At 37.7% G+C, this 144,179-nt stretch overlaps 3 protein-coding genes and 1 pseudogene across 3 annotated transcripts in view; all 4 read left to right on the forward strand.

Moving 5' to 3' along the window:
• The first annotated feature begins 8,364 nt into the window (after positions 1-8,364).
• Positions 8,365-13,979, forward strand: LOC149831132 (laccase-14-like). Its single transcript, XM_090012937.1, has 4 exons — positions 8,365-8,554; positions 9,134-9,256; positions 10,107-11,057; positions 13,798-13,979. The coding sequence occupies exons 1-4, from the start codon at positions 8,365-8,367 to the stop codon at positions 13,977-13,979; spliced, it is 1,446 nt and encodes a 481-aa protein (XP_089869063.1).
• A 546-nt stretch (positions 13,980-14,525) lies between these two features.
• LOC149831133 (laccase-14-like) lies at positions 14,526-61,677 on the forward strand. The gene is made up of 9 exons (XM_090012939.1): positions 14,526-14,585; positions 17,329-17,387; positions 31,175-31,270; positions 31,567-31,686; positions 49,863-50,107; positions 50,964-51,092; positions 52,391-53,338; positions 58,719-58,844; positions 61,568-61,677. Exons 1-9 carry the CDS (start codon positions 14,526-14,528, stop codon positions 61,675-61,677), a joined length of 1,893 nt encoding a protein of 630 aa, XP_089869065.1.
• A 64,592-nt stretch (positions 61,678-126,269) lies between these two features.
• Positions 126,270-128,717, forward strand: LOC149831134 (laccase-14 pseudogene; annotated as a pseudogene).
• A 12,048-nt stretch (positions 128,718-140,765) lies between these two features.
• LOC149831135 (laccase-14-like) overlaps positions 140,766-144,179 on the forward strand; it is a 7,839-nt gene continuing 4,425 nt past the window's right edge. The window contains exon 1 of the mRNA XM_090012940.1: positions 140,766-140,880. Coding sequence (XP_089869066.1) covers positions 140,766-140,880 — 115 coding nt within the window. The remainder of the gene's footprint in view (positions 140,881-144,179) is intronic.

The following is a 144,179-nucleotide window of genomic DNA, read 5'->3' on the forward strand; positions in this document are numbered from 1 at the left end:
TATAATAACATATAGAGTTTTTTAACTGCCTTAGAACACATATGAACATGTTATATATCATTTATGATAGAATCACATATAAAATTTTTGGCTTTGCCTGCCTTAGAGCACATATGAGCATGCTATATTCACATATTCAATTTTTTTACTGCCTTAGCACACATACGAGCATGATCGAATCACATATATAGTTTTTTGCTTGCCTTAAAGCACATCTGAGCATGGTAGAATCACATATAGAGTTTTTTTATATGCCTTAGAACACATATGAACATGCTATAATCACATATTCAATTTTTTGACTGCCTTAGCACACATATGAGCATGATAGAATCACATATAGAGTTTTTTTATTGCCTTAGATCACACATGAGCACATGATAGAATCACATATAGTGTGTAATTTATTTCATTATATTTTGTTTATCAATACTGACTGTTCTTTTCTTGTGTAGGCTGCTAGCGATAATCAGGGTAGTGGAGCTGAAGGGACAGATAAAGACAATGAACAAGAAGACGCACAAAATCTTGGCGATGATTAGAGGACTGTGTTGAAGAAGTTCTATTTTTTTTATTTTTCCTAATTGTAATTGTTGAATTGTAAATAATTAAACTTCTTAGTTTTAAGGTGGAATGATTAATTATTATAGATACTTGTTATATGAATTTTTTTGTGTGGTTTGTTTTTTATTTACAGGAAATATAAATTGTACAGGAAATATAAATTGTACAGTTCTCCGTAATTAATTTTTAAATAATTTTTTTTTGAATTTTTTTCGTTTTTGCGACGGATTAGCGACGGATGATTCCGTCGCTATTCATATTAATCTAGCGATGGCTTAGCGACGGAATTAAATCTGTCGCCACGCCGTGGTCGCCGTTTAGTACCGGCGGATTGGCGACGGAATATAGCGCTCATTATTCCGTCGCAATTAGCGACGGACTTGGCGACGGAATTATTCCGTCGCCAGTTAGCGTCGAAATATTCGCGACGTAAGCATACTGTCGCCGCGTTGTCGCTAATCCGTCGCTAACATGGTTAGCGACGGATTAGCGACGGAAGGTGGTCGTCGCTAATCTACTGCTCTGTTGTAGTGCCCGACCCCATTGCCACCCCTACTTATGGATGTGATCTACATGGTTTGTTTAGTAAAAAAATGAGCTTTGAATTACGTGACTGTGACATGTAAGAAGGGTTGCATGTAAAATATATGAAAAACAAACAAACAAATAAATAAATAAATAAATATAAAAAATATATATATATATATATATATCAAGAAAATAAGTATATATATATATGTGTGTGGATTTTATTAGAAAATACCTCATATGTTCAAATTTCTCAAAAAAATATACTATCATTCGTTCCTAGAGAAATATGTTTAGTGTGTGCTTGTGTTCTTTCGCTATGCATAGAATAAATAAGTTATTTGCGTACCTTGGTTTACGTGTATTATTGCATATACTTCACAATGCATAAAATAATAGCTTATTCGCATGACTTGTATTACAAGCTTTCAAACCTGTATTATAAAATTTTAAACCTATATTATGGGTTTTCAACCTATATTATGAGCTTCTAAACTTGTATTATGAGTTTTTAATATATATTATAGGCTTTCAACCTGTATTATGAGTTTTTAAACTGTATTATGAGCTTTCAAAATACATTATGAGTTTCTGACTTGTATTACAAGCTTTAAACATTATTATGAGCTTTTAATCTGTATTATGGGCTTTCAACATGTATTATAAACTTTCAACCTGTATTATAAGCTTTTAAGATGTATTATGGGCTTTCAACTTGTATTATAAGCTTTCAACCTATATTACGGGTTTTCAACCTATATTACGAGCTTTTAACCTATATTGTGAACTTTGAACATGTATTACGAACTTTCGACCTGGATTACATACTTTCAACTAGTATTATGAGCTTTCAACATGTATTATGAACTTTCAACCTATATTATAAGCTTTCAACATGTATTATAAACTTTTGATATGTACTACAAGTTTTTACTTGTGTGTACAAGCTTTTACATATGTTTATGAGTTTTTTTATAATACATGTATACATTATGTATGTATAACTTAAAATGCATAAGAAGTATGTATGCTCAAGGTTTAGGTGATTTGTATTATGAAATACGTATATTTTGAATTATATGATATAATTGATGTATCGAATGCACATGCATGGAATTACTGATTTTATATATGCATGCTTTGATGTTCAATTTATGAACATATGAAATGCAATGATAACTGATGTGATGCATGTGGATTAATACATATATGAAATGATTGAATTACACCGTGATAGAAATAAATTATACAATAATTATTTTGAATATGTGATCCATTGAATATTTGAGCCTAGACATGCAGCTCATAACCTTGTGATTGGTCATCTGAATTAATATGTGTTGGTGCCCAAAGAGGTGACCGATAATCTTGTGTTAATTGAATTAGTGCATGCTTGTGCCTAAATAGTGACATTTGACATTGTGAGCGGTCCACTATGTTTATTCTTGTACGCCACCAGAATTCACTCAATGAATTTTTCTAAGAGCAGGTAACTCATCGAGAAACAATTCCCTAGAGGATGATCTCTATGAGAATAAGTCTAATACCAGGCGATGCGGCCAGTCTGATCTCTATGATGATGTACACATCCAAGACCAGAGGATGTAGCTAGCCCGACCTCTGTGAGGGTGTATATGTTAAAAATCAGGTAATTTAATGGAAAACTTGTTTGGAGATACAATAAAAACCTGTAACGATGAACAAGTTAAATAAGATTGTTCTGATGGATTGTGTGAATTACATGAGTTTATTGTGATAACTCAGTTAGGAAAACTATGGATTTGACTATCCTTCTATTGTGGTAGCATGATTATATGCGTAATTTTGATTGACTATAGATCACAGTATGATTTAAATAAACATGTTGATGCATTAGGTGAATGACACTTTATGCCTATAAACAAATATATGGACTTATTAAGTGAATAAATATTATGCCTACTTAAACGTGATTATTGTAAAGCATGCACTTTCCTGTAGAATAAATATATGTGAAACTGTTAACGTATTATGATATGTGAGTTGCACAAATAGATATAAATTATGGTACTTGAATATGCTTTTAATATCCCGAGTTACTTAAAATTGGTATATACCTACTAGATTGTCACAAGTCTAACCCTTTTTATGGGTAGATGATTACAGGTGAAGAAATATGATATAGCTATGAAGCAAATGCGGGATGCTACGATGTTGTCGATCGATCCAATCATTTTTTTTCTTCGGGCACTGAATTCAAACACATGACATTGTATTGGTTTTGTAATATTTTAAAAGATGCACCACTCTTTTGAATGAAAGTGTTTTATTTGTATCATGTTATTCTCTTTTGAATTCAGTATAATTGTTTTGAGTGAAACGTAATCCGCATGAGGTTTTGAACCTCTATTTGAAAATATTTTCACTGATGATTTTAAATATAAAAAAAAGTTTTAAACTTTCACATATTTTTTCAAGAGTTGAAAGTCTCGAGGGTGTTACAGTACATAATCATTAAGTTAAAAAATGTAGGTTTAAGCTTTATAGACTCAATCTGGCCATATAGATGTGCTCAACATAATTTGTTTGCTAAAAGTCATACTTGGATGGTGTTATTTAGATTGAAAAATATGATTTTATAAGCCATAAATTTTTAGTACATTGTGGGTAGTTGGTTTTTTAAGCTTTAACAAACATGCCTAGAAGCACAACCACATAATTTAAAACTCATTGTCTATTTTGATAAAAACTTCCCAACAAAATAAATGAAAAGAACGATTTATAATCATGGTTCTATGATTTCAAGAATACCAATTATTAACCCTATATATTGACAACCCAAAACCCTAGGGAGCACCTCCTGCATTGCACCGAAGCAGATCAGGTCATGCTGAAGATGAGCTTTTTGCTCATGCCAACATAGTGGCAGTCTGTTTGCATTTTGGATGAATGCCACGTAGCATATAACTGTTCTGTTGACTTTTCAACTTTTCGAAATACAAAACGGCACGATGTTGGCATGAGCAAAAAAGCTCATGTTCAGCATGACCTGATCTGCTTCCGCAGTGCACTACCTTAACGTCCAGTGCAACCAACTATCAAACTAAAGAACATGTGCTTGCGTTGAATGGTAAATACTCAAATAATTTTACATATGATGGACAAAAGACATAAAGACACTCCAATCCCTTTGCTGCCTAGAAAAACCTCATAGGAGGAATGGTTGTTGAGGCCTACTACACAAAGTGACTGACAGGACATGTGTCAAATTAAATGACAGTAAACATTTCATTAATTCCGATTTTCCTTTCGGAAAAGTAAAAATATGGTAGAGCATATGGTATGGTAGATTTTGTTCAGAAGCTATGAAGCTAAAAAGAATGGCAGATGGAACCATGTCATAATGACAATGACAATGTGTGCCGTACGCACGAGTGTTTAGCATGTGACTGATCGTCCATTGTTTATATGTATATAACAGAACCTATGCATGCTATGGAAGCAGCATTGGCAACCCGAGATGGACAAGGAACTCCAAAAGGCCCTCTTGCTGGTGCAGATTGTAGTGTTTCTTCTGTCATCCTCGCTACCACTGCAGGCATTCTCAAAGACTCACTACCATGACTTTGTTGTAAGCCCTCACATCCCATCCACTATCTCAATACAATACTTGGATGCTACTGAATGCTAGCCTTGGAATCGCAGCTCGCGGAATTAGGGGCACTTGTGTCGCTGCCATGCCTTTAAGCATTCCACACTCTTTTTTCTTTTTCTTTTATTTTTCATTTAGTTGATGAAGAAGGAAATCACCCTTCTACTGCTCATGGGGAAAATCTCCCCATTGATTTTGCCTTGCAGCAAATGACGTATACCCTGAGTATCAAACTCGTGATGTCCTTCAACGACTTAAGCTGACCCAACCAGCCAGGTGTGGGGAACCCTTGTGAGTAGAAGGGCACCCTGTTTAGTCAATAGAAATATTGAATCTATATTTGTTTGAATCTTTGATGACCACATTGAGGGGTGCAAGCCAATCGATTTTTCGGTCATGTTTTGCGCCGTTGATGGTTACCGTGTTTTTTTTTTTTGAGAGAGGAAAGCGATTCATATATAGAGAAAAGTTACCATGTTCGAGCACTGCAGTGTAATTATCTGCTATCCATGAACATGGCCATGTTTCACATCATAGCAACCTATGGGAGTAATCACAAACAGGAGGACTTGGATCAATTACACCAACCTCTCCAGTTGTTCTCCAATTCACTGAGCCTTCATGTTGAGCATTGCATGTACACGCCTTGACATCATAGTCTCTCTTTTGCAGGTGACTCCAACCTCATACACAAGATTGTGTGAAACGAAGGACATCTTGACAGTTAACGGACAGTTCCCCGGACCAACATTATACGTAAATAGAGGGGACAGATTGATTGTCACTGTCCACAACAATGCTTCTTACCCGATTACTATTCACTGGTATATTACCTACCTTTACTCTTTCATCCTTTCACTATAATATATATACCACTACCCAAGTTAGGAAAAAAGTGGTAGCTGCCCAATCCTTAGGTGCACAACAATCATCAGAACTCTGTTGGCCGTCCATCCCAGCCTTGATGGACGGCCAGCGCAAAAACATGAAAAACTCATGTTTTTTGCCTTTTTTTGGCTTTGGGCGGTTTTTGACCATCACTAAAGGTTTCAGTTACCATCACTAAAGAATGGTCAGAAACCTTTCACTAAAAGCCCACAGTTTTCACTGGGGCATTTAGTGACATATTTCTGTCCGCTAGAGGTCCCAGTTTCTGCTGGAACCTTTAGCGGTGGTCAGAAGCCACTAAAGCCAAAAAAGGCAGTATGGTTTGCACAGCTACCACTCACTCCCCAAGTTAGGATGTAACGAAATAGAGCATATTATTTCTTTTAATATTATATCTCTATTTTTTTTTAAAGAATTGTGTTTTATAAATCACATTTGAAATTAAAAACTATGTTCTCTCTCTCTCTCTCTCTCTATATATATATATATATATATAGTGAAATGGGTAGGTGTCTAACTTCATGGATGTGTGCTGAGTATCCATCGTGTGTGTGTGATGGATGCTCAGGGAGCGTCACGTTAAAAAATAGCCTTTACTGGCACTTTTGAAGCACCACTAAGGACTATTTTTGGGATTAGACATTTAGTGGCGCTTTGAAGCACCGTAAATGTCTCCTAACATGTGTAAATCACTTTTAGCAGTGCTTTTGAAGCCTAAAAGTGTATTTTCCGCCCAAACTTTTAGCGGCGTCGTTAAAAGTTTTTTTAAACCCGAACGTGCGCTGAGCGTGGTGGGTCAGACAACTATGTCATTAGGCATCTACTTGTTATATATATATATATAAAGTATTTGTTGAGAGCGTACATATGGTATCGATGAGTTGAAATTCTACGTTCTAGTTGTTTTTACTCAGATGTGTTCAGCACAGTCAATTTGTTAGGATCGATCCTTGTATCATGATTTTTGGATAAAAAAATACATTTTTTAGGATCTAAAAAATTAACATATTATGACCGTTGAGTTCTGAATCAAGAAGAAAACCTGTACACACTGGATTCCAGTGGTTCAAAAGTAGATACCCAGCAAACAAGCTAAGACTGGAAGGTTAGATTCACTTAAAAGAACATGAGCAATAAAATATTACTCAATAATTTGAACTCATTGAAACCGTATGCACACCATCACCATAGACTTATCCTCTCTCTCTCTCTCTCTCTCTCTCTCTCTATATATATATATATATATATATATATATATATATATATATATATATATATATATATATATATATATATATGGTTAATATTGGCTACTAATGAATGTATGATACTAGTGAGCTAGAAATTAGGTGCAAGTTGTATTGATTCAATCTAACTGTGACCTACATGGCTTATTTAGTAAAAAAACTTGTTTTGAATCATATAATTATGACAAGTAATTAAGTTTTTAAAGAGGTCAAAATATCAACAGCCCACAATGCACCAAAATTTCATAACTCAAAAGATCACATTTTTACATCAGAAAAACATGATCCAAGGCTTGATCCTTAGCAAACAAATCATGATGAACACATCTATGTGGTTATATTGAGTCGATACAACTTGCACAGATGATTTCTAGCTCATTAGTACCGTACCTTTATTAGTAATCAATATTAACCACACACACACACACACACACACATATATATATATATATATATATATATATATATATATATATAGAGAGAGAGAGAGAGAGAGAGAGAGAGAGAGAGAGAGAGAGAGAGAGAGAGAGAGAGTCTTTTGTACAGATGGATGCACCAAAAATTTAGTATGAATAAACATCTTATTACTCATGCATTATCAAGGGAATATGAATATACGGATTGATTTTTCATAATTCATTTACTTTCAAAACTTCCTAGAACAATCACATTTAACTGTAACGTGAAAAACACTTTCACCACAAGGAAAATGCTCATTACCGGTGAAGCCCATGCGGTAATGCTCAATTTTTTTGGTAGTGTTTATATCTAGATTGTACTACGTTGGTTGATAAAAAATATAATTCATGCTAAATAAATTACACTAAACCCCTCTCTGCCGGTGCCGGTGTGATCTACGTGAAAATTCATTAGCAGGTAAGAATGAACTCATAAATACAATTAAAACATCCAAAGTGAAAACTATGCCATATATTCACTAGAACATGAGAACTGAAAATATGATAACTAATGTGTGAACCACGATTTTCATGATTTTTTTTGTTTTTTTCTCTTGAATCTATCCTTATGGATGTGATCTACATGGTTGGTTTTATAAGAAGCTGCTCTTGAATCATTTGAATTTGATGCATAAAATAATTTTTTTGGAGGTTTTAAAATCAATGACTCATAATCTTCATAAATATTCAGGCATTCAAAAATCACGATCCAATGGTTGATTCCTTCACCATGCCAAGCACATCAACATGGTTGAATTTGCAAAACAAGTTTTGGAAATGGCCATATTTCTAGTTCTCATATTCTATTTATCATATTTCAATTCTCATATTTTAGTGACTATATATATATATATATATATATATATATATATATATATATATATATATATATATATATATATATAGAGAGAGAGAGAGAGAGAGAGAGAGAGAGAGAGAGAGAGAGAGAGAGAGAGAGAGATTTTATAATCACAATTTTTTTTTTAAATACAGGCATGGGCTATTGAACCCTGGGAATCCCTGGTCAGATGGGCCAGAGTACATCACCATGTGTGGCATTCAAACTGGAGGGAATTTCACCCACGATCTGTTTTTCAGCACAGAAGAAGGGACCATTTGGTATCATGCTCATAGCGACTGGACGCGCGTGTCTGTCCATGGTGCTGTGGTCATCTATCCAAGGAATGGAACCAACTATCCATTCCCTATGCCATACAAGGAGTATGTTGTGGTTATAAGTAAGCTCTCCTGGCTTATGATCTCTTCTTTCTTCTTTTTTTTTGAAAGAAAACAATCATTCATTGGCAAAAATATATTCAAGTACATTGCATATTTTGGGGATGGGGTGTCCCCCAATAGCCAATTACGAAGAGAAATCACAAAACAAATCAGAAATCAAATTGCAGATGTATTCTTCTCATATCATGGAAAGACATTCGATTCTTTGAGAGCCAATCCATATTAATTTCGACTCGGGCAATTTAAGCTTACACCTCTGCCTGAGGTCTCATTGAATCGTATCAAGAATGATTCTCCATTGCTTAAAGCTTCCAGTAAAGGTTCTGTTATTCCTTTCCATCCAAATCGCCTTCCAAGCAAGCATGAGCCAGCATCGTCTCACATAAACCCATTTAGAACCCTTGCTATGAAAGCTCACGATCTCTTCTTTCACACAATAGAAATAATATATTTGTTTTCAAGATCCCACTTAAAAAACGCACAATATCTCAATAATTCTTATAAGAACAAATAAAAGAAAACCATTATGTATGTTTAATAAAATTATCATGTTCATCTTTTCTTCTAAATTGCCTTAGGTGAATGGTGGAAACGAGATGTCATGGAGATGCTGAAAGAAGAAATGCACACAGGTTCAGAATTTCAGGTCTCTGATGCGTACACAATAAACGGCCAACCCGGTGATCATTACCCATGCTCAGGTAAGAAATTCGTATTACCCCAATTTGTTGAGTAACTTGAAGAAACGTTTTGTTGTATAGCTGCGGACGTATTTTGACACCTTTTGCTGCTAGAAAGAAGATAAGAGCCTGTAGTCTCAATAAATTTCACACACATACACATGCATGATCTTAGCCTGAAAGGCAAACTGTCTCTAATTAGCGCGTGCACACGCCCGCCCGCACACACACACACACACACACACACACAGGAGGATCTGACGTGAGTATGAGTCCCATGCCAATATCCTTCTCAAACAAGGCATCTCAGATCGAGGATCTAAGATCCCTAAGATTGTGGATCCAAACACCCAAATGAATTTTCTTTTATGATGAAGAACCCTCACCAAAAACTGGGTCACTTAATGGGCTCGTCCTCATGCAAGATAAACCCCAGGTGGGGTCATTGACTCCCAAGCGCTTACCGAGCCCACCAGTTAAAGACACCCACACACCCGGTGAGAGTGGAACCTGGGATGAAGGGGTCAACACCCAAATGAATTCAAACGAACCTTTTCTTTCTTTAAAAGTAAAAATTGCCCATGTGCTTTATGATTTGTGCTATTAGTCTTAAAATATTAAGAATGGATTGACAATTATTGTATGGATCCATGTTAGGTCCATTTTCATAAGCTTAAGAGTATGAATTACACTAATACACAACTTCCTATCCCATTTCATGACATGCATTATCCCACAGCCCAATTGTTTATATATGAAGTATAGGTCTTTAGTAGTTATCTCTACTATGGCCAATAATAGCAAATTGATGCAAGTTTGGTTTCTAACTTACCTAACATGCACCCTGACCTGATCCTCTTATTCTTTGCAGATACAAGCCGATTTCTGTTTGAGAAAGGCAAAACTTACCTTCTTCGTCTTGTCGGTGCTACAATGACCAATGGACACTTCTTTGCCATAGCAAATCATACACTCACAGTTGTTGGTAGAGATGGATCCTATCTTAAGCCTTTCGACACAGATTTTGCCCTAATAAATCCAGGACAAACAATGGACGTTCTTGTAGAAGCCAACCAACAACCACAAAGTGTTTATTACATGGCATTTGGCGCCTTCATTGCTAGTAATGACACAGGCCCTTTTGATGTTAATGTGACCACAGCTATAGTTGAATATCAAGGCCACAACACTTCCCAAGCCTCTCCCATATTTCCAACTCTTCCATTATTTAATAATACCATTGCAGGATATGAATTTACTTTGAAAGAGAGAAGTCTAGCATCCGAGGATCACCCCATTGATGTTCCACTGGAAGTTGACTCAAGGTTTGTCTTTACAGTATCAATGAATGAACTTTGTCCAAGTAACAACTGCACCAAAAGTCTAACTGGGACAAGGCTTGGTTCCAGTATGAACAATGTATCATTTGTTAATCCACCAATTGACATACTAGAAGCCTATTATTGGAACATCAAAGGTGTCTACACATCTAATTTTCCAAGCTTTCCACCATACATATTTGATTTTACAGCGGACAGTTATCCACATGAACTTGTGTTTCCTGAGTCCGGGACAAGAGTGAAGGTGTTGAATTACAATGAAACAGTTGAGATTGTGTATCAAGGAACCTCAATACTATATGGAGATAATCATCCCATGCATCTACATGGTTATGATTTCTATGTGATGGCGCGAGGCTTTGGAAACTTCGATCCCGAGACGGACCCATTGAAATACAATTTGGTTGATCCTCCAAGGGAAAACACAGTAGGAGTTCCACACAATGGATGGGCAGCTGTGAGATTTAGGGCAGATAACCCAGGTATTGCCCTACTTCTCTTTTCATTCATTTATTTTGTATTCACAATATAATTAAACATATTGTCATACAATAGCATGGCAGAATAAACTCTTAACGTTAGGGGTGAAAATGGGTCGGATCTGGTTCGGACATAGGTAGATCTGAAACTGGATCTGACTTTGAGTTGTGGGTACCAGGTCTGGACTCGGGTCTGGTATGGTCCACCATATGGAAAACCATACCCAGGACCTATAAAGATTACATGAACGAACCCGGTCCATACCCTATAAAATAACAAATTTTTTATCGCTTTTACATTAAAAAATCACGGATCTTAATCGAAATTTGTGTCAGACTCGGGTCTGGTATGAAATTTCACAAATCATACCCATCTCCATATACTAATCGCGGGTCTGACCCAGATTCTAATAGGGCAGCTTATTTATCACCAAACCCTGAACCTAGAGGGTTTGATACTGGTTGGGTCCGGGTCAAGCACAACCCATTGACACCCCTACTTGCCATGCTATGTTTACAGGTATATTATGATGTTGAACTTTTTTAGCTCTACACATCAAAAAAATATTGTGTGATAACCATTTTAGGTCTCAATTATATAGGCATGTACATATAATTCCTTTTTACTGCTGTATATCTCATGATATGACTATGTCCAACTTGAATGAAAGCAGCTACATTAGGGTATGTTTGATGCACCCTTCTCAACGGGATTCGGATGAGAGATTCCAACAAATGTTGGACTCGGCGGACGCATTTCGCGCGTCCACCGCATCCAAAAAAACATGTAATTTTCGTAACACCCCATCCCCTGTTACAAAAAGAACTGAACGCGGAAAATGAGGGTGTTACGAAAAAAAGCCAGGGCTATCTCTCTCTCGTGTGCAAGCCGGGCGAGGCCACCAACGGCCTGCGAGGCCACCGGCGACAGGGCATAATTCTCTCTCTCTCTCTCTCTCTCTCTCTCTCTCTCTCTCTCTCTCTCTTTCCCCCTTTTCTTCTTTCTTCCCTTTCTTCTTCTTCGTTCTTCTTCTTTTTCATTTTTCTTCCCCTTCTTCGTTCTTCTCTCTCTGTCACTCCCCTTTTTCTTCTTCGTTCTTCTTTTTTTTCTTCATTTTTCTTTTTCTTTTTCTTCTTCTTGATTCTCATTATTTAGGGTTTTCATTGATTAGGTTAGTTCCGGTTAAAATCTGATTAGGGTCTCTCTCCCTTTTTGATTAGGTTAGATTTGATTAGGGTCTCTCCCCTTTTTTTGATTTTCTTTGATCTTCTTCTTCTTGATTAAAATCTTTATTAGGGTATTCTTCTTCTTTCCCTTTTTGATTTTTTATTTTCTTTGATCTTTTTCTTCTTGATTAAAATCTTGACTAGGGTATTCTTATTCTTTCCCTTTTTGATTTTTTTTTTATTTTCTTTGATTTTCTTTATTTTTTTTTTTAGTGTGATGACTTGTCCATGATGTCCGTAACAAATGATGGAGTTTGGAACATAGACGGAGGGAACGGTTGAAACAAACATTGAACTTGGAACAATTGTTACAGAACAAACATACCAATGTTCTGTTCCGTTCTTTTTGTTCATTTCGTCCAACCCTGGACAAGTGATCAAACATACCCTTAGAATGACATGTAAACTGTTTTTCTATATTAGTTCACACTGCCAATGCCTCTCCCTCGTTCATTTGACTGGCATTTATCCCAATGAAATCTTGTTCATATCAGTTAAACTTCTAAGGAAATTGCAAATCCACTAAATAAAAGGACATAAAAGAGAAGTAATAGCATTGTCAATGCCTTAATTTGGGGTTGGACTCTAACAGTGTCGCCGGCGATTCCTCGGCCAAATTGCCGACGAATCTTGATCGAACTCAGGAATGAGTGGACGACTATGATTTTATAGGAAAATCGTTGTATCGACAACTCGCCGGAAAACTGGGGGCTTGGAGCAGTGTATTAGGGTCGGTGCTTTGTGCAATGACATTGAGAGAGAGAGAGAGAGAGGCATTAAAGGGGAGAAAGAGTATTAATTGGTGCAGTGTGTTTTAAAGAATTCGAATTCCAATCCGTTCAGCCAATATCTAATCAGTCGGATATGGTATTGGCCGCAGCTGATCCAAATCCGAACAGTTTACACCCCTAATAGTCATCTTCTGATTGGGTCTAAACATGAATAGGTATAAGTGTTTTCTCAATCCTAAATGTCTTAGAAAAAGTATATGTATAAGTGTTTGCTCAATCTTAACTTACAAGTATATAGTTGACTTGGTAGAAATTATGCAATAGATAAGGTAACTTTTATCTTCAAATGTTTTTCTAGAGCAGTCAGGAACCAACGATCATTATGCACTAAAACTTGATGTTTTTTAGTAAATCATTTTTTCTAGTTAAATTGATGATTTTTAGTAAATAAGAAATGGTAAACACATCTAATAATTTCGATTAAGTAAAAATACTTGTAATAAAGGGGTTTCCTGTTCAAATTTCCATAGACTAACCCCAGCTTACCTATATAAAAAAGAGTAAAAAATACCTGCAATTATGCTTTTTTTCTAAGTTATTGTTCCATTTACGTTGTCCTGGAAGTCCGACTTATCTCTAGTTCTAGAGAAAATGATTACATCCTATTATGTGGTCCTTGCTCAATTTATATTTGAAAAATTTGCAATTAATCACCATTAATTTTCACTAGTGTATTATTAAATACTGTTCTGTGTATCTTATGCATATACATATATTTTCAACAGGCGTTTGGCTGCTGCATTGCCATATTGACCGGCATTTTACTTGGGGAATGACGACAGTTTTCATAGTGAAGGATGGTCCAACAAGTGAAACAAGTATCATACCTCCACCACCGCACATGCCCAAGTGTAATGGTACAGAACTTATTGAAACAAGTGGGCCCTATGATCCGTCCGATCATTGAAATTAAGCCAAGAAATGGTAGTACAATAATAAGTGGTTTTCACCAGAGGGGGCTCCGCTTGTGTGGCAGGAGCAGTTAGTTCCCGTCACCTTGTGTTGTTGTGTTGGGACGTTGCAAGCTGGAATCCCAATGGTATAATTGCATAACTGGTAACCCACAGCTTTCTCCGTCAAAAAATAGAGTGGTATGTGTTATTATGTTAGACTATTTACTTTCATTTCTTATCAGCTGTAATCATTATATTTTAGTTGTAGTCTCTCTCTCTATATATCATTATATTTTAGTTATAGTCTCTCCATGTATTGTTGGATTCGCTGGGTGTATATTTTTTTCTGTTTTTTTACCTTTAGTGCCGTCCTGGACCAACTCTAAAAGTTGAAACAATGAAAAAAAAAAGTGCACCGCTGATCAGGCATAATTATTTGCTACTTGAATCGGAATCGGTTAGTTGGATGTGGATGTGAGGTAGTTAATGAAAAAAGGATTTGGTCTCTCTCTCTCTCTCTCTCCGTGCCCAAGTCCAACGAGGGTTTATGGACCTTGGGCATGTCTGAAAACGTCATGTGCGTCAATCATGCACCAGAGGTTGTGTTGATCAGCCGCTTGGTAAACACACAAACACGGAAACTGAAGCAGGACACATGTGAATGTATGCATGTTCAGAGGTTGATAAATGATCAGCACTTGTGCTTTTGTATGCAAACTGGCAAGAATTGCTAAAGACGATCTGGATGAAGGGGAAGAGTCAAAGACTGTTGCACTCCAAAAAATTGAGTCAATTATTATTTATTTTATTTTTTTAAAATAATGCACACAACGAAAAATCAAATATTTATTTATTTATTTTAAATCTTGTAGAATCTTTTGTAAACAATTTCTAATACAACGGAAGGAAAAACTTTTTATCAAAACAATCAATCTATTGATATATACATTAATTGTTTACAAAATTAAGAGGTGAACTCTCAATGATTCTTTACAAAATTTACATCAAATAATAGATCTTATAAAAACTTCAAAACACAAAATATCCACAGAAAAAGAAGGGTCCTTGATTCAGCTCTAAAAATATTACAGTTTACCGCATCTGTCTCCATCATGCCTCGTGGGTACTTGAAAAAGTTAAAAATAAACAGCGATGAGACAAATCACAAGTTTCAGCAGGAAATTCAACCACTCACTATGTAAGGCTAACCTTGACTCTCAAATCCTGACTTCCTGCAAGATTTGATTCGACAAAACCACTAATTTAAGAGGTGACTCAAACAACTATGCAAAACCTAAATGCATATATATATATATATATTCCTTTTCATTTAGATTCATCTTTTGCTATCTACCAATTCTTACAACAATGAACTTAAGTTTCAATAACATTATTATCTCCACGAGGGCACCACTGTCGCGGGTCGCTATAGACTTGCTGGTTTACATGGGGGTGTATATTCAACCATGAGTAATTTAGTTATTTTGTTTTAAACCCCACAAGAACTCGGTTTGCCAGCACCAAGGTCTAGAATCCTTCGTCAAGGAGTTCCTTACTTTGAAAAAAGTCATAATGCACTACTGCTAGCGTACATAGCTGGACCTCTACTAAAAGAGTCTTCGTCTCCTAAACCATCGTGGTGGGGGAATGGTCCACCCTAGTAACCAAAGAGGGGCCCACAACAAAAATATGTCACCGCCAACTGAGAAAAAGTCTGTCGGCAAGTCAGCACAATCTTACGGGGTTGATGCATGCTCACTTTCAAGGTAAGTAAAGAGTGACTCAAGGTGATAAGTTGCCCCATCTTGACCTTGCCCAACAAGACACACTGAAATTTCTAATTTAAGAGATAATCCATCTCTCAAGGCTAATGCAAACACCTCATTCGACTATCAACGAGCCCTTACTGCACCTAACAATAAGGTCTTACTTGGGAAAATCATTTTCCAAGGTCCTCTCTACGGGAAAAGAAACTGGGAGCATTCATAAATCTCAAGTTTACAAGTTTCAAACCTCATACATGACCACTATGCCCCATGTATATAGTTAAACAACCACTTTCCTAGATCAACTAATATCATTATTTTTTTGTCTAGGTTAAATCCATCTTTCATGATTACATAAAAACTAAATATATAATTTTTTTTTCAATAAAGCACATGATGTTCATACCAATTTTCCCAAACCAAAAAGGTGGACAACCAGCATGATGAATTGTGTCAAATCGGTATGCATAGCTCATAAATATACATAAACATAATATATATATATTAAACAAATCGAAAAGCCATGTGATTCATAGCTGAAGTATATGTATATATATTTCAACATATAGGACATCCATGTGATTCATAGTTGAAGTATATATATATATATATATATATATATATATATATATATATATATATATATATATATATATATATATATATATATATATATATTATTTTCTTTCACTATATCAACATACAGGTCAGCATTAGGCATCATAAATAGTTTTTTTTTCATGTAAATATGTGTTTTAAGGCTATCAAAAAAATTTCTAAGTGATTCAATATGCATGTACGTGTTTCAATACTGTCAAAATTTTTTTTGTAGTGTTTCTAATATGCACATATATGTTTCAATGCTGTCAAAAAATTTCTGTAGTGTTTCTAATATGCATACATGTGTTCTAATGTTGTCAAAATAGTAATGCATATATGTGTTCTAATGTTCTAAAAAAAAATACTCAGGTGAAACTAGATTCATATCAGATTTTTGGGTACGGTATTGGGTATGAACTCGAATCTAATCGGGTCTACCGTAATATAAACCATACTCGAACCCGTTAAGAACTACATGAACTAGACCCGGACCATGCCCATTAAATAATATTTTTTATTAATTTTACATTAACAAATAGCGGGTCTTAATTGGAACTTGGGTTGGGCCTAGGTTGGTATAAAATTTCACATACTATACCCAAGTACATGTATTAATCGGACCTTCAGGTCCAAACTCGAGTCTTCTTATTTGTCAGCATACCCGAACCCTATAGGATTTGGTTCGGGTTGGGTTCAGGGTAAACTCGACCCGTTGACACCCGTAGAGGTAGAAGATGCAGGTGTCTCTCAAATAAAGAATTTTTTGTTATTGCTGTTGAGAACAAATGTGTGTGTTTAATTAGGTGTTTTTGGAATTAATGTGTGTAAAGGCCGGCAACTGCATGAGGCTATTGAAATAATTTGAGATCCAAATCTTTGAAGGGTTCCATCGAGTGGTCATGAAGAGGCAAGGTCAAACATGAGTTCAGGGTCATGATCAAGAGGGCAAGTCCAAGTTATACGTGTCCATCCTTAAGAAGAATGTTCTTTTTGGTAGGTGGTTGGCTCAGGCCAAGCTAAATGTCAGCAAGCCATGGCTGAGTATATAAGTTCAAGGTAAGGTCCCAGATCCAAATGCATTGTTATGTTCTTTTGCCCGATGTATATGGGTCGGAAGCAGATCAGATCATGCTGAACATGAGCGTTTTTGCTCATGTCGACATTGTGGCCATCATATTTGCATTTTAAAAAGCTCAAAAGTCAACAAAACGATGTGGCATTCATCCAAAATGCAAATAGACGGCCTTGATGTCAGCATGAGCAAAAACTCTCATGTTCAACATGACCTGATCTACTTCCATATGGGTCTATTTCGCAAAAATCTGTTCCATAGGATACCCATCCGCAAACCAAGCCCTAATTCTTCTCTGCAAGCTGTATTGAATTAATTTAACCAGTTTTGGACAAGTGATAAAAAAGGTTCTTATTTGACTGTTTTCAAGAAAAATATAGTCCATATCTTAAACTGCAGAAAAGTGAGAATAATAATTTTTTGGTTATTGTAAGGAGTTAATCATAGTTATATGGCATAAAAAATAAGTTAGGCGGTCATGAAAGAGAGAGGGTCAATAGCAACGATTTTTTTTTGCCACTATTGTTCTATTTCTGCCCCTATTGGCCTATAACAGTGAGAATTCTTTTTGATAAGTCACCATAAAAAAATGGCCTTTGATGATCAATAACGATGACATTTATAGGTCATCGTTAAAGGTGACCCAATACTAGTGAGATTACTCGCTGAAACTAGGAACACTAATAGTGGCGAGGTAGCCTATAACGATGAAGTTGTATTAACAATGAGATACCTTATACCGACAAGATCTCTGGCTCACTATTATAAGCTACCTATATGTTATAACATTGTTATCTCGCTGTTGTAGCCTATAACAATGAGTTATAGGCTATAATAGAAAGAATTAACTCACCGTTATAGGATGACTATAACGGCGAGACAAGGATCTCGCCTATAACGGCGAGACAAGGATCTCACCTATAACGACAAGACATGAATGTCGCTATTATAGGCTATAAACCTGTAAATTTAAAACTAAAAATTAGTTTTAAATTTTTTTACATTTACATTTACTCTTCAAATACATACACTTTCAATACATTTCAACAAAAGCTTTAAATATACTGAAATTAGCAACTGAAACATACATTGAACAAAAACTTCAAATATATATTTCAAACATACATCATCAACATTCAACTTCAAACCCACTACATTCTCTCTGAACCTTCAACAAACACACTTTAAATATAAACTCCTTACAATTCCTACATCCTCTTTAAGCCTGCAACAAACATATACACTTATACAATTCACATAAATCAAAATTTAATTATACCAATTGTAGCAAAGAGTTTAGAAATAAAAACTTAGAGAATAAGAAACTTAACCTCATTCATAAAACACACTCATCGTCGGTTCTTACCCATCTAATTCAGTCTGCAAATAACAAATTAAGAATCTATTAGATGAAATATATTTAGCACTATATTATAATAAAAAAATAAACTTAGAGAATAAAAAACTTGCCTTTGTTTGATACCTCTAGAAGTATGAAGACGATCCATTGGTTTGTTGAACTGTTTGTTTTGCTCTATTCGCCAAATTTTTCTACACTTCAGAGTCGACTCCCTCGGGAGGATGTTGTTTTGTTGCATCGAGTCATATAGTCAACCTTTATCTTTCACAAAATTACGCATCAAAATATTTATCAATCATCATCTGAATCATCTTGGTGTAACAACATGGGATCTTAGTCGATGGTATGGGGGTAATGAATCAACCCCTCTACAATCAGCCTCCTGATATATATCATTGTCCTGTTCAACTGAAGATGGTAGAATCTTGTATACATTTTTTGGTATTATCCTATGCGCTATATGGATTTTGCTATTTGTGAGATCTCTAATATAAAATACTTGCATAGCTTGAGAGACTAATCTAAAAGGGATCCTCCTGGTATGCTCGATGAGACATATTGATACATGTAAATATTCGTCCTTACATATATTCTCATTATCAAACCAATTACATCTAAACGTATACATCCAATGTTGTCCTATATATTTAAATTTAATAATATCCTTTAAAACATTGTAATAGTCTATATTAGGCTCCCCTATATTGCCTTTACACGTAACCATTATCGCACTATTCTGAGAACTATGATCTTGACTCGAGACTGTATATGAAGCCTAATTTTATTCATATCACAAGTTTGATAGAACTATGATTCACACTTATTTTCTCTTACTAGACTTCATAATTCTAGAGAAGCATCCTCATGATTCTATAAAAACTAATAAATGAACTTCTGGGCATATCATATTATAACTTCTTGAACATTGTTGCACAAGTTGTAGATTATTTGTCTGTGTTCTCTTAGATATGAATCACATTCAACACAGTTATCCAGTATATATTGATTAGCTCTCGCATATTTTGAATATGAAAGTATAACTAATTAACCACCTTCGACTTTCATGTGAATGCCATGTAAGAATATAGACAAACCGGGTGTCCTTGCCATGCTGAGCCTATTATCATGCCGATGGTTAAAATCTTGTATCAATATCACTAAGATACTTTGAGTAAAAGGTCACACATTTTGTTAAAATATATGCCTCAACAATGAAAGCTTTCAGCCATGCTTTATTCCTCACAGTTCGCTTTAATCTACCAAAGAATCTTTCGATCAGATACATCAAATGATATTGTATTGGTCTAGCAAGTTTTACCTCACATGGTAGATAAATGACTAGGTGCACCATGATTATAAAAAGTGTAGGTAAAAATATCTTTTTAAGCATCTCTTCTCAGTGTCCTTGCATACAACAATATGAACATGTTTCTCAAACGGATTAAAGGCATGCCGATTGTCTTCTTTAGATATCCATGAACTGTAATAGAAATTAGGCACTGAAATAAGATGTGGCAGTTATGACTCTTTATTCCTTCAAATTTAGCATCATTTATGTTTATGCATCGCCCAATGTTAAATACATAGCCGTTGAGAAACTTCACATCCTTCAACTAATTAAAAAACTTTTTCTTATGCTTACTCAGAAATGTATATTGTGCATGTGGTTCCCTTAGTGTTGCACTACTTTTGTCTAAGTACAGGTGGTGATGTATCTTTCTGAGTCTTAAATCTTCCTATGCATTTTCGTTGTCCTTTATTTTTTTCTTTACATCGAGTAGTGTATATAAGATATTGTCACATGTATATGTTCTTCTCAATATGCATCACATCTAAGTTATGTCTTAATTTCAGTGATGATCAATATGGTAGTAAAAAATATATATATATTTTTGTCCAATTGAAATAACGTTAGTTGTCAGTACATTTTTTTTCACCAACACATACTTTTTCCAAATCAACAGTAATGTTACTTAACTGTACCTCTAATTCACCTTCAGATAATTCATTTGGTGGCCCTCTGAGCTCCACTTTACTGTCAAACTTCTTTTGACGATACCATGGGTGACCGTCTAGTAAGAATCGATGTGTGTCATGTAACACGTTTTCTTGACAAACCTCAAGCTATAAAAAATTGTATCAACATTGCAAATTAAACAGACAAGCTTCCCCTTCATAGACCACCCTGATAAGTTGGCATATACTGAAAAATTATTGATAGTCCACATTACCACTGCTCGCATATGAAATATCTCTTTAGCTGATGCATCATATGTGCTACTGCCTTCATCGCATAACTCTTATAAATCTTTGTTTAACAGTTGCATGTAAACTTCTATTTCATTTCCAGTTGCCTTTGGTTCATGGATGAGTAGAGAAAGCTGTATGAAGGGATATTTTATACATATCCATGGAGCAAATTATATGATAATAATACTACGAGCTACATGCTATATGATTGTTTCATATTTTTGAATAGATTGAAATCATTGCTTGACAAGCTGAGACAAACATTGCGAGGTTTCGCTGCAAATGATATATGTTCTTTGTCAAATTCCTTCCACATTAGAGAATCTGATGGATGAATTAGTATGTTCACATTGCTTGCATGTCGAGTTTTGTGTTGCCTTATATTTGATGTTATTTCATTGTCATGAACAAGTGCTGCAACCTCGGCTTTACAAAAAAATATCGTAACACCTTTTGAAAAACTTTTATTCTTTTCCTTTGTATGGTTTTCATCTTGAAGCATTGCACTTTGTGCTCGTTACATTCTTCTCATGCTCCTTCCAGAAAAACATGCAATCATTCATGGATATATCTATCTTCACATAATAAAAGTTGGTGTGATTCACAAATTTATTCATTTCGTAGTAAAAGTTTGATAATCTTTTTCACTTGGGCAATATCTTCTTGTTCATTGTTTTGATATATAACAACTTGAGAATAAAAGCTAGTTTTGTTAATTTTGTACAACCTGGATATACATCGCTTCGGGCATCACCCATTAAGTCTTGAAGGGGCCTATGTTCGCCATCTATAGTTATATCCAATGTTGTCCCCATAAGGTTGTCCAATATTTTTTCTACCCGATCATAAACCTTTGTTGTATCCTCGCTTTCATCATGATGTACATGCACTGCATCTACATGGGTTTGGGCCACACTCATATGAGACTTAATATATTCTGTGGTAAAATCATGTTCAATCAAGTGTAGTTTGATCAGTGGTGGAACTTTATATTTTTTATTCTTGCAGTCTCGACATGGGCATCACATCCTACCAATAGAATCAACATGAGCACGTGACGCTTCAAGAAATCAATAAACCTAAATCTTAAAAAATATCAATATTCTTACAAAATCAATAACCTAAATCTTAAAAAATATCAATATTCTTACAAAATCAAACAATCATTATTCATGAATTCATGCCAAGTGATAATTGAAAAAAAAATGTAGACAAAACTTAAAACCATAACTAAACATTTATGCCATTTATAAAAAAAAAACATTTCAAAGCTTATAATCAGTGTTTTGTATGTGTTTCACAAGCAAATATATTTCAAAGCTTATAATTGGTGTTTTTTATGTGTTTCACCAGCCTCGCAATACAATCATATGGTATGGCAGGGATATTATTCCAGTCTCATAGATGAGTTCATCACACAGGCCATTATGTTCCAAGTACACAAAATGAACATATAAATGCAACTTGATTAATGAATGTCATCAATATGGCACAACCTAAGCAACATTAGAGGAACAAACAATGCTATTATGCATATCGACAATTTTATAGTGTATTTGGTGTCAATTCATTACCCCATAGGAAGCTCCTTTGACCCTTCCTGTTGATTGGTAAGACAGCATGTAAGTATACAAACCACTTTGTTTTACTAAGAAGGAGGCGACATGGAGAAAGAGACAAAGGCAGTCTTGCTTGAGACATTTTGTCTGAGACAATTCATATGGTCTTGTCTTCTAAATTGTGGCAAATGACTTCAAAAGAGAAGTTTAAAATTTATGAAAGAAGCTTTTCAAACTCCAAAGCACCTTTGTGGTTTTGAGAAGCTTAGGAGAGTTTCCACTCATCCCCGAAGTCATCCCTATCTTCATACCCCTCTTTGGGATTTCATTGATGCAAGTTATTTTAATCAAATTGGACTACATAGATGTGATCTATATCGTTCATCTAGTGAAGATCAACAATTGAATCACCAAAATCCAACTTGTTTGCATGATTTTTTGGCAATTCAAAAATCAATGGTTGAGAAAGAACAAGATTTTGTGATTTAAAAATTAAACATTTTTTCATAAAAATACAATCCAAGCGTAGATTCTTATTAATCAACCATGCTGAATCCATTTCAGATTTGATCAAAACAACTTGCATCAATAAGACTAGATGGGTATGGGTATGAAGATTTGATGGTATGCCTTTCTCTACAATGCTTTGCTAGCAATGTACTTGAAAAAGAATCGAGTTAGTACTGTAAACGAGGAATTGAACAAGGCAACAATATGTGTATGGTAATTTATTATTAATAATCTTTTTCAATGAAGTTATTATAATCAATAATTTACTCTTATAAACACACACTTAGTTTACTATTTAATGCAAGAGTTGATGATTTTTTCTTGCAAGTTGATAGGATATATGTACTGCTCCATTCTTTCTCCACGTTCTCATGGTTGAAGACCAGAAGTTAGAAGATTCTACCCTTGTAATAAATTGGTAGTAGAAATATAGTTGATCTTTCTATTAGGTGTGTTTTTTTCACTTATACACCCTTTTAATTTGTTGATGGCATCATCTTTAATGCACTGCAGCTGTTACAGAAAGCTATATGTTCTTAGAAATTGACATGATCTGCAAAATGAATGGCATACCTAGGACTTGGAGTCAATAATTATTTCTTCTATGTCCACCAAGAAACTTGAATTTCTGGAACCACTAGATCCATTTATATTTCTAAAGTTGTCCATGCTTTTGGTTTGTTCCATTTGGAGGGAGATTCAAATGTTCGTTGATATTTCTTTTGTAGTATTATGTTCGACTCTCAAAAAGAAAAATGTTATATTATTGACAATATGTTCACAACCCTACATTATGGGAATGTATGACATATGTCTGGGGTTCATCAATCCTATTGATTCATTATTAGGTGCATTTCCCTGCATGTTAAAACGATTAAATGGATATAGAGAATACAGGGAAGACTGGAATAAAGATCAATATTGTTTCTCTGGGTAAAGGCCTGGACTTTATAACATCCTGATTAATGATAGAGGAATAAAGGTCATTAATGGCCTATAAATTTTCTGCCTCTGCTACCAAACAACCCTTATCAGGGGTTAGGTCTTCACCACTGTCACTTCCCTCAAGTCCATCTCTGCTCGGGTCTTGGCCTGCGTGGGTGTTCCCAACCTCGCCTTCCTCACCATCCCTGAAGAAGAAGAAGAAGATTTTGTGAGTTCCTTAGAATCTTTTCATTCTAATTTAAGCCAATTAAATCATGCTTAATGCAAGCTTATAAATACCTATGTGTAACTTGTTCATGCAACACATTGAGTTTAAATAAAAAATCATTCGAGTGAAATAGCAATGAACCCTAAAAACCCCAAAACCCCAAAACCAGAAACACATATCATTGAGAAAAATCATTCTTTCAACCATTTAAATCGTGGTGTGGAAAAGAAGTAGAGAGAAGCAAAGACATACTTGCAACTGAGATCTCAACCGGTGGTGGGGATGATCTCCGGCAGGGTTGCAGTGGAGGCTCGGGCCTAGACAAAGGACTGAATAAGAATAAGACAAGAGGGCCTAGAGACCCAAGGAGGTTGTCCAACGACATCACCAAGAGAGAGAGATAAATATAAAAAGGGCCCAAGCCTGTTGGGCCCTTTTTAAATACGATTCGATAACGGCGACATAAATGTCGCCATTATAGAGTAAAAACCCTATAACATGATATTATAAACAATGAGATCTTTTGCCCATTAAATATAGGTAATAAAGTGTTTTAACAACAATATTTAATGTCCAAATAATCTCGCTATTATAAACATATCTTTAACAACTACATCTAGAGATCGTCATTATAGTTTTGTCTTTAATGGCGAGATGTGTGTTGAGACAAGGCCCGGTTAAGCAATAATGACGAGATTCATGACCGTAGTAGAGTAATAATGACACAATATTTGTGTTGTTGCTATTACCTATCATTTAGCGGGGACAAAACTCTTGCCGTTATTGCACGATGAATAGAAGCGAGTTTTTTTCTGGCTGTTAAATAGTCACAGCTATTGACCCTCATCTTTGTAGTGAGAAAGACTCACCCAACCCATCACCTATCAGGGACCAAACGTGCAGGAGGACTTGCCAAAATAACACGTACTTGGTTCAAATTATGTTGGGTTAAACATATGAGAGCTTAAACCCAATTCCCTGAGCATTTAGACTATACAATTTCTACTCAAATACACACCAATTACTCAGTTCAGGTCAGGTATCCATAAAAATTATGCTTTAACCTGACTTTAGGTCGGTTCAGGTCAACCCAGATAATCTTCGAGTCAAAGCCTTAAACCCGTACCCAGGAGTTCGGGTTAAGCAAATTATTCGGGTTGGGTTGTGGTCAACCCGAATGATATTCAAGTCAAAGCCCTCCACCTTTATCCATGAATCGGATTCAGTTAGAAGCAGAGATGGCTACAGATGTAACAGATCTATTAATCCATTGGCAACTCTTTTTATGGGCGTACAGAGAGATCCAAAGTTAAAACATGTAAAGAATAATAGTTTTGATTTAGAAGAAGTGCTTAAAGCAAATAACGACCATGCCAAAGCGATGCACATCACAAAGACATCCAACATAATTAAATTTGGTACTCAACCTGCCATAGTGACAAAAAATTATCTTGCGTTTTCTCGGCAGTAAAAAACTCTGGAGTTTTTTTTTTTATATTTTTTGAAAATATCGTGTTTTTTTGGCAAAATCTCGGTAATAAAAAATAAATAAAAAATATAAAAAAACAAATTTTATAAGAAAATATAAATAAATAAAATTTAAAAGTAAAAAACACGAGATTTTTTCACAATAAGTAGCCATTTAAAACATAAATATCGTGTTTAAATCATGATATTTACGTTTTGCCGGAAAATTTGTGATCTTTTGAAAATCTTGCGATAAATTGCCCTTCTAAACTTTCAGGCAAATTCTCGCGAGAATTTTCATAAATTCGCGATATTTGTCACAAAGCAACATGCATCCATCCAATATCTCATTGAAAAGAATATGGTATGACCTTAAATACCACGCTGATTGAATATCATCCTGTTCAAGAATCTGGGTCAGGTACTTCAAGAACCAACAATCAACAATGTACATCAACAACGAATATGACGACGACAACAACAACAACAACAACTACGCCTTCATCCCAAAACAATTGGGATCGGCGATATGAACCAACAAAGAAAATCATTATGGGTCTTCCACATGAATCCTTCTCCTCCATTCATTTATATCCAATGCCATGTCCTCGGTGAGGTTCAAAGCATTCATATCCTTTCTTAACAACGAATATGACGGAGTTCAGAAAAAGAATTGAAGATATTATTTGACATAAAGGTTAGACTAATACATGAAATCCAAGACGATTAACAGATTCCATGTAAACTCGCAAGTTAAAATGCAAACTAAGCAGTATCAGAGAATGGCTATACACCAATGCAAACTGTCACCACAGAGGGAATATGTTCTCAAAACAAACATGATATGAAGTTGAAACTTGCATGGAAACAACCATCAAGAGATCTCTATATATTTTCACGAACTCTGAAGCACCTCTATCCCTCTCTCTATGTCCTGCTGGCTGTTTCGTATAATGCACTCCATTCAAATCTTTCAGCCTCCTCCCCTTTTTATAGCTACAACCATCAGAACACATGCAACCCTCCATTTTAGACCCATGCTTTCAGTATGTGTCAACTCCATAGCTGCCGGACAAAAAGAAAATCGGTTTCTGTCCCGTTCCAAATGAAGATCTGTAAAAGAATAACGGAGTGTTATCGGCTGACCCCGAATCCCCCCACACTTCTTGCTGTATGCCTCTCACAAATTTACAGTCATTAAACAAATGGTTTGTCGATTCCTCACAAGAGTCGCACATTCTGCAGTTACACGCTAGGTGAAAATCCCTTGATTTAAAAAACTAATATGATTTAACCTTGTCCATCAAAATCAGCCATGCAAAAGTTGATCCTCTTTGCGGGAGGCTGTCACTCTAAAGAGCCACCTTGGTGTGGATCTCAAATTTTGAAAAGAAACAAGATAAGGTTTTTCAAAAGAAAAAGTTTTGAAATGGACCGAAAACCGGATCCTAATATGAAAGTTATGGGGTTTGCTCTTCAAGCAGCACTTTTTTTATTCTTCCGTTGAGCAGGGATCGACAACACCATGAGTTCAAAATCTTCAATTATGGGTTTTTAGCTTGTGAGTGCACGTACCTTTTACGTAGATCCTAAGAAAAAACAAGCTTGGTGGCGTGAGCCACTAAAACTAAAAAAAAAGGTAGGAACACACACAATATAAGAAGGATATGGAGTTTTATACTTATGAAATAAAGAATAAAAAGTAATCCAAATAGTACATTGGGCTAAGGTAGATCTTTCCAATGTTGATGATGAGCACGGCCGAACTCGAATAACTCTTCGGTTAGGCACGAGCTCTGTAGGCTAGATAAGATAGGGGATTTGGGTCTTAGGCTAGGCTACATAGCCTCAGCTTGGCTAGGTCTGTTGGGTCTAATCGTGCAAAATTTTTGCCAGAGTGTAGGTGCAATCAAGACTCAAACTTCAAATTTGAAAATATGGGGGCTGAACCCTTATTTATAGTTTTTCTAGTGAATTTTAACAAGGTTCTTATGAACTTAGGATTCACAGATCCAGATCCACCCATGGAATGAAATGGTGAAATTCTATTGGTTGGGTTTCAAATCGATGATCCTGATTGACTAGGGATACTTTTAGCATGATTTTAGGGGTTAGATAGGTCTTAGGTGGTTTACGATTTAGAATAATTTGGTTATGGGAGGGATAGGATAGATAGGTTTCTCCATACGACACACATTTTTTAAGTTCAAAAAAGTCGGTTGACAACAAAAAATGCTGACGACAATCAAGGATAGTTGTTAAAATAAATGCTAATCACAAACCCAAAATCGGTTGATGAGTCATGACAATAACATGTGTCGTTAGGCAAATCCTAACGACAATCATGAGATTGATCAACTGGTGACGACAAACACATTTTTTGTTAGCCGATTCCTGACGACAAATTCGAAAAAGGCTAACAACTAATGACAAATAAGGAAAGATATTAACAACAAACAAAATTATTGTTAGAATATGTCAAAACATTTTGGTTATAACTTTGGATTCTGATGTTAGATTGACCTAATTTTGGCTTGTTGAAAAGCTGAGATCTTTTAGTTTAATTTTTTTGGTGGAAAGCCTTGAAAAATCTATATTAAAAACCAAAAATAAGGTTGAAGTTAACCTTATTTTGGAATAAGCTGACAATATGATATTTTCGATGTATAAAATGCTTCGATAAAAAATGGGCTGTCTAAAGATGTTTCTCTTTATTGCCAGTTGCAAGAAAACTTGCTAGTAACATATAAAAAAATACATATGACATGACATGCTAATGTATGATGAAATGCTCTGATTTGATCAATTTTGATCAAGATGATTAGGAAGCAAGTTCTTAAGATAAAATTTTTGATACATGAAAGATAAACTTTTTGATAGAACAATACGAAAGATACTTGACCTTAACTTGCTTGAGGTTGATATTATCATATTTGATGAAAAATGATTATGTTGACAAAATGCACTCCCTAGCTTAATGATCAACGGTTCAAGGTAGGAGGGTTTTGCTTATGATCAACCATCGATATCAAGACATGGCAGTAAGGGTCTCTCCGGTGTAATGAGTAATCATGCAAAGTAGGAGGTCTTGCTGATGACCAACCATCAATCTCAAGACGAAATAAGCAGAAAAAGGTAATAAGACAAAATAAGTTGCCGTGTAAAGTGGGAGGGTCTATTTTCTCGTGGACGTAGGTCATAAGGCCAAACAACGCAAAACTTTGCTTTTCCCCCTGTTTTACTCATTTTGTTTTGTGTGATGCCCTCTCACAATTTTAGTGATCCTCAACTGATACATTAATACCATCGTGCATGCAATGAACGCTTTGTGCATGCAGTTTTTATAAAATGACCTTCAAGGCTTTCTGCCTATTGCTAAATGCATTTATCTGTACATGAAAAGCAATGCTAAAGGCCCAGGAGCCTTTAGTTGTGCTTCTGCACACTCCTAAGGGTCTTTGAACCCTTTAGCACGCGTGCACCACACATTGCATGTGCATCCACTGATGGTTAGCCAAAAATGTGGTACACATTCATCATATACATATATACTTATATATATAAGTATTTGGTGTAGATGTGCATATAACATCAATGAGTTGAAATTCATAGGTGCAAGAGGTTTTGATTCAACTGACCGTATAGTCAATTTGTTATGTGTAATGGTTTTTGAGAAAAAAATATTATTTTTTCTGTCATAAAAAAATGATGCATTTTATGACGGTTGATTTTTGAATGGCCAAAGAAACATATACACTCAATGGATCATGGTGGTTCAAAAGTTGATCCCCACCAAAACAGACCATGTAGATTCAATTAAAATAACACGAACATGAAGATATTGTTCGTTTCAACCCATTGATATATATATATATATATATATATATATATATATATAACAAGTGGTAGCTTCACAATGGAACAGCGTTGACCGAAAATCACAGGGCGAGACGGATGACCAACGCCCACAAAACACAAAAAAAATGACAAAAACACAAATTTGTGCATTTTTTCCTTTAGCGGCGGTTTTGACCCTGCGTAAGGATGAGAGCGTCATTACTAAAACTGTATTCAATGGTGGTTTCGCTAAAGGTCCCAATGGTGGTTGAAAACTACAGTTAAAGGGGCAAAAATATGCAAATTTGTGTTTTTACCTTTGTTTCACATTTTTTAGACTGTGGCTGCCCTGTGATAGACGGCCACACGCATCCCATCGGTAGCTGCGCATCTAAGGGTTGTGCCGCTACTGCTCGCTATATATATTGAAAAAAACTCACCATATATAACAGCTTTTATGGTGGTCTTTTACCACCACAGCTTGTGGTGATCTAAGCTTCAAAAGCAAAATCTAGGTGTTGGATCATGTTTAACATATTCTATTTAGTACTTTCATGAGTAGATGACTTAAATGTAATGTTTTATACCATTTTAAAACCACCCTTATTTTTTTATAAATTTTGAACTGTTGATTTTTGCCTGCTCAAAAATAGAATCTTTTGGTGTATTTAATATGGTAAAACTCCAACCATTCAAACCAAAGATCTTGCACATGACGTTGATCTGTAAAGTCACAAATAGCATACCACATAAGACACGGCCAGTCATTTGCTACCTAACAGCCATTTGACACAGCTGTGGGGCCCAAGCAACTTGGGATGATCACTAAAAAGTGTTCCAATTAAATTGCAGCTAATCCTCCCTCCCAAGAAACCTCAACTGTGGGAATGGTTGTTGAGGCCTCTGACATAAAGTGTTAGTCCCCACCATAGTGACAAACGTTTTTATCGGCAATTTCTCATTTTTAAAAAACTCATGAGAAATTGAAAAAAAATCATAAATCTCACATTTTTTTGGCAATAAAAAAATATTTTTTATAAGAAAATATTAATAAAAATGATTTAAAAATAAAAAATACATGATTTTTTCGTGATAAATAGCCGTTTAAAACGTAAATATCACGTTTAAATCATGGTATTTATGTTTTTTCATAAATCTCACGATATTTTGTAAATCTCATGAGAAATTAACGTTTTAAACTTTCAGGCAATTTCTCGTGATATTATCACGAGATTTTCATAAATCTTGCGATATTTGTCATACTGGTCCCACAGCCTCTTCTTGTTTATGAGGGAGGGTTACTAAAAAAAGAACATTACATTTTTTTTCCTAGAGTTCTTTACCCATGAGGGCATCAAACATTATATATATATATACATGTATGTGTGTGTGTGTTGACATCAATGAGTGAAAACTTATAGGTTAGTTATTTGGACTCAAGCTGACATCCTCACTTGACAAACCGTGTAGAACACATCTATAATGCTAGATTGGGTCAAAACAACTTTCAAGGTTGCACCTATAAGTTTCGACTCATTGATATCGAAAGGACATCTGCACCAACGACTTTCCCATGTATACTTTTGTAGGAAAAAAGCATCACAAGTCTTAACCAAGTGTGGTGTGGTGAATCAGGATAGTGGAGTACTACAGGTCTGTTGATCAAGTCAGTGACATGCTGTCATTGCTCTCTCGCCATGTCAAGGACCGTGTGCACATCTGGATATTCAGGTAAAATCCCAAAGCCAATACTGTCACCAACAAATAATGCTTCCACTGTTTGATCTCCATGATGCTTTTGGTCTTCAACTAATCTTGGTAATCCATGAAATTGGTTTTTTCTTCTCATCGATAATTAAAACCAAGCACAGGAGTCGAGAGTTTTGTCCCGTATTTCCAATATGACAGTAGGAAACTGTAATGTATGACAGTAGGAAGGATGTAATGTATTGATTGTTGGGCACCAAACTGTTTACTTTCTGTGAGAGTTTATGATGGTTCCAAATCTGAGTCTGTGAAAAGTGCAGTGGGGACCAAGATGCTTGTGGTGCTTCTCACGGGGACGCGGTTGCAGATGACAAGGCTGGCGCAGCAGCTTCATTTGAGAAAGTATGGTACCATACTCTCCGTGGTACCCAAATGAGCAGGTATAGATACTCTTGATTCTTCATAATCTAATCATTTAACCCTTAGTTAGATACCGACCTTGGCCCAATTTGGTTCATTAAGTAGTGATTATCTAGTAATCTTTGGGCCCTCAAGTGCATTGCAAATAGGGATGTAAAGGGTTCGGATTCGGGTCGGACCTAGCTAGGCATTACCAAGTCCCCAAATAATAGAGTTTGACCTAATCACGTTGAAGGCGCCTTGGACATCCCCACCGTTCATTGTTTCAATGGAGAGCGGGCGGATCACGTTGAAGGCACCTTGGACAGGAAAAATGTCCAAGGCTCCCAACACCGCCTCATCCTTCAGATGAAACGACACCCATTTTCTCTAAAACACTTTGATTTTCTGGAGTGTTTATGACCATCCATTTTTCAGGCCGATGCCACTCATCTGGGCAACCAACGGCATTGCAAAACCTTATGGGGGGCCATTCTCTTGAGGGGGAGCTGAGTTGGTTTTGGATGCGGTACATCTTAAGGCTCCTTGGACATGATCTGCATTAGTTTCAATCTCATAGTATCCTGTCCAAGCTCTGGAGTCCACAAAAATGGTTTTGATGATATCATCATTGGCATTCATATTAGTGACCATTGATCATCATACCGGACGCTGAGAATGTCAGATCAGTATCCCAAAGTGATTTGACAGGTCACTTAATCTCTCTCATGTGCTTAAAAAATTATATTAACAGGGTGATCTTTTAGTCTTTTCTTTCTCAAATGACAAAGGAAATCACATGTGATTATAAAAAATGGATGGATGGTGATGATGATAATGGTTTTTTAAGGTGTCTCATAGATGTAGTCGTAATGTTGATATTTGTGTTTTTGTTGGTATGTCTTTATTTTATTTTTCATCGAAATGATGATGTCCCTTCCATCTCATTTGATCCCATTGTAATGGCTAATGTGCAAGTAGCAGGCATGGATTGGTGGTGTCAATGGTCACTTTAGGGATGCTATTTCTATGTAAATGGTAAAATTAATGATATAAAAATGAGTGTATGTAGCACCCTGATCTGGGATCCCTCGAATTCAAGTTTGTAGGTATTACTTTTCAGAGGAAAGAATCCAAAGTGAGCACAACCAAATCATGATATAATTTTTTTTCTTAAAACAACATCATAGTTTCATAATAAAAAAAACACCTTCACATACTACATCATCCATACATATATGAGTTCAATAAAATAAAAATATAAACTAGATGAAAGTTCAGTCTCCATCTGGCTGATTAAGAACACCTGCTGAAGTAGCGGCTATGCTAACCTGTCTTTGAAAGATCTTTTGAAATTTACAGTTGTAATTATTAAGGAGGGTGAGTTTAATTATAACTTAATAAGGACAATTACAAGCAATATAAAACTCTGATTTACAACTCTAGTGGGCTCTAAGCCCTTAATTTTAGTTTAGTTTTTCACCACATTGCACATATTTTGTCTCTTTTAACTCTCTACTAACCTTCTCATAACTCATAAGTTAGTACTTACTCAATGCTAACTATTTTTCTAGATTAGCTATACCGAAAATAGCCTACTATGAGCATAGCAACCCGTGTAGAATGCCATAATTCTATGATGTTGGCCAGACTATAAACCACACTATAAGCGGTCTTGACTGGGATCACTAGGCACTGCTATGAAAGATGACCCATCGATAGCTAGACGAAAAGTCAAACTGAGCAGTTATATCTGCCCCTAAGGTTCGTGGCACATGCTACATCTTGGTCTGCCTAAAGTCCCCAATAATTGTGTAAAACATAACCCATAGGATACATTATGCAACTCTTGCTTTTTCCATATGAACTCCCCCAAGTTCATTTTCTCTTTATCTCAAGTAAGTTTCTCAGGGTATTTTCAGGGTTCTGATATTCACAAAAATCTAAGCATATAAAAGATGTAGTGTCTCTATATCAATAAATTGCTAGTGACCCACAATTATAGCGTTGTCACTCTGACTGCCGTCAGATAGCTATTTTCATCCGTCACCTCTTTTAAAATTCACGGAGTTAAGTCTAACATGCTAAGATAACTCAAATTGCAGTAAATACAACTAAAAGAAGGGACTCAAGAAAATCAATTAAATACTCAATTCAGTTCACATGCATGCAGTTCTATATTCTCAAAAAGCATAGAAAATGGATTTTTATCTAAAATCGCACAATTTTCTCATATGCATAGAAAACTCAAGGATACATTAAACCATTTTTGATATTGTAGCTAAGTCTCTTAAACATGCATACAAATCATTTCTAGAATACAACTACATTATCTGCAAAGTAACTGCTACATTCTCAAGCATATATGATTTCATGCAAACTATTTTGCACATGTAAACAAACACATTGTTTATTATTAACTAAAAAATGCTCATAATATCCCTTACCTCAAATGTAAGCGTTGAACTGTAACCTACAGTCGAGTCTTTCATAGTAGTAACAAGATTTGTTTAGAACATAAAGAGTCACTTAATTGCTAAGCAGACATCACTTATATTTCTAAATTGCCCCTCTCCAAGTTGGTTTGTCCAACCTCGATTTCTGTGCTATGTGTTTGGTCATGAAATCGGGACAGGCAGATTTTTTTTGCGCTTTGATTCCAATGAACCATGCCTCACTTTATTCGGAGTTTGGAGTGAGAAGTTATTGCCAAATTATCAAATCGGTAGAACAAGGGTAAAATGGTTATTTCTCCTCTCAAACGGGTTTGAATCCAACAAATCTAAACCTCTCACTAAACACAATCCCAAAACTAGCCTGGTCTAGGTTTAATTCAAACTGATCGTTCTTGGTTTTGTTCTTAATTCTCCAACTCAGATTCAAATCCAAATCTACTATATTTTGGGTCCCAAACTAGATAGAGATCTAGTCTTTGTTTTGTATACTGTATCCAAATCCAATATGACAGATCCAAATTTGGTTCACTTTGGGTTTGGTACAAAATGGAACCAGACCAATCCAAATTTGACCCAAATCTGCTCCATCCTGGTTTGGTTCTACTGGATCCAAATATGATAACTAGATCCAAATCCAGATCTTATTTAAGATAAGAAACTAAGACAATAAATGTCTTAGTTTTTTCTTATATATATATATATATATATATATATATATATCTTATATCATGAAACCATACTTGGTCTGAGTTTCACCCCGACCAAGCTGATCTGGGTTCGGACCTACCTGACCCGGTCTGGGTTGCACCCAAACCGAGGTCTTTGCCTGACTCGATCTAGTTAGAACCCGGACTGAGCTGGTTAATGACCTAAAAAAATCTAGGACAGAGAGCACTGCCATCTGTCTCACTCCCCCCGACCTCAATTTTTGTGCTATGTGTTTGGTCATGAAATCAGGATAGGCATATTTCTTTTTGCGCTTTGATTCCAATGAACCATACCTTACTTGATTCCAAGTTCAGAATAAAAAGTTGTGAACAAATTATCAAATTGGTAGAACAAGGGTAAAATCGTTATTTCTCTTAAAAAATAGGTCTGAATCCTCCAAATCTAAACTCCTAAGTAAAACCAATCCCAAAACTAGCCTAGTCTAGGTTTAATCCAAACTTATCCTTCCTGGTTTAGTTCTTAATTCTCCAACTCGGATCCAGATCCAAATTTACTCTATTGTGTGTCCCAAACTGGATAGAGATCCAGTCGCTGTTTTGTATACTGGATCCAAATTCAATATGATTGATCTGAATCCGGTTCACTTCGGGTTTGGTACAAAATGGAACCAGACCAATCCAGTCTGGGTTTGAGTCCGAACTGAACCCAAACCTTCTCTATTCTGGTTTGGTCCAAATAGATCCAAATATGATAATTGGATCCAAATTCAGATCTGATTCAAGATAGAAAATCGAGACAACCATAGTCTCTCTCTCTCTCTCTCTCTATATATATATATATATATATAATCTTATATCATGAAACCATACTTGGTTCGAGTTTCATCCAGACCAAGCTGATTTGGGTTCGGAGCCACCTGACCTAGTCTGCGCTGCACCCAATAAATTTCTCAGTTTTTTCCTATATATATGCTAATATATATATATATATATATATATATCTTATATCATGGAACCATACTTGGTTTGAGTTTCACCCAAACCAAGCTGATGTGGGTTCAGACATACCTGACCCGGTCTGGGTTGCACCCAAACTGAGGTCTTTGCCTGACTCGATCTAGTTAGAACCTAGATCGAGCTGGTTAATGACCTAAAAAAAATCTAGGACAGAGAGCACTGCCATCTGTCTCACTCCCCCCAGACCTTGATTTTTGTGCTATGTGTTTGGTCATGAAATCAGGATAGGCATATTTCTTTTTGCGCTTTGATTCCAATGAACCATACCTTACTTGATTCCAAGTTCAGAATAAGAAGTTGTGAACAAATTATCGAATTGGTAGAACAAGGGTAAAATGGTTATTTCTCTTAAAAAATGGGTTCGAATCCTCCAAATCTAAACTCCTAAGTAAAACCAATCCCAAAACAAGCCTGGTCTAGGTTTAATCCAAACCGATCCTTCCTGGTTTAGTTCGTAATTCTCCAACTCGAATTCAAATCCAAATTTACTCTATTATGGGTCCCAAACTGGATAGAGATCCAATCTTTGTTTTGTATATTGGATCCAAATTCAATATGATTGATCTGAATTCGGTTCACTTCGGGTTTGGTAAAAAATGAAATCAGACCAATCCAGTCTGGGTTTGGGTCCGAACTGAACCCAAACTTACTCCATTTTGGTTTGGTCTAAATAGATCCAAATATGATAATTGGATCCAAATTCAGATCTGATTCAAGATAGAAAATCGAGACAACCACAGTCTCTCTCTCTCTCTCTATATATATATATTATCTTATATCATGAAACCATACTTGGTTCAAGTTTCATCCAGACCAAGCTGATTTGGGTTTGGACCCACCTGACCCAGTCTGTGTTGCACCCAAACCGAGGTTTTTGGCCAATTCGATCTAGTCTAACTCAGACCGAGTTGGTCTACGACCTAAAAAAAATCTGGGATAGAGAGCACTGCCATCTGTCTCCCCCCCCCCCCGCCTCCAAACCCCAACCCCCAACCCTTTTATTGACCTGACTCGGACTCTTAACAACCGAAGAAATAGAGATAACAACTCTTTGTCTTGCCTCCTCTCCGACCGGACTTGGTCTGGCAAGTCTCTTTTTTTTTTCCTGGCCATACTTGGTTTGGGCCACACTTAGACCAAGTTCGTCTGGTGAAGACCCACCAGACCCGGTCTGGGTCGCACCTCGACCAAGACCGAGTTGGTCTTGGCAGGCTAAATCTAGTTCAAACAAGATCGAGTCAGTCTGAGTCCATTTTAAAACTCGCAACAAAGGGCCGCACCCCTGTATCGTCTCTCTCCTTTCAGGCAAACAACGCTGGCAACCACCCATTGTCGACGATAGTGGCAGGGGTGCCACCACCCCTTCATGTCTGCTCTCTTTCTACAATGACACCACATGCGACCCCTCTGGTCGTCGGTGGCTGAGCCCCCTGTCTCACGCCCTCTTCTTTCTGTCGACCAAAACCTCGCGTGTCCTACAGGAATGAAACATTCATGTAAGCCCATTTAAATTTACAACGAATAAGTTCTAAAAGCACAGCTTTAGCAATGAAAATGTAATGGTAGCTTCAGTCTGTATGCAACATATGATTCCAGCAGCAAGCCCCCATAACATATGTATTTTTTACGAGAGGGTGGTGTATGTTCTCCCCCGATGATTCATTGAATCCCACGTCTATGTTCGGGGGTCTGAATGAGCACCACGTATACAAGCACATGGGGCTCGTATTACCGTGTGTGTTGACATCACTTAGCATTGGAGTCTGGTGTGGTTGCAAAGACTTAAGTACCCTTTCTTGCTATTCTTCTCATAAAACGACAGTTTGAGAAAATGACAAAAATGCCCTTCATTCAAAAAAGAAAAAACAAACGGTTCAAAAAAAGGACAAACATGTCCTCCATCCAAAAAGTCGAGGATGATGTTGACTCTTCAAAGTCTACATAGCGAAATGAACCTTAATTGTTTCGTCGATGGTGATCCGATGAAACAATGGTGAGCCGGCGATCCGATGGTCATCCGACGAAACGAACCTGAGCCATCAAAAATGTATGTTTAAACTTTTCATCGTCATCTTCTTCTTCTTCCTTCTCCGTAAAACACTGTAAAACCCTCTCTCTCTCTAAAGAAGAAATCAAGGGAGGCAAAGAGTTCCCCCTAGAGAAGGCCATGAACATCAACCCTCTCACTCTCCCTCCCTTCTCTTTCTACTTCTGTGTACATCCAGCAGACGATCCTACAATTCTCCATCAAACCCCAACTGACATGCACACTGACTGTAGTATCGTTCAACTTGATGAGTTGTGGAGCCTGATTCATAGTTTTTGCCCTTACAGGAGGGGGTTTGGGGGCTCCTCCCAGTGTGGGTAGCATCATTCAACTTGATGAGTTGTGTAGCCTGATTTAAAGTTTTTGCCCTTACATGAGGGAAGTCCGGGGGCTCCCCCTTGGCGCAGGACCAAATTTTTTTGGGGCCGTATATAATTTTTTTATTTTTTTCCCTCTTTTAACTATCGAAAGAGTGTAATAAAGCATTTTGTTTAATCGTGGGGCTCATGTTTCCTTCGGTTGTTTCTTGCTCTAGGTTTTCGTAACACCCCTTCCCACGATTTTTCTATTTTTCTTTTTCTGTTTTTTTCCCACGATTTTTTCAATGACTACTCTACTGAGATTGTTAGTGTTGTCGGGTCTCCAATGAGCCCCACAACAATTTATAGTGTTGTTCGGTCTTCCAACAACGATTTGTAATATTGTCGGGCCTTCCTACAGCGATTTGTAGTGCTTTCGGATCTTCAACAAGCCCCATAACAATTTATAGTGTTATTCAGCCTTCCAACAACAATTTGTAGTATTGTCGGGCCTTTCTACAACGATTTGTAGTGTTTTTTTGTCTCCAACAAGCCCCACAGCGATTTATAGTGTTATCTGATCTTCCAACAACGATTTATAGTGTCTTTTACAAATCACTATAGCGATTTGTAGTGTTTTTGGGTCTCCATTGAGCCCCACAACGATTTATAGTGTTGTTGGATCTCACTATAGCGATTTGTAGTGTCTTCCGTAAATCACTATAGCGATTTTTAGTGTTATTCAGTAAGCAAATCACTATAAATCGCTACCCGAATTAGGACCAACTTGTCAGGGCCATATCTCCCTAAACAGAGGTCATATTCCAAATCCGTAAAAAATTGTCTTTGTTATTGAGTCTAATTTATTTTTGTAAATTTTCAATGATTTCTATAGTCATTTCATTCTCCATTTTAACTAAAAACCAGACCCCTATTATTCTGTGTTATGTAACCCAAAAACACTACAAATCGTTATAGTGATTTACGGAAAACACTACAAATCGTTGTTGGAAGATCGAATAACACTATAAATCATTGTGGGACTTGTTGAAGACCCGAAAATACTACAAATCATTGTAGAAAGGCCCGACAATACTACAAATCGCTGTTTAAAGGCCGGATAACACTATAAATCATTATGGAGCTCGTTGAAGACCCGAAAGCACTACAACTCATTGTAGGAAGGCTCAACAATACTACAAATCGCTGTTGGAAGACCGAACAACACTATAAATCATTGTGGGGCTCGTTGGAGACCCGACAACACTAACAATCGTTGTAGAGAAGTCATTGAAAAAATTGTGAGAAAGAAACAGAAAAAGAAAAATAAAAAAATCGTGGGAAAGGATGTTACGAAAACCTCGAGCAAGAAACAACTGAAGGAAACATGAGCCCCACGATTAAACAAAATGCTTTATTTCTCTTTTTCGATAGTTAAAAGAGGGAAAGAAAATAAAAAAATTATACAAGGCCCCCAAAAAAAATGGTGCCGCGTCAAGGGGAGCCCCCGGACCCCCCTCCTCTAAGGGCAAAAACTCTAAATCAGGCTCCACAACTCATCAAGTTCAATGATGCTACCCACGCTGAGAGGAGCCCCCAAACCCCCTCCTGTAAGGGCAAAAACTATGAATCAGGCTCCACAACTCATCAAGTTGAACGATGCTACCCACGCTGGGAGGAGCCCCCAAACCCCCGTCCTGTAAGGGCAAAAACTCTAAATCAGGCTCCACAACTCATCAAGTTGAATGATGCTATCCACGTTGGGAGGAGCCCCCAAACCCTCCTCCTGTAAGGGCAAAAACTCTGAATCAAGCTCCACAACTCATCAAGTTGAATGATGCTACCTACGCTTGGAGGAGCCCTCAAACCCTCCTCCTGTAAGGGCAAAAACTCTGAATCAAGCTCCACAACTCATCAAGTTGAATGATGCTACCTACGCTTGGAGGAGCCCTCAGACCCCTCTTCTGTAAGGGTAAAAACTCTGAATCAGGCTCCACAACTCTTCAAGTTGAATGATGCTACCCACGCTGGGATGAGCTCCCAGACCCCTCTCCTGTAAGAGTAAAAACTCTGAATCAAGATCCATAACTCATTTAGTTGAATGATGCTACCCACGCTGGGAGGAGCCCCCAAACCCTCCTCCTGTAAGGGTAAAAACTTTGAATCAGACTCCACAACAGTCAATGTGCAGGTCAGTCGGTGCTTGATGGAGCAATGTAGGATCTTCTGCTGGATGTGCACAGAAGCAAAACGAGAAGGGAGAGAGAGAGTGAGAGAGTTGATGTTCATGGCCTCCTCCAGGGAAGATTTCTTTCTCGGATAATCCTGCAGTGCGGAGACTGGGTCTTAAATAATCATCTTCGGGGCACTTAAGTCTTTACAACCACTCATTTTCTAGAATCGTCAATTTTTTTTGCACCAATGGAGGAGAGGGTACTTAAGTCTTTACAATCGCATCAAACTCCAACGCTAATTAATGCTGACAAACATGGGGATACGAGACGCACATGCTTAAATACGTAGTGCTTTTTGGGACCCCTGAGAGTGAGATCCTGTTCGGGGATGGAGGGGGGGGGGGGGGAAACATATTACCTGCTTCAATTTTTTACTGAGCCTAGTTCGAATCACTCATGCTCGGCTTCAATATTTAAAAATCAAACATCCCTGTCACATGGGCTGCTACTGGATCTGCTTTGCTGCCAGAATAGCGTAAGCAACGACGTAACAAAAACAAAAAAGCAAAAACACCTGAAAGTCAATGCACGAGAAAGGTTGGTGTTGGCGTTGTCTAAAGAAAAAAAGCAATATTTTCAGAACGAATATTGTCAGAAAGAATGAATGGATTGAATTGTCCGAGTCTAATCGATCGGCACCTAACCGATTTAATTGCAAATCGGTCTGATTCTGTGTTTCTTTCCAAAAAAAATCCGATAATTCTGATATTTACACACTACTATATGTTTAGGCATTAAATTCTTATTTTAGAATTAGATCGGACCCCGTAAGTTTACTTAATTTCTAAATTTTCCTCTTTTTTGACAGTTTTTTTGTTTTTCATTTCTTTTAGAGCAGTATTTAAAATTTCAAACCAATTCGGTTGCTCAATCCGATTCAGGCCAATTTCTTGAAGAAGATTAGGAGAGCTTTCGTAGTGTGTATGGTTTTTCTGTGCAAACCTCCACGTAACGCATGGTAAGAAAAAGCCACCTAAAGGTCTGATTAACAGGACAAGGGTTTCCTCTCTCCAGAATGTTACGTAACACTATATATATATATATATATATATAGGAATGTTACCTTGCTGTGCTACTGGAGATAGCAATTGCAAGCATATGAACATGGAGTACTTCCGCAGGGAACGCCTGCTGGTGCAGATTGTAGGGTGCCTTATCTTAGCCTCACTCCCATTGCAGGCTTTGTCGAAGACTCACTACCACGACTTCGTTGTAAGTTCTCCTAACCCATCTGGGACCTCATCATACCACTTTGGTTGGTCTCAAAAGATAGTCTTTTTGTTGTGTTTGATACACTGGACAAAACTCCGCGCGGACAGAAATGCACGCCGTTCATCCGATACTCATCAGTTGCACCGTTGCGACTCACTGCATCCCGCCCCGACGCGTTATAATGTGTTGCGCTGGACATAGTTTGTCCTGTCCTAAACAGTGTGTGACGCACATATCAAATGCGGGATGCATGCCTAGGGGCCTGCTTTGTCCCCGCAGCAGTGTGTGCTCCCCAAATTGACATGATGCAGCTAGGCTATATATATATATATATATATATATATATATATATATATATATATATATATATATATATATATATATATATATATATATATATATAGAGAGAGAGAGAGAGAGAGAGAGAGAGAGAGAGAGAGAGAGATGCTAAACCTATTTGGTTTTAAACTGCAAGTTAAATGGGTTTTACGGGCTTCTTCGGTGCTTTTTATGCGTCCGGCTCCATAAATGTGTTTGGCATAGTGGATTTACTAAGAATCCACACCTGGATCATGTGTTTTTGATGAAAAAAGTGATGTTTGGAGCCTGGAAAATTTACTGTCAGAATTTAAAAATATATGTGTGTGTGTTAGGCAACTCTTTTCAGTCCATGCTCCATAGCACTTAGAAATTTTCAGGGACTCAATGGGATGTTCAGTTTTGCAATTTATTTCAATACTGAATTTTTAAAATGTCAGAATTTAAAAATAAAATGAAAAATGCCTGATATATATATATATATATATATATATATATATATATGTGTGTGTGTGTGTGTGTGTGTGTGTGTGTGTGTGTTAGGCAACTCTTTTCAGTCCATGCTCCGTAGAGCTTAGAAATTTTCAGGGACTCAATGGGACATTCAGTTTTGCAATTTATTTCAATACTGATTTTTCAAAATATTCCCGAGGTGCATCTCATCTGTTATTTTAAAGGAGTAGCAGACTATACTGTAATTTTAACAGTACAATAAACTCACCCTCGTGAAAATATTCACCTTGATGCTCTTTTTAATAATTAATAACCTCAAAGGGGTTAATTGGAGCGTGCTTTAGCTGTCAGACAGGCAGTCGAGGTTCGACTCCTGTGGGCGCTATTCCCTTGCATAAGTGGAAGCCCAACACTTAAATATGGGAAAAAATGCACTTTTCAGTAGTTAAGTGAGGCACTAAACAAAAATGTTCAATTGTCAGATCATAACTACTAATTGGACATTTCAAGAAATTCAGAGGTACTAATTTGCATATTGGAAGCTACTAAAATTGGAATTTTAAGACAATATAACTACTATAATATAAAATAAATAAGCACCTAATAAAAAAGTTATAATGTTATGCATTTGGTAACTGACAGCTAGGATGGGAGTTTATGTGGCACATGGTTTGGTGGTGGGTGTTTGGAAACTGGCAGTTGGGATGAGAGTTTATTTTCTTGGCCAAAATGGGAAAAAGAAAATTAATGAAAAAAAGTTAGTAAAATAATTTTATTTTCTGGAAACCAAAATCGTTTGGGTACCCTATTTTTTCTGATAATCGGCCACCACCAAAATCTGTCACTAGAAAACTGTATTGGTGGTGTGATCTTACCGAATTGGATTGAATATACAAGTGTTGAGGCTGATAATACATGTGGATCAGAAACAAGCCTATCCAAAGGGTCAGACATTTGGTTAGTCCCTATTTAGTTAGTGACACCTTAATGGACTAAATTACATGTATTCACAATAGGTCCAGATGTATCCACCCTATTGAATTGGGTCAACTTTTGGATTTGACCAAATGAGACTAGATTAAAGCAAAATTGGTCAAGTGGACCTAGGTTACATCAGATCCAGTAAGATTAAGTTGGATCCATTTATCTTGTTCTAACCTCTATGGTTCAGGTTTGAATAATTCAATCAAATCTGTTGAGAGGAATGAATATGTTCAAAACTAGATTGAACCTATTTGGTTATGGATGAGTTATCCTAGATTAGAAGGATCCAAGGTATATCAGTTTATACTCTAATTGATTTTTTAGATCCAATCAAATAAGATTGGATCGAGTTGGAATGATCAAACTAGATTTGATCAATCAAACATATTGGACCTAGCAAGAATATAAGTCAAATCAAGTCAAGCATAAAGTTCAGTCTTAATTCTTGTTAATCCAATTTGGTTGAGTTAGTCCAAGGTTGGATTATCTTAGATCTAATAGACCTTGTTTGGAACCATATAGACCAAAATGGATCTAGATGAATCTATTTTGGACTTGTGGGCCTTTAGTCGATCCAGTTAAGGTAATTGACCAAGTTGGACCATATTGAATTCAATCATTGAAAACTAAATCTTCTTGGCGGGAATTTGTTGGACCAAAGTACATGCCAATTTCTCTTAACCATACATATTGGTTGGATAAATCAATGACAACTAATCTTAATTAATCTTGATTGAATGGGTTAGATCTCATGTGTTTGTTCATGTGAATTGAAAACAAAAAAATTAGCTCAAACTCATGCAATATATTTTTAGGATCCAACATGTAAGTTTAAAGATGAATACAAAGAAGCATAATGATAGTAAGGAATGTTTTTACTAACATATGTGTTTTGGATAACCTTGGTCCAAATTTTACATTGGATCAAAAGAGTATCATATTAGATATGAATCTATATTTAAAGAATGAGATCCAAGATTGTTGTATGTTTTGTTGAATATGCTTTATTCGTGATCCATACTTAGTGAATCTAGATAATATAAAATTGGATAAATTTTGAGACTAAGTATATATAAATTATGATTTGAACTATAGTCGAATCATAGTGAACCATAATTAAGCATATAAATGAACTTGATATATAATCAGTCTAAATCCATATAATTGCTTAAGTATGTGCTTATATCAAAACCTGTTTTGAATGTCTTGATGATAATATCTCAAGTTTATTTGGATATGTAAAATATATAATAGCATAATGAGATTCAAAAATATCTTGAGGGTTATACTTTATGAATGGTCTTTGATTTATTACAGAATTATGTAATGAGTCTGAATAATTGGTGTTGGATATTTTTGGATCCATGTATATAATGGATTTGGACTATAGTCAAATCCTATATAACCTATGATTTTGCTTGAATTTTTTAGCTTTGCATAGAGATCAAATTTTAATTTGATGACAACATCTCAAGTGAATTTTACGACCCATATGAATATATTAGAATAGGTATGCTAAAAACATGGATTTGGACTACAGTCAAATCTTACATGACCCATAATTGAATACATAACCAAGTGGATACATTCTATATTTTGATATGATATTATATATATTCGACTTAGATGGTAATTACATGAATTTAAATGATAGTTAAATTTTGTATGTTATATGATTGTTTTTTAAATAAACTTGATGTCTTTCTTGTTTGGCTTGATGAGAATATCTCAAGTCAGATTTGGATATGAATTGAATTTATTAAACTTGTTTTAAGATCTATATATAGACCAAAAAGTTTATGTCTTCATATGATATGTTAAGAGTCTTAAAAATGAGTTTATAGCCTTTGACATAATCATTATGATAGGATAGAAAAAAAAACTCTCATCGGGTTTGGATTTAATTTATAGCACATTAGTTTTGATTAGAGGACTTGTATTTTGTCTTAAGAAATAATATATATGTTTGACATGAGAAGCTTTGCATTGATATCAATGGAAAAGTGAGAGCGCAACTTGGTTTTGTTTTTTCATGTGAATATTTATTTGAAAATGATGATGAATAATAATTATAATGAATTAAGCTCCTTAAATGGTTTATTGTATGAAATACTAATTTAATATCATAATGCTAATACATGGTGCACAATATGATTGGATAGTTCAATTCATAATGATTTAGATATAGATATATATCGATCTAAAGTGATCAAAAAGTGATAGGCTTGATAAAAACATATTTTGCAAATATGTGATAAATAAAAGTACATGTTTGGAAATGCACACAATATTGATTTTCTTGGTTGTTTTGAATGATGCACATAGATAGTGTAAATTTGGTTTACCAGTAAAAATGGGATGTGTATTTGTCATGGATCGATGCAGATGATGAATATTTTTCATTAAGATGCATGTAGCTGATATCTGTAAGTTATGATATGACTTAGTATAGACTATGCACAATATTAGCACATATTGTCTTAATGTCATGGAAAAATTATAAGACACCTTAGTTGATCAATTTATATATGAAGCTTCATGCAGAATTGATTATATGAGAGAAGACATTATTGCCAATATGTGATATATGACTAAAAGCATGCAAAAAATTCATCATGGTGGTATTCTAGATAAGAGTATATGCTTGTTTGCTCTATTAAGAATTTGAATGCATTAATTATTTGTACTAAGAGTTATAATAAAAGGATGATTGAAAATTTCATATATCTATGCGAGATACACATGAATTATATAATGATGGTGAAATACTAGTAAAAAGACCTCATGATGTCATGAAAAATCTATAGTGTATGTTAATAAATTTTAATCCTTAATATGCATGTTGACATGAAAACTTATGTATCTTGAAGATAATTATCATCAAGATATTATTAAAAAATCTATTTTATGTATAATATGGTAAGTTTGTGATGCGTATAAAATTCTACATGTCTATAAGAAGTACATTAATGATGATTAGTATAACAACTAATATCATATGTAATTTTATAGCATGTGAATTATGTCTCATAAATAGACAATTAACTCTTTATTTAGTGTATGATATGAAAATGAAAAACAGATAGCAAGTGAATTATTTACTTCCATGAAATATAGAAGTTGGTTGAGAGAATGAAAACAAAAGGCCTTTAAAGCATGAGAGTCGGAGGATACTGAAATATTTATAAATAAAAGTCTATAAAAAGTCAGTATAATGCATGACTAGCATACGAGTAGTAAAAACTTTACGAAGAATGAAATAGCAGTAGTTGATTATGTTCCTTCAAGTGATATGATAATAGATCCATTAACCAAGACAATCATTGAGAAAGTTTTTACCATACGCGAGTCAAGTGAGACTCTGGTATGTCTAAATGATGAGGGTATAAGTTCGCATAGATTGTGTGAATAAAATATCGCTTAAGAGTGTGTGCCAATGCGTAGTCCTTATTAAGAACAATCATGGCAAATAGGTTGCCTCTTATGACTAAGTGAAAGATGTTAGAAATATATGGTCATAAGATAACCATTGAGAAGAGAGGCCTCCAATGGTTACAAGAGTCACAGGTAATAACTATAATTTTAAGGGAGGCAACCCTTGAGTCGAAGGGACACTTCTCCATTAAACATGTCCCAATCCAGACCCTTTTAAGATTATAAGAAGAGCCCCATGGGCTGGTTACATGGATGATGAAAATAATTAGAATTACACTTTTTTGGTAAAAAAAAAACAGAATTGAAATGATAGAGTTTGTGATCAAAGCATACAATGACCGATTCATTACGTAACTGCATACACCCTTTGATTTAGGTTCTCCCTCTTCTATCAATATTTGTACTAAAGAGTGGCTTTCTTAGCTACGGCCTTCTACCAAATCAAGGGTTTTGGCAGTTACCACTTTTTCAAATGCACAAACTCTCCTGGACTACCAGTTTCCAAACAGAGGTATCAAAGGGAATTGTCAGGAATTTTTAAAGAAAAGCATGTGGTTTCTGAAAAGTTGGGTTTGATTTGGATCTGAGCAATCCCATATCTCACTAATCAGATTTGGATCCAGATTGATGTTCAGATTTAAATTTACTTTTGCTGAATCAACCCAACATGAAAAAAAGGAAATCAAAATCCAACTGTCAATCATATTGTACCCTTTAATCACAACGAATATTCACATTAACCTTATACGCATGGAAACTATGTTAGAAGCTTCATATCTGTTGGGTTGGGTACTGGGTCCGCCCATGATGGGTGAGATCCGGATCCGGCCCACCATTTGAGGAGGGGACGGTTTTGGAAACCACCCACTCCCCATTTAATGAGGCTCTCTCATTTGGGCGAAAACAGAGAAGAAAGTGAAAAAAAGAGGAAGACACAAAAAAAGGCTGGTTTTCTTTTGGTGTGTGCTTAAGGGAAAGAGAAAGCACTGTGTACGCTGGTACACAATGAGTTACAGTGCATTGTGTCTTTGAGAGAGAGAAATCTCAACAGAGAGATTTGTGCACAGAGAAAAGAAACAGTAAGAAGAAGAAGATAGTGCGTTTTGTGGTGAATCAACGTGATTAGCATTTGGACTCGTGGAATCATCGTTCTCTCCAAGTGAGAGCACGCATCCGTTGAGCAAAAGCAAGCATCATCAATCCGCTGTTTTTTTTTTTTTTCTTCCGCAACAACGAAAAAGGTATGTTTTCGTACTCTTCAATATCGTTATTGTATGAGGTATCATAATTGTCTGTCCAAACTTTATGTTAAGTTTCAAACATTTAGCACATATCTTTATTGTCTGACGAATCTTTATGTTAGGTTTTAAGCTATTTAACACGTGGCCTACACTTTCGAGGAAAAGAAATGTTGAACAACTCGGAAACCTTTTCTACTCTCAAACATTTTTTACAGTATAAGGAATGGAATCCTATCAGATCAATGTATGAAGCTGAATCCCAACCCGAAACTCCATCATATCTTATCTTTTAATACCAAATTTAACTAGATGGATTCAGATCGATCGAATATCCCACCAAACCAGTGGCTCCAAATCTCTCCAAATTGATTTTTGAGGTTGAAGAATTACCATGTTCCAAGTATCACAGTCGTATCATCTGCCACCAAGTTTTTCTGCCATTGATTTGTGGGGAGTAATCACAAATAGGATGTGTTGGATCCGCCTGTGGGAGATCACTAGGATCGCCTGAAGTGTGCAGAGAGAGAGAGAGAGAGAGAGAGAGAGAGAGAGAGAGAGAGAGAGAGTTTAGGTATTTCATGGCCAGCTTCAAGGCGGCTTGTTTCCACTTTCAATGAGGATCTCAAATCTTCTGAGTTCTCGATGTGAATGCCCACTTATAGAGAGGGCAGTTGCTGGGATAGCTCCTCCTTCCTTAGGTAGCCTTAGTCCAGCAATCTCAGCTTGCATCGCAGTTTTCCGGCATAGAGAAGAAAATCGACTTGGAGATATGTTTGGTGCAATTTAAGCAGTTATCAAAACTGCATTTGATGGGCATCCTATGCAATAAGGTGAGAGTAAGCCCACCTCTGACCTTATCGCTATCGCATGGGACCATAATTGAAATTAGCATGGCCACTTGGATTCGGATCTTATCTGGATCCAACATATCACAAAACCTCCATCTCTTCTTCAATTCATTGGATCTTTATATCGAACATTTGGTGCACATGGCTTGACATCATGCTCTCCTTTGCAGGTGGCTAATACCAATTACACGAGATTGTGTTCAACTAAGGAAATCCTGACAGTCAATGGACAGTTCCCAGGACCAACTTTATACGTAAACAGAGGCGACAGACTGATAGTCACTGTGTACAACCAAGCTCCTTACCCAGTCACTATCCACTGGTATATCACCTAATTTTACTCTTTCTTATATAGGCCATATTAGATTTCTTATATATATTTTGATGATTTTATATCATATCTTATAAATGTGACCTTCTAGTTTATTCAGTGGAAAACACCTACTGATATATTATTTTTTGTGATTATCTTAGTGAATAATAAATCTTTGAAAGGCAGGATGGTAGTGGAGACAAAAAAAAAAATTCCTTCATTACTCCTTTAAGTACATCTTTATTAGGTGTTCTTAAAATGGAATTACAAATTTCTTTGGGCATTCGTATTTTTTCTTTTCAAATAATGAGTGTGTTATATTGCATGTTTGTAAGTTTTGCACATGTCAGAATCGGATGATTCATAAGCTGATTCTTAATCAGCGGACCATGAATATTACATTTGTAAGAATATATATATATATATATATATATATATATATATATATATATATATATATATATATATATAGTGCTATTGAAGGCAGGAAACTATTGAGCTTGAAATCATGGGTCCAAACTTATTTATTAGGGACCAAGCTTTGGATCATATTATTTTGATCCAAAAACATGATTTTTGAGTCATAAAATTTTAGTATGTTGTGGAAAACTGATTTTTGAAGACCTTACAAAACTTACTTACATGTCACAATCATACTTGAAAAATTCAAATGTTTTTTTTTTGTACTGCAGGCATGGACTATTGAACCCAGGGAATCCTTGGTCCGATGGCCCGGAGTACATCACCATGTGTGGGATTCCATCGGGAGGGAATTTCACCCACAATCTGCTTTTCACAACGGAAGAAGGGACCATTTGGTATCATGCTCATAGCGACTGGACACGCTGGACAGTCCACGGTGCTGTGGTCGTCTACCCAAGGATTGGAACCACCTATCCATTCCCTATTCCCTACAAGGATTATGCTGTGGTTTTAAGTAAGCTCGCTTGACTCGTGATGGCTTCCCTCATTTTTGTATGAGTTCATTAATTTTTTTAGACTTTTGTAATCGTTTGAACACAACACACCAAGAGAGAGAAAGATATATATATATATATATATATATATATATATATATATATATATATATATATATATATATATATATATATATATATATATATATATATATATATATATATATATATATATATATATTAGAGAGAGAGAGAGAGCAGGGGGCAGGTTTGGGTCGGATACTGACAGATCCAAATCTGATTAGCCGGGTTTGGTTAAAAAAAAAAAGCTGAACCCAATTAAGCGATCTGGTTGGATTTGGTAGCAAATGTTCCTTGGATTCGTTTGAGCATTTTATATTCATGTCCAACTCCAATCAAGACAAATCCAATTACTTGGATTTGGCATTGGCCAGATCTGACCCGAATCTGACCTGTTTAAATCCAGAGAGAGAGAGAGAGAGAGAGTTTTTATATTAGGGCCTGTTTGGAATCTCGGCACTGGGAAGGGCGTTTATGCATTTGGTGGTCCCGAGGTAAAATCTTGGTCAAATCAACTTGGTGGTCCTGTTTGGAATTTGGACGCTGGGATGGGCGTTTATGCATTTGGGATGGGAAGTGAGGCCCTTTCTCCTTCGTATTTATACTAAATCATGGATTTGACAGCTGCCACTTCTTCAAATGCATAAACTCCCATCCCAGCTACAGATTCCAAACAGGCCCTTAGAGTCCATTAAAAATAAAAGATTTCCTTTTATTCATATAAGAAGAATAAAATGAAAATTCTTATATGATCGGCAAAATTATCGTGTTCACTTTTCTTATGAATTACTTTAGGTGAATGGTGGAAAGTTGATGTGGTGAAGATGGTTGAATATACATTATTAACCGGAATTGCCTTCCCCAAATCTGATGCTTTCACCATAAATGGCCAACCTGGTGATCTGCACAATTGCTCGAAAGCAGGTAAGAAATTCGTAGCTTACCCAATCTTATCGAATGAATGAAAGGAATTTTTTGTTCGATACTTGCAAATGACTTGTCATTTTCATTCTTCTATATGAAGTAGTTAAGGTTCTGTTTGGGAGCCTTGCATTGGGATGGAAACCCACATATATATATATATATATATATATATATATATATATATATATATATATATATATATATATATATATATATATATATGTTTTTGTCGAAATGTGGTGCTGAATATGGAGTTGCCAAAAACCATCTTGTGAATGGTGTTGAAATGTGTTCTCAGGGCTGCCAACAAAAAGAGATCTAGTACAATTACATTGCACATTTCAAATGTGCGGCAGCACTCGAGTGCCAACCATCTGTTGTTGGGCCCAACAGCTGACAGGCTCTATGGGAAAGATGGGAGGGTGCTTAGGTGCAGGGCACATAAAAAATATGCAATGTGATGGCACCTGATCCAGCCTTTCTTCCCTGCCAAGTTGCCAACCCCATGTTTTGGGAAACCCCACTGCTCCCAAACAGTTGAGAGCATTGGGAAAACTGCAATACAACTCCCATTCAAGGCTTCAGAATAGAGACTAAATGTATATTGTTTTTTCTTCTCCTGCTGCTGCTGCTAGGGAAAATATAAGTCTCCTTCTATGTGTTTGTTATTCTGTTTTGAAAGACGAAAACCTCATCTTCATTCCTTGTGAGAACTAGGAGATCCAGTTGGATGGAACACGGATCCCATCATTTGAAATTTGATGGGTTCCATCATACATTCAATTCTAAGCATCCAATCAACAGCAAGATGGTTCTAATGGATGGCTAGGATTGAATGTATGATGAAACTCATCCTATTTCAAATGATGGGATCCGTGTTCAGTGGGATGTGACAAGTTACTGGGAAATCAACAAAAGATCAGAAGATGACAAAAAAAAAAAAATCGACCAAATACATTGCAAAACACATTTCCTAGTCCAGAACAGAGTACTAAGGCCCAAACAGAGCTGATCTCTATTCTGTCTCAAACAAAGGCCCCTGTAGAAAAAGGTAGGGGATTCCCAGTTGGTTGTCACAAGGACTCGCCATTTTATATGCAATTACTGATCCTGTTATCAGACTCGTGTTTTTTGCTGCATTACGAAGATTCGGCCATCTACTTTAATCTTTTTTAGTGAAAGCCTTGAAAACAGTGTTATAGAGGTTAATAGTATATTTAAACTAAGATCTGCCTTATTTTAGACTAACACCTTGTTTAAGTTATCAACATGCTCCGTGATCCTTTTATTCTCTGCAGAAACTACTCGATTTCTATTTGAGAAGGGAAAAACATACCTTCTTCACCTTGTCAGTGGTACGATGAGCGTTGGGCACTTCGTTGCCATAGCAAATCATACACTTACAGTGGTTGGTAGGGATGGAAACTATCTTAAGCCTTTCAAAAGAGACTTTGTCCTGATAAACCCAGGACAAACAATGGATGTTCTTGTAGAAGCCAACCAACCACAAGGACTTTACTATATGGCAGCTGGCCCTTACGTTGCAACTAGCGAAACAGAGTTTTTTGATACCACCATAACCACAGCAATAGTGGAATATGAAGGCTACAACACTTCCCAAACCTCACCGGCACTTCCATATCTTCCTGGTCCTCTTGATTCAGTAGCAGCATATCTTTTTACTATTGAACAGAGAAGTCTGGCATCCAAGGATCACCCTATTGATGTTCCAATGGAAGTTGACTCAAAGATGTTATTTACGGTTTCAATGAATCTTGAGCATTGCCCTGTTAACAGCAGCTGCATAATTTATGCGACAAGGGTTGTTTCCAGCATAAACAATATCACATTTGTTAATCCAACAACTGACATTCTGCAAGCCTACTACGGAAGCATCAAGAATGTTTACACAGATGATTTTCCAAGCTTTCCTCCGTATATGTTCAATTTTACATCTGAGGATCTTTCATATGATCTTTTATATCCAACCAATGGGACAAAAGTGATGGTGTTGAACTATAATCAAACAATTGAGATTCTGTTTCAAGCCACCTCACTACTAAAAGGAGAAAACCATCCAATGCATCTACATGGATATGATTTCTATGTGGTTGGACGAGGCTTTGGGAACTTTGACCCCGTGAATGACCCGTTGAAATTCAATTTGGTGGATCCTCCATTGGAGAACACGGTCGGAGTTCCATACAGAGGATGGGCTGCTGTGAGGTTTAGAGCAAATAACCCAGGTATTACACCATTTCCCTTTTCATTCCATAATTTTGCTTAGTACTATTTCATTACTTATACACGAGAGATGTTACAGCGATCAGACTGAGTACCTTGCAAGGCCCTGATGATGGACAGAATACTTGGTCCAATCACTGACAGCCACATCTGCAAGGGAGCAAGTCTGCTGTCAGTGATTGGGCAAGGTACTGGGTGATGGGATCAGGTGCAATCACATTGCACAAATGCAATATGCCGCTGCACCTAAGTTGCTATTGGGGCCATTCTGATAGGCTGTACAACAGAAGATGGAGGGTGATCAAGTGCAGCGGCCCATTGAATTTGTGCAATGTGATTGCACCTGATCTTGCCTCATATACTCGACCGTTCACTGGACCTGTTCTGCTTATACACCATGTTAGCATATTCTACATGAATTCACGTTGGAAGTGTTAGGAAAACCGCAAGCAAAAAACAACAAAAAAGGAAACAAAGAACAAGAACAATCAAACAAAACACAGGAAGAACACAGATTTACGTCTAAAAACCTCTCTTCAAATCCAAGAGAGAGTAAAAAACCACGGTCGTCGAGAGAGAAATCTTATTACCCTTTCGACAGTTACAAGATGGAGAAAGAAAAGAGAGAATATATACAAGGCAAGGACGACAACCCTAACCCTAACCAAATCGGGTCTGATCCATAAGAAACCGGGTCTCAAACATAAGGAGGGAGCCCCCGAACCCCTCTTCCTGCAAGGGCAAAAACTATGAATCAGGCTCCACAACTTATCAATCTCCCACTTGGAGACTGATACAAAGAAAAAATTCTTCATTTGTCTTTCTTCCCAAACTCTTCTCTGAATCTCTCGAACGACATCCCTCCCTCATGCTCAATGAAGGAGTCCAACTGAGAGGCAATGCACAACCTCAGTTTCTCAGTGGTCACACCCTTTGTCAACATATCTGCTGGATTCTCGGCACCAAGGATCTTCTCTAATGACAATGTCCCATCATTTATCTTCTCTCGAATATAATGATACTTTAATTGAATGTGATTTGTCCTTGAATGAAATACTGGATTCTTTACAATGCACAAAACACTCTAACTGTCACTGAAGAAAACACTTTTGTCTTGTTCCTTGCCAATCTCCTTCAAAAAATTCTTCAACCACACCATCTCCTTTTCGGCCTCGAAAATAGCAATATATTCAGCTTCTGTGGTTGAGAGGGCAATACATTTTTGAAGTCTTGACATCCAACTGATCGCGATGTTACCAAAATGTAAACACATATCTGGAAGTGCTCTTCCGTCCGTCCACGTCTCCACCAAGGTCTGCATCTACAAAACATTGCAAGTTAGCACTTCTCCCACTGAAACAAAATGCCATACCTGATGTTCCCTTTAGATATCTCAATATCCACTTCACAGCTTCCCAATGCTCTGGTCCGGGATCCACCATATAACGACTTACAACTCCCACTGCATGAGCAATGTCCGATCTGGTGCACACCATGGCATACATGAGATTGCCAACAGCTGAGGCATATGAGACCTTAGCCATTTTCTCTCGTTCCTCCTGTCTTTGGTGACTGCTCCTTCGAGAGTTTGAAGTGACTTCCCAGCGGGGTGCTCCTAGGCTTTGCATCTTAAACTCTAAACCTTTCCAATACCTTTTCAATATATTTTTTCTGTGATAGGTTTAGAGTTCTCTTCTCTCTATCCCGAGTGATCCGCATACCAAGAATCTGGTTTGATGGGCCCAAGTCCTTCATCTCAAACTCTTTTGACAATTTTCGCTTATGTATGTTTATTTTCTGCATGCTAGAACCTGCAATAAGCATGTCATCTACATACAAAAGCAAAATAATGTAAAACTCACCAAAGTTCTTGTACTAACAACAGTGATCCAACTCGGATCTTCTGAATCCACAGTTACACATAAAAGTGTCAAATCTTTTATACCATTGCCTTGGAGCTTGCTTTAAGCCATATAGGCTTTTTTGCAATTTACACACCAAATCTCCTTTACCCTCGCTTTTAAAGCCTTCAAGCTGCACCATATAATTCTCCTCCTCCAAATCTCCATGGAGAAAAGCAGTTTTCACATCCAACTGCTTTAGGTACAAGTTTTCTACAGCCACAATACTGAGAATCATTCTGATGGTGGTCAATTTTACCACGAGAGAGAATATCTTAGTGTAGTCAATCCTCTCCTTTTGCAAGAATCCCTTGACCACCAATCTTGCCTTGTACCTCTTGTTGCCATCGGGCTCATCTTTCACTCTGTACACCCATTTGTTCAACAATGTTTTTTTCTCTTTCGGTAATTTGGTTAGCACCCAAGTCTCATTCTTTTGCAAAGACTTGATTTCATCTTGCATTGCTAATTCCCACTTAACCGAATCTTTCACCTGCATTGCTTCAGAAAAATGTTCTGGCTCTCCAGAGTCAGTCAATAGTAAATAGTGTAAAGATGGAGAATACTGAGTCAAAGGTTTAGGTACTCTAACAGATCTCCTCAACTCAGGTGCAGGAGTGACTGGCTCTGTGTTACAGTCTACCTCGATTGCCTCAGAATTCTCAACAGAGGTATTTGTTGATATTTTCTCCAAATCAATCTCTCTCGTCATCTCTCCCTGTTTATCTATACCCTTTGATTCTACACTGGGCCTATCCTTGTAGAATATATTTTCATTGAATGTTACATCATTAGTTCTTATTACTTTTCGGCTTTATTCATCCCAGAAACGATAACCAAAGTAATTTAAACCATATCCAATAAAATAACATTTTAGGGCCTTATCATCTAGCTTATCCCTTTTCTCAGAGTCAATGTGTACATAGGAAATACAACTGAAAATTCTTAAATGAGAGAGATTTACCTTCTTTCCCGTCCATTCTTCTTCTGACAGCTTTAGATTGAGTGGGACTGATGGACCTCGGTTGATAAGATAAGTTGCGATGTTGATTGCATCAGCCCAGAATGCCTTTGGCAAACCCGCGTGCAGTCTCATGCTAATTGCACGCTCATTGAGAGTTTGGTTCATCCTCTCAGCGACTCCATTTTGCTGTGGTCGATTTGGAACAGTTCGAGTCATTTTAATTTTGTTTTCTGCACAAAATGTTTTAAACTCTGCACTGTCATACTCGCCCCCATTGTCAGACTGTAAGCCCTTGACTTTCAACCCGGTCTCATTCTCCACCTCTATTTTCCACTTCTTAAAAGTGACAAACACATCAGATTTATTTTTCAAAAAATAAACCCATACCTTCCTGGTCGAGTCATCAATGAAGGTCACATAGTATCGTGAGCCTCCAAGGGAACAGACAGGGGCTGGCCCCCAAACATCAGTGTGCACCAGCTTCAGTTTTTCTACCTTCGGTTCTCTTCTGATCTTAGATAAACTGACCCGTTTCTGTTTTCCTAGCATGCAATCCTCACAGAAACCAACATGTACAAACTTCAGATCTGGCAATAACCCCTTTGATGCTAACACTTTCATCCCTTTCTCGCTCATGTGACCAAGTTTATAGTGCCATAGCTTAGCATCTGCTTCCGAACTCAAGGATGTAATAATGTCCTTATTGTTATCAGTCATGTAAAGGGTCTCCAATTTTCTTCCCTATATAACGACTAGGATCCCTTTCACAATTTTTCAAGAGTCATTACCAAATATCATTCCATATCCGGCACTATCCAACTGACCTATTGAGATCAATTTTTTTTTAAACCGGATATATAACGAACATTATGCAATGTCCATTTGGACCCACAAGCAGTCCTAATATGCACATCACCCCTCCCCATAATATCTAATTGCTCATCATCAGCTAAATAAACCTTACAGAGCTTTTCGACCACGAAGTTATGCATAAACTCTTTACACGAAGTGGAGTGAAACGAGGCGCCTGAGTCTAGAATCCACGACTCGATCGGACTGTCCACGCTCAAGATCAGAGCGTCCTCAAATGTCGTTTCTTCAACTGTTGCATTTACGGACTGATCAGTCTCCTGGTTCTGGTTTCGTTTCTTTCTTGGGGCTCTGCAATCTCATTTTAGGTGACCCTTCTTATCGCAGTTTCAATACACAAGGTCACCACGAGGTCTCGACTTACTCCTTCCCTTTGACCTTGACTTACCACGGTTTGAACTCTGGCCCCGTTGGAAGTTCCTCCCTCTTCCTTCGAAACTTAAGGCAGTGCCTACGGATTCCCCTGACTCCTTTCTCCAAATATTCTCACTGAGAATCATATCTCGGTTTTTTAAGAGTTTCAACTTCTTCTGGCTAGACGAACTGCTCATCGCAGTTACCGTCGCACCCCAACTCTCGGGTAAAGAGGAGAGTAGAATGAGGACTTTTACCTCATCATCGAAATCGATGCTCACCGAACTCAACTGCATCATGATGGTGTTGAACTCATTGATATGATCTGTCATAGAGGCACCCTCAACCATCTTCAGATTGAACAGCCGTCGCATCAGATACACTTTGTTAGAGGCGGATGGCTTCTCATACATGTTTGACAATCTCGTCATCAAATCCGTCGTCGTCTTCTCATTTGTAATGTTAAACACAACATTGCGAGACAGGGTGAGACGAATCACACCTAGGGCTTGTCGATCCAATAATAGTCATTCTTCTTCTCCCATCGTCTCTGATTTCTTTCTCGATAGAGGCTGATACAGTTTCTTTTGATACAGCAGATCCTCGATCTGCATCTTCCAGAAATCAAAATTCTTGTCGCCGAACCGATCAATCTTTATCTTTTCCTCTTCCATTGTTGCTTCAACAAACCTGACTCTGATACCAGTTGTTAGGAAAACCGCGAGCAAGAAACAACAAAAAAGGAAACAAAGAACAAGAACGATCAAACAAAACACAGGAAGAACATACAGATTTACGTGAAAAAACCTCTCCTCAAATCCGAGAGAGTAAAAAACCACGGCCGCCCAGAGAGAAATCTCATTACCCTTTTCGATAGTTAAAAGATGAAGAAAGAAAAGAGAGAATATATACAAGGCAAGGGCGACAACCCTAACCCTAACCAAACTAGGACCTGTGCCGGGGGAGCCCCTCGGACCCCCTTCTTGTAAGGGCAAAAACTATGACTCAGGCTCCACAACTCATCAGGAAGGGCATGCTACCAAAGTCATACCAATAGGATCTGTTCATCCAATTGGAGCTTATAATTGAGTTTAACTGTCTTGCAGTAGTACGGCAGAATCAATCCTCTTATGCTGTTCTGGCATATACTTTCTTGACAGAATTGCTTAGTTTATGTTTAGAATTTTTTTTTACTAGCATTAGATGAATTAGTGCATTATTACCATCCTAATTTTCGTGTAATTATTGCTCTCTGTATAGGCTGCTTATATTTTCATATATGTTTGTTCATAGGTGTCTGGCTGATGCATTGCCACTTTGATCGGCATTTTACTTGGGGAATGACGACAGTTTTTATAGTGAAGGATGGTCCAACAAATGAAACTAGTATGATGCCTCCACCACCGTACATGCCCAAGTGTAATGTTTCAAACCCTATTGAAATAAGGTCACCGCATGATCTGCCCGATCATTGAGAACCACAGAACAAGTATGCAGGACTTTATATGCTGTTAGTCTAGCTATTTGTTATGATCATTATGTATTTTGTTACTAGGGCTGGTAAAAGTGTGAAGAAGCAAGTGTTGAAGCTTGGCTCATTCTTGTAACAAGCCGAACCACGTTCAAGCGTATAATGAGTCCGAGCTAAATGAGTCAAGCTCGAGCTGCGTTTTTTGCAGAAAAAGTATGTCGTTTATCCGCTAGAAATAATGGGAGTACAAAAACATAATTTGTTTTGGAGGTAGGAGCAATAATATTCACTATAAGCCTAGTGCCTGTAAAGCGAATACTTCAATCATCTGTTCTGAACTATGTAATATGACATAAAATATATCTAAATGCATTTATTACTACTTAATGAGCATGCATGGACCGAGCAGATCCCAACAACTATTGTTCATGTTCAACTTGCCAAGCCTATGTTACGCGTTTGAATGAGCTCTTGAAGAGCTGAACATGAGCCAAGTCATGTGCATCAGCACTATTTGTTACATATCTTTCTCTTTCTCTCTCTCTCTTAACTATTCATGTGGTAATTAGTGTCAAGTTCCAACAAGATCTTCAGTTTACTTGTTTTTTTTTTTTTTTTGACGAAGAAAAATGGGGTTAGGCAAGACCCCCTACCTGTTTATTAATGAGAAATGAAAACAAACATTTTACAATGGAGGAGTCCAGTATCAGCCCAATGACGTTCTGAATCGGAAATGGCCTTTGTATCTAGAAACTGGGCTAAACCATTCATATTTCTATGAATGAATTTAACCTTTACATAAGATTAAACTGTCCACACTTTGGGTTGGAGGGGCCTCCCCCTTCCAGCCGGCCTGGTCCTTTCTTGATGATTCAATCAAGATGCTTTGTTCTGCTGATAAGTTCACTAGCACCTTGAGCCAGGCCTTTCACTCCCTCTGGTGGAGAGGAGAATGATCGATCACCCACCCTGCCCTGATGAATTGTCCTTGGTGATCCCGTATAGCCCAACTGCCACCGATCCCTAAAGACTGAACAAGTTGATTTGAATCCAATGCATTAAGGGTGGGTTCCAAATGCCGTTGTTGCGCCATCTCCACACAATGGGATGGTCCTGGTTGTGGCAGATCAGAAGAACATGCTCGCTAACAGCTGCTTGGCAAGATTTCAGAATTTGAAGACCATTTTAGCTGTTTGTTCTCGAATGTGATCAGATTACGGAGGGACCAGAGTTTCCAAATCACAATTCGGAATGTAACCAACCATGCCATGTTCAAAGGGGGCGTAGCGAAACCACGTTTTCCCCATCTCTCTATTGTATCAGCATTCGTTCTTCGCGGGTAGTCTCATCTACCGAACTGAATGCACGTTTGCTTCCATACTTTTTGATAGGGCCGGCATTGTATAAAAAGATGATCAGTTGTTTCTTCTTCACTTTCGCAAAAATAACATCTGATTTCTATTGCAAATCCCAAATGACGGAATCTTTAATGTCAGGTTGAATGGCCACCTCTTCTATCTGAATCCCCTTACTTTCTATATATTGCACACTTGACCTAGGAACATCCAGGTTTTGGCCCTCACTAGTTTCCATAGGGATGGCAGTGGACCAGGGGACAACGGGGCCATGCCCCGCCTCGCCCCGTTTGGACCGGGGATGAAGATGGAGGTTAAAATCTATCCCCGTGTGGTGATGAAGGCGGGTATGGACTTACACTTTCCCCCGCCCCGTACCCGTCCCAATCCCCGCCTTGCCCCCGCCCCGCCCGGTCCCGTCCCCAATACTTCAAGGGATGACTATAGACCGAGGAAAAATGGGGGGCCCGCCCCACCTCGCCCCCATTTGGACTGGGGATGGAGGACATGAAACAGGGATGGAGGGGGGGTGGAGGTTAAAATCCATCCCCGTGCGAGAATGAAGGCGAGGATGAAGGTTTGGATTTTGAGACGGGGCAGGAATGGAGACCTCCGCCCTGGTCCACTGCCATCCTTAAGTGTCCAGCACATCAGCCACACTGCAGGAATAAAGGTACTTGAACAGTCTTTGTGATAGGAATCCCAACATGGTTGATCAAAGGGGATGAGGGGCCCATGGGTCTTAACCAAAACAAAGTTCGCTTATCATCTTCGATATGCCATGTGATGCTGTCCCGGATAGGATGCAGACCTTGGCATACACTTTTCCATCCAAAAGAGCATTTTTAGCAAATTAAGGAAACCATACAGATGATGACTTAAGGTATTTGTTTTGGATGAGGCGAACCCAAGATGATGGATCATGACCACCCGACCTTATTTAGCCAAACAAGATAAGTTGTGATTTCATAATGGTTTGATCCCCAAACCAAAATGGTTTCTAATAGGCCCTTGATTTTGAAATTCAATTATTGTACTTCTGCTATGTATGGAGGAACCTAACGCAGGGGAAAGGGACCACCAAAAATTCATGATATAGAGGAAAGGTTGGTGCACACAAATAAAACGTGCAAATGTTTGAAAAAAAAAGACTACCAAAATTTAACCAAATGCCGCAGCAACATACTTTTCTGATATGAGTTTTACCCAAAATGCTTAACATTGTCTCAATTTAGATAAAATCTAAGGGCACGTTCGCTTGCCTTCTTGAAATATGTAAAAGACTCTAATGTGAATGTGACACTATTCACATGCAGGGCTGGCAAATGAGCCAAATGAACCGAACAGAGGCATTCAGTCTGGGATCGTTCTTGTGGTGAGCCGAGCGGATCTTGAGTTCATGGCTAGCTACATGAGAAAACTCTGAAGGAAACCCAAAACCATAGTTACTAAAAGCTTCTTGCTACATGAGAAAACTCGCTTTTCAAAAGCTTTCTTTGGAAGCGGGAAACTCCTCGCTTTTCTCCATGAAAGGAGGGAAAAATTTGGTTACCTGCTTATGAAATATAAGAAACATGTTTCTCTTTAGTGTGAAGCCTGCTTCGTCGTTTCCCAAATTAATTCCTGTCTGTTTCATTAATGTTTTCCTTTTGCTTCTCTCACTTATCTATTTATTTATATTTGTGTTTGCATCATTTCTTATTTGCTTTTGCCTGCCACTTCATATTAGTTTCTATGTACTTTCTTTTTATTTTTCATGCACTTGCATAGTTGCTTCACAACCGTGTTACGCTTCTCCCCTCCTACTACCTTTTAAGACTTGTTTTCCAGCTTTTGCTTCATTCCTAGCGAAGGTTCTCACCTAAATGGGCCTCACAAGTCTTGCGAATGTTCTTTCCTAGAGGAACATATTCAAACACCTTGAATCAGGGGGCGAAGCTAGGAATCTAAATTAGGGTGGGCACAAACGCAGCGCAGCAGCACTAAAAAGATCGAGAGAGTTAGAGAGAGCAGAATTTCAGAGAGAGAGAGAGAGAGAGAGAGAGAGAGAGAGAGAGAGAGAGAGAGAGAGATTGCTTTGTCTTCTACATCACTCCAAACTCAGCATTCTGAGAATGGTTATTCGCAATAACAAATGCTACTCCGAGTCAATTTTAATTAAATTGAGTTTGTCAATTTGATGCCAACTGAGGGCAACCTGTACCACCATCTAATGGAATCAAAATAATCTTCTGCCCAAGCTTTGCCAAATAGCCAAGTTGTACTTACCAGACTAATTGGTTTATGCATTTTGAGGTGATGTTGGTCCAAGTTGGCTCAACCACCGATTCGAGTCGGTCATAGCAAGAATTTAAGTTTGAATTTGAAAAGGGATAGTGGCGTACCAACCATTGTGCCAAACTCGACCTCGATAATTCCTCGAGTAGTGTCATGATCGGCAAAAATAACGTGATTAATCAAAATAAAAATGTATCACATTATTCAACATACCACTGGGGTTTGAACCTGAAACGTCCCACCACGGGAGATATGCACTTACCAACCAAAACATTTTATCACATATGAACAATAGAAGAAACTAAACCTAAAATTTTATATTTCAGGGCAAATTCAAATCATTTATCAATTTCGCTTTTAAATTGAACGAGTTTGTGACCTTAAAAATAGGGCTGCACGGGCTATTGCGGTTGATCGGTGATTTGAACCGAGGTGGGCTGCCTTGGTAACAACCACCATTTCCTTTGGCTGCAGGGAAGCATTCCACTACGAGACTTGAGGTTGGTCGGTACATATTACGAAAAAGAATCGAGGAGTCAAACACGCTTTCCCTGACAGGTGCCTATAGCACCCACTGGACAGAACCCCTGGTCCTTTCCTTCCCCAGCACAGCGTTTTAAGAGGCATTTGCGTGTCAAAAAATCTGAGTTTTAAGCAAAAACTCATTGATAGGCATGCATTTCCGCAGAACTCACAATGCCAAAACAAACATGACATCGTGGAAACTCCCTCACCTCCTTTGTCAGGGATTTAGGGTCAGGGTGGGCACCCTAGCCTTTTGCTTGGCTCCGCCCATAAGTTGAATGAATGTGGTGGATTGTCATTGGTCAGGCCGATGAACAACAGCCAAGGCTCCCTGATAGATTTTCTGTCTAATGTGTCTTGGATCACCGCTCCCACCTAAAAGTCGTGCACGAGAAGGGCCGGTACAGGCCTGGTGGTCAGAAAGAAAAAACAAAAAATGTTTAAAAAGATACACCAACATATGATATTAGCAGGACAAAGGGGTGGTTCCCCTTCTCGCTGGGATACGACGTATCTTGGATTTTTACCTACTTTAGATTTAGAGTGATGGATGGAGTCATGGACTGCTTAAAATAGGGCTCTCTACAGGCATGTCAGTCCTTGTGGGAAAAGTAAAAAACTCAAGCATGATATGCGTGGAGGGATTGTAACAATTCTTTTTCTTTTATGCTTGAAAGATCCTCACAAGCCAAAAATGGTTTCCAACAGGCCCCATAATTTTAAAATGCAATTATTGTGCTTCTGCTTTGTATGGACAGCTACAAGCGAATCTTAACCTAACGCAGGGAAATGGGATCACCAAAAACTAATGATACAAAGGATATGTTGGTACACATAAATAAAAAGTCCAAACGACGCAGCACTTTTATGATAGAGTTGTACCCAAAATGCTTTCTACACTGGGTCCTTAAGTGCCAAGCTATTCATTCACCTTGTACAAACAACCACATGCAAGGGATCACGACCACCTAACCCTCCCTTAGGGCTTTTCTGTTTTTGAAAAGGCAAGTTGTGGTTAGGCAGACTCCATCAATAATTCAACAAGTAACAAAGACTGTCTTGAAAGCGACAATTGCTCCACCAAGACTTAACCCGAGTACAATAAGGTTAAACATAATATCGCTTTCAGGATACAATCAAGTATGTACCTCTCCTGCAATACTAACATCTTCTGACACTGGGTAGATTAGTCACCATGACACAGTTACTCTGAACAATTTCACAAGTTGAGAGAGATGGAGAAAGACTCAGGAATAAGCACAAAACTAGAAGAAGTTAACTCAATTTTTGAAAATCTTTTTCCATATAAAGGAGTTGGGGGTATACCAAACCAAGTGGTGCAAGGTAACTCGCTCATCCTAGGCGGCCACCAACCCGACATAGGCATCATGTGTCACTAGCATCCTATCATAAGAGGCTACCGTCCCAACATAGACGCCACGTGTCACTAGTGTTCCATCATGGACGACCACTGTCCAAACATGGATGCCATGTGTTACTAGCATCCCATCATGGGCGGCCACCGTCCCATCATGGGCGGCCACCGTCCCAACATAGGCAGTCACCGCTACAACATAGGCTATACGGGTAATTGAAAACTTTTAAAGGTCAATGTCAAGACCATGACCAGGTTTAGGTCTAGGTCCAAATCCAAATCTAAATTCAAATATTATTAATAATACTAATATTAATATTTAAAGTTCATTTGACAACCATTTGACAAGCCCAAGATCTAATGCCCTTGAGGGCCTTGCCCTCTAAGGTAACTCTCATTATAAATTTATATAGTTTTCCAACAATGATCAATATAGGACAAAACATTTTACATAAAATATATAGTTTTTTTTCCTGCAAAAGACTATTTCAAACAACTAGTAATAAGAAATGATTATTTTGCCAAAAAAAACTTGTTTTCAAAATGTTATATTTTGAGTCAAATAACAACAATCCCCCATGTGGGTCAAAAGATAGGATAGAAAAAAATAGCGAAGCTATTCATGAAAGTTATATGTATAAATTAAGGTATCTTTCAGTTTGAACCTACACTTAGTGTGAACAAGATTCAAACAGTCTTAGAAACTAAGTAGCTAGCAACTTTGAACTTAGTCTTTAAAGTGGACTTATTAGGCCTATTCACATACATACTCTTTTTAGGCAACTATATGTGTCATCAAATATATAGAGGCCACATTTATTAAGGGTCCTATGCAATATTTCACTTCACGAGTACTCTAGAGACAACCTTCACACTCATATAGGTGAGTTTGTTTTCGACACTTTAGCCAATCTGGCCTACAGATCTCATTAAGAGCCAAGAGACTCATCCTTATGTCACAGGTTTTTTGATAACTTACATCATAATGAGATTTAAAGATACTCTCTATCTTCATATATTCTTTTGTGCTCACCTAATTACTCCAATGATTTGTTCTTTCTATTAAACCATGAACTTAGGAAACCCAAGTCACTCAGTTGGGTTTCAATCTGGGGTAATCTTTTTACTAGGTTTTAATCTCATTTCCTTAGATGTATTTTTAATGTTTTTACATGAAAGGACTTTTGTAAGTGGATCTACTAAATTTTGACAAGATTTCACATATTCCATTGTAATTCCCCCTTGCTCCATGTTTAGATTTTCTTAGTGTTGTATTTTTAGACTAATATGTCTAGATTTTCTATTGTATATATTGCTCCATGTTTTATATATAGCAGCTTGGCTATCATAGTGAAGGAGGCAAGGGTTTGCTACCCAATAGAATCTCAATCAAGACGTTCTTAGCCATTCAGCTTCTATGCTAGTAGATGATAGTGCTATGAGCTGAGCCTCCATAGTGGATTGGGTTATAATAGTTTGCTTCTTGAAATCTCGAAAAATAGCCTCAGGCCCAAGGGCAAAGATTCATCAACTTGTGGATATCAAATCATTCCTATCAGAGTTTCAATTAGCAATACTATATCTTTCAAAGTTAGGGGGTTTCTTTGAATAAAATAAACCCATAATCCAAAGTCCTTTTAAAGTACTTCAAGACTATGAAAGCAACATCTCAATGATCAGGTCCTTGATTGCTAGTATATCTACTCAGTTTGTTCATGCAAAATGCTATGTCTAGTCTAGTTTCATTCACAACATACATAAGACTTTTCATAATACTAGCATAATCAAGTTGAGAAATACCTCTTACAGTGTATTTAGATACTTTAACACTGGAATCAAACAAAGAATCAATAGTTTTATAATCAAAATAATTAAAATTTTTAAGCACTTTATTAATATAACATAATTGATTTAAGCCATATCCATGCTCATGTCTAATAAATTTAATTCATAGAATCACATCAGTAAGCCCTATATCTTTCATGTTAAAGTTAAGTGACAAAAAATGCTTAGTATCATTTATGCATTCTATAATATTGCTAAGTATCAACATATCATCTATATATAAACAAATTTTGACAATGTTTTCACAATCAACTTTAGTATATATGCATTTATCATAATCAAGAGTGTTAAACCCAAAACTAAAATTCACTTGGTTACATTTTTTATGCCATTGTTTTGGAGTTTATTTCAATCCATATAAGGACTTAAGTAATTTACAAACTTTATTTTCTTGACCAGAAACTGCAAAATCTTCAGATTGATCCATGTAAATCTCTTATCCTAAGTTGTCATTTAGAAAAATAGTTTTAGTATCCATTTGATGAATTTCGAGTTTGAAAATAGAAGCTAAGGTTATAAAAACTCTAATTGATGTTATCCTAGATATTAAAGCATATATATTAAAATAATCAACCTTAGATTTTTGTTTAAAACCTTTTGCCACTAATCTTTTCTTAAATTTGTCAATTGATCCATCTGCTCTAAATTTTTCTTTAAAAATTCATTTGCAGCCAAGAGGTTTAAATCCTAGTGGTAATTCCGTTAAGACCCAGGTTTTACTTTCAAGTATGAAATCAATTTTATTTTGAATCGCCTCTTTCCAAGATGCAACATCAGGTGATGACATAGCTTAAAAAAATTCTTAAAGGATCTATATCAATCCTATAGAGATGAAAGTATTTTCCAAAATTCTTTGGTTTTCTAATCTTCTTACTTCTTCTAAGTTCTGTATTTTCATGTTTCAAAGCGGGTCATTTAGATACTAGTTCATGAAAACCGATGGGAGAAGAAAGATTTTGCAAGTCTTTGAAAAAATAGATCTTCTCTAAACTCAGCTTGTCCAGTTTCATAAATAACTTTAGTTTTTAAGTTCATAAATCTATATGCCTTGTTGTTTTGAGAATAACCAATAAAAATATATGTATTAGTTTTAGGTCCTAATTTAGTTTGTTTGGGTTCATTCAATCTAACATAAGCTACACAACTTACTTTTGTATTTTTGTTTTTTCATAATTTATATAGAGTAACATATAATTTTGAATAAGGCACACAATTCAAAATATAACATGCACTCAGTCAGGCTTCCTCCTATAAATTAAAATTAAGTCCAGGACTAATTAGCACTGCATTCACCATGTCAATTAAAGTTCTATTTTTTTGTTATGCTACACTATTATGCTCAGGAGTGTAAGGTGTAGTGTTATGTTTATGTATACCATGTTCTTCACAAAATTTGGTGAAGTCATGAGATAAATATTCTTTACCTCTATCTGATCTGAATAAAACAATTTTACAGTTGTGAAAATTCTCAACTTCAATCTTAAAATTTTTAAATTTCTTGCATGACTCATTGTTACTTTTTATAAGACAAACATAAGCAAATTTAGAAAAATCATCTATGAAGGTTATGAAATACAGATTACCCTTACGAGTTGAAGTCTTTTTCAAATCACAAACATCAATATATAGGAGTTCAAAAATTTTAGAATTTCTTTTCACTCCATAAAAAGGTTTCTTAGAGAACTTTGCTGGAATGCACGTCACATTTATTGTAATGACCATACTTCTTGCAAATAAGAATTAGTCCTAATTTACCCATTTTCTTAATGGATCCAAAATGCATATTACCAAGTCTAGCATGCCATACATCAAGAGAGTCAAGTAAATAAACAAAAACAAATATATTATCATTGATTACATTTAGTTTTAACAATCAAAACCTTTTCCAACAAATATATTATATTATCGGATTAAAAAATAAACTTAAAATCATGTGTGGTCAGTAAGAAGGGTGAAACCAGGTTCTTAGTCATAACGGGTATATGGTATATATTATGAGGATAAGACATTTCTCGAATATGAATTTTAGTTCCACAGTCCCTTTTTCTTTAACCTTTACAGGATGAGAGTCTCTTATGTATACTTAATTGTCTTCCCCCATGACATCGTATGTTTTAAACATACTCTGATCATTATAAGTATGAATTGTAGACCAATAATCCATATACCACCATCTGTCCATTTGAACCATGAAAATAGAGCTTACTACAACCACTAGGTTCTATTCGAGAGCTTGTGCCTTAGTACTTTTTTTCTTACGATGATGACACTCTGTCGCATAGTCCCTCGGTTTGCCACATATATAGCAGAAAATAATTTTTATTTTTAGATTTCTTAAAATATTTGGGTTTCTTGTTTTTAGATTTCAAATCAGGCTTGAATCTTGGCTTATGATCCATTATATTCACTTTGGTGTCAACTTCTTTGACTATCTCTTTTTTGTCTCTATAAAGAGCTTCTTCTTCAATACGAAGATAAGAAAAAAGTTTTTCCAAAGTGAAGTCTTCATTCTTATGTTTTAACATATTACGATAGTCTTTTCACGAATTGGGTAATTTCTCAATATAGCAACCACTTAAGAAGATTCATCAAGATTGATACCTTCTGCCCTAAGCTGGTGAGCTAGCAATTGCATTTCATCAATTTGGGATTAAAGTGGTTTGTTAACAATAAACACAAAATCCATATATTTATTGACTAGGAACTTTCGATTAACTGCATCCTTGGTATTGTATTTTCTCTGAAGAGCTTCTAAAAGCTTTTTCATAGAGTTCACTTCTGAGTAGAGATCAAACACCAGATTAAACAATGCATTAAAAGTGTGCCCTCTGCAGACATAGTCATCTTTCATCCACTTTTGATGCTTTCTATTCTCAGCAATGGTCTCTTCTTCTCATGTAGGAGGACATGGTTTAGTGAGCAGGTACCCCACCTTGGCCATGGTCAAGAAGATCATGACCTTGTTCTACAACATTTAAAGTTAGTCTCATCGAACTGAGATAGTTTGGGAATCTCCTGGTTTCCCATCTTCACAGTAAATTTCATAGAGATAGACATGTTGCTTTCAAATTATTGGATAGTTGGTGGAATTTTTCTCAAATCATTGGGACCAAAACTTGAAGGCACATAACAAATACATTATCTTGAAAGCGACAATTGGCACACCAAGACTTAAGCCGGGTGCAGTAGGGTTAAACACAACCTTATTTTTGGCATACAACCAAACCTACACCTCTCGTGCAATACTAACATCTCCTGACACTGGGTAGGTTAGTAACCACGACACAATTACCCTGAACAACTTCACAGGTTGAAAGAGAAGGAGAGAGTCTCAAGAAGAAGCAACAAACTGGAAGAAAACTCATTTTGTGAAAATCTTTCTCCATATAAAGCAGCTAGGGTATACCAAAGCAAGTGGTGCAAGGTAACTCGCCCATCCTGGGCGGCCACCAACCTGCTTTGGGCATCGCATGTCAGTAGCATCTCATCATGGGTGGCCACCATCCCAACATGGATGTCACATGTTACTTGTGTCTCATCGTGGGCGACCATCTTTCCAACATAGACACCATGTATCACTAGCATCCCACTATGGGTGGCCACCGTCCCAACATGAATGCCATGTGTCACTGCCATCATCCCAACATGGGCGGCCATCGCTATAACATAGGCTTAAGATGTAACTGACCTCTCAACATACTTACAAGTAGACACTATCTAAAAGGATGGGTGTTGCCTCCCAAAAAAAGTCATAAAGGACCTTTGAAATTTTTTAAAGAAGGTAAAGGTAAAGATAAAGGTCAAGGCCATGACCATGACCATGACCAGGTTCGGGTCTGGGTCTGGGTCTAAATCTAAATATTAGTATTAATATTAATATTTAATATTTAAAGTTCATTTGACAAGTATTTAACAAGCCCAAGATCTAATGACCTTCAAGGCCTTGCCCTCTAAGGCAACACTCCTCGTTATAAACTTATAAAATTTTCCAATAATGATTAATATGGGACAAAACAATTTTCATAAAATGGGTTTTTCCTTCCAAGAGACTTTTTCAAACAACTAGTAATAAGAAAGGGTGATTTTACCAAAAAACTTTGTTTTCAAAAGGTTATATTTTGAGCCAAATAACATGTACCATTGGGTTTAAAACCAGCAATGTCCTAGCACAAGATCACGTGCACTGACAGCTCCTACCAACCAGGCAGATTCCCAGTTGGTACCCTAAGATCTTTTCTGTCAAATATGTGTAACGTGTCACTAGCGTCCCATCATGGGTGGCCACCATCCCAACATGGATGTCACATGTCACTAGCGTCCCATCATGGGTGGCCACCATCCCAACATGAATGCCATGTGTCAGTGCCACCGTCCCAACATGGGCGACCACTGCTACAACATAGGATCCACGTGTCATTGACCTCTCAACATGCATACACATAAAGGCTGTCCAAAAGCATAGGTGTTGCTTCTTAGAAAAGTCATAAAAGACCTTTGAGTTCAGGTCCAAATATTAATATTGAAGTTCATTTAGCAAACCCAAGATCTAATGCCCTTAAGGGCCTTGCCCTCTAAGGTAACTCTCCTCATTATAAATGTATAAAGTTTTGCAATAATGATCAATACGAGACAAAATATTTTTCATAAAATGAGCTTTTCGCTTTAAAAGACTTTCGCAAACAACTAGTAATAAAAAAAGATTATTTTTTCCAAAAAAACTTATTTTCAAAAGGTTATATTTTAAACCAAATAACAACACATATCATTGGGTTTTGAACCTACAATGTCCCAACACAAGATCACGTGCACTGAGAGCTCCTACCAACCAAGTGAAGCCCCTATTGGTACCCTAAGATCTTTTTTGTCAAATAGGTGTCATGTGTTACTAGCGTCCCATCATGGGCAGCCACTGTCTCAACATGGATGCCACATGTCACTGCCACCGTCCCAACATGGGCGGCCATGTGATGCCCTAAAATTTTTAACCTAAAAAAAATTACTGAAAATTAAAATTTTTTTTTACCCTTTAAGGAGCAGAACAATAATTATTTTAACCTTGGGGTTAAGCAAACTCTGAGTAGATCACAAGTGAGAATCATTCACAAAAACCAGAAAAGTAAAAAAGTCCAAACTATTATATTTACATCAGAGTTTGTTTTACAAAAATGTAGGGTCAAAACAATATATGAACGAAAGATGCCCTGAGCTGGCCCATGATGTTCTAGAAGTCTGGTTCAAGATGTTTCTCTTGTCTCATGCCATCCACTGTCCATGAGCTAATCGCCTAAAAATTTCCTTTAAAAGGTTAGACTCGTGAAAGCCTGGTAGGTCATCATACCAATTTCAGGTAAAATGCATGTAATATCAGATAAATCAAGATTTTAGAGCAAGTATGCATACAACTAAAGCATAAGTTTAGTAAAGCATGAATATAGTTAATGCATGCAAGTCAGGAATCACATTTCATCAAGCAAGTATTCACAATAATAATCAATATGAGCATGAAAGTATTTGTTTCGATATTTAACCTACTGTGGGTACTCACAGGGGCAGCTTTCAGGACTGAGACCGTATGGGGGTTTATTATTCTATGTATTTTAGCAACCCATATGACTTGCCTACCATAAAATCCATAAGGGATGGTATAATGACCGAGAGAGATTTCTCCAGGGTGTGTTTTAATAAAGATGCACCCTAACCTTATGCAAAAATGTGAAAACTACCAACCTAGGATTATACTTGCGGTACATCTTGTCCCCTACCTACGATGACCAAGAACATCGAGTTATTGCCACTCGAGGAGCATGTTTTCATTGACAACAATATTGATTGGAGTTGTACCACTTACCCTCTCCTAGGTAAGCACAAAGTTAAATGGGTTACAAGGTTTTCTCTTTAATATGAAAATTTTCATTACATGTCTCCCGTAGGCATTCCAGGGCTTAATAGCCTGCACACCCCTTCTGGGTAGCCAAATGTTTCGGATATGTACCCACCAATTCAGTAATTGCTCTGATAATTATGAGCACTTTTCCTGTGAAGGCAGATCACTTTAAGTCTGTGTATGCATGTTTTATTTATCATTCAAAATTGCCACTATCAGTAGGTCAATACCGGAAGGTGTCGACTCTTGCAGAGCATGGGTCAACACTGCAGGTGTCGACTCCTGCAGAGCAGGGGTCAATCTTGTCAAGAGGTCAGAGAGACCACAACTATCGACTCCAGCAGAGCATGGGTCAACACTGTTAAAAAGTCAAAAAGTCTGCAAGTGTTGACTCCTGTAGAGCAAGGGTCGACACTGTTCAAAGTTCAGAAAATCTGTCGATGGACTTCTGCAGATTAGAGGTTGACACTGTTAGAAGGCCAAACAAACTACAAGTGTCAACTCCTGTAGAGCAAGGGTCGACACTTGCCAGTGAGTCAGAAAAACTACAGGTGTCGACTCTTGCAGAGTAGGGGTTGACACTTGCCAATGGGTCAGAACATGCAAGTGTCAACTCCGTAGAGCAGGGGTCGACACTTGCTAGAAGGTGATACAAACCTGCAGGTGTCGACTCCTGCAGAGCAGGGTTCAACACTACCAAAAGACTAGAACCTGTAGATGTCAACTCTAGCAGTGACTTTGAGTTGTAGGAGAGGAGTCGACTACTACAGAATAGGAGTCAACTTTTGCAGTTCATCTGAATTGCAGGGGTCGACTCCTATAGAGCAGAGGTCAACCCTGTTAGTTCCAAAAGGAAAAGAAATAGGGGTTAACTCCCTATTATAGGCGTCGACACTTGCTGTAAAAAGGGAATCAACCTATTGTGGGTACGAGTTGATTTTTGAGAGATGCAATACCAACTAATTTTGCATAAACAAGAATTTTAGTCTAGTTTATGAAATAACGTGTAGAATTACAAGCCTTTGGTGCAAAAATCTACCTTATATGCATGAGTTTGTGGGTGCTTGGACGTTTGTGCAAAAACTCAGGTTTTGGCTGCAATGGTGAAGATAGCAAAGCTAGGGCTTGGTGATGGTGCAACTAAATAGAGGTGTGCAGCTCGCTAGTGAGGGTGTGTGTGTGTGAGAGAGAGAGAGAGAGAGAGAGAGAGAGAGAGAGAGAGAGATTAAAAAATTATTTTGCCAAAAAAACCTTATTTTTAAAAAGTTATATTTTGAGCTATCGCAGGTACCGTTGGGTTTTGAGCCGTTGGTAAATGTGTCTTGTATCACCACTCTCACCTAAAAGTCATGAGCACAAAAAAGGTGGTTCTGGACAAAAAGGGAGTACTTAAAAAGAGACCTAAATATGGTATTAGCAGGACACTCGCTTAGTTTTTATATACTTTTTTAGATAGTCGAGCTGTATCCACGACTTTTAAAGATATATATATATATATATATATATATATATATATATATATATATATATATATATATATATATATATATATATATATATATATATATATATATAACCGGGTCAGTTAGTGTGTCTGCCTCTCTGCGACGTGAAACTCTGGGTTGAGGACACGACCACCCAGCCCAAGACTTTTAAACCTGTAACTACAATTTGCTCTTAAGAGACGTTCCATCGCATGTGATTCAAAATCAAATGATAAGGTGGACAGTAAGAATTGAAATCACTTGAGAAGTAAGTAAAATGAGAGTAGGATACAAGGATCGCCTAAGAGCCAGATTATATGACAGGCTAATCACATGACAGTACTCAGAGTGATTGGCCCGTGTCACATAGTCTGGCACTTAAGCAAGCCCTGGATCTCGTTCAGTAAAACGGCTCCAAATGTGTTTTCTAACCTCACTGCCCCATTTTCAACCATTTGGGAAATGGGCAACGTCTGGCGAGCCGAGCCATGAGTAGCCCATTTAGCTTAAATGAGTGGAGCTTGAACACAGGGTGTTTGGCTCGAGAGAGTTGGTATAGATAAATCAATATATTTTTTTGTATAATATATATATTTAAGTGTAATGTATAAAAAAACAATGCATGTAATATATATATATATATATATATATATATATATATATATATATATATATATATATATATATAGAGAGAGAGAGAGAGAGAGAGAGAGAGAGAGAGAGAGAGAGAGAGAGAGAGAGATGCAGTTTTTTCCATATTTACATGGAGAAACTGCCCACAAAACCAGAGGCCTAACTGGTTCTGCCTGCGGGACTTGGTCGCTGTTCTGACAGCATAAAACTCTGTGGGCTTAGCAATTGCTCCAGGAAATTAAAATTTTAAAAAATGCAGGCATGGGCTGTTGAACCCCGGGAATCCTTGGTCAGATGGTCCAGAATACATCACGCAGTGTGGCATTCAATCGGGAGCGAATTTCACCCATGATCTACACTTCAGTACAGAAGAAGGGACCATTTGGTATCATGCTCACAGTGAATGGACACGAGTCACAGTCCATGGGGCCGTTGTGGTCTACCCAAAAATTGGAGCTACCTATCCATACCCAAACCCATACAAGGAGTACGTTGTGGTTTTCAGTAAGTTCACTTGATCACTCATGACCAATGTTGTCAGAATTGTATCGCACCGATTTTTAACCGGATTGAACATAATGAGCTAACTTTTATCCAGCAACTGACGTGTCACGAAATATTAAAAATAATTTGAACCATTTTTTAAAAAAAAAAATATTTGAAAATAAGCCTAATCAACTTGTTTTTTGTATCGATTTTCTGCCAATATAATTTTTATTGTTCTAAACAGTTAAAGTTCCATTATTGCTAATTGCAATAATAAAGTAAACAGAAGTTTTTCTTCTGCCAATGAAATTTCCATGCTCATCTTTTCTTCTAAATTACTATAGGTGAATGGTGGAAAGTTGGTGTGATGACCATGTACCAAGAAAGAGTTCAAACGGTTGCAGACTTTAACAAATCTGATGCTTACACCATAAACGGCCAACCAGGTGATCTATTAGCATGTTCAAAAGCAGGTAAAAATTTCCTACCCTACTCAATTTTATCAAATAAATGAAAGAAACTCTTTGTTGTACGGTTGCAAGCATATTATGACACTTTAGTTTTTTAATCAGTATCTTTCCATTATATGAACGTATTTCATTGTTTTTCCCTTTTCCTTTTTTGTTTTTACCATTAGCAAGTAAAAAAACGTGCTTCAGTTTTTTTTTCACACCTGAGAAGCATACACATGCAGACTATTATTTATCTGTATAGATTGATGAGGGCCTTTTCAAATCTCTCTCTCTCAAACACAAATATATGGATATATTGTTGGACATAATGGATCTGGGTCCAACCCATTTGGGTGACCCGGTTTGATACCATTAGTGAGCCACATTAGTGGACCACATAATGGGAAGACAGTGGGTGGAAGTTACTTACGTAACTGCCTCTTTTCCCATTATATAAGGGGATTGACTGCTGCTAAGATGATTAGAGTTTTGCTGCAGTCTACCCAAATTCCACATACAGATGACTTGGTATAGGGTCCTGCTCACCGTCGACCTAAGGCTTGGGCTCATCGTGGGGTCGACCGGATGAGGAGAACGCCAAACACCCACATGCACACTCTGGGGCGTCAGCAAATACACTTGCAGGTACACTTTCTGTGTATGTTGATGCAAGTAATGCCAACGTTGGGTTATGGGCCCACTACCACGCATACCGCTGCACCTATGTGCGTGCGGGCCTACTGGCATTTGATGCGACTGTCGTCGTGGGGCGACGTAAGTCGCAGGTTGACGACGACAGCCACTTTGAGGTGACTGTTTTTCCAGCAGTCTATCATCTTGCAGCAACTACAAAAGAGTGAAACTGTCACCATGGGGCAGCAGTGTTTCTCGGCAGCCCGTCAATATTGGTCCCCAGTAAATGACTATTGTCGTCATGAGGTGACTGTTATTCGCGACAGACTGTCACCGAAAGGCGACAACATTATCAGCAGACTGTCATCGAAAGGCGACAACTTTTTCGGGCAGTCTGTTGCCATGGGGCAACAACCTTCACTGACGATAGTGCCATCCTGATGTGACCGCTCATCGCCATGGGGCGACGTTGGTCACCGGACGATGGTGACAATCGTCGTAGGACGACTGCTTTTCCAGGCAACTGTACGTCAGTGGCGGTTGCAGCCCCGACGACCCTCATTAAAAAAAATAGACCGAGGGTTTTACTTGTGGCCATCGAGCTGCAGGCAGTCTTGCCGACGCTAGGTTTTGCCTCAGGATGTCGCCAGGGTTGTCACCTGGAGCATCGCCGCGGGGCGGGCTCGAATTGCCGGAGTCTGTTTGGCGATGCATGGAATTCGGGGATTAAAACCCCCTTTCTTTGCTCCTTCAGTCGTGGGGATGCAGTGGAGTCAGCCATCGTTGGGGGAAATGGTTGATCATCGTGGGACGATATGCCGAAAGGGGCGGCCATTGGGTCATCCCGCCGGCAAAGTCCCTCGACCGCAAGGGTCGTCGCCTGAGATCCCCTGTGCCGTCAGGTTGCAGGGTGGTCAGCCTGCGCCGAGGTCACCGCAGACATCGCTGGGGCTGGAATGGGGTTGAGATCGTTGGATGACTGGCGTCTACCCCCCTGCTCCTTCAGTTATCGGGCTGCAATCTTATCTGTCCTCGTCGGAGACTGTCGGGGGAATGATGGTTGGCGGCCTCACCGGCACCACTGGCAAATGTGATCGGTCATCGGAGCACCGACATTCGCCGGTGTAGTAATGGCTGACCTCTGGACTGGGTGGCCGATAGAGGAACCCTTTCGTAGGAAAGGGGGGTGACCTTTGTTGGGGGTCGCCATCGAGCCCTCGCCGATATGTGTCATCGTGGGGCATCACCGGAGGTGACCATCGCTGGCTGGGCATTGGTGTCAGTCGTTGTACGTCACCGTGGGGCGACGTGGGGTTGATCGGTGGTGCGGGTCACCGACAGGCGGCATGGGTCGTTGTCGATCGAGACGTTTTGGTTGCCTGAGAAACTGAATGCATTCGGTTTTTCAAGAAACCGAATGCATGCCTTTTACGATTTCTTATGGGTAACCCGGGTTGGACCGGGTATTCCAACTCGATGGAGACCTGATCTGACCCATTTTAGGTGGATCAGGTCTGCCAAGATCCACCAGGATCCAGTTCACGATTTTGTCCCAGGACCAGACCTGGACCCATAAGTCATCAGGTCTGGGTTGGATCTTGTAGACTCAGACCCATTTAGTATCAGGTCTGGATATGGGTCAACGTTTTGGATCAGGCTAAGGATTTGATCCCTTAGATGGACCCAGATCCACTTGGGTTCGGGTCAGTGATCGGATCCAACCCGGTTGGATGGGAGCCAAACCCATTTGGTTTCAGGTCTGGTCTGATCCGGTTCAACCGGGTTAAGATCCAAAATATTTTGGACTGGATTGTGATCCAGACCCATCAGGTATTCAGGTCTGGGTCTAATTCGGAAGACCCGAATTCAGTTTTGGATCGGAATGGGACCCTTTTGGTTCTGGGTCTGGCCTGATCCGATTTAACCGAGTTAAGATCCAGATCTATTCATATTTGTATCTAATCAAGAGGATCAGGTTCTTTTTTGTAACGGGCCAGACCCGAATCCAACTTATACCGGGTCAGACCCAGATCTAATATAAACCGGATCAGGATCATGGCACTATTTAAAGCTGAAGTGGATCTGTGACTGATTCAACCCTTTTCGGAACCAATTCAGAGCCATTTTTGACCAGTTCCTTTCAGTTTTTCACCAGTTCCGAGAAGCTAAGGCCCTATTTTCATAAATATGTAAAGATACAGGGATTTTGGCATACAATCATAGGGTTTTATGAACTTTTGTTCATATTTGGTACCGGTTCATAAGAATTAGAATCGGTTTTTACCCTTAGATGACCGGTTCGGGGCCGTTTAAGACCGGTTTAGGGTATTTTCAGACCAGTTTGGGGTTATATAAGACCGGTTCTTGCTTGAGGACTCTGGGTTTTACCCATATGAGCTTGCTTTTGTTATTTTTCATGCTTTATAAAGTGTTTATTGTATGAAAAGCATGACTTATGCATATTAATTTATGTGTTCCCTGTTGGTTAAGTCATGCATGATGGTTTAAGCATTAAGCATGAATTATAACTAAATTCATGATATTTTATCATCAAAATTAGTTTATGTGTATAAGTAGAAGCATGAACTTGCATTTTTTGACGATATAAAGTATATCTTGTCATGAATATACAAGCATTAAAATGTGTGCATGGGCATGATCCATAATACGAATATATTTTTGGTAAAAGATCTTGATTGACCAATTTATGTTATCACCAAAGTCATCTGAGTCGTGTTGATTAAGGATTCTTTGAACCATATTAAGATTTGTTATTATGATTGTGTGTGAGTTTATGAAACATCGATTCTGCACAAAGGTGGGTCGTTGTGTTCCAAATTCACACAGGGTGTTATAGTAGATATGTTTTCTAGCGCATGAAGCATGTTTGTACCCAAAGGTATGGTGTTGAATTGCCTCTAGTTACATGATCTGCTAGTTTCATCAACTGAAGTCAATTTCTTGAGAATTGAAGAGACAAAACAACTATCAGTATTGTTGTTTCCACTAAAGTAGAACGATAATGCCTCAACTATGCTTGTCTTAGAAAATGTAAATAATAAGGGGTCTCACATTTACCTTTTCAATATGAATCTCGTATAGAGCGATTTATCTCTCACTCATACGAAGAATATAACAACCATTTTGAAGGTTGTCTATGAGAAGTAGTAGCACTCAAAATGATGTCCATGAGAAGTGGGAGTATTCAAATATTCTAATTAGCATGTTGCTTTTTGCAATCGTGAGTAGCTCAGAATATTTGAGGTGTCATCTCTCACTATAGGACAGTGAAAGATTTTTTGAAATTCATTGGGATAGAAATTACTGATTTTATACGAGGTTTTATCTCAGGCCATTTGGATAAAATTTTTTATTATGGATCTTGGGTTTTATTGAGAATCAACTAAAGATCTTTTGTGATAATGAAGCGGCCATATCCTTTTCAAATAACAACAAGAGCTCAATCTCGTGTCGACACATAGAGTTAAAATAATTTATTGTTAAAAGAAAGGACTGAGAATTATCTAGTATGTATTGATACAATTGGGACAAAGAAAATGTCTCTGGATCCCTTTACTAAAGGGCTAGCACCGGGATTGTATTCCTAACATGTAAAGGGGATGGGTCTTTTTGAATCCTTATTATGTATGACAATACATTTTGTGATCACATTTTATTCTATATGGCTTTGTAAATTATTGATTTTGCATAAAGGATATCTCATATGGGTTAGAGAGAATAGCAGAATAACAATATTAAAGGACCAAAAGAAGAATAGGTAAGAGGCCAACCTATTCATAAAGGTAATTTCAACATGCTAAAGCACTAAGGGTAAATTATAGTATGGTATATGAGAATATGACATTTTATAAAGGAGTGTTCATCTCCGTGACTCATATGATTCATCCTTGTGATAAAGGGTAGCATGTGAACCCATATGAAGAATTAAATCGAGATAACGGTATAAACCTCGATTTAGTACACTTTTGGTGTCAATGAGTCAAGTGGGAGAATGTTGGACATGACGGATCTGGGTCCAACCCGATTGGGTGACCCGGTTTGAAACCATTAGTGGGCCACATTAGTGGACCACATAATGGAGAGATAGTAGGTGGAAGTTACGTACGTAACTGCCTCTTTCCCCATTATATAAGGAGGTTGGCTGCTACGAAGATGATGTGAGTTTTGCTGCGGTCTACCCAAATTCCACATACAGATGACTTGGTATAGGGTCCTACTCACCGTCGACCTTAGGCCTGGGCTCATCGTGGGCGTCGATCGGATGAGGAGAACGCCAAACACCTGCACGCACACTCTGTGACGTCAGCAGATACACTTGCTGGTACGCTTTCTGTGTATGTTGATGCAAATAATGCTAATATATATACGACCCAATAGGTAACTCGAGTTTGGCATGCATGTTCGATTTTTTGTTTAAAAATAAAGTACGATGACATGGTTGTTTTGAATATCGTAATCAATAAAGAACTTTGTTTTGATGTTTTAATATATAAAATTGTATTTTTATGCAAATATTATTAAATAATAATAAAATAATATTTACAAATATTAAATAAATGTCAACACATGTCATAGTTGTGGTGGGGTATCATAGCGTTCGCAAGCACCTAATGTTCAAGCACCTATGTTGTACTATATATATATATATATATATATATATATATATATATATATATATATATATATATATATGTGTGTGTGTGTGTGTGTGTGTGTGTGTGTGTGTGTGTGAAAGCAATACGCTTGTTTCTATCAGTTGATCTACCAAATATATTCCAAATCTGCTAAACAAAAGGACAGAGGAAATTCTCAGTGTTGTCAATGCATTAAACTGGGGGCTGGACTCTGATCTAACCTGAGAAGGTATTACTTTGGGCACATTTTGGGAATCCAAAACCTTACATTACTTACCCTCTTAGATCTCAATCGCACTCACCAATTGGGTTAAACATGAATCCTGTGTAACGGTGTCCTGCTTGACCCAGATCTAGTACATTCCTTTTGGTGTGAGTTGATAAAATACATATCAAAACAAGAGCACTACCACAAATGTCAAACAAGTGTACGGAATATTATGTAAAGGCTGGGAATGCTACAACCCAACCTTGATTTGAATCTGAAGGTGAAGGCATGTTAGCTTGGAAGTAATTGCTCTGCCCCAAATCTGACTCATCCAAAGTGCCAAGAGAAATGCTTATATATTATTAGGTGGTTCTTGCTTAGTTTATATTTGTGTGGTTCTTGCATAATTTATGTATTGTTTATGACAAATTTGCTTAGTTTATTTGGAAAGTTTCTGACCAGCATTGGATCAATTTTCACATTACTGTCAACTAGTTCTTGTGTAGCTATAGAGACTGCTTACATAATTGTTCCGCATGCAGGCGTTTGGCTGCTGCATTGCCACTTTGATCGCCACTATACTTGGGGAATGTCCATGGTTTTTATAGTGAAGGATGGCCCAACAGCTGAAACAAGTCTGTTGCCCCCACCACCACACATGCCCCCATGCACTGATTCAGATCTTGTTGACAAAACTGGGATCTATGACCCACCAGATCAATGAAGGGCATAGAAATACTTGTGCTATCAACCTAGTTAGTTATTATGATCTCTCTCTCTCTCTCTCTGCACTTAGGGAAAAGCTGACATTGATAGGCTCCCAGTTGGTAAAACCAATGTCAGTATCGCTATCGGCCCTGAATCGTTTGGCCACCGATTCAGCTGTATTGGCAGATACCGATTTTCAAGTAAATCTTTCTGTATTGGCCAAAAAATTAATAAAAAAATATTATGTATCAATCATAACGTAACACATGTTAAAATTATTAAAAAATTTAATTTTTAGTATTTTTTGCATTTATTAAAAAATAACCGATTCACCCCCTGAATCGTATCGAATTTTCTGCCGGTACGATGCGTATGGGCCTATACTCACCAATATTGGTAACATTGGGTAAACTCTTGAGGCCCCTCCTACCAATCCAGTGCACCCATTTTGGACCTTGCAGAAAGGAACACCCTTTGTAGGTTTCCAACTCTCGGCATATTGCCAATTTGATCATGTATGGGTACCAACGGAATCATGTCTTGCGGCAAAAGGCAAAAACTCAACGATCTGAATAGCCGTAACTGAAGAGTTTGGTGATTACACATTGGTATTTCACAGTTTATTCATTTTTGTTGCTAAGATCCTTCACAATCAAAATGGATCTCAATAGGCCCCTAGTTTTGAAATGTTGTTACACTGCCTTCTGAAGCGGACGCAGTGCTCATTTGGATCTCCATGCGCTTCTTCACCTAACAGTCAAAATTAATAGGAAAGGCTGGTGAACACATCTCCGCATGACCACTTGACTTAATATTACAATGAGAATGACAGAAGCCAAAAGCATGAACAGTATAAACATTTATATGAAAATTACCAAAATTTAAATGAAACATCACCACCATACTTTTCCTTCCCCTTGGCTTTTAGTTTTTTCGGATATTCAAGGTGCGTGTACCCGAAACTTTTAATCCTTCAAATATAATTTGCTCTTGGGACACTTTCCATCTCATGTAACTCGAAATCACAAGATGGGTAGTGTGGCTTCGAATCGCATGAGTAAAATGCCTTTAAATTTTAAATATGGCTTCAAATCTCACTGCCGTATTTTCTCATGTTTACTTGCAGATGAAAAATTCAGCTAATGAGAATCGTTTTTTCACCATTGCGAGAGAATAATTCTCATTTTTGGGCCAAGCAAATGTGCAATTAATTTTTACAAAGATGCTACATAAAATGGCCTCCCTAAGAACAGAAGAATTGGAAAAAAAACATACAGACAAACATACACCACCTCAAAGTCCTATATATTCATGAGAAAGGGCATTGGGACAGGATTTTGTCAAACTCAAACCTCCACGTAACCCAAGGGAAGAAAAAGCCACCCAATTTTTTACTAGATACACTACAAAAATATTTCTTTACTGGAGCAAAAATTGCGCCAGTAAAGACAGGGAAAGCGCCAGTAAAGATCTTTACAGGCACTCGCGTTATGTCAATAAGTGTGCCACAGTTGGTATTGTCAGTATAGCCTTTACTGGTGCAAAATATTCATGCCAGTAAACATTGTTTTTATTGGGGTTAAATTTGCGCCAATAAAAATCACTTTATTGATACTAATATGGTGCAAGTAAAGAGATTTTCTCACTTTTTAATAAAAGAAAATATCAGCTTTACTGGCACAATTTTTTTTTTATGCCAATGAAGAGATTTTTTCACATTTTTAATTAAAAAATATAATCTTTACTGGCACAAATTTTTTTGCCTATAAAGATCTATTTATTGGAGCTAATATGGTACCGGTAAAGAGATTTCCTTACATTTTAATTAAAAAAATATTATCTTTACTTGCACAAAAAGTTTTCGCACCAGTGAAGATCTCTTTTCTTGCATATTTTTTGAACTAGCAAAGCTGATTTTTTTTTCTAGTTATCAATATGTTCATACATATATTTATTCATTTATTCATTCATCCATAACCTACTCATACATATATTTAATATAATATATACTTGTTCATTCATTTATTCACGAACTTGCTTATATATTTAATACTAAATAGTTGTTCATTTATTCATTTATTCATTTATTCATTCATTCATTCATAAACTTGTTGATATATTCAATATTATATACTTTTTCATTCATTTATGAACCCACTTATACATTCAACAATATATACATATTCATTCATTTATGAACCTACTTATACATTCAATATTATATACATGTTCATTAATTCATGTATGAATCTGCTTATACATTCAATATTATATACTTGATCATGTATGAACATTCAATAATATATAAATTTGCTTCTACATTTAATACTAAATAGTTATTCGTTTATTCATTCATTCATAAACCTACTTATATATTCAATATTATATACATGTTCATTCATTCATTCATAAACCTGGTTATACATTCAATACTATATACATGTTTATTCTTTCGTTCATGAACCTGCTTATACATTCAATACTATATACATGTTTATTAATTCATTCATGAACTTGCTTATACATTCAATATTATATACATATTCATTTATTCATGAACCTGCTTATACATTCAATACTATATACGTCTTCATTCATTCATGAACATACTTATACATTCAATAATATATACTTATTCATTCATTCATTCATGAACCTGCTTATTCATTCATTGAATATAAAAATTGCTTATACATTCATTCAATACAAAAATTGCTTATACATTAATTCATTTATGAACCAAATCATTCATTAACTATAAAACCTGCTTATATATTCATTTATTCGTTTATCCAACCATTCATTTATTCATACATACACTATTATATCTCTTCATTCGGCTCTCAATAACTACATTCTTCATAACTCTAATATTCATAATTAAAACCCTACAAAAAATACAACATGCAAAGCATTCATACACACTACTATATTTCTTTCTTCAACCCTCCATAACTCCAATATTTACAATTAAAACATTGCAAGAAACACAACATGCAAAGCATTCATACATACTACTATATTTATTCCTTTAACCCTTTATAACTCCAACATTTATAATAGAAACCATGTAAAAACATATGCAAAGCATTCATACACACTCTATTATATATATCTTCATTCATTCCTCCATAACTACATCCGCCGTAACTTCAACATTAACAACTACAATATTCACATAACATTTAAAGCATGCTAGATGAGGAGACTTAAAGGTCAAACTAGTATAAAAAAAAATCATACATATAAACAATATCAAATAATAGACAAAAAAAACAAGTTTTGTCTCAAATATATACAAATAATTTTAAAGTTCATGAATTACATGGAAGAGACACACTTTGTGTACCATACTTGTATACGAGGCCTGCAAATAAACATAGATGAAAGCATTATGGGCGCGCGCGTGCGCACACACACGCACACACACACACACACACACACACACACACATATATATATATATATATATATATATATATATATATATATATATATATATATATATATATATATATATATATATATATATATATATATAAAGTTTGAATAATTTTGGAGTTCATGAAATAATAAATGATGAAGTTGGTTTATAGTGTCTTCAACTCCTCAATAAAATGTTGCAAAAACAAATTAATATCATTTCCAAGAGAATTTGGCCTAGGAATTGGCAAAGACACATCATGTAAGATTGCTTCGTACACATCCATGAAAGCAAGTTGTATGCAATGATAAGGACGGTCCATATGTTGTGAGTAGTACTCAAAGTTCTGTAGGGATTGAAACTAATACTTGTCAATCTAAATCTAACATTGTGACTATCAACTATAAACGATGGATGAGCAAGATCAAAAGATTTCCACACATATGAGTCTATTTGATGCCTTAAACTACCATATTTAACATGACCTTTATGGCACATCATTTGAAAAGCAGTTTTTATTGACATAACACATGACCTTCTAAAAATCTATTGCACATTATATGATCGAAAACATCTTGCACTGGCTGCCATAAGAGATTAATACATATTCGACATGGGCACTTGATCTTTCCTTCCCATACTATATTTGCATTATTCAACATTTTTTGATGTTTCTGTAATTTATGGATAATTAAATTTGGAGCCATTATTCATGAAATTCAAGTTTTGATTGCTTTCGTATCGAAATTTCGAAGAGAACAATCTTTGTTTCGTTGAACAAGGAGTTGATTTCAGTTTCGAGCAAGCCCAACAAGTTCTATGCGTATTTTGGTTAATTCGGGAGAGTTTCAGGGGTATTTTGGATCCGAAGGACATAGTCATCCGATTTTGTATTGACTAAGCCATTCAACTGCATGATGGTCACAGTTGACCACTTTCAGTTTGACTAAGTAGCATGTTGGTTAATTCTAAAAATAACCAAGGGTTATAATGGGTTTGAGGGACTGAGTGGCATGCAAGGCCATTTTTAACCTTTTGGGGATTGAGCTGCCACCCAATTCAGCCAACCTCAGTTGGTCAAACCTGCCAGGGTCTGCAGAGACCTGGTACTGCCTGACTAGGATGGTATCATTCTAGCCATTTTTTAGCCGGTTGTTGGCGGTGTATATATGTGTGTGTGTATATATATATATATATATATATATAAAGCAAAAAATGTGTAGGTGCAAATTTGATACATGCTAAATGGATTTTTTTGCCTTTTCGAGTTTTTTTTTTCACAGTTCTGACCCCATAAATGTGTTGGGCATGGTCAATTTATGAGAAATCCAAGCTTGTATTATGTGTTTTTGATGAAAAAATGATATTTGGAGCTTAACAAATTTATAAAGATTTTGGACCATTGATTTTTCAAACCTTATAAAAACCCACCCATGTGTAGGAATCAAACACTTCAAGAGGTGATCCCTATAAAATCAAGTACATAGATCATGAAAAAACCCTGAAACACTCATTTAGCACGTATCATTTTAATACCTAACATTTTTCACCTACCCATTACTCTCTCTCTCTCTCTCTCTCTCTCTCTATATATATATATATATATATATATATATAAAAGGATGGAAGTAATGGTGGACTAGGTTTTCGTTCAGTGTTACTTGGATGCATTCAATGATGTGTTGGATGCCAAAAATCTCACCGATAATGTGCTGCCAATGCCGTATGATGGAACTCAAGCAAGAAAATTCCTTCCTAACTGAAAAAACTCATCAAAAACTCACTGAAAAAACTAAGGTTGAGGACCACAAAACCCTTGCAAAGAAACTTGACTTTTATACGCAAAGTCGCATTTAATGTGTATGAAGTTGTGCAAATGTAACACATGATGGTCGGGAGATTCGCAAAAAGGTAACGAGAATATTTGCAAACCTGATAAGTTTGCATGCTGAATATGCAAATGTTTAGTATATCCACAATTGAGGTCACAAGGTTCACACATATGAAGGAGGTTCCCAAGTCATGACGTCTATAAATGTTTAGCATGAACATGCTAAACTCGAATAAGAAAACATGCAAAGGTAAGAGCATTGATAAAATAACCTTAAGACATTCTTTTATAATGTATTAAAAGGAGGTTCACATATAATATTTGTGAATGACATGCCATATATCTGCAGATGTATATCCTTATTTTATGTTATTTTTTAGTTAAAGAAGGTTTGCATGTTGTTTGCACGAAAGTCAAGCCATCTGCAAATGTAGAGTGAAGCTGCCGATCTTAAACTTTTACCCTAAACTCCTGACACTGAGTAGGTTAATACTAACATCTCCTGACACTGGGTAGGTTAATCACCACGACACAATTACCCTAAACAACTTCACAGGTTGAAAGAGAAGGAGAGAGACTCGAGAAGAAGCAACAAACTGGAAGAAAACTCATTTTGTGAAAATCTTTCTCCATATAAAGCAGCTAGGGTATACCAAAGCAAGTGGCGCAAGGTAACTCACCGATCCTGGGTGGTCACCAACCTGCTTTGGGCACCACATGTCAATAGCATCTCATCATGGGTGGCCACCATCCCAACATTGATGTCGCATGTTACTTGTATCCCATCGTGGGCGACCATTGTTCCAACATAGAAACCATGTATCACTAGCATCCCATTATGGGTGGCCACCGTCCCAACACGAATGCCATGTGTCACTGCCATCGTTCCAACATGGGTGGCCATTGCTATAACATAGGCTTCACATGTCACTGGCCTCTCAACATACTTACAAGTAGACGCTATCTAAAAGGATAGGTGTTGCCTGCCAAAAAAAGTCATAAAGGACCTTTGAAAATTTTTAAAGGTAAAGATAAAGGTCAAGGCCAGGACCATGACCATGACCATGACCATGACCATGACCATGACCATGACCATGACCATGACCATGACCATGACCATGGCCAGGTTCGGGTCTGGGTCTAAATCTAAATATTAGTATTAATATTAATATTAATATTAATATTTAAAGTTCATTTGACAAGTATTTGACAAACCCAAAATCTAATGACCTTGAGGGCCTTGCCCTCTAAGGCAACACTCCTCATTATAAACTTATAAAGTTTTCCAATAATGATCAATATGGGACAAAATATTTTTTATAAAATGGGCTTTTCCCTCCAAAAGACTTTTTTAAAGAACTAGTAACAAGAAATGGTGATTTTACCAAAAAACTTTGTTTTCAAAAGGTTATATTTTGAGCCAAATAACATGTATCATTGGGTTTTCAACTAGCAATGTCCTAGCACAAGATCACGTGCCCTGACAACTCCAACCAACCAGGCAGATCCCTTGTTGGTACCCTAAAATCTTTTCTGTCAAATATGTACCTCTCCTGCAATACTAACATCCTTTGACACTGGGTAGATTAGTCACCATGACACAGTTACTCTGAACAATTTCACAAGTTGAGAAAGACTCAGGAAGAAGCACCAAACTAAAAGAAGTTAACTCATTTTTTTGAAAATCTTTTTCCATATAAAGCAGTTGGGGTATACCAAACCAAGTGGTGCAAGGTAACTCGCTCATCCTAGGTGGCCACCAACACGACATAGGCATCATGTGTCACTAGCATCCTATCAAGGTGGCTACCATCCCAACATAGACGACACATGTCACTAGCGTTCCATCATGGACGACCACCATTCAAACATGGATGCCATGTGTTACTAGCATCCCATCATGGGCGGCCACCGTCCCATCATGGGTAGCCACCGTCCCAACATGGATGACATATGTCACCGCCACCGCCCCAACATAGGCAGCCACCGCTACAACATAGGCTCCACGTGTCATTGAAAACTTTTAAAGGTCAAGGTCAGGACCAAGATCAAGGCCATGACCAGGTTCAGGACCAAGTTTAGGTCTGGGTACAGGTCCGAGTCAAAATCCAAATCTAAATTCAAATATTAATATTAATATTAATATTAATATTTAAAGTTCATTTGACAACCATTTGACAAGCCCAAGATCTAATGCCCTTGAGGGCCTTGTCCTCTAAGGTAACCCTCATTATAAAGTTATATAGTTTTTCAACAATGATCAATACAGGACAAAACATTTTACATAAAATAGGTTTTTTCCTGAAAAAGGCTTTTTCAAACAACTAGTAATAAGAAATGATTATTTTGCCAAAAAAACCTTATTTTCAAAATGTTATATTTTGAGTCAAATAACAACAATCCCCTCATGTGGGTCAAAAGATAGGATAGGATAGGAAAAAATAGCGAAGCTATTCATGAAAGTCATATGCATAAATGCAAGTATCTTTCGGTTTTCGGTTTTAGTATGAACAAGATTCAAACAATCTCAGAAACTAAGTAGCTAGCAACTTTGAACTTAGTCTTTAACGTGAACTTATTAGGCCTATTCGCATACATACTCTTTTTAGGTAACTATATGGTATTAGCAGGACCACTCCCACCTAAAAGTCATGAGCACAAAAAAGGTGGTTCTGGACAAAAAGGGAGTACCTAAAAAGAGACCTAAATATGGTATTAGCAGGACATTCGCTTAGTTTTTCTATACCGTTTTAGATAGTCGAGCTCTATCCACGACTTTTAAAGCTAGCTATATATATATATATATATATATATATATATATATATGATGAAGAAAAACCTTAATAAAAAACCGGGTCAGTTAGTGTGTCTGCCTCTCTGCGACGTGAAACTCTGGGTTGAGGACACGACCACGCAGCCCAAGACTTTTAAACCTGTAACTACAATTTGCTCTTAAGATCGCGTGTGATTCAAAATCAAATGATAAGGTGGACAGTATGAATTGAAATCACTTGAGAAGTAAAATGAGAGTAGGGATACAAGGATCGTCTAAGAGCCAGATTATATGACAGGCTAATCACATGACAGCAGTACTCAGAGTGATTGGCCTGTGTCACATAGTCTGGCACTTAAGCAAGCACTGGATCTCGTTCAGTAAAACGGCTCCAAATGTGTTTTCTAACCTCACTGCCCCCATTTTCTCCCATTTGAGAAATGGGCAACTGGCGAGCCGAGCCATGAGTAGCCCATTTAGCTTAAATGAGTGGAGCATGAACACAGTGTGTTTTTGGCTCGAGAGAGTTGGTATAGATAAATCAATATATTTTTTGTATAATATATATATTTAAGTGTAATGTATAAAAAAACAATGCATGTAATATATATATATATATATATATATAAAGAGAATGATGCATGATATATATATATATATATATATATACACAAAAAAAATAAGCTATTAAGTGTAATATATAAAAAATATATATTTGATGTATAAATAACATGGTATGTTTTTTGCACGAGCCAACTTGTGTTCGGATCGTCTAATTTAGGGACAAGCCAAGCTCAAGCCCGGCTCAGCTAATCACAAAGACCAGCCAAGTCATGAGCTCAATCCATTGGTAAAAGAGGTGAGCCCCGGCCTGAACATGCGCTGTTCGGTTAGTTCGGCTGGTTTATCAGCCCTACCTGCAAGTCATATTCATGAGAAAGGCTGGTGTACAAGTATTTTGCCACATCCAAACCTCCACCCAACACCATGGAAAGAAAAAGCCAAACCAAGTGTCGCATTTCTAGACAATTCAGAGCGATGTACTGAGTATATATAGAGGAATGTATTAACTTCTTTCTACGCTATTGGGATAGCATTCATTGGCAACCAATATGGACATGGACCTCTACAAGACACTCCTGCTAGTGCAGCTTCTAGCTTGCCTTCTCTGGTGCTCACTACCGTTGCCAGCCTTGTCAAAAACTCATTACCATGACTTCGTTGTAAGCCCTCTCTCATAAGCCATTCATGATCTCATCACACCACTTGGTTGATGTCAAAAGCCGACGGTGCAGTCGCAGCCTGCACAATTTGGGTGCAGAAGCTGAGCTTGATGCAGCTTCTCTCTCTCTCTCTCTCTCTCTCTCTCTCTCTCTCTCTCGCCTAAGCGAGGAAAACCACGGGTGAGGACCCACGACCACCCTGCCGCACGTGACCCACCTCTGAAAGCTACTGACACACCCGTCAGCCAGCGGGGTTTGATCCGGGCACCTTCATCTCAGCACTCTGACAACACACACACCCCACCCCCGACCCCCAGTTCTCTGTTTTACTCGAAGCTTATGTTGATCATTCTATGTGCATGCCTAGAACATCATGGTCTCTCTTTTGCAGGTGGAACCAACCTCTTACACAAGACTCTGTGAAACTAAGGACATCTTAACAGTCAATGGACAGTTCCCTGGACCAACTTTATACGTAAACAGGGGCGACAGATTGATGGTCAATGTATACAACAGAGTTCATTACCCAATCACTATTCATTGGTACATATTACCTTTACCCTTTCTTCAAGGGACGTAAACAGATTCGAGTTTTTCTCTAAAAGCAAGAACTAACATTTGGTCATGTCTAGCACCATCTATTTACTGTTTTCATGTGCTAAAGTTGGTCCAAATCAATTTTCTTGAAACTTCAAATCATCCTCATTTTCATGTATTTATGAGTTGATGATTTTTTTACTATCTTGAAATTTTAATATACTGATCTACCTACTTAAATAAGTTATACTAAACACATACGTGTTAAGTCTAGGGCTAGACAATGGACTGGTCGGGCCAGGCCCGGTTTAAGTCAGGTCCAGGTCTAATACAAACCCATGGCCTACCAAAAGTTGAGCATGTTTTTGTAACTTTTTCATATATATATATATATATATATATATATATATATATATATATATAGAGAGAGAGAGAGAGAGAGAGAGAGAGAGAGAGAGAGAGAGATGCAGTTTTTTTATATTTACATGGATAAACTGAGAAACTGCCCACAAGACCAGAGGCCTAACTGTACTGGTTCTGCCTTCGGGACTTGGTCGCTGTTCTGACAGCATAAAACTCTGTGGGCTTACCAATTGCTCCAGGAAATTAAAATTTTAAAAAATGCAGGCATGGGCTGTTGAACCCCGGGAATCCTTGGTCAGATGGTCCAGAATACATCACGCAGTGTGGCATTCAATCGGGAGCGAATTTCACCCATGATCTACACTTCAGTACAGAAGAAGGGACCATTTGGTATCATGCTCACAGTGAATGGACACGAGTCACAGTCCATGGGGCCGTTGTGGTCTACCCAAAAATTGGAGCTACCTATCCATACCCAAACCCATACAAGGAGTACGTTGTGGTTTTCAGTAAGTTCACTTGATCACTCATGACCAATGTTGTCAGAATTGTATCGCACCGATTTTTAACCGGATTGAACATAATGAGCTAACTTTTATCCAGCAACTGACGTGTCACGAAATATTAAAAATAATTTGAACCATTTTTTAAAAAAAAAAATATTTGAAAATAAGCCTAATCAACTTGTTTTTTGTATCGATTTTCTGCCAATATAATTTTTATTGTTCTAAACAGTTAAAGTTCCATTATTGCTAATTGCAATAAGAAAGTAAACAGAAGTTTTTCTTCTGCCAATGAAATTTCCATGCTCATCTTTTCTTCTAAATTACTCTAGGTGAATGGTGGAAAGTTGGTGTGATGACCATGTACCAAGAAAAAGTTCAAACGGGTGCAGACTTTAACAAATCTGATGCTTACACCATAAACGGCCAACCAGGTGATCTATTCGCATGTTCAAAAGCAGGTAAAAATTTTCTACCCTACTCAATTTTATCAAATAAATGAAAGAAACTCTTTGTTGTACGGTTGCAAGCATATTATGACACTTTAGTTTTTTAATCAGTATCTTTCCATTATATGAACGTATTTCATTGTTTTTCCCTTTTCCTTTTTTGTTTTTACCATTAGCAAGTAAAAAACGTGCTTCATTTTTTTTTTTCACACATGAGAAACATACACATGCACACTATTATTTATCTGTATAGATTGACGAGGGCCTTTTCAAATCCAACATCTCTCTCTCTCTCTCACGCACAAACACAAATATATGGATATATTGTTGGACATAACGGATCTGGGTCCAACCCATTTGGGTGACCCGCTTTGATACCATTAGTGGGCCACATTAGTGGACCACGTAATGAGAAGATAGTGGGTGAAAGTTACCAGGTAACTGCCTCTTTCCCCATTATATAAGAGGGTTGGTTGCTGCTAAGATGATGAGAGTTTTGCTGCCGTCTACCCAAATTCCACGTACAGATGACTTGTTATAGGGTCTTGCTCATCGTGGGCATCGATTGAATGAGGAAAACGGCAAACACTCGCACCCATACTGTGTAGCGTCAACAGATACACTTGCAGGTATACTTTCTGTGTATGTTGATGCAGGTAATGCCAACATTGGGTTATGGGCCCACTACCATGCATACCGCTACGCATGGGTGCGTGCGGGTCTGCTGGCATTTGCTGCGACTGTCGTCGTGGGGTGACGTAAGTCGCAGGTTGACGGCGACAGTCACTGTGAGGTAACTATTTTTCCAGCAGTCTGTCGTCGTGAGGCGACTGCAAAAGAGTGAAACTGTCACCATGGAGCAACAATGTTTCCCGGCAGCCCGTCAATATTGGTCGCCAGTACATGACTATTGTCGTCGTGATATGACTGTTATTCTCGGCAGACTGTCACCGAAAGCAACAACTTTTTTGGGCAGGTTGTTGCCATGGGGAAACAGCCTTCACCGGCGACAGTGCCATCCTGATGTGATCGTTCGTCGTCATGGGGCGACGTTGGTCATCAAATGATGGTGACAATCGCCGTAGGATGACTGTTTTTCTCGACAACTGTACGTCGGTGGCGGTTGTAGCCCCAACGACCCTCATTAGAAAAAAAAGACCGAGGGTTTTACCTGTGGCCATCGAGCTGTAGGCAGTCTTGCTAGCAATAGGTTTTGCCTCACGATGTCGCCAGGGTTGTCACCTGGAGCGTCGCCACAAACGTCGTCGAGGGGGGGGGGGGGGGGGGGGGGGGAGGATTGTCGGCGTCCGTCTGGCAACGCATGGAATCCGAGGATTAAAACCCCCTTTCTCTGCTCCTTCAGTCGTGGGGCTGCAGTGGAGTCAACCATCATTGGGGGAAACAAGCTGATCGTTGTGGGGCGATATGCCGAAAGGGGCGGCCATTGGGTCGCTGTGCCGGTGAAGTCCCTCGATCGCAAGGGCCGTCGCCTGAGATCCCCTGTGACGTTGGGTTGCAGGGTGGTCGGTCTGCGCCGAGGTCACCGCAGACATCGTCGGGGCTGGAATGGGGTTGAGATCGTTGGATGACCGGCGTCTGCCCCCCTACTCCTTCAGTCATTGGGTTGCAATCTCGTCTGCCGTCGTCGGAGACCGTCGGGGGATTGATGGTGGGCGGCCTCGCCGACACCGATGGCAGATGTGATCGGTCACCGGAGCACCAACATTTTTCGGTATAGTAATAGCCGACCTCCGGACCGGGTGGCCGATAGAGGAACCCTTTCGTAGGAAAGGGGGGTGACCTTCGTTGGTGGTTGCCATCGAGCCCTCGCCGGTATGTGTTACCGTGGGGCATCACTGGAAGTGACCATTGCCGACTGGGCACCAGTGTTAGTCGTCGTACGTCGTCGTGGGGCGACGTGGGGTTGATCGGTGGTGCGGATCGCCGACAGGCGGCGTGGTAGTTCCCAAAAAATATCGTATCAATAAGGTCGGCCAATATGGTAGTTTCCAAAAAATAGATTTCTTTGTCCAATTGTGATCCTTCCCAAATCTACGGAAGGGTGTTGGACTGCGGGCATCTGTTAATACATCTGGAAAGTATCGCAATCTTCTTAGAATCTCTATGCCAGACAATCTTGTGGATGGACCTTTCATTTCAGTTGTGCCTTCTCTAAACGCATTCCTTTGTCGTCGGAACAGATGATCGCTGGGTAAAAATCGACGATGGCACTCAAACCAGCAAGGCTTTCTTCCATGCATCAATCTAAAAGCTTTGCAATCCTCTATGCAGTACGAACATGCCAACCTCCCATGTGTGCTCCAAATAGATAACATACCATATGCAGGAAAGTCACTGATTGTCCATAGAACAATGGCCTTCATATTGAAATTTTATTTTTTGTGGGCATCATACGTGGTAACACCGTCATCCCACAATACTTTTAGTTCATCAATCAATGGCCTTAAATATACATCAAGATTTTGGCCAGGTGAGGTCGGACCAGGGATCAACAGAGACAAGAAAAGATTTGAACGTTTCATACACAAGCTTGATGGAAGGTTGTATAGAGTTACAAATACTAGCCAGCATGAGTATGGAGTTGATCTACCCCCAAATGGATTAAATTCATCTGTACATAGACCGAGTCTAACATTTCGCACTTTCATTGCGAAGTTCTGATGAATACGATCAAAGTGCTTCCAAGCTTCAGCGTCAACAGGATGCGTGATCTTGTTTTCATCATGTCGAACTTTATTTGCATGCCATCTCATGTGTTTAGTTGTCCTTGAAGACATATACAATCGTTGCAATCTAGAAGTGATAGAAAAGTAGCGGAGCGACTTGTATGAAACTTCCTTTGATCTCGTGCTACCATTGCCTCTTGTCTTTGGCTTGAACCGAGAATGCCCACATGACGGGCATGATATGTTGTTTTCCTGATCCTTGAAATACAACATGCAGTGATTTGGACAAGCATCAATCTTTTTATACCCCATACCTAGAGCGTTGACCATAACTTTCGCACGATACAAATTTTGTGACAATTTCTCATCTTTGGGCAGCATACTCTTCACAATCATGCACAAACGGTCAAAACATGATTGACTCAAATTATACTCGGACTTCAAATTCATTAGTTGAAGAACTGCAGACAAGATAGTGTGACTCTCGCAACCGTTCTAAAGTGGCTCATCAGCATCTCTAAGTAAATCATAAAATCTACTAGCTGCATCGTTTGGTGATTCTTCATCTACTGCAGTTCTTACATCACTAGGACTCATAGCAGAACCCAGTTCTGTTCCTGCGACATCAAATATCAAATCTATATATGGATTATCGTGCACCACATTCACCCGTGCATCAAAATTGTTTCTAAATTCTTCTCCATGAAACGTCCAATTCTGATAATCATTCACAAAACCCTTCCCGTATAGGTGATGTCTAACGCCATGAGGTTCTACAAATCGATTATTCTTACAAATCTTGCAGGGACACCTAATCTGATCTGTGGGATCCACTGTACTGACACTTGCCATTGCAAATTCAATAAAACTTTCAACACCATCCATATATTCATGCGATAACTCATTGTCCACTATTCTACGGTACATCCATTCACGGTTTGCAGTCATTTTATCGTATGATGTTACGAATAATAACCTATCCAATTAAAAGAAAACCATCAGAATGCTATGATGAAGAAAATATCAAATTTATCATGCAATATATGATGTCATACAATAACAATAACTATGATGCATGCATTGATAACTTAATATTTTCATGTGCAAACTATTAATGACACGATACATTCATTTGAAGCATGCTTTCATTATACAATTTCACATGAAAGTCATAATCAAATTGAAAGTAACTACATGCAAGCATGAATACAATTACATCAAACATTGCAATACATCGAAATCATTCATATCAAACAAATATCAAACTTGTACCTACAGCAAACATACTCTAATATTCCACTAACTACTACCATGCCTAGCATGGAATCCGTACTCCAAAAATATGAACACTTCTATTCTTATACATTAAAATCATGCTCAGCATGATCTCTGAACTCCAACAAAGCAGCCCTAGATATCAACAACTAAGTGAGCGTGTGAACAATAAAGTGTTACATCCAATAAATTAAATAACATGTGATGCGCTTGCATCACTTACTCACCACGGGTATTTACCCGATTTGCATTGTTTTTGTCACTTACTTACCACGGGTGGCTGAGCACAACCAGGTTCCGTTGAGAATTCTGCAAAAAATACTATTTTAAAATGAAATCACCACCTGCCGAAAAAAAAATTAAGGCAAATGAAAACATCTTGCATAGGCCTTGAGAATCCCAACACCCAATGACCCGCCGGAAAACGCAGGTGGTCGACCCCCTGATGGAAAACGCAGGGGGTCGACCCCCTGCCGAAAACGCAGGGGGTCGACCCCCTGCCGAAAAACGTAGGGGGTCGACCCCCTGCCGTTACGCAGGGGGTCGACCCCCTGTCGGAAAACGCAGGGGGTCGACCCCTTGCCGGAAAACGCAAATTACCTGCACGTCTCCGAGCGGCGGTGGAAGGCTGACGGGGATCGGCAGCCGGCGAACGGTGGACGGTGGGGGCCAGAGAGAGGCCGACGAGACGGATAGGGTGGCGGGAGGGAGAGGGCGGTGGGCGGGAGCGGGAGCAGCGAAACAAGAAAAGAAAAAGAGGGTTGGGATTAGGGGTTATGCGACATTTAGCGACAGATTAATTCCGTCGCTAAGCCGCCGTAAATCAAAACACAAAAAATGGAGACGGAATATATTTCGTCGCCAATTCCGTCGCTAAATCGCGACGGAATATATTCTGTCGCAAAAGACGTCACTAAATGGTGTGTCCATTACGACAAAATATTCCCTCGCAAAATCCGTCGGTAATTAGCAACGAGATATATTCCGTCGCTATTTTCATAAATTTCATTGATTATAGCGACGGATGTGTTTCTCTCATTAATCTGTCGCTAACTAGCGACAGAATAATTCCTTCGCTAATCACCTATTTTCTTGTAGTGATACTCTGTGGCTCATTTTCAGCAGATACACTTATAGGTACGCTTTCTGTGTATGTTGATGCAGGTAATGCCAACATATATACGACCCAATAGGTAACTCGAGTTCGGCATGCATGTATGCACGAGGAAAATAAGATGAAGAATTTTGCAAATAGACAAAATGATTGAAAATTCAATAAGAGAAAACATATGATTTTGGAAAATTGCAGGCAGGAAAAAAAATGCAGCTGGAAATTCGAGATCCAGTAGAACGGAAGAATGAAAAATCACCTGGAGTTTTGAAGGAAATTGGATATTTGGGAAAATCATCCAGGGTTTGAGAAAATAAAGGAAAAAGATGAGAAATATGGATATTTGAAAATATTTTGGGAAAATGTAAGGAAATAGAGGTAACATACAAACAATCACATCTTGCACAAACATTCATGCACATACAACACTTCCTAAAAGGCTGACTCTAGATGCATTATTTTGATAACAGTTGTTAGACCCTAATCCTAACTTTAAGTTCAGATCATCTTTGTCCAATCCAGTTATGCCGATATACCTGAACTGAAATCCGAGGTACGTGGCATATAATCTCAACTCCGGTTCTAAGGTAAGGTTTTCCAACATCCTTGAGCGCCTACCGATATACTTCGGACTGTGGCCTGCGGTACGTGGTAGGGGGGTGTTAACCCAAATAAGTGGTCCAGTTGTGAGGCTCTGTCCCGAACTAGGGTTCTAGAAGAGAGCCCAGCAACGTGAAGACCGGGTAATGATAGGTAATTGGGATTTAAAAAAATGATCACATGCAAGAAATAGAGGGCTCTAAATCCTAGAGAGATAGACTTTTGAAAATCTTTGAAGAAGCATACATTGTTTGCATTCAGATCCTAAATTGAGGAGAGTTGTATTTAGACCAAAGTCTATGTGAGCATGAAAATTTCTCCTCAATATAGTCCTACCAAACCATGCCTAAGCTATATGCCGTCAATGTCAGCTATGTCAGAATCTAGGCTCCTAGGTTCGCATGATATCAAAAGTAAAAGAGCTGACATTTTGTGAACACAGTTTTGATAATTTAACTAAGTCAAGCACAATTTAGGTCAGACAAGGACAGGTCCCATCACGGTCGCCAAACCTGTTATCGTCGCAAAATTTTCCCCGTCTTCCCTTCCTTGCGGAAGAGAGAGGGAAATGCTTTCGCGATTCAAACTTGACCGGATTTTGGAAATTGTTTTGAAATATACTCGCCTCCGTTTTGAAAATTGCGGGAAAATCCATGGGATGGGGCTCGACCTGTCGGTACGAGGTTCGACCGTTCCTGCCGCCTTTAACAGGGGTAATCGAACCAAGGACCAAAATTATGCTTGACTTAGCGAAATTATCGAAATTGTATTCTATCCTAAATGCACAGAGAATTCAGGCATGTGCTATGAGATTTTTGAAAATTATAAAATTGGAAAATATGATGTATGCTTGGAAAACATCTGAAGTTGAAAAGTATTTCTCAGGAAAAGATGGAAATCAATTTCAAAGAAAACTCAGACGAAGAAGATTTAAAATCTCGAGAAAATTTATAAAGACTTGGAAAATCTTGAAGAAACGAGAATCTCGGGAAAATCTCGAAAAAGTTTATAAATATTTAGAAAACCATGAAGAAATGAGAATCTCGGGAAAATCTCGAGAAAATTTATAAAGATTTGGAAAACCATGAAGAAATGAGAATCTTAGGAAAATCTCGAGAAAATTTATAAAGATTTGGAAAACCATGAAGAAATGAGAATCTTAGGAAAATCTCGAGAAAGTTTATAAAGATTTGGAAAACCATGAAGAAATGAGAATCTTAGGAAAATCTCGAGAAAGTTTATAAAGATTTGGAAAATCATGGAGAAATGAGAATCTTAGGAAAATCTCGAGAAAGTTTATAAAGATTTGGAAAACCATGAAGAAATGAGAATCTTAGGAAAATCTCGAGAAAGTTTATAAAGATTTGGAAAATCATGGAGAAATGAGAATCTCAGGAAAATGGGAAGAATTCTTGAGAAAAGATGAACATTTGAAAAGGAAAATACTTGTCGGGAAAACTCGGACTTTGAGAATTTTCTTAGGAAAATGATGGAAAATTTATAGGAAAACTCATTGGAGAAAGAAATTCAAAACTTAGGAAGTTGAAATCCTGAGAATCTTGTCTTTTGAAATATCTGAAAATCAACTTTGATTCTTGAGAAAGATGAGAAATTCCTTTGAAAAGAATCTTAAGGAAATAACTTTTTAAGGAAAATCACAGGAAAACATTTGATTTGGGAAATCCAACTCCGAATATCATCATAGTTTCTTGAGAAAATCGATTCCATGAAGTGAAAATCTTTTGAGAAAATCATGAGAAAAACGAATGATGCAGATGATTTGAATGAATGAATGCACTTTAAAAAGATTTCTGAAAAATTGGTTAGAAAAATGTGGATTAAGCCAAAGTAAATCCTTCATATATTCTGACTGTGGCCATGAATATATTCAGGGTTTATTCGAGTTAATTCACAATATGTTGAAAACATTGGAAATATGAGGTGCATTTTCAAGATAGCCTAAGAGTGTAGGCTCAATGTGACTGGTAGAGAGATGATGGATCTGGGTCTCGTCCATATTCCGACTAGGGCCGTAAATATGGACTCCACCGAGTTCATCAACTCTCTAAGAGTTGGTGCACGTGCGATTCGTGTTCATCCACGGTGAATTTTGAAAATTTGAGATATATGCATCATAGAATCAGGATATTACTGAAATCAAACTATATGAGATGCAACCTAATCTAAGCAGTAAAAGTAAATATTATTCCAAAGTTTACATTTTGATTGTTACATCATTGACGAAATAAAAAAAAAATATAACTAAATATTTGATAGCTCCAAAGCAACCATATCTTCCAGATTTTTCTTGTAGATATCGAGTTCCTCCCTAAGTATTCACTAAGATAATGTCTACTCTTGTGCGATCCTGCATAAATCAAAAGAACACGAGCAGTACACGAAATAGAAATAGAACTTATATTAAACTAGCTGAATGCTAAAAACACTGAAAAATAATGAGAAATCTAATGACAATTTTAACCGAAGTTAATTTCTAATTAAATCTGAGACTAACTAATTAACAACGCTAATTATCAAACAATTTATTTAACTAACAACTAATTGAAATTCGATTAACTAGTATCTAATAATAAAGTAAACTAATTATGAAAACCAAACATGAGATTAGGCATTTGGAAAATTGAAAGAAAGGAAAATATAAAAGATGTAATGAAAATCAAGAATTTCAAAGTGTAAAAAAATAAAACAAATAGGAAATGAATGATTTAAAAAAAAACAGCAAGTTAACGGATACTAAAAAAAAAAAAACCGAAAGGCAAGAAAGATAATGCAATGAAAAACAGAGATTTAAAAACAGAAAATTGACGATTTCAAAACCGGAAAACAGAACAAATAATGCATAAAACAGAAAACTGAAAATACATGAAATAAAACCAGAAATTTAGCCAATGAAAAACAAATAGTTAAGTATTGAAAACAGGAAGGAAAAACATGTAAAACTGAAAAATTATGACGAATTGCAAAGACAGGAAAATACAGAAAAACAAACAAACCTGAAATGACTTAAAAATTCAGGAAATACAAAACTGAAAAGTGAAAACTGGAAAACACGAACTCAATTTTAAAAACTGGATGATGAAATGATGAAAACAGGGAAAAAAAAAAAAGGAAAAGAAGATAATAAAACAGAGAAATAAGAAAATCGATTGCAAAACAGGAGTTTGATGAACATGAACTAACTGTAAGGTAGAAATTCACCTTATACGATACATTGCAATAGAAATTTGTTTGTAAATCACGAACTCAACAATGTGCTGAAACGGCTAATACAGGAAATCAAAAGAATGGGCAACAGAAAATCAAAGTAACAAACAGAAAAACACAAAGAGAAAAGAAAAAAATCTGGGGATAACGCTGGCTGATGGACTGAAAGGGGAGGATTGAAGGAGATGCAGATGCTGGAACCTTTTGCTCCTGGGGTTGAAGGTGAATGACGTCAACCGTTGGAGGTGGAAGGTTGAAGAAGATGAAGTGCGGCAGCTGATCCTCCTGCGGATGGGTTGAATGAAAGGGGACGGCAGGTTCTCCTGCGGCTGAAGGAATGGTGGGCAGCAACCGTTGGGCTGAAGGCAAATGGAGAAAACGGTGGTGGCTCTCCTGCGGCTGGGGCTGAAGTGGAGGTGTGCGACAGCTGCTGGAGGTGGAAGCTCCTTCGTTGCTGGGGTTAAAGAAGGTGAAGGATGGGTCTGGTTGACTGGAGGTGGAAGACCCTGCAAAACCAAAAAAAAAACCAATCCAATCGACTTTTCCTCCTTTTGTGAATCACCTGCAATCAAAACTCCAAGAAAACTTTCAATCCCCTTTTTCTATCGACCAGCCTTCTTTTCTTTTCAAACCCTTTTGGCTGTAGAAAGAAATTTGCTCTCACTTTGGTCTCCTCCCCCCCTGGCTGGCTCCTGTAAAACCTCAACAAAAACCCCTTTTTCCCTCTCGTGAATGCCCCTCTCCCTTTTCGTGAATGCTCTCCTCTGCCATAAGCACAAAAGACCTCCCTTTCTTAATGTCCGGCCCCTGCAATCAGAAGAAAAACCAAAAACTAATTAATCGGCCCCTTTGCCAGCCGAGAGGAATAAGGTGAGAAGAGCAGAGACTGGAGAGAGAGAGTTCTCCAGAGAAAATACAGATTTTCCTCCCCTTCGATCAATGGCTGGCCCTTTTTTAAAGACATTCATCCCCTTTCTAAAAAAAAAAACGTATTTTCTTTAAGAGCACCGTTATGGTTTTTGAATTTCTTTTGAAACCGATATTTGAAAATCAAAAGGGGCGCATCTTTTTTTTTTTTTTCCAAAATTTTGTTTCATTTACCTAAGTTTTTAGGTAAAAATGAAATTTTTTTACTTTAGGGAAATTCGGCTGTGCCATTAAGGCTGCCTCTTTCTAAAAAAATTTTTTTATTAAAACAAATAAAATAAAAATAAAGAAATAAATGAGAGGCTTTTATGGAAATGCCACCCCAATCCACTTTTAAAATCCTTTTGAAAATAAAGCTTTATTTTGTTTTGTAAATCTTTTATTTTCAATTGGGGTGCCACATGTGTGTGGGCCCACTAGCTAAAAATAAATAAATAAATATTGAGAAATGAAGAAAAATTTGCAAATTGGTATGAACTTCGGGTGGGTCCCGCTTGAGAATAAGAAGCTTACCTGGGAGTCTGAGTATGATGCTAATTCAAAGGCGGGTCCCATTCCATTTATTTGAAAATATGAGATAAAACATTATTTATTTTCAAGAATTTGGAAAAATTGGGTTTTCAGGGCAAAAAAAATATGGATAAATGTAAAAACAAAATTTGTAAAGAGATTTAAAATCTTTTTGCAAAAAGTTTTGAGATAAAATCTTTAAAATCAATATCCAAATATCCAGATTGTTTTCTTGAGAAAAAATTTTGTAATTCAAAGTCCTGGGGGTAAAATGGGAAAGATTGGCAATTTTGAAATCCCAGGGTTTTAAAAATCAATTTTGAAAAGTTTAAAAATAAAATCTGGATTGACAATTTGGAAAATCAGGAGTTCTGGATCTCAAAATGACATGCTGTGCAGTGAAATGATGCAATGCTATGCAAAGACATGTTCTATGAAATATCACTCTGAGCTCGGACTTGAAAATTCTAGCTTTTTGTCCAGAAAAGGATTTTGAAGATTTGCAATTTGAAGATGTCTCTGAACCTAAATATAGAAATTTTGAGGCTCAAGAGTAAAATTTAGGATTTTCTGCAAGGTTCAATCTTGGAAAATGACTATTTTACCCTTCATTGCTTCTGAAGAACTGAAATATGATAATTAAGGGCGATGTCAGAGAGGTGAGTGAGAATTTGGGGTGTTTACAACTCCCTGGCCCGGCGCACTCCCCGGCCAAGTAAATGCCTCTTTTATTTTTCCCGACACGGGTTCGCCCCCCCTGCCTCGTTTTTTTTTCTAGCAGGGGGTCGCCCCCCCTGCCTCATTTTTTTTTTTCGACAGGGGGGCCGCCTGCCTCATTTTTTTTTTCGACAGGGGGGCCGCCTGCCTCATTTTTTATTTCCGTCTGGGGATCGCCCCCTTGCCTCATTTTTTATTTTCGGCAGGGGGTCGCCCCCCTGCCTCATTTTTTATTTCCGGCAGGGGGTCACCCCCTGCTTTTTCGGCCTCTTTTTTTTTTCCGACAGGGGGGGCAACCCCCTTCCTTATTTTTTTTTTCGGCAGGGGTTCGGCCCCCCTGCCTTGTTTTTTTTTTCTGGAAGGGGGTCGCCTCCCTGCCTCATTTTTTTATTCAGGCAGGGGGTCGCCCCCCTGCTTTTCCGGCAGGGGGTCGCCCCCCCTGCCTCTTTTTTTTCGGCAGGGGGGGCGACCCCCTGCCTTATTTTTTTTTCCTGGCAAGGGGTCGCCCCTCTTACCTCATTTTTTTTTCGGCAAGGGGGAAGACGAGTCGGGGGGCACCCGGCGATCGCCGGGTTCCTGAACCACGACATCACCCTGTGCCTGCCGCTATGGGGGACGATCACTGCCTCCGGAAACCTCATGCCGCTGTCGTATATCGTTGGCCTACTGACTGGTCGACTGAACTCGAAGGCGGTCGGGCCGAATGGAGAGGTGGTCGACGCCCAAGAGGCATTCCGCCTCGCCGGAATCCCGTCCGACTTCGATATTTATTCTAAATTTTTTCCTTTCGGCAGAGGGTGACTTCATTTTAACACAATGTCTCTTGCAGATTTCTCAACGGATCCCGCTTGTGCATTTTAAAACAATGTGTGACTACTTCCATGAAACAATTGCCGACGTTCTCTGGGATGAGTTCAACAGTTTTTTGCAAAACAGGAGAACTTCGTTTGCAGGTGCCTCTCCGGTATAAAAGTTTCATGTGATGTATTGCATGTCGTTAGATTTCATATAAATTTGATTGTCTTAACTTAGGTGCATTGCATATAATTTATTTCAGTATATTTTGTTTATCAATGCTGACCTTTTATATAATATTTCAGTATAATATTTTTACTGCCTTAGAGCACATATGAGCATGATATAATCACATATACAATTTTTTGCCTGCCTTAGAACACATATGAGCATGATAGAATCACATATGAAGTTTTTTTACTGCCTTTGAACACATATGAGCACGATGGAATCACATATACAGTTTTTTTACTGCCTTTAGAACACATATGAGCATGGTAGAATCACATATACAGCTCTTTTACTGCCTTTAGAACACATATGAGCATGATTGAATCACATATACAGTTTTTTGTCTGCCTTAGAACACATATGAGCATGGTACAATCCCATATACAATTTTTGACTGCCTTAGAGCACATATGAGCATGGTAGAATCACATATACAGTTTTTTGTCTGCCTTAGAACACATATGAGCATGGTAGAATCATATATACAGTTTTTTTGATTGCCTTAGAGCATATATGAGCATGGTTGAATCACATATACAGTTTTTTGACTGCCTTAGAGCACATATGAGCATGATAGAATCATATATACAGTTTTTTTTATTGCCTTAGAGCACATATGAGCATGATATAATCACATATGCAGTTTTTTGTCTGTCTTAGAATACATATGAGCATGATTGAATCACATATACAGTTTTTTTACTACCTTAGAGCACATATGAGCATGATAGAATCACATATACATTTTTTTTTACTGCCTTAGAACACATATGAGCATGATATAATCACATATGAAGTTTTTTGTCTGCCTTAGAGTACATATGAGCATGATAGAATCACATATAAAGTTTTTTTACTGCCTTAGAATACATATGAGCATGGTAGAATCACATATACAGTTTTTTTACTGCCTTAGAGCACATATGAGCATGGTAGAATCACATATACAGTTTTTTTACTGCCTTTAGAGCACATATGAGCATGGTAGAATCACATATACAGTTTTTTTACTGCCTTTAGAACACATATGAGCATGGTAGAATCACATATAAAAATTTTTTATCGCCTTAGAATACATATGAGCATGATATAATCACATATACAGTTTTTTGCCTGCCTTAGAACACATAAGAGCATGATAGAATCACATATACAGTTTTTTTTACTGCCTTAGAGCACATATATATGAGCATGATAGAATCACAAAAATAGTTTTTTTACTGTCTTTAGAACACATATGAGCATCATTGAATCACATATAAAGTTTTTTTACTGCCTTAAAACATATATTAACATGGTAGAATCACGTATACATTTTTTTGACTGCCTTAGAGCACATATGAGCATGATTGAATCATATATAGGTTTTTTTTACTGCCTTAAGAGCACATATGAGCATGATAGAATCACATATAAAGTTTTTTTACTGCCTTAGAACACATATGAGCATGGTAGAATCACATATACAGTTTTTTTACTACATTAGAACACATATGAGCATGATAGAATCAGATATAGAGTATAATTTATTTCAGTATATTTTGTTTATCAATACTGACCTTTCTTTTCTCGTGTAGGTTGCTGGCGATAATCAGCGTAGTGGAGCTGAAGGGACAGATCGAGACAATGAACAAGAGGACGCACAAAATCTTGGCGATGATTAGATTCATGTGTTGAATTTGTTCTACCTTCTTTTTGTTTCAAAAATGTAAATGTTGAATTGTAAATAATTAGAACTTGCGAATTTTATAGTGGATCGATTGATTGTTTTAGTTTCCTTTTATATGTATTTTGATGTGTACTTTGTTTTTTATTCACAGGAAATATAAATTGCATCACGAGAAATTTTTTCTTGATATTTAATTTTCAAATATTTTTTTAAATTTTTTTCCTTGTTTGCGACGGATTCGCGATGGATATATCCGTCGCTAATTACTATTAGCATTGAATATAGCGACGGATTAGCGACGACTATAAATCCATCGCAAAACCAAAATCTCCGTTTAGTAACGACTGCCTTGCGACGGATGTTGGCATTCGTTATTCCGTCGCAACTTAGTGACGGAACTGGCGACAGATAAGTGTCGTCGCTACTTAGCGACGGAATGGGCGACAGATATATTCCGTCGCTAATTAGCGTCGAAAAATTCGTGATGGAAGCTATCCGTCGCTAAATTCTTTAGCGACAGATTAGCGACGGATTTAGGTCATCGCTAATCCACAGGTTTCTTGTAGTGTCATGAACTTGCTTATATATTTAATACTAAATAGTTGTTCATTTATTCATTCATTCATAAACCTGCTGATATATTCAATATTATATACTTGTCCATTCATTTATCAACCCACTTATATATTCAACAATATATGCATGTTCATTCATTCATGAACCTGCTTGTACATTCAATACTGTATACATGTTCATTAATTCATGTATGAACCTGCTTATACATTCAATATTATATACTTGATCATTCATTCATTCATGAACATTCAATAATATATAAATTTAATTCTATATTTAATACTAAATAGTTATTTATTTATTCATTCATTCATAAACCTACTTATACATTCAATATTATATACATGTTCATTCATTCATTCATTCATTCATTCATAAACTTGGTTATACATTCAATACTATATACATGTTCATTCATTCGTTCATGAACCTGCTTATACATTCAATACTATATACATGTTTATTAATTCATTCATCAACTTGCTTATACATTCAATATTATATACATATTCATTTATTCATGAACCTGCTTATACATTCAATACTATATACGTGTTCATTCATTCATGAACATACTTATACATTCAATAATATATACTTATTCATTCATTCATTCATTCATTCATTCGTGAACCTGCTTATTCATTCATTGAATATAAAAACTGCTTATACATTCATTGAATACAAAAATTGCTTATACATTAATTCATTTATGAACCAAATCATTCATTAACTATAAAACCTGCTTATATATTCATTTATTCGTTTATCCAATCATTCATTTATTCATACATACACTATTATATCTCTTCATTCGGCTCTCAATAACTACATTCTTCATAACTCTAATATTCATAATTAAAACCCTATAAAAAATACAACATGCAAAGTATTCATACACACTACTATATTTCTTTCTTCAACCCTCCATAACTCCAATATTTACAATTAAAACTTTGCAAGAAATACAACATGCAAAGCATTCATACACACTACTATATTTATTCCTTTAACCCTTCATAACTCCAACATTTATAATAGAAACCATGTAAAAGCACATGCAAAGCATTCATACACACTCTACTATATATCTTCACTCATTCCTCCATAACTACATCCGCCATAACTTCAACATTAACAACTACAATATTCACATAACATTTAAAGCATGTTGTATGAGGAGACTTAAAGGTCAAACTAGTATTAAAAAAAAGCATGCATATAAACAATATCAAATAAAAGACAAAATAAATAAATTTTGTCTCAAATATATACAAATAATTTCAAAGTTCATGAATTACATGGAAGAGACATACTTTGTGCACCATACTTGTATACGAGGCCTGCAAATAAACATAGATGAAAGAATTATGGACACACACACACACACACACACACACACACACATATATATATATATATATATAAAGTTTGAATAATTTTGGAGCTCATGAAATAATAAATGATGAAATTGGTTTATAGTGTCTTCAACTCCTCAATAAAATGTTGCAAAAACAAATTAATATCATTTCTAAGAGAATTTGGCCTAGGAATAGGCAAAGACACATCATGTAAGATTGCTTCATACACATCCACGAAGGCAAGTTGTATGCAATGATAAGGACAGTCCATATGTTGTGAGTAGTACTCAAAGTTCTGTAGGGATTGAAACCAATACTTGCCAATCTAAATCTAACATTGTGACTATCAACTATAAATGATGGATGAGTAAGATCAAAAGATTTCCACACATATGAGTCTATTTGATGCCTTAAACTACCATATTTAACATGACCTTCATGGCACATCATTTGAAAAGCAGTCTTCATTGACATAAACACATTACCTTCTAAAAATCTATAGCACATTATATGATCGAAAACATCTTGCACTGCCTGCCATAAGAGATTAATACACATTCGACATGGGCACTTGATCTTTCCTTCGCATACTACATTTGCATTATTCAACATTTTTTGATGTTTCTGTAATTTATGGATAATTAAATTTGGAGCCATTATTCATGAAATTCAAGTTCTGATTGCTTTCGTATCGAATTTTCGAAGAGAACAATCTTTGTTTCGTTGAACACGGAGTTGATTTGAGTTTGGAGCGAGCCCAACAAGTTCGATGCATATTTTGGTTAATTCAGGAGAGTTTCAGGGGTATTTTGGATCCGAAGGACATTGTCATCCAATTTTCTATTGACCAAGCCATTCAACTGCATGATGGTCATAGTTGACCACTTTTAGTTTGACTGAGTGGCATCTTGGTTAATTCTAAAGATAACCAAGGGTTAGAATGGGTTTGAGGGACTGAGTGGCATGCAAGGCCATTTTTAACCTTTTGGGGATTGAGCTGCCACCCAATTCAGCCAACCCCAGTAGATCAAACCTGCCAGGGTATGCAGAGACCACCAAAGTGGTTGAGCTTGTTGAGGGATATGTTAATCTAACTAGGATTTAGACCTAGTTAACCTAATAAAAAGCTAATTAGGGCCCAAAGAGCCCTTTCTAGTTGGATTTTAGATTGGGTCTTAGTGGATACAATCCAGGATTCGACTCAACCCAGTTCTTTTCTTTTTAAGTAACCCAACATCTCTCTCTCAACCCCTTTCACGAATTGCCATCTCTCATCTCTTTCCCTTCTCTTTTTCATTTGAACTCTCTCCCTCTCACTCTTCTTCTATTGTTGGAGCTACTAAAGTAAAATCTTCTCTTCCCATCCATCTTCTTCTTCGTCGAGCTGCATGGTGGAGTCTTGAATGGCATTGCAGTTTGTGAAGTTGCAGCCTTGGGTGGAGTGTTGTTGCATGGTGGATTCGCAAGGAAGCACCAACTAAGGTGGAGGATGTGTTGCAGCTTAGTGGATGTTGCGCGGGTTGAGAGTGTATGATTTATTATGTTTGTAGACCTATACCTGTCAGAAATAGCGAGTACAAGTAGGAGCTTAATCCCCCTTTTCGCGGTAGTGGCATTGTTTGTAAATTTTTTGAATGGTAAATAACAGAACTTACTCAGATTCGATGAAATCCTTTTTTAATTATTGGGGACACCATATGCGAGCCTCAAACATCCTTCGCATGACAAGAAGGTAGAATTTAGGCAAGTTTTTTTATCTCTGTAGCTCAAATTGCACCATCGAAACACTCGAGTACGCAATGAAGATTAATAGTGTATAAGTACCCATTCTTTAAAATGATAAAACTTGAAATAAAATGAATGATCAGAAAATCACCTTTTTGGGGTTTGGAGACTCGTTAAGCTTTTAAGCTCTTCCTTGATCCTTGGGATGCTCCTGCATAGGGATGAAAATGGTTGCAGTTTTGCCAGTACTTTGCCAAAAGTAGGCTAATTTGAGAGAGGATGATATGAAGTGGCTCAGACTTATTCTCTCTAGTATCAAAGCTTAGGCAGAAAAAATTTAGATGCCTAGTTCCTAGGGGCCAACCCCTATTTATAGGACCCAGAATGGGATATGAGTCACGAAATTTCTTTGGATCTGAATCCAATCCTAGTGGATCTGAGTTTATCCCTACATGGAGATAAAACACATCAAAGAGTGTCCTATCGAAAGGAAGCTCATCCAAGAGGAGACTTTCCGCGATGAAAAATGTGCAACACGGTTAGAAAGAGATAGGGATAAGCCAAATGGCTTATCCACACATACGTTACAATGAACGATGAAGCAATTGTTCCATCCCCAATATTGGACAGTGGTTCGTTCTGCCATCCCATTACAGACGATAGTCTAGTGAACCATCATCAAAATAGATGGTCAAATCTCCTTCGCCATCCAAGTTTGAGGGATATGTGATTCCTTCTGGGTAACTGAAAACACATTTCAAAAGATGTCAGTAATCGAGCATCATAAAAATTTTGGCGTATACAGATGCCCTTCTTTGTTATTAACCGAATATGATTCGATTTATGACAAAGAAATAGACATGCCAATTTTTTTAAACACGACTGGGTTGTTGGGACCATACTTATCCTCACCAAATGAGGTCAGGCTAGTTTGAAAATCACTGGTTTTTGAAGACCATTTGGGTTCTGCCGAACGAGATCAAGGTAGTGTTTTTGTAGGAAAACTAGGTCACCAAGACAGTAATTGGTCTCGTCAAATGTGGTCGGGCCAGTTTGAAAACCACTGGGTTTTAAATACCATTTGGGTCTCTGCAAACGAGGTCAGGCTAGTGTTTTTAGAGGAAAACTGGGTCATCGAGACCATGATTGGTCTCCACCAACAAGGTCATGCCAGTTTGAAAACCACTGGGTTTTAAGGACCATTTGGGTCCCACCGAACGAGGTCGGGCCAATGTTTTTAAAGGAAAATTGGGTCACCGAGACAATGATTTGGTTTTGTCGAATAAGGTTGCGCCAGTTTGAAAATTATTGGGTTTAGGGGACCATTTGGGTCGCATCGAACAAGGTCGGACCAGTGTTTTTAAAGGAAAACTGGGTTGTTGCGACTGTGATTGGTCTCGTCGAATGAGGACAGCCCAGTTTGAAAATCACTGACTTTTGGGGACCATTTTGGTCTCGCTGAACAGGGTTGGGCCAATGTTTTTCGAAGAAAATTGGGTCATCAAGACCATGATTGGTCTCATCGAATGATGTCGGCCCAGTGTTTTTGAAAAAAAAAAAAAGAAAGCCTGGGATAACAAGGGAAATGCCTCTTTCTAGGAATTGGAGGGAATCAGTAGGAGGTCGACTCAGACATGTCGCTTGTCATCCTCAAGTGGAATGACGGTCATGGAATGTCGTCCCCCAAACTGGACGACAGTCCAGGAATGTCGTCCCATACTGGATGACCATCTAAGAATGTAATATCGTAGGATACCAATTTTTCTCGGTGTGGGCCTGCCGAGGTATTAGACTTTCAGTAGGAGTGAATTTCTTACCTTATATATCTTCTTTGAGCGTCTAGTTTTTGAACAATAGTGGATCAAAATCCCTGAGTTTTGACATGGACTCACCTACAGTCATTGTCACTCTTAAGAAGAATGATATTTTTGTTACCAATCATCATTAAATCCACGCTCACCACCATATTCATCATGGGCGATTGGTAAAAAAGATATTTTCTCTTTCTTTTTTTGGTTATCATCTTATAGCCCTTTTATGCTTTTCTTCTACAGATCGATCATGGATACAAGGGGTGATCACAACTCCTCGTTGGTTTGATGAATGGTATACCAAACTTCAAACATTTCACCAACAGTTCTTCAAGGATTTTGAAATTTTTCATGTCTGCCAGTTATCGAAGATGCCCATCAATGGTGCACTTCTTTCTGCCCTCATAGAATGCTGGAACCTTCACACGAACTCTTTTTAGGTCTCTTTCGGAGAAATGACCATCACCCTTGATGAAAAAATTTGCCTTCTAGGACTGTTTTATTTTCCTTCCCTGTATCCTTTAGATGGTTTTATGATAAGTCACAGTACCATGAGTTCTACAAAGTTCTTGTCTTCCTTGTTTGGTTATTCATACTGGGACCTGGTCTATCCTTCATGGGACACACAAAATCAGTATCCTCACATCATGCTTGAAGATCTCAAACAAGCCTTTCAACCTCGCACCTTTACATCTATTGTGCACGTGCAAAGAAGCATTTGTTGGAGAACTTCTACTTTTGTATTATGGAGCTTCTACTTTTTCCTAACGGTGATCACCTCATGGACCTCAAATATATGCATACGTTGAAGAGCTGGTATGTTAACGGGTAAGAAAGTAGAATGCCTGAAGCATAAGAAATAGCTCGAGAATAAAGGTAATAAGTCATTTGTTTCTCATGAGTACAATTTGATGTATGTTCTATTACATAGTTGGTGGATTGATTCTGGTGCCACGATTTACATTACCAACTCTTTACAAGCATTTCTGAACAAAAGAGAAACAACATAACATGAAAGAAGCATCTTCCCAAGAAATGAAGATGTGTTTGCATGTCAAGAACGCTGGGACCTACAGAGTTGTGTTGGAGTCAGGATTCATTTTGGATTTGGTCAATACATTTTATGTTTTATCCTATAGGCAGGACCTTATTTTAATTTTAAAACTTAATAAGTTTGGTTTTGTTTTTAAATTTGAAAATTTTATGCTTATTATTGTTAAAAATTATATTCTTGTAGGTTCTGCAGATGTATATGATGGTTTGTATCGTTTGAAAATCAAATTCTAAATTCAAAAAACTCACACTTTTGCTAACACAATGATTGACAATAAATGTGGCATAAAGGAGGATCAATCATATTTGCTTTGGCATCGAAGGTTAGGATACATTTCGAAAGAGCGAGTTCAAAGACTTGTGAAAGAAAAAATTCTTGGATCCCTTGATTTCACAGATACAAAACCATGTGTTGATTGCATAAAGGCTAAGCAGCCTAACACATATAAGAAAGATGCCAAACACAGCAATGAAAAATTGAAGATCGTGCATACAGATGTTTGTGGGTCTTTTTCCCCGTGTTATACAAGTAAAAAATATTTTATCATCTTTATAGACAATTACTCACGGTATATATATCTCTATTTATTATTTAAAAATTTTGAAATCTTTCAGGTTTTTAAGAACTTCAAGAAAGAAGTAGAGAAACAAATTGGAGAAGTTATTAAAGTAGTTAGGTCTGATAAAGGTGGTGAATATTTTGGTCGTTTCACTAAGATGGGACAAAAGGAAGGGTCATTAGTATTGTTTTTAAAAGTAAAAGGTATTGTACCTCAATATACCATGTTTAGTAGTGCTTACCAGAATGGTGTCGCTAAAAGAAGAAACCGTATAATTAAAGAAATGGTTCGAGCAATGTTGAATTACTTAAATTTTTTTTGACCTTGTGGGGTGAAGATCTTAGGACAACAGTGCATATTTTGAATAAGATTTCTACGAAGGTTATCTAAAAGATTCCCTGCAAGCTATGAATTGGTAGGAAATCTTGTTTGTCATATATGTGTATATAGGGATGTCTAGCAGAAGCTAAATTGCATAACCCACATATAAAAGCCTTTGATACTAGGATGACTAGTGAATTGTTCATTGGTTATCTAAAAATATCAAAGGGATTTTGGTTTCATTGTTCATCTCATACACTACAGATAGTGAAAACAAATAAAGCAAGATTTCTTGAAAATAGTTCTATTAGGATAGATGCATCTCAAAGTTTCAAATTTGAAAAAATGCAAGATTCAGGTTTCATACCTGCGAAGGACAATGAACATCAATCCCAAATGGAATTTGTTGATGAAGATATACAACAACAGGATGTAGAGGTTCATTTTGAACCACCTGTATGAAGGTCTTTGAGGACCAAAAAATTTGCTATTTATCCAGACTATGTGGTATATTTGCAAGAGCCCAATGATTTCATAGGCATTGATGATGATCCCTTCATCTTTGCACAAACCATTGAAAGTGAAAGATCGACACATTGGATTAATGACATGAAAGAAGAACTTGACTCTATGACAAAAAACCAAGTGTGGTATCTTGTATCTCGACCTGATGGAGTAAGACCTGTTGGTTGTAAGTGGATCTTTAAGACCAAGACAAACTCCAAAGGTCAAGTGGAGAGGTATAAGGCTAGGCTCGTTGCAAAGAGTTTTACACAGATGGAGGTCATTGATTATAATGAGACTTTTTCTCTTGTCTCAACTAAGGAATCATTGAAGATAATCATGACCCTCGTAGCTTATTTTGATTTAGAGCTACATCAAATGGATGTGAAAACTGTTTTCTTGAATGAGATCTAAAAGATGAGGTATATATGCAACCTCCTCGTTTCAGTGTAAATGACTCAAATAATTTAGTTTGCAAATTGATGGAGTTAATTTATGGACTTAAACAAGCCTCCCGCCAGTGGTATAAAATGTTCAATCAGGTAATTTTGAACTTTGGATTCATTGAAAACATTGTTGATCAGTGTGTATACCTTAAGGCTAGTAGGAGTAACTTCATAATTTTGGTTTTATATGTTGATGATATTTTTGTTGCAGCTAATTATTTGAGCATACTATATGAGACAAAAGACTTTCTTTCCTGTCATTTTGACATGAAGGACATGGGTGAAGCCGTATATGTGTTTAAAATTGAGATCCATAGTGATAGAACTAAGAGTGTCCTTGTCCTCCCTCAAAAATCATATATCCTTAGGGTTCCTAAAAGATATTGAATGAAGAATTGTTCTCCTGATTTGGCACCCATAGTAAAAAAGGATAAATTGAGCCTAAATGATTATCCTTAAAATGATAATGAAAAAGCTCATATGGCAACTGTCCCATACGCATTTGTTGTGAGAATGATTGGTAGATATCAGTTTAATCTAGGTATTACGCACTATAAGGCAACGAAAAAGGTCATGTGTTATTTGCAAGAAATGAAGGACTATATGTTGACCTACAGAAAAGTTGACTACCTAGAGGTCATTGGATAATTTGATGGAGACTTGGGAGGATGTCTCGATAATAAAAAGTTCACTACTGGATACATCTTTCTACTAGTAGGTAGTGTCGTTTCATGGAGAAGCAAAAAACAGTCTATAACTGTTGCTAATATCATGGAGGTAGAATTCATTGATCTATATGAGACTTCATCTCAAGCCATTTGGATAAGAAACTTTATTATGACATTATAAGAGCGGCAATAAAATATTGTCGGTAATAGAAGTTTTTACTATGATATTATATGTTATCGGGATTAAATTATTATTGACGATGATAATTTATTATCGCTATTTTTTTGGTTGGTGATGACATGTTTTCTTGTAGTGTATATATTTATCTATACGAGCTCTCTGAAGCCACTCTCTGAAGCCAAACACCCTGTTTTGGCGGGGCTGGTTATATGTGCACCCCACGAACACGCATTGTAGCTACAGTGTGTGTTCGGGGTCCCGACTGAACGCCGTGTGGCACTCAGTCGGGTGTATGATGGTGTCGTACACTATCGTATGCCAGCCTGCGGGTTGTACGGCGATGTACGGCACCACCATACACCCGACTGTGCACCACGCGACGCTCAGTCGGGACCCCCAAACATGCACTGTAGCTACGGTGCGTGTTCGGGGAGAACACGCAACACCCTCTCCTGTTTTGGGCTCAACTCATTTAACGTAAATGAGCTACTCATGAATCGGTTGCCCATTTTTCAAATGTGAGAAAATGGGGGCAGTGAACACATTTGGAGCCATTTTACTGAACGAGATCCAATCATTGTACTGTCTTGTGATTGGCCTATGTCTCATAAGCAGACACTTTTTAGGCGATCCTTTTATCCCAATTCCCATTTTACTCACTTCTCAAGTGATTCCAAATCACATTGTCCACCCTATCATTTGGTTTCTAATACAAATGGAACGTGTCTTAAAAGCAAATTGTAGTTAGAGGTTTAAAAGTCTTGGGCTGGGTGTCCACCCTATGATTTGGCCTATGTCTCGAAAGAGCTTGTATAGATAAAAAATATATTTTTTAATGTATAATATATATATATATATATATATATATATATATATATATATATATATTAAGTGTTTAAAATGAAGAATGCATAAAATACATATACAAAGAGAAGGATGCATGGCAAACATATACATAAAATATAAACTATTAAGTGTAATATATAAAATATATATTCTATATAAATAATATGAAATGTTTTATACGAGCCAGTTCGTGTTCAGCGTTATCATTTATAGATGAATTAAGCTTGAGCTTGGCTTGGCTAAAATCGAACATGCATGAACTAAGTCATGAGCTCAATCTACTGGTAGATAAAGGCGAGCCCCAACATGCCCTGTTTGGTTCTTTTGGCTCGTTTACCAGCCCTACCTTCAAGTCATATTCTTGAGAATGGGTGGTGTACTGGTGTTTTGCCACATCTAAACCTCCACCTAACTCCATGGGAAGAAAAAGCCAGCCCAAATGTCTTATTAGCAGGACAAAAAGGACATTCCTATTCTGATTTCTAGTGAATTTTACCTTACCTTTAAAAAAAGGACATTCCTATTCTGATTTCAGAGAGAGAGAGAGAGAGAGAGAGAGAGAGAGAGAGAGAGAGAGAGAGAGAGAGATTGCTTTGTCTTCTACATCACTCCAAACTCAGCATTCTGAGAATGGGTGGTGTACTGGTGTTTTGCCACATCTAAACCTCCACCTAACTCCATGGGAAGAAAAAACCAGCCCAAATGTCTTATTAGCAGTACAAAAAGGACATTCCTATTCTGATTTCTAGTGAATTTTACCTTACCTAAAAAAAAGGACATTCCTATTCTGATTTCAGAGAGAGAGAGAGAGAGATATGCATAAATAAAAGTATATCCCCTCATGTGGGTCAAAAGATAGGATAGGAAAAAATAGCGAAGCTATTCATGAAAGTCATATGCATAAATAAAAGTATCTTTCGGTTTTAGTATGAACAAGATTCAAACAGTCTCAGAAACTAAGTAGCTAGCAACTTTGAACTTAGTCTTTAACGTGAACTTATTAGGCCTATTCGCATACATACTCTTTTTAGGTAACTATATGGTATTAGCAGGACCACTCCCACCTAAAAGTCATGACCACAAAAAAGGTGGTTCTGGACAAAAAGGGAGTACCTAAAAAGAGACCTAAATATGGTATTAGCAGGACCTTCGCTTAGTTTTTCTATACCGTTTTAGATAGTCGAGCTCTATTCACGACTTTTAAAGCTAGCTATATATATATATATATGATGAAGAAAAACCTTAATAAAAAACCGGGTCAGTTAGTGTGTTTGCCTCTCTGCGACGTGAAACTCTGGGTTGAGGACACGACCACGCAGCCCAAGACTAAATGAGAGTTGGGATACAAGGTGGACAGTATGAATTGAAATCACTTGAGAAGTAAAATGAGAGTAGGGATACAAGGATCGTCTAAGAGCCAGATTATATGACAGGCTAATCACATGACAGCAGTACTCAGAGTGATTGGCCTGTGTCACATAGTCTGGCACTTAAGCAAGCACTGGATCTCGTTCAGTAAAACGGCTCCAAATGTGTTTTCTAACCTCACTGCCCCCATTTTCTCCCATTTGAGAAATGGGCAACTGGCGAGCCGAGCCATGAGTAGCCCATTTAGCTTAAATGAGTGGAGCATGAACACAGTGTGTTTTTGGCTCGAGAGAGTTGGTATAGATAAATCAATATATTTTTTGTATAATATATATATTTAAGTGTAATGTATAAAAAAACAATGCATGTAATATATATATATATATATAAAGAGAATGATGCATGATAGAGAGAGAGAGATGCAGTTTTTTCCATATTTACATGGAGAAACTGCCCACAAAACCAGAGGCCTAACTGTACTGGTTCTGCCTGCGGGACTTGGTCGCTGTTCTGACAGCATAAAACTCTGTGGGCTTAGCAATTGCTCCAGGAAATTAAAATTTTAAAAAATGCAGGCATGGGCTGTTGAACCCCGGGAATCCTTGGTCAGATGGTCCAGAATACATCACGCAGTGTGGCATTCAATCGGGAGCGAATTTCACCCATGATCTACACTTCAGTACAGAAGAAGGGACCATTTGGTATCATGCTCACAGTGAATGGACACGAGTCACAGTCCATGGGGCCGTTGTGGTCTACCCAAAAATTGGAGCTACCTATCCATACCCAAACCCATACAAGGAGTACGTTGTGGTTTTCAGTAAGTTCACTTGATCACTCATGACCAATGTTGTCAGAATTGTATCGCACCGATTTTTAACCGGATTGAACATAATGAGCTAACTTTTATCCAGCAACTGACGTGTCACAAAATATTAAAAATAATTTGAACCATTTTTTGAAAAAAAAAATATTTGAAAATAAGCCTAATCAACTTGTTTTTTGTATCGATTTTCTGCCAATATAATTTTTATTGTTCTAAACAGTTAAAGTTCCATTATTGCTAATTGCAATAAGAAAGTAAACAGAAGTTTTTCTTCTGCCAATGAAATTTCCATGCTCATCTTTTCTTCTAAATTACTCTAGGTGAATGGTGGAAAGTTGGTGTGATGACCATGTACCAAGAAAGAGTTCAAACGGGTGCAGACTTTAACAAATCTGATGCTTACACCATAAACGGCCAACCAGGTGATCTATTCGCATGTTCAAAAGCAGGTAAAAATTTCCTACCCTACTCAATTTTATCAAATAAATGAAAGAAACTCTTTGTTGTACGGTTGCAAGCATATTATGACACTTTAGTTTTTTAATCTGTATCTTTCCATTATATGAACGTATTTCATTGTTTTTCCCTTTTCCTTTTTTGTTTTTACCATTAGCAAGTAAAAAACGTGCTTCATTTTTTTTTCACACATGATACACATGCACACTATTATTTATCTGTATAGATTGACGAGGGCCTTTTCAAATCCAACATCTCTCCCTCTTACACACAAACACAAATATATGGCTATATTGTTGGACATAATGAATCTAGGTCCAACCCATTTAGGTGACCCGGTTTGACACCATTGAGAAGATAGTGGGTGAAAGTTACCAGGTAACTGCCTCTTTCCCATTATATAAGAGGGTTGGCTGCTGCTAAGATGATGAGAGTTTTGCTGCCGTCTACCCAAATTCCACGTACAGATGACTTGTTATAGGGTCTTGCTCATCGTGGGCATCGATTGAACGAGAAAAATGGCAAACACTCGCACGCATACTGTGTAGCGTCAACATATACACTTGCAGGTATACTTTCTGTGTATGTTGATGCACGTAATGCCAACATTGGGTTATGGGCCCACTACCATGCATACCGCTACGCATGGGTGCGTGCGGGTCTGTTGGCATTTGCTGCGACTGTCGTCGTGGGGTGACATAAGTCGCAGGTTGACGGTGACAGTCACTGTGGGGTAACTATTTTTCCAGCAGCCTGTCGTCGTGAGGCGACTGCAAAAGAGTGAAACTGTCACCATAGAACAATACTGTTTCCTGGCAGCCCGTCAATATTGGTCGCCAGTACATGACTATTGTCGTTGTGATATGACTGTTATTCTCGGCAGACTGTCACCGAAAGCAACTTTTTTGGGCAGGTTGTTGCCATGGGGAAACAGCCTTCACCGGCGACAGTGCCATCCTGATGTGATCGTTCGTCGTCATGGGGCGACGTTGGTCATCGAATGATGGTGACAATCGCCGTAGGATGACTGTTTTTCTCGACAACTGTACGTCGGTGGCGGTTGTAGCCCCAGCGACCCTCATTAGAAAAAATAGACCGAGGGTTTTACCTATGGCCATCGAGCTGCAGGCAGTCTTGCTGGCAATAGGTTTTGCCTCAGGATGTCGCCAGGGTTGTCACCTGGAGCGTCGCCACAAACGTCGTCGGGGGGGGGGAGGATTGTCGGCGTCCGTCTGGCAACGCATGGAACTCAAGGATTAAAACCCCCTTTCTCTGCTCCTTCAGTCGTGGGGCTGCAGTGGAGTCAACCATCATTGGGGGAAACGAGCTGATCGTTGTGGGGCGATATGCCGAAAGGGGCGGCCATTGAGTCGTTGTGCCGGTGAAGTCCCTCGACCGCAAGGGCCGTCGCCTGAGATCCCCTGTGACGTTGGGTTGCAGGGTGGTCAGCCTACGTCGAGGTCACCGCAGACGTCGTCGGGGCTAGAATGGGGTTGAGATCGTTGGATGACCGGTGTCTGCCCCTCTACTCCTTCAGTCATTGGGTTGCAATCTCGTATGCCGTCGTCGGAGACCGTCGGGGTAATGATGGTTGGCGGCCTCTCCGGCACCGATGGCAGATGTGATCGGTCACCGGAGCACCAACATTTTCCGGTATAGTAATGGCCGACCTCCGGACCGGGTGGCCGATAGAGGAACCCTTTCGTAGGAAAGGGGGGTGACCTTCGTTGGTGGTTGACATCGAGCCCTCGCCGGTATGTGTTACTGTGGGGCATCACCGGAAGTGACCATTGCCAACTGGGCACCAGTGTCTGTCGTCGTACGTCGTCGTGGGGCGACGTGGGGTTGATCGGTGGTGCGGATCGCCGACAGGCGGCGTGGTAGTTCCCACAAAATGTCGTATCAATAGGGTCGGCAAATATGGTAGTTCCCAAAAAATAGATTTCTTTGTCCAATTGTGATCCTTCTCAAATCCACGGAAGGGTGTTGGACTGCGGGCATCTCTTAATACATCTGAAAAGTATCGCAATCTTCTTAGAATCTCTATGCAGACAATCTTGTGGATGGACCTTCCATTTCAGTAGTGTCTGCTCTAAATGCATTCCTTTATCGTCGAAATGGATGGTCGCTGGGTAGAAATCGACGATGGCACTCAAACCTGCAAGGCTTTCTTCCATGCGTCAATCTAAAAGCTTTGCAATCCTCCATGCAGTACGGACATGCCAACCTCCCATGTGTGCTCCAACCAGATAACATACCATATGCAGGAAAGTCACTGATTGTCCATAGAACAACGACCTTCATATTAAAATTTTATTTTTTGTGGGCATCATACGTGGTAACACCGTCATCCCACAGTACTTTTAGTTCATCAATTAATGGCCTTAAATATACATCAAGATTTTGGCCAAGTGAGGACGGACCAGAGATCAACAGAGACAAGAAAAGATTTGGACGTTTCATACACAAGCTTAATGGAAGGTTGTATGGAGTTACAAATACTAGCCAGCATGAGTATGGTGTTGATCTACCCCCAAATGGATTAAATCCATCTGTACATAGACCGAGTGTAACATTTCGTACTTCCATTGCGAAGTTCTGATGAGTACGATCAAAGTGCTTCCAAGCTTTAGCGTCAACAGGATGTGTGATCTTGTTTTCATCATGTCGAACTTTATTTACATGTCATCTCATGTGTTTAGTTGTCCTTGAAGACATATACAATCGTTGCAATCTAGGAGTGATAGAAAAGTAGCGGAGCGACTTGTATGAAACTTCCTTTGATCTCGTGCTACCATTGCCTCTTGTCTTTGGCTTGAACCGAGGATGCCCGCATGACGGGCATGATATGTTGTTTTTATGATCCTTGAAATACAACATGCAGTGATTTGGACAAGCATCAATCTTTTTATACCCCATACCTAGAGCGTTGACCATAACTTTCGCACGATACAAATTTTGTGGCAATTTCTCATCTTTGGGCAGCATACTCTTCACAATCATGCACAAACGGTCAAAACATGATTGACTCAAATTATACTCTGACTTTAAATTCATTAGTTGAAGAACTGCAGACAAGATAGTGTGACTCTCGCAACTGTTCCAAAGTGGCTCATCAGCATCTCTAAGTAAATCATAAAATCTACTAGCTGCATCGTTTGGTGATTCTTCATCTACTGCAGTTCTTACATCACTAGGACTCATAGCAGAACCCAGTTCTGTTCCTGCGGCATCAAATATCAAATCCATATATGGATTATCGTGCACCACATTCACCCGTGCATCAAAATTGTTTCTAATTTCTCCTCCATGAAACGTCAAATTCTGATAATCACTCACAAAACCATTCCCGTATAGGTGATGTCTAACGTCATAAGGTTCTACAAATCGATTATTCTTACAAATCTTGCAGGGACACCTAATCTGACCTATGGGATCCACTGTATTGACACTTGCCGTTGTAAATTCAATAGAACTTTCAACACCATCCATATATTCATGCGATAACTCATTGTTCACTATTCTACGGTACATTCATTCACGGTTTGCAGTCATTTTATCGTATGATGTTACGAATAATAACCTAACCAGTTAAAAGAGAACCATCAGAATGCTATGATGAAGAAAATATCAAATCTATCATGCAATATATGATGTCATACAATAACAAGAATTATGATGCATGCATTGATAACTTAATATTTTCATGTGCAAACTATTAATGACACGATATATTCATTTGAAGCATGCTTTCATTATAAAATTTCACATGGAAGCCATAATCAAATTGAAAGTAACTACATGCAAGCATGGATACAATTACATCAAACATTGCAATACATCGAAATCATTCATATCAAACAAATATCAAACATGTACCTACAGAAAACACACTCCAATATTCCACTAACTACTACCATGCCTAGCATGGAATCCGTACTCCAAAAATAAGAACACTTCTATTCTCATACATTAAAATCATGCTCAGCATGATCTCTGAACTCCAATAAAGCAGCCCTAGATATCAACAACTAAGTGAGTGTGTGAACAATAAAGTGTTACATTCAATAAATTAAATAACATGTGTTGCGCTTGCATCACTTACTCACCACGGGTATTTACCCGATTTGCATTGTTTTTGTCACTTACTTACCACGGGTGGCTGAGCACAAGCGGGTTCCGTTGAGAAGTCTGCAAAAAACACTGTTTTAAAATGAAGTCACCACCTGCCGAAAAAAAAAATTGAGGCAAATGAAAACATCTTGCATAGGCCTTGAGAAGCCCAACACCCAATGACCTACCGAAACCCATGGGGTCGACCCCCTGCCGAAAAACGCAGGTGGTCGACCCCCTGACGGAAAACGCAGGGGGTCGACCCCCTGCCGAAAAATGCAAGGGGTTGACCCCCTGCCGGAACCGCAGGGGGTCGACCCCCTGCCGAAAAATGCAAATTACCTACGCGTCTCCGGGCGGCGGTGGAAGGCTGACGGGGATCGGCAGCCGGCGAACGGTGGACGGTGGGGGCCAGAGAGAGGCCGACGGGACGGAGGGGGCGGCGGGAGGGAGAGGGCGGTGGGCGGGAGTGGGAGCAGCGAAAGAAGAAAAGAAAAAGAGGGCTGGGATTAGGGGTTATGCGACATTTAGCGACGGATTAATTCTGTCGCTAAGCCGTCGTAAATCAAAACACGAAAAATGGCGACGGAATATATTTCGTCGCCAATTCCGTCGCTAAATCGCGACGGAATATATTTCATCGTAAAAGACGTCACTAAATGGTGCGTCCATTACGACAAAATATTCCCTCGCAAAATCCGTCGCTAATTAGCGACGGGATATATTCTGTCGCTATTTTCGTAAATTTCATTGATTATAGCGACGCATGTGTTTCTCTCATTAATCTGTCGCTAACTAGCGACGGAATAATTTCGTCGCTAACTAGCGACAGAATAATTCCTTCGCTAATCACCTATTTTCTTGTAGTGATACTCTGTGGCTCATTTTCAGCAGATACACTTGTAGGTACGCTTTCTGTGTATGTTGATGCAGGTAATGCCAACATATATACGACCCAATAGGTAACTCGAGTTCGGCATGCATGTTCGATTTTTTGTTCAAAAATAAAGTACGATGACATGGTTGTTTTGAATATAGTAATCAATAAAGAACTATGTCTTGATGTTTTAATATATAAAATTGTATTTTTACGGAAATATTATTAAATAATAATAAAATAATATTTACAAATATTAAATAAATGTCAACACATGTCATAGCTGTGGTGGGGTATCATAGCGTGTCTGATTCGTGCTAGGCATGACTCGCCCCTAATTGGTGTGTCATTGTGACGCAGCATTCATACTGACATATAGATAGAAAGGTTTCATGTACAACTTGTGTTTTTGTTTCCCCAAAAGACCAAACTTCACATGACAAATTAAGCATTTGCTATCAAAAAAAAAAAATTAAGCATTTGCGCTCATCCTAAAATGGTCATTCCCAGTGTGGTCCTGTATTCTAGGGTGCTGGAAAGGGGTGGAGTAGAGATGGTCCTAACTTTTTGCCTTTTACAATAAGTGGACATTTTGCATGATTTTATGTCCGAAAAGTAAATTTGAATCCTAAAAGGAACACACCATGTGTGATCTCATATGTCAGGGTGTTGGGGATGGTACTAACCTTCTGAATTTTTCAACAAGTGGACATTTGTCCTGATCCTATCTCCCAAAATAAATTTGAAAATTACTAGATTTTGTGAGCTTTTGCGTCTCAGCATGAGGAATGCAGCTGTTATTTTATTGAATTTTAGCAAAACAAGAGAATGGCAAGTTAGATTCTAATATTTTGTTAAAAAATAAAATGAGCCTCTATACTTGTTAATTGTTCTTTTAAGTTATAAAATATTATAAATAGTTAAATAAATCCTTGTATGGATCCATGATATGCATTCTTTTCTAATAGGTGCATATGAATGTGTATCTTCTTACAACATTTTTTCTGCATGCGTAATCCTTGATCCCATTGTATATCACTTTGTTAAGTAAATGAGAAATCTGAAATTTTAAGTCTTTTTTTCTCTCTCTCTCACTTTGGGGGGTGGGATGTTGTCCATAGGTTATTGGGGAACAATGATGTACTTTATCACCTTTCAAGGAGTCAGCTAGTACATATTTAAAGAGTCAATAATTTGTGAAGTTGATAGTTTAAAACCTTGTTTGCTGGAAACCATCTACACCTTTTTTCATTTTGAATTGACCACATGTATTCAAAGTTTGATTTTCATTTGTTAAGCTTTTGAAACAGGGATGTCAACGGATTTGATATATAGGATATCCGACTATTCTAAATCCGATTAGTTGTATTTGGTTAAGAAAACAGAAACCGATTGACACTTGGATTTGGATTCGGTCTAAAATTCCATAGTTGAATACAAAAGATATTTGATTCCAACCAATGGATATCCAAATCCCATTACATGTATTTTTTCAGATTTGGTATTAGATTTTTCTCATCCAAATCCTAATCTGGATCTGAGTCTGATTAGCTAATATCTGATTTGTCAGATTTGGTATTGACTACTGATCCGAATCCTAACTGTTTATGTCCCTATCTCGAAAGAATTCTTCTTTACTCCAACAGTAAAATAGCATAATGATTGATAGAAAAATAGTTTCTAACTTATCTAACATGTTCCTTGATCCTTTTCTTCTTTGCAGAAACTACTCGATTTCAGTTTGAGCATGGCAAAGTTTACCTTCTTCGCCTTGTCAATGGTGCAATGTCTGATGCGCTCTTCGTCGCCATAGCAAATCATACACTCACAGTTGTTGGTAGAGATGGATCCTATCTTAAGCATTTTGATTAGGGATGGCAGTGGGACGGGGCGGGGCGGGGCGGGGGACAAGGTCTCCACCCCCGCCCCACCTCAAGATTTTATCCTCCACCCCCGCCTCCATCCCCGGCGGGGAATGGATTTTATCCTCCATCCCCGCCTTCATCCCCATTTCATGTCCTCCATCCCCGGTTCAAACGGGGATGAGGCGGGGCGGGGCGGGGCGGGGATATTGCGGGGAAAAGTGCTCGGGGCGGGGTTGGGGCGGGGACGGGGCGGGGCGGGGAAAAGTGCATGTCCATCCCCGCCTCCACCCCCGGACGGGGATGGATTTTAACCTTCGTCCCCCCCTCCATCCCCATTTCATACCCTTCATCCCCGGTCCAAACGGGGCGGGGCCCCGCTTTCCCCCCGGTCCACTGCCATCCCTACTTTTGATAATGAATATGTCATAATAAGCCCAGGACAAACGATGGATATTCTTGTACAAGCCAACCAGCAGAAACAACTTTATTATATGGCTGCTGCTCCTTACATTTCTAGTGATGAAACGGCCTACGCTGATGACACTGTAGCCACAGCAATAATTGAATATCAGGGCCACAACACTTCCCAAGCCTCACTCCCATTTCCAAGCCTTCCAGCAACTGATGATATCCATGCAGCATATGCATTTTCTATCCAAGAGCGAAGTCTAGCATCCAAGGATCATCCTATTGATGTTCCACAGGAAATGGACTCAAGGTTTGTCTTTACTATATCAATGAATATTGAGCTTTGCGCTAATGCCAGCTGCAAAGGTATAAATGGGACAAGGTTTGCCTCCAGTATGAACAATATATCATTCATTAATCCATCAATTGACATCCTAAAAGCATACTACCAAAGCATCAATAATGTTTACACAACTGACTTTCCAAGCATTCCGCCATATATGTTCAATTTTACGGATTCCACTTCTGATGAAGCTCTCCTATATCCTGAGATTGGTACAAGAGTGAAGGTGTTGAACTATAATGAAACAGTTGAGATTGTGTTTCAATCGACGGCACTACTAAGAGCAGATAATCATCCCATGCATCTACATGGGTATGATTTCTATGTAGTTGGACGAGGTTTCGGAAACTTTCATGACAATGTTGACCCATTGAATTACAATTTGGTTGACCCTCCATTGGAGAACACAATCGCAGTTCCATACATAGGATGGGCTGCTGTGAGGTTTAGAGCAAGCAACCCAGGTATTATGTTACATCACTTCTCTTTCCATTACATGTTTTTGCATAGTAGTACTTACAATAGATTGTGACTGTGTCGTGCAGTAGTATGGCAGAATCTGTCCTCCTTATGCTATGTCGACATGTTTATGTTGCTAAACTTAGTTCTATGTTTCCAAAATTATTTTGTGGTCCATTTTAACTATCAATAAAACACATAATTCATTTATGAATGCTTCTACTGTTCAAGCTAGTTTGTTATTCATAGACTATTCTTGCTAGCAAATGTCAAACACTGGAAGTGTCCTGGCTGCATTTTGCTAATTGAGTCATCTTACCCAGCAAAACAGAACTCACTAGAAGAGTTTGTGATATATATATATATATAGTAGAGCGTAGGTGCTTGCTATACAGACGGGTTTTTATGCTCTTCTGATGTTTTTTTCGCAGCTCTGACCCCATAAATGTGTTGGGCATGGTCAATTTACAAGGAATCCATACCTGGATCAGGTGTTTTCGATGAAAAAATGATATTTGAAGCCTTAAAATTTTACAAAGATTTTGCACCATTGATTTTTCGAAACTTATAAAAACCCACCCATGTGTCGGAATCAAACACTTCAAAAGCTGATCCTTGTAAAATCAAGTACAGAGATCACATCTGAACAGGCAGCATTAAAAAAAAACACAGGAAGAGCATAAAAAACCATCAATCACGTATCGCAAGCACCTAATGTTCAAGCACCTATGCTGTACTATATATATATATATATATATATATATATATATATATATATATATATATATATATATATATATATATATATGTGTGTGTGTGTGTGTGTGTGTGTGTGTGTGTGTGTGTGTGAAAGCAATACGCTTGTTTCTATCAGTTGATCTACCAAATATATTCCAAATCTGCTAAACAAAAGGACAGAGGAAATTCTCAGTGTTGTCAATGCATTAAACTGGGGGCTGGACTCTGATCTTACCTGAGAAGGTATTACTTTGGGCACATTTTGGGAATCCAAAACCTTACATTACTTACCCTCATAGATCTCAATCGCACTCACCAATTGGGTTAAACATGAATCCTGTGTGACGGTGTCCTGCTTGACCCAGATCTAGTACATTCCTTTTGGTGTGAGTTGATAAAATACATATCAAAACAAGAGCACTACCACAAATGTCAAACAAGTGTACGGAATATTATGTATAGGCTGGGAATGCTACAACCCAACCTTGATTTGAATCTGAAGGTGAAGGCATGTTAGCTTGGAAGTAATTGCTCTGCCCCAAATCTGACTCATCCACAGTGCCAAGAGAAATGCTTATATATTATTAGGTGGTTCTTGCTTAGTTTATATTTGTGTGGTTCTTGCATAATTTATGTATTGTTTATGACAAATTTGCTTAGTTTATTTGGAAAGTTTCTGACCAGCATTGGATCAATTTTCACATTACTGTCAACTAGTTCTTGTGTAGCTATAGAGACTGCTTACATAATTGTTCCGCATGCAGGCGTTTGGCTGCTGCATTGCCACTTTGATCGCCACTATACTTGGGGAATGTCCATGGTTTTTATAGTGAAGGATGGCCCAACAGCTGAAACAAGTCTGTTGCCCCCACCACCACACATGCCCCCATGCACTGATTCAGATCTTGTTGACAAAACTGGGATCTATGACCCACCAGATCAATGAAGGGCATAGAAATACTTGTGCTATCAACCTAGTTAGTTATTATGATCTCTCTCTCTCTCTCTCTGCACTTAGGGAAAAGCTGACATTGATAGGCTCCCAGTTGGTAAAACCAATGTCAGTATCGCTATCGGCCCTGAATCGTTTGGCCACCGATTCAGCTGTATTGGCAGATACCGATTTTCAAGTAAATCGTTCTGTATCGGCCAAAAAATTAATAAAAAAATATTATGTATCAATCATAACGTAACACATGTTAAAATTATTAAAAATTTTAATTTTTAGTATTTTTTGCATTTATTAAAAAATAACCGATTCACCCCCTGAATCGTATCGAATTTTCCGCCGGTAAGATGCGTATGGGCCTATACTCACCAATATTGGTAACATTGGGTAAACTCTTGAGGCCCCTCCTTCCAATCCAGTGCACCCATTTTGGACCTTGCAGAAAGGAACACCCTTTGTAGGTTTCCAACTCTCGACATATTGCCAATTTGATCATGTATGGGTACCAACGGTATCATGTATTGTGGCAAAAGCCAAAAACTCAACGATCTGAATAGCCGTAACTGAAGAGTTTGGTGATTACACATTGGTATTTCACAGTTTATTCATTTTTGTTGCTAAGATCCTTCACAATCAAAATGGATCTCAATAGGCCCCTAGTTTTGAAATGTTGTTACACTGCCTTCTGAAGCGGACGCAGTGCTCATTTGGATCTCCATGCGCTTCTTCACCTAACAGTCAAAATTAATAGGTAAGGCTGGTGAACACATCTCCGCATGACCACTTCACTTAATATTACAATGAGAATGACAGAAGCCAAAAGCATGAACAGTATAAACATTTATATGAAAATTACCAAAATTTAAATGAAACATCACCACCATACTTTTCCTTCCCCTTGGCTTTTAGTTTTTTCGGATATTCAAGGTAAGTGTACCCGAAACTTTTAATCCTTCAAATATAATTTGCTCTTGGGACACTTTCCATCTCATGTAACTCGAAATCACAAGATGGGTAGTGTGGCTTCGAATCGCATGAGTAAAATGCCTTTAAATTTTAAATATGGCTTCAAATCTCACTGCCGTATTTTCTCATGTTTACTTGCAGATGAGAAATTCAGCTAATGATAATCGTTTTTTCACCATTGCGAGAGAATAATTCTCATTTTTGGGCCAAGCAAATGTGCAATTAATTTTTACAAAGATGCTACATAAAATGGCCTCCCTAAGAACAGAAGAATTGGAAAAAAGACATACGGACAAACATACACCACCACCTCAAAGTCCTATATATTCATGACAAAGGGCATTGGGACAGGATTTTGTCAAACTCAAACCTCCACGTAACCCAAGGGAGGAAAAAGCCACCTAATTTTTTACTAGATACACTACAAAAAAAGTTATTTACTGGAGCAAAAATTGCGCCAGTAAAGACAGGGAAAAGCGCCAGTAAAGATCTTTACAGGCACTCGCGTTGTGTCAATAAGTGTGCCACAGTTGGTATTGTCAGTATAGCCTTTACTGGTGCAAAATATTCATGCCAGTAAACATTGTTTTTATTGAGGTTAAATTTGCGCCAATAAAAATCACTTTATTGATACTAATATGGTGCAAGTAAAGAGATTTTCTCACTTTTCAATAAAAGAAAAATATCATCTTTACTTACACAAATTTTTTTTATGCCAATGAAGAGATTTTTTCACATTTTTAATTAAAAAATATAATCTTTACTGGCACAAATTTTTTTTTTTTGCCTATAAAGATCTATTTATTGGAGCTGATATGGTATCGGTAAAGAGATTTCCTTACATTTTAATTAAAAAACTATTATCTTTACTTGCACAAAAAGTTTTCGCACCAATGAAGATCTCTTTTCTTGCACATTTTTTGCACTAGCAAAGATGATTTTTTTTTCATTTTCTAGTTAACAATATGTTCATACATATATTCATTCATTTATTCATTCATTCATAACCTACTCATACATATGTTTAATATAATATATACTTGTTCATTCATTTATTCACGAACTTGCTTATATATTTAATACTAAATAGTTGTTCATTTATTCATTTATTCATTTATTCATTTATTCATTTATTCATTCATTCATTCATAAACTTGTTGATATATTCAATATTATATACTTGTTCATTCATTTATGAACCCACTTATACATTCAACAATATATACATATTCATTTATTTATGAACCTACTTATACATTCAATATTATATACATGTTCATTAATTCATGTATGAACCTGCTTATACATTCAATACTATATACTTGGTCATTCATGAATATTCAATAATATATAAATTTGCTTCTACATTTAATACTAAATAGTTATTCATTTCTTCATTCATTCATAAACCTACTTATACATTCAATATTATATACATGTTCATTCATTCATTCATAAACCTGGTTATACATTCAATACTATATACATGTTTATTCTTTCGTTCATGAACCTGCTTATACATTCAATACTATATACATGTTTATTAATTCATTCATGAACTTGCTTATACATTCAATATTATATACATATTCATTTATTCATGAACCTACTTATACATTCAATACTATATACGTGTTCATTCATTCATGAACATACTTATACATTCAATAATATATACTTATTCATTCATTCATTCATTCGTGAACCTGCTTATTCATTCATTGAATATAAAAACTGCTTATACATTCATTGAATACAAAAATTGCTTATATATTAATTCATTTATGAACCAAATCATTCATTAACTATAAAACCTGCTTATATATTCATTCATTTATCCAATCATTCATTTATTCATACATACACTATTATATTTCTTCATTTGGCTCTTAATAACTACATTCTTCATAACTCTAATATTCATAATTAAAACCCTACAAAAAATACAACATGCAAAGCATTCATACACACTACTATATTTCTTTCTTCAACCCTCCATAACTCCAATATTTACAATTAAAACATTGCAAGAAACACAACATGCAAAACATTCATACACACTACTATATTTATTCCTTTAACCCTTTATAACTCCAACATTTATAATAGAAACCATGTAAAAACACATGCAAAGCATTCATACACACTCTACTATATATATTTTCATTCATTCCTCCATAACTACATCCGCCATAACTTCAACATTAACAACTACAATATTCACATAACATTTAAAGCATGCTGGATGAGGAGACTTAAAGGTCAAACTAGTATAAAAAAAAAATCATACATATAAACAATATCAAATAATAGACAAAAAAAACAAGTTTTGTCTCAAATATATACAAATAATTTTAAAGTTCATGAATTACATGGAAGAGACACACTTTGTGTACCATACTTGTATACGAGGCCTGCAAATAAACATAGATGAAAGAATTATGGGCGCGCGCGCGCACACACACACACACACACACACACACACATATATATATATATATATATATATATATATATATATATATATATATATATATATATATATATATATATATATATATATATATAAAGTTTGAATAATTTTGGAGTTCACGAAATAATAAATGATGAAATTGGTTTATAGTGTCTTCAACTCCTCAATAAAATGTTGCAAAAACAAATTAATATCATTTCCTAGAGAATTTGGCCTAGGAATAGGCAAAGACACATCATGTAAGATTGCTTCGTACACATCCATGAAAGCAAGTTGTATGCAATGATAAGGACGGTCCATATGTTGTGAGTAGTACTCAAAGTTCTGTAGGGATTGAAACTAATACTTGTCAATCTAAATCTAACATTGTGACTATCAACTATAAATGATGGATGGGCAAGATCAAAAGATTTCCACACATATGAGTCTATTTGATGCCTTAAACTACCATATTTAACATGACCTTTATGGCACATCATTTGAAAAGCAGTTTTTATTGACATAACACATCACCTTCTAAAAATCTATTGCACATTATATGATCGAAAACATCTTGCACTGGCTGCCATAAGAGATTAATACATATTCGACATGGGCACTTGATCTTTCCTTCCCATACTACATTTGCATTATTCAACATTTTTTGATATTTCTGTAATTTATGGATAATTAAATTTGGAGCCATTATTCATGAAATTCAGGTTCTGATTGCTTTCGTATCGAAATTTCGAAGAGAACAATCTTTGTTTCGTTGAACAAGGAGTTGATTTGAGTTTCGAGCGAGCCCAACAAGTTCTATGTGTATTTTGGTTAATTCGGGAGAGTTTCAGGGGTATTTTGGATCCGAAGGACATTGTCATCCGATTTTGTATTGACCAAACCATTCAACTGCATGATGGTCACAATTGACCACTTTCTGTTTGACTAAGTAGCATGTTGGTTAATTCTAAAAATAACCAAGGGTTATAATGGGTTTGAGGGACTGAGTGGCATGCAAGGCCATTTTTAACCTTTTGGGGATTGAGCTGCCACCCAATTCAGTCTACCCCAGTTGGTCAAACCTGCCAGGGTCTGCAGAGACCTGGTACTGCCTGACTAGGATGGTATCATTCTAGCCATTTTTTAGCCGGTTGTTGGCGGTGTATATATGTGTGTGTGTGTGTGTGTGTGTGTGTATATATATATATATATATATATATATATATATATATATATATATATATATATATATATATATATATATATATATAAAGAAAAAAATGTGTAGGTGCAAATTTGATACATGCTAAATGGATTTTTTTGCCTTTTCGAGGTTTTTTTTTCACTGACCCCATAAATGTGTTGGGCATGGTCGATTTATGAGAAATCCAAGCTTGTATTATGTGTTTTTGATGAAAAAATGATATTTGGAGCTTAACAAATTTATAAAGATTTTGGACCATTGATTTTTCAAACCTTATAAAAACCCACCCATGTGTAGGAATCAAACACTTCAAGAGGTGATCCCTATAAAATCAAGTACATAGATCATGAAAAAACCCTGAAACACTCATTTAGCACGTATCATTTTAATACCTAACATTTTGCACCTACCCATTACTCTCTCTCTCTCTCTCTCTCTCTCTCTCTATATATATATATATATATATATATATATATATATATATATATATATATATATATATATATATATATATATATATATATATATATATATATAAAAGGATGGAAGTAACGGTGGACTAGGTTTTCGTTCAGTGTTACTTGGATGCATTCAATGATGTGTCGGATGCCAAAAATCTCGCCGATAATGTGCTGCCAATGCCGTATGATGGAACTCAAGCAAGAAAATTCCTTCCTAACTGAAAAAAATCATCAAAAACTCGTAGAAAAAACTAAGGTTGAGGACCACAAAACCCTTGCAAAGAAACTTGACTTTTATACGCAAAGTCGCATTTAATGTGTATGAAGCTGTGCAAATGTAACACATGATGGTCGGGAGATTCGCAAAAAGTTAACGAGAATTTTTGCAAACCTGATAAGTTTGCATGCTGAATATGCAAATGTTTAGTATATCCACAATTGAGGTCACAAGGTTCACACATATGAAGGAGGTTCCCAAGTCATGACGTCTACAAATGTTTAGCATGAACATGCTAAACTCGAATAAGAAAACATGCAAAGGTAAGAACATTGATAAAATAACCTTTAAGACATTCTTTTATAATGTATTAAAAGGAGGTTCACATATAATATTTGTGAATGACATGCCATATATCTGCAGATGTATATCCATATTTTATGTTATTTTTAGTTAAAGAAGGTTTGCATGTTGTTTGCACGAAAGTCAAGCCATCTGCAAATGTATGGAGTGAAGCTGCCGATCTTAAACTTTTAAATTTTAAAAGGTTCGTATCAAACTTACAAATCTCATAAGATCTGCGCATTTCATATGTGGATCTCTTATTTTGGGATTCAATTTAGTTATGTTTGCAAATTTTTTATATGAATTTTATAAGGTCGACAAAATCTTCATGTGAATCTTCTTGTTATTGAGATCTTGCAAACTTCGAACAACGTACATATATATATATATCACATGAACATTCAGCAGGTTTGCTTGTGTGAAGGTTAAAAATATCTTAAAAATGTTGAGAATCAAAAATTTGGATATGAAAAGGATTTTGACGAATTGGAAGGCATTTCTGAAAATGTTCTATTTTAGAACAGTATGATCATTTTTTCAATTAGATTTTTCAAGTTTTTCTTAAAATAAATTGATAAAAAACAAAAAAAGATAAAAAAGGAGACAACCTTTTTCTAGCCACCCGTCGTCTTGAAATGGTTGGTATGTTACCATCTCTGTCAAATGGTAGCAGTCCAACTAGTGGGTGGCCTCAAAATGGCCAGATGTCAATATAAGAACCAAAAAAGTAGAAAATAGTTTGACCATTTTCAGCCATATACAAACTGAATAATGTTCCGGTGTTGCTGCTTATATATATATATATATATATATATATATATATATATATATATATATATATATACCAATTATTTGAGACCATCGACCGGCTGGAAAATTGCTTCAGTGGTACCATCCTGGTCAGTAGCCATTATCTGACCGGATCACCAACCCGAAATGGCCAGCATTGACTTGCAAATGGCAGATGGAGAGAGGGCAACATCCTCCTATAAATCAGCTTTTTACATGAAAAAACTGGCTGAGATAGCTTTTTTCACTTAACCAGGTTCATATTAAAACTGGGTTTCGCAAAACCAAGTTTTTGGCATCCAAAAAGGACCAAAAGCTTGGTTTTGGTATCTTAATTGCGCTTCAACCAAAAACCATGTTTATATAACCTGGTTTTAGGTTTCACCTAACAGCCCTATACCATTTTATGTGTTTTGTATTCATGCTTCGGAGCTAATCGCTAAAGCGTTGATTAGTACATTACACAAGACGATATCTTGTTTGAATGCAAAAATGTCCTTCATCTTGAAAAGTGAAACGCCGGCTCGAGATCCTTCATCTAGAAAAGTGAAACGCCGGTTCAAAAAAAAGACAAAAATGTCCTTCATCTAGAAAAGAAAAGGGATGATGATGTTAACTCTTCAAAGTCGAAACGTTCTGTTTTCGCCCTAAGCAGTAAACGTTTGCATCATCTGCTGTAACAGGAGCTCCCTTTGACGACACACCATTTGTCGTCATCTGTTGTTGTCGTAGCACCCTTTGTCGCCGTCCTTTGTCATCGGGGCAACCTTTGTCGTCGTCTGCGCAGTGGGAGCATCGTTGTCACCATCTGCTGCATTTACCTTCTGGGTGTTTCTCCTCCACTAGCTAAGTGATGCCGACACACACGGGGATACGAGCCCCACGTGCTTATATACGTGGTGCTCATTCAGACCCCCAAACACACACTGTAGCAAACCCTGCGTCTTCAGAAGAGAACGCACAACACCCTTCCCCAAACGCATGTGTGTTATCTAGTCTCACTGCCATATTTTCTCACATTTGTGAAATGGGGCAACAGGCTTGCCGAGCCATGAGCTGCTCATGTAGCTTAACAAGTCGAGCTCATGTCAACTTGAAAGAGCTTGTATAGATAAAAAATATATATTTTAATGTATAATATATATATATATATATATATATATATATATATATATATATATATTAAGTGTTTAAAATGAAGAATGCATAAAATACATATACAAAGAGAAGGATGCATGGCAAACATATACATAAAATATAAACTATTAAGTGTAATATATAAAATATATATTCTATATAAATAATATGAAATGTTTTATACGAGCCAGTTCGTGTTCAGCGTTATCATTTATAGATGAATTAAGCTTGAGCTTGGCTTGGCTAAAATCGAACATGAACTAAGTCATGAGCTCAATCTACTGGTAGATAAAGGCGAGCCCCAACATGCCCTGTTTGGTTCTTTTGGCTCGTTTACCAGCCCTACCTTCAAGTCATATTCTTGAGAATGGGTGGTGTACTGGTGTTTTGCCACATCTAAACCTCCACCTAACTCCATGGGAAGAAAAAGCCAGCCCAAATGTCTTATTAGCAGGACAAAAAGGACATTCCTATTCTGATTTCTAGTGAATTTTACCTTACCTAAAAAAAAGGACACTCCTATATATTCTGATTTCAGAGAGAGAGAGAGAGAGAGAGAGAGAGATTGCTTTGTCTTCTACATCACTCCAAACTCAGCATTCTGAGAATGGTTATTCGCATTAACAAATGCTACTCCGAGTCAATTTTAATTAAATTGAGTTTGTCAATTTGATGCCAACTGAGGGCAACCTGTACCACTATCTAATGGAATCAAAATAATCTTCTGCCCAAGCTTTGCCAAATAGCCAAGTTGTACTTACCAGACTAATAGGATTATGCATTTTGAGGTGATGTTGGTCCAAGTTGGCTCAGCCACAGATTCGAGTCGGTCATAGCAAGAATTTAAGTTTGAATTTGAAAAAGGATAGTAGCGTACCAACCATTGTGCCAAAATCGACCTCGATAATTCCTCGAGTAGTGTCATGATCGGCAAAAATAACGTGATTAATCAAAATAAAAATGTATCACATTATTCAACATACCACTGGGATTTGAACCTGAAACGTCCCACCACAGGAGGCGTGTACTTACCAAACAAAAATTTTATCACATATGAACAATAGAAAAAAACTAAACTTAAAATTATACATTTCAGGGCAAATTCAAATCATTTTAGTAATTATACATTTCTTTCTTTTTCTTTTATGCTTGAAAGATCCTCACATGCCAAAAATGGTTTCCAACAGGCCCCTTAATTTTTAAAATGCAATTATTGTGCTTCTGCTTTGTATGGACAGCCACAAGCTAATCTTAACCTAACGCAGGGAAAGGGGATCACCAAAAACTAATGATACAAAGGATATGTTGGTACACATAAATAAAAAGTCCAAATGCCGCAGCACTTTTATGAGAGAGTTGTACCCAAAATGTTCTCTACACTGGGTCCTTAAGTGCCAAGCTATTCATTCTCCTTGTACAAACAACCACATGCAAGGGATCACGACCACCTAACCCTCTTTTAGGTGTTTTCTGTTTTTGAAAAGGCAAGTTGTGGTTAGGCAGACTCAATCAATAATTCAACACGTAACAAAGACATATTGTCTTTAAAGCCACAATTGCTCCACCCAGACTTAACCCGAGTACAATAAGGTTAAACATAATATCGCTTTCGGGATACAATCAAGTATGTACCTCTCCTGCAATACTAACATCCTTTGACACTGGGTAGATTAGTCACCATGACACAGTTACTCTGAACAATTTCACAAGTTGAGAAAGACTCAGGAAGAAGCACAAAACTAAAAGAAGTTAACTCATTTTTTTGAAAATCTTTTTCCATATAAAGCAGTTGGGGTATACCAAACCAAGTGGTGCAAGGTAACTCACTCATCCTAGGTGGCCACCAACACGACATAGGCATCATGTGTCACTAGCATCCTATCTAGGTGGCTACCGTTTCAACATAGACGACACGTGTCACTAGCGATGTACAGAGTATATATAGAGGAATGTATTAACTTCTTGCTACGCTATTGGGATAGCATTCATTGGCAACCAATATGGAATTCATTGGCAACCAATATGGACATGGACCTCTACAAGACACTCCTGCTAGTGCAGCTTCTAGCTTGCCTTCTCTGGTTCTCACTACCGTTGCCAGCCTTGTCAAAAACTCATTACCATGACTTCGTTGTAAGCCCTCTCTCATAAGCCATTCATGATCTCATCACACCACTTGGTTGATGTCAAAAGCCGACGGTGCAGTCGCAGCCTGCACAATTTGGGTGCAGAAGCTGAGCTTGATGCAGCTTCTCTCTCTCTCTCTCTCTCTCTCTCTCTCTCTCTCTCTCGCCTAAGCGAGGAAAACCACGGGTGAGGACCCACGACCACCCTGCCGCACGTGACCCACCTCTGAAAGCTACTGACACACCCGTCAGCCAGCGGGGTTTGATCCGGGCACCTTCATCTCAGCACTCTCACAACACACACACACACCCCACCCCCGACCCCCAAGTTCTCTGTTTTACTCGAAGCTTATGTTGATCATTCTATGTGCATGCCTAGAACATCATGCCTAGAACTCATGACCAATGTTGTCAGAATTGTATCGCACCGATTTTTAACCGGATTGAACATAATGAGCTAACTTTTATCCAGCAACTGACGTGTCACAAAATATTAAAAATAATTTGAACCATTTTTTTTTAAAAAAAATATTTGAAAATAAGCCTAATCAACTTGTTTTTTGTATCGATTTTCTGCCAATATAATTTTTATTGTTCTAAACAGTTAAAGTTCCATTATTGCTAATTGCAATAAGAAAGTAAACAGAAGTTTTTCTTCTGCCAATGAAATTTCCATGCTCATCTTTTCTTCTAAATTACTCTAGGTGAATGGTGGAAAGTTGGTGTGATGACCATGTACCAAGAAAAAGTTCAAACGGGTGCAGACTTTAACAAATCTGATGCTTACACCATAAACGGCCAACCAGGTGATCTATTCGCATGTTCAAAAGCAGGTAAAAATTTCCTACCCTACTCAATTTTATCAAATAAATGAAAGAAACTCTTTGTTGTACGGTTGCAAGCATATTATGACACTTTAGTTTTTTAATCAGTATCTTTCCATTATATGAACGTATTTCATTGTTTTTCCCTTTTCCTTTTTTGTTTTTACCATTAGCAAGTAAAAAACGTGCTTCATTTTTTTTTCACACATGATACACATGCACACTATTATTTATCTGTATAGATTGACGAGGGCCTTTTCAAATCCAACATCTCTCTCTCTTACACACAAACACAAATATATGGCTATATTGTTGGACTAGGTCCAACCCATTTAGGTGACCCGGTTTGACACCATTGAGAAGATAGTGGGTGAAAGTTACCACGTAACTGCCTCTTTCCCCATTATATAAGAGGGTTGGCTGCTGCTAAGATGATGAGAGTTTTGCTACCGTCTACCCAAATTCCACGTACAGATGACTTGTTATAGGGTATTGCTCATCGTGGGCATCGATTGAACGAGGAAAATGGTAAACACTCGCACGCATACTGTGTAGCATCAACAGATACGCTTGCAGGTATACTTTCTGTGTATGTTGATGCACGTAATGCCAACATTGGGTTATGGGCCCACTACCATGCATACCGCTACGCATGGGTGTGTGCGGGTCTGCAGGCATTTGTTGCGACTGTCGTCGTGGGGTGACGTAAGTCGCAGGTTGACGGTGACAGTCACTGTGAGATAACTATTTTTCTAGCAGTATGTCGTCGTGAGGCGACTGCAAAAGAGTGAAATTGTCACCATGGAGCAATAGTATTTCCCGGTAGCCCATCAATATTGGTCGCCAGTACATGACTATTGTCGTTGTGATATGACTGTTATTCTCGGCAGACTGTCACCGAAAGCAACAACTTTTTTGGGCAGGTTGTTGCCATGGGGAAACAGCCTTCACCGGCGACAGTGCCATCCTGATGTGATCGTTCGTCGTCATGGGGCGACGTTGGTCATCGAATGATGGTGACAATCGTCGTAGGATGACTGTTTTTCTCGACAACTGTACGTCGGTGGCGGTTGTAGCCCCAGCGACCCTCATTAGAAAAAATAGACCGAGGGTTTTACCTATGGCCATCGAGCTGCAGGCAGTCTTGCTGGCAATAGGTTTTGCCTCAGGATGTCGCCAGGGTTGTCACCTGGAGCGTCGCCACAAACGTCGTCGGGGGGGGGGGGGGGGGGAGGATTGTCGGCGTCCGTATGGCAACGCATGGAATCCGAGGATTAAAACCCCCTTTCTCTGCTCCTTCAGTCGTGGGGCTGCAGTGGAGTCAACCATCATTGGGGGAAACGAGCTGATCGTTGTGGGGCGATATGCCGAAAGGGGCGGCCATTGAGTCGTGGTGCCGGGGAAGTCCCTCGACCGCAAGGGCCGTCGCCTGAGAACCCCGGTGACATTGGGTTGCAGGGTGGTCGGCCTGCGCCGTGGTCACCGCAGACGTCGTCGGGGCTAGAATGGGGTTGAGATCGTTGGATGACCGGCGTCTGCCCCCCTACTCCTTCAGTCATTGGGTTGCAATCTCGTCTGCCGTCGTCGGAGACCGTCCGGGGAATGATGGTTGGCGGCCTCGCCGGCACCGATGGCAGATGTGATCGGTCACCGGAGCACTAACATTTTTCGGTATAGTAATGGCCGACCTCCAGACCGGGTGGCCGATAGAGGAACCCTTTCGTAGGAAAGGGGGGTGACCTTCGTTGGTGGTTGCCATGGAGCCCTCGCCGGTATGTGTTACTGTGGGGCATCACCGGAAGTGACCATTGCCAACTGGGCACCAGTGTCAGTCGTCGTACGTCATCGTGGGGCAACGTGGGGTTGATCGGTGGTGCGGATCGCCGACAGGCGGCGTGGTAGTTCCCACAAAATGTCGTATCAATAGGGTCGGCCAATATGGTAGTTCCCCAAAATAGATTTCTTTGTCCAATTGTGATCCTTCCCAAATCCACGGAAGGGTGTTGGACTGCGGGCATCTCTTAATACATCTGGAAAAGTATCGCAATCTTCTTAGAATCTCTATGCCAGACAATCTTGTAGATGGACCTTCCATTTCAGTTGTGCCTGCTCTAAACGCATTCCTTTGTCATCGGAACGGATGGTCGCTGGGTAGAAATCGACGATGGCACTCAAACCAGCAAAGCTTTCTTCCATGCGTCAATCCAATAGCGTTGGAATCCTCCATGCAGTACGGACATGCCAACCTCCCATGTGTGCTTCAACCAGATAACATACCATATGCAGGAAAGTCACTGATTGTCCATAGAACAACGGCCTTCATATTGAAATTTTATTTTTTGTGGGCATCATATGTGGTAACACCGTCATCCCATAGTACTTTTAGTTCATCAATCAATTGCCTTAAATATATATCAAGATTTTGGCCAGGTGAGGTCGGACCAGGGATCAACAGAGACAAGAAAAGATTTGGACATTTCATACACAAGCTTAATGATAGGTTGTATGAAGTTACAAATACTAGCCAGCATGAGTATGGAGTTGATCTACCCCCAAATAGATTAAATCCATCTGTACATAGACCGAGTCTAACATTTCGCACTTCCATTGCGAAGTTCTGATGAGTACGATCAAAGTGCTTCCAAGCTTTACCGTCAACAGGATGTGTGATCTTGTTTTCATCATGTCGAACTTTATTTGCATGCCATCTCATGTGTTTAGTTGTCCTTGAAGACATATACAATCGTTGCAATCTAGGAGTGATAGAAAAGTAGCGGAGCGACTTGTATGAAACTTTCTTTGATCTCGTGCTACCATTGCCTCTTATCTTTGGCTTGAACCGAGGATGCCCACATGACGGGCATGATATGTTGTTTTCCTGATCCTTGAAATACAACATGCAGTGATTTAGACAAGCATCAATCTTTTTATACCTCATACCTAGAGCGTTGACCATAACTTTCGCACAATACAAATTTTGTGGCAATTTCTCATCTTTGGGCAGCATACTCTTCACAATCATGCACAAACGGTCAAAACATGATTGACTCAAATTATACTCGGACTTTAAATTCATTAGTTGAAGAACTGCAGACAAGATAGTGTGACTCTCGCAACCGTTCCAAAGTGGCTCATCAGCATCTCTAAGTAAATCATAAAATCTACTAGCTGCATCGTTTGGTGATTCTTCATCTACTGTAGTTCTTACATCACTAGGACTCATAGCAGAACCCGGTTTTGTTCCTGCGGCATCAAATATCAAATCCATATATGGATTATCGTGCACCACATTCACCCGTGCATCAAAATTGTTTCTAAATTCTTCTCCATGAAACGTCGAATTCTGATAATCACTCACAAAACCCTTCCCGTATAGGTGATGTCTAACGCCATGAGGTTCTACAAATCGATTATTCTTACAAATCTTGCAGGGACACATAATCTGACCTATGGGATCCACTGTACTGACACTTGCCATTGCAAATTCAATAAAACTTTCAACACCATCCATATATTCATGCGATAACTCATTGTTCAATATCCTACGGTACATCCATTCACGGTTTGCAGTCATTTTATCGTATGATGTTACGAATAATAAGCTAACCAGTTAAAAGAGAACCATCGGAATGCTATGATGAAGAAAATATCAAATTTATCATGCAATATATGATGTCATACAATAACAAGAATTATGATGCATGCATTGATAACTTAATATTTTTATGTGCAAACTATTAATGACACGATACATTCATTTGAAGCATGCTTTCATTATACAATTTCACATGGAAGCCATAATCAAATTGAAAGTAACTACATGCAAGCATGGATACAATTACATCAAACATTGCAATACATCGAAATCATTCATATCAAACAAATATCAAACATGTACCTACAGTAAACACACTCCAATATTCCACTAACTACTACCATGCCTAGCATGGAATCCGTACTCCAAAAATAAGAACACTTCTATTCTCATACATTAAAATCATGCTCAGCATGATCTCTGAACTCCAACAAAGCAGCCCTAGATATCAACAACTAAGTGAGTGTGTGAACAATAAAGTGTTACATCCAATAAATTAAATAACATGTGATGCGCTTGCATCACTTACTCACCACGGGTATTTACCCGATTTGCATTGTTTTTGTCACTTACTTACCACGGGTGGCTGAGCACAAGCGGGTTCCGTTGAGAAGTCTGCAAAAAACACTGTTTTAAAATAAAGTCACCACCTGCCGAAAAAAAAATTGAGGCAAATGAAAACATCTTGCATAGGCCTTGAGAAGCCCAGCACCCAATGACCTACCGAAACCCATGGGGTCGACCCCCTGCCGGAAAACGCAGGTGGTCGACCCCCTGACGGAAAACGCAGGGGGTCGACCCCCTGCCGGAACCGCAGGGGGTCGACCCCCTGCCGGAACCGCAGGGGGTCGACCCCTTGCCGGAAAAAGCAAATTACCTGCGCGTCTCCGGGCGGCTGTGGAAGGCTGACGGGGATCGGCAGCCGGCGAACGGTGGACGGTGGGGGCCAGAGAGAGGCCGACGGGACGGAGGGGGGGCGGGAGGGAGAGGGCAGAGGGCCGGAGCGGGAGCAGCGAAAGAAGAAAAGAAAAAGAGGGCTGGGATTAGGGGTTATGCGACATTTAGCGACGCATTAATTCTGTCGCTATGCCGCCGTAAATCCAAACACGAAAAATGGCGACGGAATATATTTCGTCGCCAATTCCGTCGCTAAATCGCGACGGAATATATTTCGTCGTAAAAGACGTCACTAAATGGTGCGTCCATTACGACAAAATATTTTCTCACAAAATCCGTCGGTAATTAGCGACGGGATATATTCCGTCACTATTTTCATAAATTTCATTGATTATAGCGACGGATGTGTTTCTCTCATTAAGTTGTCGCTAACTAGCAACAGAATA

Source organism: Nuphar pumila, chromosome 7, assembly GCF_984573655.1.
Source record: "Nuphar pumila chromosome 7, dmNupPumi1.hap1.1, whole genome shotgun sequence".
In the NCBI taxonomy this organism is placed as follows: Eukaryota; Viridiplantae; Streptophyta; class Magnoliopsida; order Nymphaeales; family Nymphaeaceae; genus Nuphar; species Nuphar pumila.

Excerpts from the sequence above, each read along its gene's own strand:
- LOC149831132 (XM_090012937.1), top strand. The coding sequence starts at position 8,365 with ATGTGTGGCATTCAAACTGGAGGGAATTTCACCCACGATCTGTTTTTC. Across the intron at positions 8,555-9,133 it reads GGAGTATGTTGTGGTTATAA|GTGAATGGTGGAAACGAGAT; the intron begins GTAAGCTCTCCT and ends AAATTGCCTTAG. Across the intron at positions 9,257-10,106 it reads TGATCATTACCCATGCTCAG|ATACAAGCCGATTTCTGTTT; the intron begins GTAAGAAATTCG and ends TATTCTTTGCAG.
- LOC149831133 (XM_090012939.1), top strand. The coding sequence starts at position 14,526 with ATGTCTGAAAACGTCATGTGCGTCAATCATGCACCAGAGGTTGTGTTG. Across the intron at positions 53,339-58,718 it reads GTTTAGAGCAAATAACCCAG|GTGTCTGGCTGATGCATTGC; the intron begins GTATTACACCAT and ends GTTTGTTCATAG. Across the intron at positions 58,845-61,567 it reads ACCACCGTACATGCCCAAGT|GGCTGGCAAATGAGCCAAAT; the intron begins GTAATGTTTCAA and ends ATTCACATGCAG.